The 144,179-nt window shown below is 43.9% G+C and overlaps 6 protein-coding genes across 7 annotated transcripts; 1 reads left to right on the top strand and 5 right to left on the bottom strand.

The window, feature by feature from the left end:
• Positions 1-23,475: 23,475 nt before the first annotated feature.
• Positions 23,476-41,170, bottom strand: pex1 (peroxisomal biogenesis factor 1). The gene is made up of 24 exons (XM_041883492.2): positions 40,957-41,170; positions 40,590-40,736; positions 40,400-40,483; positions 40,005-40,119; positions 38,971-39,698; positions 38,676-38,795; positions 38,397-38,520; positions 35,245-35,357; positions 34,516-34,601; positions 34,124-34,256; positions 33,792-33,888; positions 33,534-33,704; positions 33,260-33,414; positions 32,524-32,710; positions 31,920-32,086; positions 31,442-31,576; positions 31,105-31,169; positions 30,866-31,008; positions 28,935-29,038; positions 28,215-28,391; positions 24,986-25,222; positions 24,331-24,513; positions 24,087-24,217; positions 23,476-23,859 (listed from the first exon to the last, which is right to left on the bottom strand). The coding sequence occupies exons 1-24, from the start codon at positions 41,062-41,064 to the stop codon at positions 23,775-23,777; spliced, it is 3,795 nt and encodes a 1,264-aa protein (XP_041739426.1). The 5' UTR covers positions 41,065-41,170; the 3' UTR covers positions 23,476-23,774.
• A 110-nt stretch (positions 41,171-41,280) lies between these two features.
• rbm48 (RNA binding motif protein 48) lies at positions 41,281-43,117 on the top strand. Its single transcript, XM_041884892.2, has 5 exons — positions 41,281-41,413; positions 41,537-41,727; positions 41,902-42,047; positions 42,173-42,777; positions 42,882-43,117. The coding sequence occupies exons 1-5, from the start codon at positions 41,291-41,293 to the stop codon at positions 42,945-42,947; spliced, it is 1,131 nt and encodes a 376-aa protein (XP_041740826.1). The 5' UTR covers positions 41,281-41,290; the 3' UTR covers positions 42,948-43,117.
• LOC121572862 (EF-hand calcium-binding domain-containing protein 1) lies at positions 43,035-45,086 on the bottom strand. Of its 2 annotated transcripts, none has more exons than XM_041884894.2 (6): positions 45,052-45,086; positions 44,016-44,171; positions 43,809-43,913; positions 43,562-43,713; positions 43,257-43,361; positions 43,035-43,164 (listed from the first exon to the last, which is right to left on the bottom strand). In XM_041884894.2, the coding sequence occupies exons 2-6, from the start codon at positions 44,041-44,043 to the stop codon at positions 43,114-43,116; spliced, it is 441 nt and encodes a 146-aa protein (XP_041740828.1). In that variant the 5' UTR covers positions 44,044-44,171; positions 45,052-45,086; the 3' UTR covers positions 43,035-43,113. The 2 variants fall into 2 exon arrangements, with proteins under 2 accessions (XP_041740828.1, XP_041740827.1); XM_041884893.2 differs by lacking the exon at positions 45,052-45,086 and adding an exon at positions 44,616-44,868.
• A 329-nt stretch (positions 45,087-45,415) lies between these two features.
• On the bottom strand, positions 45,416-48,527 carry LOC121572860 (progranulin). Its single transcript, XM_041884891.2, has 6 exons — positions 48,342-48,527; positions 47,681-47,821; positions 47,175-47,351; positions 46,456-46,629; positions 45,977-46,123; positions 45,416-45,723 (listed from the first exon to the last, which is right to left on the bottom strand). Exons 2-6 carry the CDS (start codon positions 47,819-47,821, stop codon positions 45,685-45,687), a joined length of 678 nt encoding a protein of 225 aa, XP_041740825.1. The 5' UTR covers positions 48,342-48,527; the 3' UTR covers positions 45,416-45,684.
• A 9,833-nt stretch (positions 48,528-58,360) lies between these two features.
• On the bottom strand, positions 58,361-64,243 carry LOC121571804 (protein FAM133). The gene is made up of 11 exons (XM_041883491.2): positions 64,098-64,243; positions 63,038-63,135; positions 62,661-62,739; positions 62,433-62,564; positions 62,286-62,336; positions 62,054-62,125; positions 61,634-61,732; positions 61,267-61,353; positions 61,059-61,151; positions 60,730-60,783; positions 58,361-59,112 (listed from the first exon to the last, which is right to left on the bottom strand). The coding sequence occupies exons 1-11, from the start codon at positions 64,119-64,121 to the stop codon at positions 58,933-58,935; spliced, it is 969 nt and encodes a 322-aa protein (XP_041739425.2). The 5' UTR covers positions 64,122-64,243; the 3' UTR covers positions 58,361-58,932.
• Positions 64,244-70,665: 6,422 nt separating this feature from the next.
• On the bottom strand, positions 70,666-127,539 carry LOC121571803 (cyclin-dependent kinase 6-like). Its single transcript, XM_041883488.2, has 8 exons — positions 127,106-127,539; positions 126,031-126,367; positions 118,656-118,791; positions 114,376-114,543; positions 100,051-100,160; positions 71,273-71,323; positions 71,011-71,146; positions 70,666-70,878 (listed from the first exon to the last, which is right to left on the bottom strand). Exons 2-8 carry the CDS (start codon positions 126,252-126,254, stop codon positions 70,729-70,731), a joined length of 975 nt encoding a protein of 324 aa, XP_041739422.2. The 5' UTR covers positions 126,255-126,367; positions 127,106-127,539; the 3' UTR covers positions 70,666-70,728.
• Positions 127,540-144,179: the final 16,640 nt, after the last annotated feature.

Raw genomic sequence — 144,179 nt, 5'->3', positions numbered from 1 at the left:
TAATTTCTAAAGTGGAAGTTGGGAGAGTTTTATTCGGGTGGTTCAGTGAAACAATTATAGTTTCTGAGGTGAAGTTGGGAGAGTTATATTTGGGAGTTTTGGTTTTTACTCTCTCCTTTCCCAGATGTTTAGTTCATTTCATTCCGATCTCCTCTGCATTATTGTAGCCATTTTCTACAGCCTGTCAACTATGCCTCTGCCTATCCCTGTTCTCTCCTCTCCGCACAGGCTACACAAACGCCTCACACCGCGTGGCTGCTGCCTCTCTCTAACCTGGTGGTCCCTGCACGCACCCCCACACCTGGAGTTCCAGGTCTCAGGCAGCCTCTGGAACTGCCGTTCTGCTGCCAACAAGGCTGACTTCATCCCAGCCTATGCTACCCTCCAGTCCCTCGACTTCCTGGCGCTGACGGAAACATGGATTACCACTGAAAACACTGCTACTCCTACTGCTCTCTCCTCGTCTGACCATGTGTTCTCGCATACCCCGAGAGCATCTGGTCAGAGGGGTGGTGGCACAGGAATCCTCATCTCTCCCAAGTGGACATTCTCAATTTTTCCCCTAACCCATCTGTCTATCTCCTCATTTGAATTCCATGCTGTCACAGTCACTAGCCCATTTAAGCTTAATATCCTTGTCATCTATCGCCCTCCAGGTTCCCTTGGAGAGTTCATCAATGAGCTTGACGCCTTGATAAGTTCCTTTCCTGAGGATGGCTCATCCCTCACAGTTTTGGGGGATTTCAACCTCCCTACGTCTACATTTGACTCATTTCTCTCTGCCTCCTTCTTTCCACTCCTCTCCTCTTTTGACCTCACCCTCTCACCGTCCCCCCCTACTCACAAGGCAGGCAATACGCTTGACCTCATCTTTACTAGATGCTGCTCTTCTACTAATCTCACTGCAACTCCCCTCCATGTCTCCGACCACTACTTTGTATCCTTTTCTCTCTCGCTCTCCTCCAACACTACTCACTCTGCCCCTACACAGATGGTAATGCGCCGCCGCAACCTTCGCTCTCTCTCTCCCACTACTCTCTCCTCTTCCATCCTATCATCTCTTCCCTCTGCTCCATCCTTCTCCCTCCAATCTCCTGATTCTGCCTCCTCAACCCTCCTCTCCTCCCTTTCTGCATCCTTTGACTCTCTGTGTCCCCTATCCTCCCGGCCGGCTCGGTCCTCCCCTCCAGCTCCGTGGCTTGATGGCTCATTGCGAGCTCACAGGGCAGCGGAGCGGAAATGGAAGAAAACTAAACTCCCTGCCGACCTGGCATCTTTTCACTCCCTCCTCTCTACATTTTCTTCATCTGTTTCTGCTGCTAAGGCCACTTTCTACCACTCTAAATTCCAAGCATCTGCCTCTAACCCTAGGAAGCTCTTTGCCACATTCTCCTCCCTGCTGAATCCTCCCCCCCCCCCCCCCACCCCTCCTCTCTCTCTGTGGATGACTTCGCCAACCACTTTGAAAAGAAGGTTGACGACATCCGATCCTCGTTTGTTAAGTCTAATGACACTGCTGGTCCTGCTCACACTGCCCTACCCTATGCTTTGACTTCTTTCTCCCCTCTCTCTCCAGATAAAATCTTGCGACTTGTGACTGCAGGCCGCCCAACAACCTGCCCGCTTGACCCCATCCCCTCCTCTCTTCTCCAGACCATCTCCGGTGACCTTCTCCCCTACCTCACCTCGCTGATCAACTCATCCTTGACCGCTGGCTATGTCCCTTCCGTCTTCAAGAAAGCGAGAGTTGCACCCCTTCTCAAAAAAACCAACACTCGATCCCACTGATGTCAACAACTACAGACCAGTATCCCTTCTTTCTTTTCTTTCCAAAACTATTGAGCGTGCCGTCTTTAGCCAACTCTCTTGCTATCTCTCTCAGAATGACCTTCTTGATCCAAACCAGTCAGGTTTCAGGACTGGTCATTCAACTGAGACTGCTCTTCTCTGTGTCACGGAGGCTCTCCGCACTGCTAAAGCTAACTCTCTCTCCTCTGCTCTTGTCCTTCTAGACCTGTCTGCTGCCTTTGATACTGTGAACCATCAGATCCTCCTCTCCACCCTCTCCGAGCTGGGCATCTCCGGCGCGGCTCACTCCTGGATCGCGTCCTACCTGACCGGTCGCTCCTACCAAGTGGCGTGGCGAGAAGCTGTCTCCGCACCACGTGCTCTCACCACTGGTGTCCCCCAGGGCTCAGTTCTAGGCCCTCTCCTATTCTCCCTATACACCAAGTCACTTGGCTCGGTCATATCCTCACATGGCCTCTCCTATCATTGCTACGCTGACGATACACAACTAATCTTCTCCTTTCCCCCTTCCAAACCAGTCAGGTTTCAGGACTGGTCATTCAACTGAGACTGCTCTTCTCTGTGTCACGGAGGCTCTCCGCACTCTTCAACGAGGCGTTCGCGAAGGATATTCTACAGACTCCCGACAAGGCCCAGATCCCCGTCATTCGCGTGAGGAAGAGACGGAGATATCGTGGACGCAGATCCGGGTGCCTTGTAAGGATCCGACGGCGAACGAGTAAACTGCCTCTCCCATCAATCCTATTAGCCAACGTTCAAGCTTTTGAGAATAAAATGGATGATTTAAGATTACGGTTATCCTACCAACGGGACATTAAAAACTGTAATATCTTATGTTTCACGGAGTCGTGGCTGAACGACAACAATGACAACATTCAGCTAGCAGGCTATACGCTACATCGGCAGGACAGAACGGCAGACTCCGGTAAGACGAGGGGCGGCGGTCTGTGTATATTTGTAAACAACAGCTGGTGCACAAAATCAAATACTAAGGAAGTCTCAAGGTTTTGCTCGCCTGAGGTAGAGTATCTTATGATAAGCTGTAGACCACACTATTTACCAAGAGAGTTTTCATCTATATTTTTCATAGCTGTCTATTTACCACCACAAACCAATGCTGGCATTAAGATTGCACTGAATGAGTTGTACAAGGCCATTAATCAACAGGAAAACGCTCATCCAGATGCAGCGCTCCTAGTAGCCGGGGACTTTAATGCAGGGAAACTTAAATCCGTTCTACCTCATTTCTACCAGCATGTTAAATGTGCAACCAGAGGGGAAAAACTCTTGACCACCTTTACTCCACACACAGAGACGCATACAAAGCTCTCCCTCGCCCTCCATTTGGCAAATCTGACCATAACTCTATCCTCCTGATTCCTGCTTATAAGCAAAAACTGAAGCAGGAAGCACCAGTGATTCGGCTAATAAAAAAGTGGTCAGATGACGCAGATGCTAAGCTACAGGACTGTTTTGCTAGCACAGACTGGAACATGTTCCGGGATTCTTCAGACAGCATTGAGGAGTACACCACATCAGTCACTGGCTTCATCAATAAGTGCATCGATGATGTCGTCCCCACAGTGACCGTACGTACATACCCCAACCAGAAGCCATGGATTACAGGAAACATCCGCACTGAGCTAAAGGGTAGAGCTGCCGCTTTCAAGGAACGGGACTCTAACCCGGACGCTTATAAGAAATCCCGCTATGACCTCCGACGAACCATCAAACAGGCAAAGAGTCAATACAGGTCTAAGATTGAATCATACTACACTGGCTCTGACGCTCGTCGGATGTGGCAGGGCTTGAAAACTATTACAGACTACAAAGGGAAGCACAGCCGCGAGCTGCCCAGTGACACAAGCCTACCAGACGAGCTAAACCACTTCTATGCTCGCTTCGAGGCAAGCAACACTGAAGCATGCATGAGAGCACCAGCTGTTCCGACGACTATGTGATCACGCTCTCCGTAGCCGATGTGAGTAAGACTTTTAAGCAGGTCAACATTCACAAGGCCGCAGGGCCAGACGGATTACCAGGACGTGTACTCCGAGCATGTGCTGACCAACTGGCAAGTGTCTTCACTGACATTTTCAACATGTCCCTGACTGAGTCTGTAATACCAACATGTTTCAAGCAGACCACCATAGTCCCCGTGCCCAAGAACTCTAAGATAACCTGCCTAAATGACTACCGACCCGTAGCACTGACGTCTGTAGCCATGAAGTGCTTTGAAAGACTGGTCATGGCTCACATCAACAGCATAATCCCAGAAACCCTAGACCCACTCCAATTTGCATACCGCCCCAACAGATCCACAGATGATGCAATCTCTATCGCACTCCACACTGCCCTTTCCCACCTGGACAAGAGGAACACCTACGTGAGAATGCTATTCATTGACTACAGCTCAGCATTCAACACCATAGTGCCCTCTAAGCTCATCACTAAGCTAAGGATCCTGGGACTAAACACCTCCCTCTGCAACTGGATCCTGGACTTCCTGACGGGCCGCCCCCCAGGTGGTAAGGGTAGGTAACAACACATCTGCCACACTGATCCTCAACACGGGGGCCCCTCAGGTGCGTGCTCAGTCCCCTCCTGTACTCTCTGTTCACCCATGACTGCATGGCCAGGCACGACTCCAACACCATCATTAAGTTTGCCGACGACACAACAGTGGTAGGCCTGATCACCGACAACGATGAGACAGCCTATAGGGAGGAGGTCAGAGATCTGGCCGTGTGGTGCCAGGACAACAACCTCTCCCTCAACGTGACCAAGACAAAGGAGATGATTGTGGACTACAGGAAAAAAAAGAGGACTGAGCACGCCCCCATTCTCATCGACGGGGCTGTAGTGGAACAGGTTGAGAGCTTCAAGTTCCTTGGTGTCCACATCACCAACGAACTATCATGGTCCAAACACACCAAGACAGTCGTGAAGAGGGCACGACAAAGCCTATTCCCCCCTCAGGAGACTAAAAAGATTTGGCATGGGTCCTCAGATCCTCAAAAAAATTCTACAGCTGCACCATCGAGAGCATCCTGACTGGTTGCATCACCGCCTGGTATGGCAACTGCTTGGCCTCTGACCGCAAGGCACTACAGAGGGTAGTGCGTACGGCCCAGTACATCACTGGGGCAAAGCTCCCTGCCATCCAGGACCTCTATACCAGGCGGTGTCAGAGGAAGGCCCTCAAAATTGTCAAAGACTCCAGTCACCCTAGTCATAGACTGTTCTCTCTGCTACCGCACGGCAAGCGGTACCGGAGTGCCAAGTCTAGGTCCAAAAGACTTCTCAACAGCTTCTACCCCCAAGCCATAAGACTCCTGAACAGCTAATCATGGCTACCCGGACTATTTGCACTGCCCCCCCACCCCATCCTTTTACGCTGCTGCTACTCTGTTAAGTATTTATGCATAGTCACTTTAACTCTACCCACATGTACATATTACCTCAACTACCTCAACTAGCCGGTGCCCCCGCACTATTGACTATCTGCAACGGTACCCCCTGTATATATAGCCTCCCTACTGTCACTTTATTTTATTGTATATATAGCCTCCCTACTGTCACTTTATTTTACTTCTGCTCTTTTTTTCTCAACACTTTTTTGTTGTTGTTTTATTCTTACTTTTTTGTTTAAAATAAATGCACTTTTGGTTAAGGGCTGTAAGTAAGCATTTCACTGTAATGTCTGCACCTGTTGTATTCGGCGCATGTGACCAATACAATTTGATTTGATTTGATTTGATTTGATAACCAGGTGGCGAATCGCATCTCTGCATGTCTGGCAGACATATCAGTATGGATGACGGATCACCACCTCAAGCTGAACCTTGGCAAGACGGAGCTGCTCTTCCTCCCGGGGAAGGACTGCCCGTTCCATGATCTCGCCATCACGGTTGATCAACTCCATTGTGTCCTCCTCCCAGAGTGCGAAGAGCCTTGGCGTGACCCTGGACAACACCCTGTCGTTCTCCGCTAACATCAAGGCGGTGACCCGATCCTGCAGGTTCATGCTCTACAACATTCGGAGAGTACGACCCTGCCTTACACAGGAAGCGGCACAGGTCCTAATCCAGGCACTTGTCATCTCCCGTCTGGATTACTGCAACTCGCTGTTGGCTGGGCTCCCCGCCTGTGCCATTAAACCCCTACAACTCATCCAGAATGCCGCAGCCCGTCTGGTGTTCAACCTTCCCAAGTTCTCTCACGTCACCCCGCTCCTCCGCACACTCCACTGGCTTCCAGTTGAAGCTTGCATCTGTTACAAGACCATGGTGCTTGCCTATGGAGCTGTGAGGGATCGGCACCTCTGTACCTTCAGGCTCTGATCAGTCCCTACATCCAAACGAGGGCATTGCGTTCATCCACCTCTGGCCTGCTGGCTCCCCTTCCTCTGCGGAAGCATAGTTCCCGCTCAGCCCAGTCAAAACTGTTCGCTGCTCTGGCACCCCAATGGTGGAACAAGCTCCCTCACGACGCCAGGACAGCGGAGTCACTCACCACCTTCCGGAGACATTTGAAACCCCACCTCTTTAAGGAATACCTGGGATAGGATAAAGTAATCCTTCTACCCCCCCCTAAAAATATATATATATATATATTGTAAAGTGGTTATCCCACTGGCTATAGGGTGAATGCACCTATTTGTAAGTCGCTCTGGATAAGAGCGTCTGCTAAATGACGTAAATGTAAATGAAGACTGAAACAGGTTTCCCTCAAGAATTTCCCTGTATTTAGCGCCATCCATCATTCCTTCAATTCTGACCAGTTTCCCAATCCCTGCCGATGGTGTTCTTGGGGTGATGAGAGGTGTTGGGTTTGTGCCAGACATAGCGTTTTCTTGATGGCCAAAAAGCTAAATTTTAGTCTCATCTGAACAGAGTACCTTCTTCCATATGTTTGGGGAGTCTCCCACATGCCTTTTGGCGAACACCAAACGTGTTTGCTTATTTTCTTCTTTAAGCAACGCCCTCCTTGCCTGATCCGTGAGTTTTGATGGGCAGCCCTCTCTTGGCAGGTTGGTGTGATGCCATATTCTTTCAATTTTTTTATAATGGATTTAATGGTGCTCTGTGGGATGTTCAGTTTCACATATTTTTTTATAACCCAACCCTGATCTGTACTTCTCCACAACATTGTCCCTGACCTGTTTGGAGAGCTCCTTGGTCTTCATAGTGCCGCTTGCTTGGTGGTGCACCTTGCTTAGTGGTGTTGCAGACTCTGGGGCAGAACAGAACAGCTGTATATATACACTGAGATCATCTGACAGATCATGTGACACTTAGATTACACACAGGTGGACTTTATTTAACTAATTATGTGACTTCTGAAGGTAATTGGTTGCACCAGATCTTATTTAGGGGCTTCATAACAAAGGGGGTGAATACATGTGCACGCACCACTTTTCCGTTATTTATTTATTTGAATTTTTTGAAACAAGTATTTTTTTCCACTTCACCAATTTGGACTATTTTGTGTTTGTTCATTACATGAAATCCAAATAAAAATCCATTTAAATTACAGGTTGTAATGCAACAAAATAGGAAAAACGCCAAGGGGGATGAATACTTTTGCAAGGCACTGTATGCGGAACACGTTCTCAGTTCTGGTTTGGAACAGAAACTGGGGTGTATTCACTAGGAACCAAATGTAGTTAAACAGGTTGAATCAGGGAGAGACTAACCTGAATTTGTCCAATAAGAAACGCTTTCGTTGCTAAATGTTTTCCATTGCAAAATGTTTTGCCACGGTGTGTACTAATGAATACACTCCTCTAGCCCACTTTTTTAAACAGTAACTCAACAACCTAGATTCTGAAGCTATACAGTGTTATTAATACATTATATTCCAAAATCAATGACTATATATCATTAATTTAAAGTCTAAAATTGTATGTACCAATCCCAATCTCTGTGGCCATAGGGCAGCAGAATTAACAGGGCCAAATTATTTTATTATCAGAGAGAGGAAGCTTATCCTGATTGAGCAGGCAGTACTTTATTAAGAGAATCTGGATACAGGGATATTATTCAGAGCTCAATTTGCTCTACATCCTCAGTGTTATTTAGTTCCTAATTATCCATCTCAAATGATCTACCTGGAGGGACGCCATACTGTCCCTAGAATAAGTAACAGGATCGCAGGAATAGTCTAATCAGCTGGAAAATACATTTGTGCAAAGGACATGAGTCTGTGGCTGAATGTTGCACGGAGGCTGGTGTGAGGGTGCCAAGACCTCTATTGAAGACATTGGTTTGTTTATTCCTCCCAGTATGTAGGCCTAGTTTAGTTGTTCTTCCTCTTTTTCTTAGCTTTGGTAAATTGGGGAATAATATTAAAGATGCACTATGCAGAAATCGCTCTGCCATATCCTGGTTGCTCAAATTCTAATAGTTTGCCTAATTTCAGTTTGTGACAAAACAAGCATGTATAGTGTAGAGAATCATTATACCATCTAAACCGCTGTGAAAAATATTTTCCATAACCAAAAACATTGTATTTTCAGTTGTTTGAAGCTGGTGTACAAAACTAAAAGTAGAAGATGCAAAAACGAAACTTAAGCACGGGAAGCATAGAAATAGCGCACATAGAACATATCTATCGTTTCTTAGACTTGCTTTCAATGAGAATGACAGATCTATAACTCACATTTCTATGTGAATTTGGTCGGGTTGCCCAAAAATTTACACATTGCAGCTTTAACAGTTTAGGCCTACTTATGAAGCTCACTCAAACAACCAACTCAAGGTCTAAAGAAATATCTTACCACTCTTTGTATAATCTCAAGCCATACTAACCTGATCATACACACACAACGTGTGTTCTCGTCTTCAAAGCTTCAAAGGAGTCCACACTGTGTAAATCTCAGGCTAAGACGTGAAGGTTCTCTTTATTTATAGCCTGTTTGATTGTCTGCCTGGGAGACATTTTGAACCTGTCACACCGTATTGCTTCAGTGTGTCATGGAGTATGCCTGTCATAAAGGTAACAGTTTTAAAATAGTCCCATGTCTCAGGTTTCTCTCTTTGTTTCTCTCTCTCTCTGTTTCTCTCTCTCTCTGTTTCTCTCTGGGGTTTTTTTCTCTCTCTGTCTCTCTTTCTCTCTCTCTCTGTCTCTCTCTCTCTCTGTCTCTCTCTCTGTCTCTCTGTCTCTCTGTCTCTCTGTCTCTCTCTCTCTCTGTCTCTCTCTGTCTCTCTCTCTCTCTGTCTCTCTCTGTCTCTGTCTCTCTCTGTCTCTCTCTGTCTCTGTCTCTGTCTCTCTCTCTCTCTCTGTCTCTCTCTCTCTCTCTCTCTCTCTCTCTCTCTCTCTCTCTCTCTCTCTGTCTCTGTCTCTGTCTCTGTCTCTGTCTCTGTCTCTGTCTCTGTCTCTGTCTCTCTCTGTCTCTGTCTCTGTCTCTCTCTCTCTCTGTCTCTCTCTGTCTCTCTCTCTGTCTCTGTCTCTCTCTCTCGTCTCTCTCTCTCTGTCTCTCTCTCTCTCTCTCTCTCTCTCTCTCTCTCTCTCTCTCTCTCTCTCTGTCTCTGTCTCTGTCTCTGTCTCTGTCTCTGTCTCTCTCTGTCTCTGTCTCTCTCCTCTCTCTGTCTCTCTCTCTCTCTCTCTCGTCTCTCTGTCTCTCTGTCTCTCTCTCTGTCTCTCTCTCTCTCTCTCTCTCTCTCTCTCTCTCTCTCTCTCTCTCTCTGTGTGCGTGCTATTCTAGAATTGCTTCTCCGCCTTTCCCCAGCAGCCACGTCACATGGGTTTGTTGTTTTGTTCTCAGTTTGTTGTATTCCTCAGGAACTGTTGCAGTTTTAGAGCTAATTTCCTGCTATTCTACACATTTTGCCATAAGACAGAGAATTTAGCAGTTTTAAATATAATTTCCTGTAATTAAAAAAAATAATGGTTTTTGACGTGTTCATAATATGACCACGTCATAAACCATGATTAGAATTGTTTTGAATTACAGGAAATTAGCCTTAAAACTGCTACATTTGTGTGTGTTTACCAGAGACTAAGCCAGTGCCTCCATTTATACATCCCAGTGTCACACAGAACACAAAAGGCCAGGCGATCCATCTCGGGCAGCTCTTCGGCACGTGTGTGTAGCCTCTCTCTCTCTCTCTCTTTCTCTGCAGCCCTGGTGATGGGTTAGCAGTCTCCCCTCTCTCTCTCTGCAGCCCTGGTGATGGGTTAGCAGTCTCCCCTCTCTCTCTCTGCAGCCCTGGTGATGGGTTAGCAGTCTCCCCTCTCTCTCTCTGCAGCCCTGGTGATGGGTTAGCAGTCTCCCCTCTCTCTCTGCAGCCCTGGTGATGGGTTAGCAGTCTCCCCTCTCTCTCTCTGCAGCCCTGGTGATGGGTTAGCAGTCTCCCCTCTCTCTCTCTGCAGCCCTGGTGATGGGTTAGTAGTCTCCCCCCCCTCTCTCTGCAGCCCTGGTGATGGGTTAGCTGTCTCCCCTCTCTCTCTCTGCAGCCCTGGTGATGGGTTAGCAGTCTCCCCTCTCTCTCTCTGCAGCCCTGGTGATGGGTTAGCAGTCTCCCCTCTCTCTCTCTGCAGCCCTGGTGATGGGTTAGCAGTCTCCCCTCTCTCTCTCTCTGCAGCCCTGGTGATGGGTTAGCAGTCTCCCCTCTCTCCCTCTGCAACTCTGGTGATGGGTGAGCAGTCTCCTCTCTCTGTGTGATGGGTGAGCAGTCTCCTCTCTCTGTGTGGTGGGTTAGCAGTCTCATCTCTGTGTGATGGGTGAGCAGTCTCCTCTCTCTGTGTGATGGGTGAGCTGTCTCCTCTTTCTGTGTGGTGGGTTAGCAGTCTCCTCTCTCTGTGCAGTCTCCTCTCTCTCTACAGCCCTGGTGATGGGTTAGCAGTCTCCTCTCTCTGCGTGGTGGGTTAGCAGCCTCCTCTCCCTGTGTGGTGGGTTAGCAGTCTCCTCTCTCTGTTTAGGGGGGTTAGCAGTCTCCTCTCTCTGTGCAGTCTCCTCTCTCTCTACAGCCCTGGTGATGGGTTAGCAGACTCCTCTCTCTCCCTCTGCAACTCTGATGATGAGTTAGCAGTCTCCTCTCTCTCCCTCTGCAACTCTGTGTGGTGGGTTAGCAGTCTCCTCTCTCTGTGTGGTGGGTTAGCAGTCTCCTCTCTCTGTGTTGTGGGTTAGTAGTCTCCTCTCTCTGTGTGGTGGGTTAGCAGTCTCCTCTCTCTGTGTGGTGGGTTAGCAATCTTTTCTCTCTGTGTGGTGGGTTAGCAGTAACCTCTCAGTGTGGTGGGTTAGCAGTATCCTCTCTCTCTCTCTCTCTCTGCAGCTCTGTGGTGAGTTAGCATTCTCCTCTCTCTCTCTCTCTGCAGCCCTGGTGGTGGGTTAGCAGTCTACTCTCTCTCTGTGTGGTGGGTTAGCAGTCTCTCCTCTCTCGCTCTGCAGCAATGTGTGGTGGTTATCCCATGTGTGGCTGGCGCTGCAGCGGCTGCAGTGACACAAGGCTGGAGGCAAGGAGCTGATCGTCTATATTTTAACCATATTTAACACTGCAGTCATAGCCTACTGTGCCAACGTGTAGGACGATGACCGATCTTCCAGCAGCAATACTGTACAGTCAGCTTATAGCTACAGCCCAGAGAAAAGGCCAAAGGCACTGCAGAGCTGCAGAAAGAACAGAAGTGAACCAAAGTCTCAGAGGACAGGAAAATAAAAGAGCTAGAGGGCATAGAAAGTACTGTAACACTAATCAGAAGAGCTTTGAGAAGTCTTCAGTCGCAGAAGCATAACCCTGAGACTACGTTGGCAGACACTTCACATAGCACTTTGGATACCTCCTTGAAAGAGTTTTGTCTCCTACCTGGCAGGCAGTGTCCTCTGAGGCTGCTCCAGTTAACTTTAAATCATGGTGATGATTTAAGCTTTGAGCTCTTTAGACCTAAGGCCAAAATTAAATTTGATCAGTGTTATGGGCCGATTGAGACTTATGAAATGTATGCCTTCCCTACGCACTTGTCAGTAGTTGGTATTCAGACATAACTTATGCAGGTGCGTGGTTATCTTGCGCGCGCTGAATAAATGTAATTAAAGCGCTGAAAACCCTCCCACTTGCTGGCCAACAGATTTTCTCATCAGCACCAACAATGTTAGGATGAAACAGTTAGAGGTCACCAAGCGCAACATAGCTTTAGCACGTAATTTAGCTAGAAAGATGGCATCGAGTAATTGTCTCTGGCCCCCTCCCAGTTAGGGGGAGTGATGAGCTCTACAGCAGAATCGCACAACTCAATTGCTGGTTGAAAAGTGTTTTCTGCCCCTCCCAAAAGTTGATAACTGGCCCTCTTTCTGGGACTCACCCACAAACAGGACCAAGCCTGGCCTGTTGAGGAGTGACGGACTCCATCCTAGCTGGAGGGTTGCTCTCATTTTATCTATCAACATAGACAGGGCTCTAACTCCTCTAGCTCCACAATGAGATAGGTGCAGGCCAGGCAGCAGGCTGTTACCCAGCCTGCCAGCTTAGTAGAGTCTGCCCCTAGCACAGTCAGTGTAGTCAGCTCAGTTTTCCTCATTGAGACCGTGACTGTGTCTCGATCTAGGTCTGGCAAAACTAAACATGGCGGTGTTCGCCTTAGCAATCTCACTGGAATAAAGACCTCCTCCATTCCTGTCATTATTGAAAGAGATTGAGAGCTGTCGGGCTGTACCACCGCCTGGTACGGCAACTGCACCGCCCGCAACCGCAGGGCTCTCCAGAGGGTGGTGCGGTCTGCTGAACGCATTACCAGGGGCAAACTACCCGCCCTCCAAGTTACCTACAGCACCCGAGGTTACAGGAAGGCCAAAAAGATCATCAAGGACATCAACCACCCGAGCCACTGCCTGTTCATCCCGCTATCATCCAGAAGGCGAGGTCAGTACAGGAGCATCAAAGCTGGGACCGAGAGAATGAAAAACAGCTTCTATCTCAAGGCCATCAGACTGTTAAATAGCCATCACTAGCATATTAGAGGCTGCTGCTGCCTATTGAAATCACTGGCCACTTTAAGAAATTGAACACTAGTCACTTTAATAATGTTTACATATTCTGAACTACTAATCTCATATGTATATACTGTATTCTATAATATTCTACTGTATCTTAGTCCATGCCGCTCTGTCATTGCTTGTATGTATATATTCTTAAATTACATTCCTTACAAAATTTGTGTGTATTGGGTATATGTTATGAAATTGTTAGATATTACTTGTTAGATATTACTGCACTGTCGGAGCTAGAAGCACAAGCATTTCACTACACCCGCAATAACATCTGCTAAACACGTGTATGTGACAAATAACATTTGATTTAATACCTCACATCTCAAAATAGGACTACTTAATGTTAGCTCCCTCACTTCCAAGGCAGTCACAGTCAATGAACTAATCACTGATCATACACTTGATGTTATTGGCCTGACTGAAACATGGCTCAAGCCTGATGAATTTACTGCGTTAAATGAGGCCTCTCCTCCTGGTTACATTAGTGACCATATCCCCCGTGCATCCCCCAAAGGCGGAGGTGTTGCTAACATTTATGACAGCAAAATGTATACAGTATGTATATGATGGAAGTAGAGGCCTAAGTATTGTTGTTCACTAGTTTACTCCAATTAGGGGTGGGGTTGGAAAGTAATAAAAGGAAATATATATTTTTTAAGGATATGTGTATATATATATAAAAATATTTAAAAAATTAAGAAAAAAAGATACATAATTTATGACAGCAAATGTAAAAAAAGTAATTATAATTCTAGTCATGAAATCTATGCAGCCTACTCAATCACTTTTTATAGTTACTGTTTACAGGCCTCCTGGGCCGTATACACTGTTTCTCACTGAGTTCCCTGAATTCCTATCGGACCTTGTAGTCATGGAAAATAATATTATAATTTTTGGTGACTTCAATATTCACACTGCAAAAGGCTTTTGGAGCCATCATCGACTCAGTGGGTTTTGCCAAACATGTCTTGGGACCTACGCATTGCCACAATCATACCCTGGATCTTGTTTTTCCCAGTGGAATAGATATTGTGGATCTAAATGTTTTTCCTCATTTACGTTTGCAATCGCAACTAATAATAATAATAAATCATCTCAGACCCCAACCAAGGATTATCAAGAACTGCGCTATAAATTCTTGGACAACGCAAAGATTCCTAGATGCCCTTCCAGACTCCCTCCACCTACCCAAGGACGTCGGAGTATAGAAATCTGTTAACCACCTAACCAAGGCGCCGGAGGGGATGGCTGCCGTTTTACGGGCTCCTAACCAATTGTGCTATTTTGTGTGTTTTTTGGCATTGTTTGTAACTTATTTTGTACATAATGTTTCTTCTACCGTCTCTTATGACCGAAAAGAGCTTCTGGATATCAGAACAGTGATTACTCACCTCGAATTGGACAAAGATTTTTTCTTTAATGAGTCTGACACACATGATATACGGTTGCTCCCGGACCAGGCCCAAATCCCCATCATTCGCATGAAGAAAAGACTGAGATACAGGGGGCGCAGATCCGGGTGCCTTGTGAGAATTCGTCGGCGAGTGGGTAACCCGTCTCTACCATCTGTTCTATTGGCCAACGTGCAATCACTGGAGAATAAACTCGAGACTATCCTACCAACGGGACATTAAAAACGGTAATATCTTATGTTTCACCGAGTCATGGCTGAACGACGTCACAGATAATATACAGTTGGCTGGGTTTTCCGTGCATCGGCAAGATAGAACAGCTACCTCCGGTAAGACGAGGGGTGGTGGTGTGTGTCTATTTGTCAATAACAGCTAGTGCGCGATGTCTAATATTAAGGAAGTCTAAGTAAACAAGAAATAGCGCTCCTAGTGGCCGGGGACTTTAATGCAGGCAAACGTAAATCAATTTTACCTAATTTCTACCAGCATGTCATATGTGCAACCAGAAAAAATAAAAATCTAGACCACCTTTACTCCACACACAGAGACGCGTACAAAGCTTTCTGATCCTCACCCTCCATTTGGCAAATCTGACCTGCTTCCTGCTTATAAGCAAAAACTAAATCCGGAAGTACCAGTGACTCGCTCAATACGGAAGTGGTCAGATGACGCAGATGCTAACGCTACAGGACTGTTTTTCTAGCACTAACTGGAATATGTTCCGGGATTCATCCAATGGCACTGAGGAGTATACCACCTCAGTCACTGGCTTCATCAATAAGTGCATCGACAACGTGACCGTACGTACATATCCCAACCAGAAGTCATAGATTACAGGCAACATCCGCACCGAGCTAAAGGCTAGAGCTGTCGCTTTTAAGGAGTGGGACACTAATCTAGATGCTTATAAGAAATCCCGCTATGCCCTCAAACGAACCATCAAACAGGCAAGCGTCAATACAGGACTAAGATTGAATCCTACTACACTGGCTCTGACACTTGTCGGATGTGGCAGGGCTTGCAAACTATTACGGGCTACAAAGGGAAACCCAGCCGCGAGCCTACCAGACGGGCTTTTATGCCCGCTTCGAGGCAAGCAACACTGAAGCATGCATGAGAGCACTAGCTGTTCCGGATGACTGTGTGATCACACGCTCTCCGTAGCCGATGTGAGCAAGACCTTTAAACAGGTCAACATTCACAAGGCTGCGGGGCCAGACGGATTACCAAGAGCATGCGCGGACTAACTGGCAAGTGTCTTTACTGCCATTTTCAAACTCTCCCTGAACGAGTCTGTAATACCTACATGTTTCAAGCAGACCACCATATTCCCTGTGCCCAAGTAAAGGTAACCTGCCTAAATGACTACCACTCCGTAGCACTCACATCAGTAGCCATGAAGTGCTTTGAAAGACTGGTCATGACTCACATCAACATCATCATCCCGGAAACCCTAGACCCACTCCAATTCACATACCGCTCCAACAGATCCACAGATGACGCAATCTCAATTGCACTCCACAATGCCCTTTCCCACATGGACAAAAGGAACACCTACAGTGGGGAAAAAAAGTATTTAGTCAGCCACCAATTGTGCAAGTTCTCCCACTTAAAAAGATGAGAGAGGCCTGTAATTTTCATCATAGGTACACGTCAACTATGACAGACAAAATTACATTTTTTTTCCCAGAAAATCACATTGTAGGATTTTTTATGAATTTATTTGCAAATTATGGTGGAAAATAAGTATTTGGTCAACAACAAAAGTTTCTCAATACTTTGTTATATACCCTTTGTTGGCAATGACACAGGTCAAACGTTTTCTGTAAGTCTTCACAAGGTTTTCACACACTGTTGCTGGTATTTTGGCCCATTCCTCCATGCAGATCTCCTCTAGAGCAGTGATGTTTTGGGGCTGTTGCTGGGCAACACGGACTTTCAACTCCCTCCAAAGATTTTCTATGGGGTTGAGATCTGGAGACTGGCTAGGCCACTCCAGGACCTTGAAATGCTTCTTACGAAGCCACTCCTTCGTTGCCCGGGCGGTGTGTTTGGTATCATTGTCATGCTGAAAGACCCAGCCACGTTTCATCTTCAATGCCCTTGCTGATGGAAGGAGGTTTTCACTCAAAATCTCACGATACATGGCCCCATTCATTCTTTCCTTTACACGGATCAGTCGTCCTGGTCCCTTTGCAGAAAAACAGCCCCAAAGCATGATGTTTCCACCCCCATGCTTCACAGTAGGTATGGTGTTCTTTGGATGCAACTCAGCATTCTTTGTCCTCCAAACACGACGAGTTGAGTTTTTACCAAAAAGTTATATTTTGGTTTCATCTGACCATATGACATTCTCCCAATCCTCTTCTGGATCATCCAAATGCACTCTAGCAAACTTCAGATGGGCTTAAGCAGGGGGACACGTCTGGCACTGCAGGATTTGAGTCGCTGGCGGCGTAGTGTGTTACTGATGGTAGGCTTTGTTACTTTGGTCCCAGCTCTCTGCAGGTCATTCACTAGGTCCCCCCGTGTGGTCTGGGATTTTTGCTCACCGTTCTTGTGATCATTTTGACCCCACGGGGTGAGATCTTGCGTGGAGCCCCAGATCGAGGGAGATTATCAGTGGTCTTGTATGTCTTCCATTTCCTAATAATTGCTCCCACAGTTGATTTCTTCAAACCAAGCTGCTTACCTATTGCAGATTCAGTCTTCCCAGCCTGGTGCAGGTCTACAATTTTGTTTCTGGTGTCCTTTGACAGCTCTTTGGTCTTGGCCATAGTGGAGTTTGGAGTGTGACTGTTTGAGGTTGTGGACAGGTGTCTTTTATACTGATAACAAGTTCAAACAGGTGCCATTAATACAGGTAACGAGTGGAGGACAGAGGAGCCTCTTCAAGAAGAAGTTACAGGTCTGTGAGAGCCAGAAATCTTGCTTGTTTGTAGGTGACCAAATAATTATTTTCCACCATAATTTGCAAATAAATTCATAAAAAATCCTACAATGTGATTTTCTGGATTTTTTTCTTCTCAATTTGTCTGTCATAGTTGACGTGTACCTATGATGAAAATTACAGGCCTCTCTCATCTTTTTAAGTGGGAGAACTTGCACAATTGGTGGCTGACTAAATACTTTTTTTCCCCACTGTATGTGAGAATGCTGTTCATTGACTACAGCTCAGCGTTCAACACCATAGTGCCCACTAAGCTCATCACTAAGCTAAGGACCCTGGGACTAAACACCTTCCTCTGCAACTGGATCCTGGACTTCTGCCACGCTGATCCTCAACACAGGGGCCCCTCAGGGGTGCATGCTTAGTCCCCTCCTGTACTCCCTGTTCACCTACGACTGCGTGGCTAAGCACGACTCCAACACCATCATTAGGTTTTCTGATGACAGACAATGATGAGACAGCTTATAGGGATGAGGTCAGAGACCTGGCAGAGACAACAACCTCTCCCTCAACGTGAGCAAGACAAAGGAGCTGATCGTGGACTACAGGAAAAGGAGGGCCGAACACGCCCTCATTCACATCGACGGGGCTGTAGTGGAGCAGGTCGAGAGCTTCAAGTTCCTTGGTGTCCACATCACCCACAAACTATCACTGTCCAAACACACCAAGACAGTCGTGAAGAGGACACAACAACACCTTTTCCCCCTCAGGAGACTGAAAAGATTTGGCATGGGTCCCCAGATCCTCAAAAAGTTATACAGCTGCACCATCGAGAGCATCCTGACCGGTTGCATCACCGCCTGGTATGGCAACTGCTCTGCATCCGATCGTAAGGCGCTACAGAGGGTAGTGCATACGGTCCAATACATCACTGGGGCCGAGCTTCCTGCCATCCAGGACCTCTATACCAGGCGGTGTCAGAGGAAGGCCCAAGAAATTGTCAACGACTCCAGTCACCCAAGTCATAGACTGTTCTCTCTGCTACCGCACGGCAAGTGGTACCGGAGCTCCAAGTCTAGGTCCAAAAGGCTCCTTAACAGGTTCTACCCCTAAGCCATAAGAATGCTGAACAATTAATCCAATGGCCACTGGGACTATTTGAATTGCTGCTACTCGCTGTTTATTATCTATGCATAGTCACTTTACCTCTACCTACATGTACAAATTACCTCGACTAACCTGTATCCCCGCACATTTACTCCATACCCCCTGTATATAGCCTCGTTATTGTTATTTTATTGTGTAACTTTTTTTAACTTTAGTTTATTTAGTAAATATTTTCTTAACTCTATTCTCTTAACTGCATTGTTGGTTAAGGGCTTGTAAGTAAGCATTTCAAGGTTCTATTTTTTTTATTTAACCTTTATTTAACCAGGTAAGCCAGTTGAGAACAAGGTCTCATTTACAACTGCGACCTGGCCAAGATAAAGCAAAGCAGTGCGATAAAAACAACAACACAGAGTTACATATGGAATAAACAAAACGTACAGTCAATAACACAATAGAAAATCTATATAGTGTGTGTGCAAATGTAGTAAGTTATGGAGGTAAGGCAATAAATAGACCATAGTGCAAAATAATTACAATTTAGTATTAACATTGGAGTGATAGATGTACAGAAGATGATGTGCAAATAGAGATACTGGGGTGCAAATGAGCAAAATAAATAACAATGTAAATAACAATATGGGGATGAGGTAGTTGGGTGGGCTAATTGCAGATGGGCTGTGTACAGGTGCAGTGATCGGTAAGCTGCTCTGACAACTGATGCTTAAAGTTAGTGAGGGAGATAAGTGTCTCCAGCTTCAGAGATTTTTGCAGTTCGTTCCAGTCATTTGCAGCAGAGAACTGGAAGGAATGTCGGCTTTGGAGGTGTTGGCTTTGGGGATGACCAGTGAGATATACCTGCTGGAACGCATACTACGGATCTACACCTGTTGTTTCGGCGCATGTGACAAATTAAATTTGATTTGATTTTAACTTTGCGTAATACCCTAGATGCAGTCGCACCGCTAAAAACAAAAAACATTTGTCACAAGAAACTAGCTCCCTGGTATACAGAAAATACCTGAAACAAGTTTCCAGAAAATTGGAGCGGAAATGGCGCTCCACCAAATTGGAAATCTTCCGACTAGCTTGGAAAGACAGCACTATGCAATATCAAAAAGCCCTCACTGCTGCTTGATCAGCCTAATTGTCCAACCTGATTGAGGAGAATAAAAACAATCCCAAATGTATTTTTTATACTGTCGCAAAGCTAACTAAAATGCAGCATTCCCCAAGTGAGGATAGCCTTCACTTCAGCAGTGATGAATTCATGAACTTCTTAGATGAAAAGATCATGGTCATTAGAAAGCAAATGACAGGCACCTCTTTGAATATGCGTATTTCTCCAAAACTCAGTTGTCCTGAGTCTGCACAGAACTGCCAGGACCTCAGATCAATGGAGACACTCAAGTTTTTTAATCCTGTATCTCTCGACACATTCACGAAAATAGTAATGGTCTCTAAACCTTCCAGCTGCCTACTGGACCATATTCCAACTAAACTATTGAAAGAGCTACTTCCTGTGCTTGGCCCTCCTATGTTGAACATAATAAACGTCTCCCTATCCTTTGGATGTGTACCAAACTCACTAAAATCAGAAACTTTTTGTCTAAAAACAATGCAGAAAAGCTAATCCATGCTTTTGTCACTTCAAGATTAGACTACTGCTTTGCTATACTCTCCAGCTACCTGGATAAAGCACTAAATAAACTTCAGCTTGTGCTAAATACGGCTGTTAGAATCTTGACTAGAACCCCAGAATTTGATCATATACAGTGGGGAAAAAAAGTATTTAGTCAGCCACCAATTGTGCAAGTTCTCCCACTTAAAAAGATGAGAGAGGCCTGTAATTTTCATCATAGGTACACGTCAACTATGACAGACAAATTGAGATTTTTTTTCCAGAAAATCACATTGTAGGATTTCTAATGAATTTATTTGCAAATTATGGTGGAAAATAAGCATTTGGTCACCTACAAACAAGCAAGATTTCTGGCTCTCATAGACCTGTAACTTCTTCTTTAAGAGGCTCCTCTGTCCTCCACTCGTTACCTGTATTAATGGCACCTGTTTGAACTTGTTATCAGTATAAAAGACACCTGTCCACAACCTCAAACAGTCACACTCCAAACTCCACTATGGCCAAGACCAAAGAGCTGTCAAAGGACACCAGAAACAAAATTGTAGACCTGCACCAGGCTGGGAAGACTGAATCTGCAATAGGTAAGCAGCTTGGTTTGAAGAAATCAACTGTGGGAGCAATTATTAGGAAATGGAAGACATACAAGACCACTGATAATCTCCCTCGATCTGGGGCTCCATGCAAGATCTCACCCCGTGGGGTCAAAATGATCACAAGAACGGTGAGCAAAAATCCCAGAACCACAAGGGGGGACCTAGTGAATGACCTGCAGAGAGCTGGGACCAAAGTAACAAAGCCTACCATTCAGACCCCTTGACACTTTCCACATTTTGTTATGTTACAGCCTTATTAAAAAATGTATTAAATAGTTTTTTTCCCCCTCAATCTACACACAATACCCCATAATGACAAAGCAAAAACAGGTTTTTAGAAATGTTTGCAAACATATGAAAAAAAATACCTGAAATATCACATTTTATATAAATATTCAGACCCTTTACTCAGTACTTTGTTGAAGCACCTTTGGCAGCGATTACAGCCTCGAGTCTTCTTGGGTATGACGCTACAAGCTTGGCACACCTGTATTTGGGGAGTTTCTCCCATTCTTCTCTTCAGATCCTCTTAAGCTCTGTCAGGTTGGATGGGGAGCGTCGCTGCACAGCTATTTTCAGGTCTCTCCAGAGATGTTCGATCGGGTTCAAGTCTGGGCTCTAGCTGGGCCAATCAAGGACATTCAGAGATTTGTCCCGAAGCCACTCCTGCGTTGTATTGGCTGTGTGCTTAGGGTCGTTGTCCTGTTGGAAGGTGAACCTTCTCCCCAGTCTGAGGTCCTGAGTGCTCTGGAGCAGGTTTTCATCAAGGATCTCTCAGTACTTTGCTCCGTTCATCTTTCCCTCGATTCTGACTAGTTTCCCAGTCTCTGCCACTGAAAAACATCCCCACAGCATGATGCTGCCACCACCATGCTTCACTGTAGGGATGGTGCCAGGTTTCTTCCAGACGTGACGCTTGGCATTCAGGCCAAAGAGTTCAATCTTGGTTCATCAGATCAGAGAATCATGTTTCTCATGGTCTGAGAGTCCTTTAGGTGCTTTTTGGCAAACTACAAGCGGGCTGTCATGTGCCTTTTACTGAGGAGTAGCTTCCATCTGGCCACTCTACCATAAAGGCCTGATTTAGTGGAGTACTGCAGAGATGGTTGTCCTTCTGGAAGTTTCTCCCATCTCCACAGAGGAACTCTGGAGATCTGTCAGAGAGACCATCAGGTTCTTGGTCACCTCCCTGACCATGGCCCTTCTCCCCCGATTGCTCCGTTTGGCCAGGCGCCCAGCTCTAGGAAGTCTTGGTGCTTCCAAACTTCTTCCATTTAAGAATGATGGAGGCCACTGAGTTCTTGGGGACTCAGTGGCCTCTATGACACAATCCTGTCTCGGAGCTCTACAGAAAATTTTCTTCGACCTCATGGCTTGGTTTTTGCTCTGAAATGCATTGTCTGCTGTGGGACCTTTATATAGACAGGTGTGTGCCTTTCCAAATCATGTCCAATCAATTGAATTTACCAGAGGTTGACTCCAGTCAAGTTGTAGAAACATCTCAAGGATGATCAATGGAAACAGGATGCACCTGAGCTCAATTTCGAATCTTATAGCAAAGTGTCTGAATACTTATGTAAATGTAATATCAGTTTATTTTTAATACATTTGCAAACATTTCATTATGGGGTATTGGTGAGTAGATTGATGAGGAAAAAAAATAATTTAATCAATTTTAGAATAAGGCTGTGACAAAATGTGGAAAAAGTCAAGTGGTCTGAATACTTTACGAATGCACTGTATATCCTGCCCGGTTGGCCCTGTCTAGGGGTATCGTCGGACATGGCCACAGTGTCCCCCGTGTCTCATGTCTTAACTGGTGTCCTGTGTGATCTTAAGTATGCTCCATCTAATTCTCCAATCTCTCTCTCTCTCCCGGAGGACCTGAGCCCTTGGACCATGCCTCAGGACTACCTGGCCAGGCGATTCCTGGCTGTCCCTGTCCCCAGTCCACCTGGTCGTGCTGCTGATCCAGTTTCTGCTGTTCTGCCTGCGGCTATGAAACCCTGACCTGTTCACTGGACCTGCTACCTTATCCCGCACCTGCTGTTTTGACCCCCTCTCTTTCTCTACCGCACCTGCTGTCTCAACCTCTGAATGCTCAGCTATGAAAAGCCAATTGACATTTACTCCTGAGGTGCTGTGATTTTTATTTGACCCTGCTGGTCATCTATGAACATCTTGAAGAATGATCTAGCCTTAATGGCCAGGTGCTCTTATCTCTACCAGCACATCCAGAAGAGGACTGGCGACCCCTCAGAGCCTGGTTCCTTTCTAGGGAGTTTTTCCTAGCCACCATGCTTCTACATCTGCATTGCTTGCTGTTTGGGGTTTTACGCTGGGTTTCTGTATAAGTACTTTGTGACTGACATCTGCCGATGTAAAAAGGGCTTTATAAATACATTTGATTGATTGATGATCAGGACACGTTAGCACCAGGTATAAAATGGGGCTATTGTGTAGACGTGATCGATCTTCATCAGATAGTTCGCTCTGGATAAAAGCGTCTGCTAAATGACTAAAATGTAAAATGTAAATGTAATAGTTATTGTATCTTGATCGGATGACGAAAACCACATAAAGGTACAAGGTATAAACGGCTCGATAGAGTAGCATCGTTTTCGCCATCTAGTGCAGGGTTCCCCAATAGGCGGCCCCAGAGTGATTTTATTTGGACATAAATGACTAAAATCACCAGGAACTCCGCTAAGTGATTTTAATTGAGGAAATCTGTTCAAGTATTCCCATGCATATGTGATCATATCCCAATGTCATCAAGGTTTGAAATGATTCTGTTTTTGTCAAATACTATATCTGTTTGGGCTTCTTGCGGTCAATTTGCAGTGTACACATTATAACTATGTTCCGGCCCCCCGACCAGCAGCTCAATAAAAAATATACGAAATTGGGGATCCCTGATCTACTGGTTGCTAACAGGAAAACATGTGCCACTGTATTAGTGGTATAACACTTATACAGTACTGTAGTTGTAACGTCAGAAAATAAACATGATAAATGAAATACAAAAAAAATGAAGTAATATCATACAATGATATAAATTGTTTAATTTATTGTGATACATTGTACAGATTTACATGTTTTTCCATGATAATTTAGTTGGAAACATCATTACAATCATCAAATGTCAATATGTCCGTATCATACAATAGTGTACAATCATATTTACATTTAAATGCATACTTGTGCATGGGATTCCGATTATGTAGAAGATACATTACGAATAAATAAATCAATGATGGCTAAATTACAACAAAACTACCATTCAATTAGCAGGCCAAATTGAACAGATACTGTAGAGACATACGTGTCGTTAAGCGAGGGTTACTCTTTGGCCGGGTTTGAACGTCACTGTGCTCTGAGACTTTCCTTCTCCCAAAGCTCCAAAGGACTCATACCTGATAAGACAGAAACAACAAGGTTGGAAAGAAAAATGCTTTAGACCAGGGATGGGCAACTTTGATGGGGGTGGGGGCCACAAAAACCGGAACTCATCATGAGGGGCCGCAGTGGCTCGTGGGTCTGCGTATATTTGGTGTGTTGATTTCCTGAGAAATTGATCAAATATTTGCTCAAAGTATTGACATTTTTATGGAAAGCAAAGATTTACTGTAGCACTACTCACAGGTCTGTGTACCTCCTCCAGTCCTGCTTGCTGAGGGAGGCTCTGGTGGCAGCCAGGGCTGAGGTGAGGTGGGCCTGACACAGGAGCAGACCTGGCCTGCTGGGGCCACCCTGGACTGGGACACTGTCCTCCTGCACAGACAGACAAACAGAAAGGAAACACCTTCTACAGTTACTAGTGCTTTGAGAGAAATGTATGAAAAGTGCTTTATTAACAGAGTTACTATTCTAGATAAAGAACTGACAGTTGCTCGTCTGTAGTTGCTCTTGATGTTGCTGATTTCCAGTCGGAGGCGTTCTAGCTGCTCATGGCTGAGCTCCTCGTAGCCGTCCTGTAGAGAGGACATATAGGCCGGGGGGTGGGAGCAGTCTCTGACAGACGCACCGGTCAGGTCATTAGAGTTGGGCCCCGAGATACCCTGGGAGTTCTACGGGGACAGACAGAGAGGGGGGGGGGTGAGGACAAAACAGCTTTAGACAGAACTCTGCAGATAAAGGAGTGAATGTCATTTAAAAAGATTAGCTAATGTTGCTAATAACTTATAGGCCTACAAGGGGTAACACTTTATTTGGATAGTCCCAAGTAAATTTGTAGATCGTTTGTAGATGTTCAATAACTGTCAACAACATTTCAACAAACTATCCACTAACCCTAACCCTTATCCTAACCCTTGTTTTTAGCAAGAAGTTGCTTAGATAGTTTGATAGTATGACCATCCATTGATCATCTACATGGGACTACATGTCTGTGTTCCAAATGGCACCCTATTCCCAATATCGTGCACTACTTTTGACCAGTACCCTATGGGCCCATAGGGCCCTGGTCAAAGGTAGTTCACTACATAGAGAACAAGGTGCTGTTTGGGATGCAGATGGTCATCATCATCATCATCATCTCACCAGTCCTGAGGGGGAAGGGTTGCCCAGCTCGGACTCATAGGAGCTGCCGAAGTACAGCCTCCAGAGGTTACCACGGGGGTCCTCAGGGGGGACGTCACTGAGGTCCAGCAGCACCATGGAGTGGTCCAGCCCGCTCCCTCTCTCCCCTTCCCCCGCCGAGTCATCAGACCCACTGCTGTGGTTCAGAAAGATCATGGAGGACAGGCTTATGTCGCTGTCCGAACCCGAGCCCAGGTCCTGGAGGGATAGAGAGGAGAGGTTTACTGGTCCTACTATTGGGCTTTACAGAATTTTTCTGAAAAGGTTTACTGGTCCTGGAAAGTTTACTGGTCCTGGAGGGAGAGAGTGAGGAGAGGTTTACTGGTCCTGGAGGGAGAGAGGGAGGAGAGGTTTACTGGTCCTGGAGGGAGAGAGGGAGGAGAGCTCTCGGCCCAACACTCGAGTGTTGGGTTGACCAGCCTCACTTGCTACCCTATTAATACGTTTTGAATAAAGTGATATCCTGATTGGTGACTGACCTTGTCGCTCCTCCTTATTGATTAGAATCTCCACAACAAAGGTTCTCCCATCTCCACAGTGGAACTCTGGAGGTCTGTCAGTGACCATCGGGTTCTTGGTCACCTCCCTGACCAAGGCCCTTCTCCCCCGATTGCTCAGTTTGGCCGGGCAGCCAGCTATAGGAAGAGTCTTGGTGGTTCCAAACTTCTTCCATTTAAGAATGATGGAGGCCACTTTGTTTGGGGAGTTTCTCCCATTCTTCTCTGCTGATCCTCTCAAGCTCTGCCAGGTTGGATGGGGAGCGTTGCTGCACCGCTATTTACCCCAGATCTATGCCTCGACACAATCCTGTCTCGGAGCTCTACGGACAATTCCTTCGACCTCATGGCTTGGTTTTTACTCTGACATGCACTGTCAACTGTGGGACCTTATATACACTACTGGTCAAAAGTTTTAGAACACCTACTCATTCAAGGGTTTTTCTTTATTTTTCCTATTTTCTACATTATAGAATAATAGTGAAGACATCAAAACTATGAAATAACACATATGGAATCATGTAGTAACCAAATATATTTTATATTTGAGATTCTTCAAATAGCCACCCTTTGCCTTGATGACAGCTTTGCACACTCTTGGCATTCTCTCAACCAGCTTCACCTGGAATGCTTTTCCAACAGTCTTGAAGGAGTTCCCACATATGCTGAGCACTTGTTGGCTGCTTTTCCTTCACTCTGCGGTCCGACTCATCCCAAACCATCTCAATTTGGTTTAGGTCGGGGGATTGTGGAGGGCAGGTCATCTGATGCAGCACTCCATCACTCTCCTTCTTGGTCAAATAGCCTTTACACAGCCTGGAGGTGTGTTGGGTCATTGTCCTGTTGAAAAACAAATGATAGTCCCACCAAGCCCAAACCAGATGGGATGGCGTATCGCTGCAGAATGCTGTGGTAGCCATGCTGGTTAAGTGTGCCTCGAATTCTAAATAAATCACAGACAGTGTCACCAGCAAAGCACCATAACACCTCCTCCTCCATGCTTTACGGTGGGAAATACACATGCAGAGATCATCCGTTCACCCACACCGCGTCTCACAAAGACACGGTGGTTGGAACCAAAAATCTTCAATTTGGACTCCAGACCAAAGGACACATTTCCACCGGTGTAATGTCCATTGCTCGTGTTTCTTGGCCCAAGCAAGTCTTTTCTTCTTATTGGTGTCCTTTAGTAGTGGTTTCTTTGCAGAAATTTGACCATGAAGGCCTGATTCACACAGTCTCCTCTGAACAGTTGATGTTGAGATGTGTCTGTTACCTAAACTCCGTAAAGCATTTATTTGGGCTGCAATTTCTGAGGCTGGCAACTCTAATGAACGTATCCTTTGCAGCAGAGGTAACTCTGGGTCTTCCATTTCTGTGGCGGTCCTCATGAGAGCCAGTTTCATCATAGCGCTTGATGGTTTTTGCGACTGCACTTGAAGAAACGTTCAAAGTTCTTAAAGTAATGATGGACTGTCGTTTCTCTTTGCTTATTTGAGCTGTTCTTTCCATAATATGGACTTGGTCTTTTACGAAATAGGGCTATCTTCTGTATACCCCCCTACCTTGTCACAACAAAACTGATTGGCTCAAACGCATTAAGAAGGAAATAAATTCCACACATTAACTTTTAAGAAGCCACACCTGTTAATTGAAATGGATTCCAGGTGACTACCTCATGAAGCTGGTTGAGAGAATGCCAAGAGTGTGCAAAGCTGTCATCAAGGCAAAGGGTGGCTATTTGAAGAATCTCAAATATAAAATATATTTTGATTTGTTTAACACTCTTTTTGGTTACTACATGATTCCATATGTGTTATTTCATAGTTTTGATGTCTTCACTATTAATCTACAATGTAGAAAATAGTAAAAATACAGAAAAACCCTTGAATGAGTAGGTGTTCTAAAACTTTTGACCGGTAGTGTAGACAGATGTGTGCCTTTCCAAATCATGTCCAATCAATTGAATTTACCACAGGTGGTATCCAATCAAGTTGTAGAAACATCTCAAGGATGATCAATGGAAACAGGATGTACCTAAGCTCAATTTCGAGTCTGATATCAAAGGGTCTGAATACTTATGTAAAAAGGTATACGTTTCTTTATTTTTATAAATTTGCAAAAATGTCTAAACCTGTTTTCGATTTGTCATTATGGGGTATTGTGTGTAGATTGATCAGGAAAAATGTTTATTTAATCAATTTTAGAATAAGGCTGTAACGTAACAAAATGTGGAAAAAGTCAAGAGGTCTGAATACTTTCTGAATGCACTGTATAGGAGTACGGGCTCATTGTAATGGCTGGAATTGAATTAATGGAACGGTATCAAACATATGGAAACCATGTTTGACTCCATCCCATTAATTCCATTCCAGCCATTACAATGAGCCCGTCCTCCTATAGCTCTTCCCATCAGCCTCTGCTGCCAGAAAACTTATAAGATCATTGGTCCTTCACAGGGAGCCCAGCAGATTTTTCGGTTGGTTACTTTTAAAGATCCATTTAGCTCTACCATTCATTAAAACTATTACCCTGTTAATGACATATAAATCCATGTAGTTCTACTATTAAACCCATAGTCCCCTCTACTGAAGCTATGGTATTAGACCCAATAGGTGACTGAATATCATACATTGCTGTAGTGTATCTCTACCATCAGACCCACAGCGCCCCCTGGCGGTAGGATGACTTACGTGCAGCAGGCTGGGCCCCAGGCTGCTGTGGATGGCCTCTAGCTGGGCGTTGTACAGCAGGGCCTTCAGGTCAGCGCCAGTGAACGTGTCTGTGGCCCCGGCCATCTGCTCCAGGTCCACATCGTCAGCCAGGGGAACCGAGTGGCTTAGAGCCCTTAGGATCTCTACACGCGCCTCCTGGGAGGGACACAAGACCATTGGGTTATATATATATATATATATATAACATAGCTAGAACAGCCCTGGACTTTATATTCTTTTGACCTCTGAGAAACACTGGAACAATTAGATAGGTCACAGGGTGTCAAATTATCACTCATTTTCATACTAAGATGAACTGGTTTCCTCCATCACAATCATTCAAAAGGTTGCGTCCCAAATGACACCCTATTCCCAACATATTGCACTCGTTTTGACAAGAGCCTTATTGGCCCTATATAGGACTGAGTGCGGTCCAGACCTGGTCAGGAGCGGGGCAGTAGAGACTATATAGGACTGAGTGTGGTCCAGACCTGGTCAGGAGCGGGGCAGTAGAGACTATATAGGACTGAGTGTGGTCCAGACCTGGTCAGGAGGGGGACAGTAGAGACTATATAGGACTGAGTGTGGTCCAGACCTGGTCAGGAGGGGGACAGTAGAGACTATATAGGACTGAGTGTGGTCCAGACCTGGTCAGGAGGGGGACAGTAGAGACTATATAGGACTGAATGTGGTCCAGACCTGGTCAGGAGGGGGACAGTAGAGGGACTTGTCCAGGCGGCCAGGCCTCAGCAGGGCAGGGTCTATCAGGTCTGGACGACTAGTGGCAGCCAGGACATACACACCTGGACGTGCGCGCATACACGCACACACACACAGAAAGAGAGGGAAACATAAGACAAGCAATCCGCTTAGCAAAAGGAATCTTACTCACTAAAATGATAGTGCTGGTAAAATGACTGTACTGTTGTTCATTTGTCTAAATATCATAAAACTAAATCAAGCCGACTAAGCAAAGCCTAATGAAATGTATGTTAAACATACAGTGAGGGAAAAAAGTATTTGATCCCCTGCTGATTTTGTAAATTTGCCCACTGACAAAGAAATGATCAGTCTATAATTTTAATGGTAGGTTTATTTGAACAGTGAGAGACAGAATAACAAAAAAATCCAGAAAAACGCATGTCAAAAATGTTATAAATTGATTTGCATTTTAATGAGGGAAATAAGTATTTGACCCCCTCTCAATCAGAAAGATTTCTGGCTCCCAGGTGTCTTTTATACAGGTAACGAGCTGAGATTAGGAGCACACTCTTAAAGGGAGTGCTCCTAATCTCAGCTTGTTATCTGTATAAAATACACCTGTCCACAGAAGCAATCAATCAATCAGATTCCAAACTCTCCACCATGGCCAAGACCAAAGAGCTCTCCAAGGATATCAAGGACTAGATTGTAGACCTACACAAGGCTGGAATGGGCTACAAGACCATCGCCAGGCAGCTTGGTGAGAAGGTGACAACAGTTGGTGCGATTATTCGCAAATGGAAGAAACACAAAATAACTGTCAATCTCCCTCTGCCTGGGGCTCCATGCAAGATCTCACCTCGTGGAGTTGCAATGATCATGAGAACGGTGAGGAATCAGCCCAGAACTACACGGGAGGATCTTGTCAATGATCTCAAGGCAGCTGGGACCATAGTCACCAAGAAAACAATTGGTAACACACTACGCCGTGAAGGACTGAAATCCTGCAGCGCCCGCAAGGTCCCCCTGCTCAAGAAAGCACATATACAGGCCCGTCTGAAGTTTGCCAATGAACAGAGTGATTCAGAGGAGAACTAGATGAAAGTGTTGTGGTCAGATGAGACCAAAATCGAGCTCTTTGGCATCAACTCAACTCGCCGTGTTTGGAGGAGGAGGAATGCTGCCTATGACCCCAATAACACCATCCCCACCATCAAACATGGAGGTTGAAACATTATGCTTTGGGGGTGTTTTTCTGCTAAGGGGACAGGACAACTTCACCGCATCAAAGGGACGATGGACGGGGCCATGTACCGTCAAATCTTGGGTAAGAACCTCCTTCCCTCAGCCAGGGCATTGAAAATGGGTCGTGGATGGGTATTCCAGCATGACAATGACCCAAAACAAAGGAGTGGCTCAAGAAGAAGCACATTAAGGTCCTGGAGTGGCCTAGCCAGTCTCCAGACCTTAATCCCATAGAAAATCTGTGGAGGGAGCTGAAGGTTCGAGTTGCCAAACGTCAGCCTCGAAACCTTAATGACTTGGAGAAGATCTGCAAAGAGGAGTGGAACAAAATCCCTCCTGAGATGTGTGCAAACCTGGTGGCCAACTACAAGAAACGTCTGACCTCTGTGATTGCCAACAAGCGTTTTGCCACCAAGTCATGTTTTGCAGAGGGGTCAAATACTTATTTCCCTCATTAAAATGCAAATCAATTTCTAACATTTTTGACATGCGTTTTTCTGGATTTTTTTGTTGTTATTCTGTCTCTCACTGTTCAAATAAACCTACCATTAAAATTATAGACTGATCATGTCTTTGTCAGTGGGCAAACGTACAAAATCAGCAGGGGATCAAATACTTTTTTCCCTCACTGTATGACAGCAGTGTCTGTTCTAGGTGCCCCCCCCCCCCTTTTCTCTCCGTACCCTGTAGTCCTTCCACCCCATCCAGTTGGGTCAGTAGCTGGTTGACCACCCGGTCAGTGACCCCTGTGTTGTCGTGACCCCTCCTGGGGGCCAAGGAGTCAAACTCATCAAAGAACAGGATGCAGGGTTTAGCAGCCTGGGCTCTGCAGAGAAACAGAAACACACACGGAGGCATGGGTTAACACAACACCAGCAGTTTGTAGCCATGGTTACAGTGTTGTGTAGCAGAGTGCACACACCTGTGAAAGACATCTCTGACAGCCTGCTCACTGGCTCCAATGTACTTGCTGAGGAGTTCAGGACCCTGAAAACAGTTTTTAAAAACACTCATACGAGACCATGCAACAATAACAAGTTCCCAGTGTTAACACTTACTTCAATCAATCAAATGTATTTATAAAGCCCTTTTTATATCAGCAGATGTCACAAAGTGCTTATACAGAAACCCAAATGGTACCCTATTTCCTACATAGTGCACTACTTTTGACCAGACCCCTATGTTCCCTGATCAAAAGTAATGCACTATATAGGGATAGTGTGTGATTTGAGACAGGCCCTGGTACATTTCAAACCCACCTTGATACTGATGAAGTTCATCCCGCTCTCCTTGGCCACGGCACCAGCCAGCAGGGTTTTCCCAGTGCCTGGAGCGCCGTACAGCAGAAGTCCTGAGCGCTGCCGGATGGGAAGGCTGGAGAAGAGCACCGGATACTGGAACGTACAGAGAAGACTGACATGAGTGGGAGATGGGTGACTATCCAATAACAAACCGAGTACCTCATATCAGCTTCTATAGAAGAACAGCTCCACCAAAACTCAGACAAAGTTCTACAGCAGCACCAATTTATTTATTAATCCAACCTGTACTGTATAACCTGGGTAAGTAATTGAGAACCATTTATCTGGTACAATAACGACCTGGTTTTTCAGATAGTCTTCCTTGTCTCTCTACCTGTGAGATTTGTGCTGACCTGGTCCCAGGTCATTGTCACGCTCACCATAGGAGTTGGCAAGACAGCACAAACAGATCTGGGACCTGGCTAGTGAGATTCACCTTGGCCGGTAGCAGGATGGTGTCCATGAGTAGCTGGCGTACGTGATGCAGCCCCCCTACCCTCTCAAGGCCTGCACCGCTGGGGCTCTGCAGCTGAGCCCCCCACAGAGAGGGAGGGGTGAAGCCCTTCAGAGCCTGCACAAAATCCCTCCACGACAGACACACCCCTGGGACGAGGAGAGGACACAGACAGAGTATACAATGTCACAATATAGACAGCATATGGACTGATTCTCATTTCAATGGACAACCAAGTACACTACTCTATTACTGTAGTCATTGCATGTCATAACCATGTGATAATCATGTGATAGCCATGTGATAATCATGTGATAGCCATGTGATAATCATGTGATAGCCATGTGATAATCATGTGATGTTATTTTTGTCTTAGTGGTTTGTGATTGAAGTTGGGAGATGTGTGTTATGGTCTTGGTGTGACTGAAATATCTATAGCCTTCATTTACTAATTTGTTTACTAATTCCAGGTCATTTTTAGGAATCTGCAAGGATGCCACAAACATAGAGATAGAACATTATTTTATATATGGGCCAAAAGCTAGTAGGATGTTTTTTGGTGGAGTGGGATAGATAGGGTACTAACCCTGGGTGCTGCGTGCCCTGTGTAGGGCGTTGGCATGGATGGCTCTCTCTAGCAGCAGGGCCAGGTCACGGGGCAGGTAGCCCTCTGTCTCCTTGGCAATGTCCCCCAGGTCGAGCGTGTGTAGTGTCTCCTTGGATACAGCAGTCTTACTGAGGATCAGACAGCGCAGTATCTCTCCTCTCTGGGCCTGACAGACAGACAACACAGTCACAATACAGATCAAATCTAATTAAATGTTATTTGTCCCATTCTTCGTAAACAAAGGTGTAGACTAACAGAGAAATGCTTCCTTACGGGTCCTTTTCCAACAATGCAGAGTTAAAGATAAAAAAGACTATGCTTACAGTAGTCCCACATTAACTGTCTGGCATAATTATTATCACAAAGGTGAAGATAATGCCTTTGTACAAAATATTCCACAGTCACAAACAGACAGATAACTATGTAATACACATTATTATAAAGAAAGACAGAAAGAAAGCTACATGTAGCAACAAAGACACTATCAAGTCCAATAAATATTCATACAGTTACTTCTTGCTACTTTGCTGGTAAGACAAAATTGATATTTCAGAGCATTGGCAACCAGCGCAAAGTCAGACTGGATAAATGGATGTGGTTCTCAGATCTAGGATCAGCTTCTTCTCCCCCAATTCTAACCTGAACCATTAGTGGGAGAAATGCTAAACTGACCCAAGATCAGTGCCGAGGGGCAACTTGACCCTACCCCAGTTACCTGATCAGGAGGCTGGATGTGTATGAAGCCCTGGAGGAAGTGGGAGCCCTGCACCTCCCTGAGTGACGGGTGGAGGGAGTGTTCACTGTGACTGCTGATGACCAGAGAGACAAGGCTGGAGCGCACCACCACGTCATCTACAATGGCCCTTAGACCTGGACAACACACAGGGAGGGGTCACGACACACACAGATATTAGACATGTCTATGAACAAGAAACACACACGGACGCGTACGCGGATATGGACACACACAGAGTTGTGTAGTATCATACTCTGGGCAATGTGCAGCCTTAGGAGAGCCTCTGGTCCGTGTTCATGTTCCGGTGAGGTTGGCGCCCCCGTCACATGATCCAGGTCATCCAGCAGGACCACAGAGGGCTGTCTCCACACCGCCTGTTCAAAAACCTCCTCCAACATCTGCCTCACGGTCTCTGCTCTCTTCCCTGCAGAACATTATACAACATTGTATCATCATGGTCAAAAATAAACAAGTCACCACAGAAACAATAAGTGAAAGGTCCAACTCCCACCTTTCAGCTTTTTGCAGTCAACCACCTCCACATGAGCATCCAGGTCCTCCATAGTTTTTCTACACAGAGCTCTGGAAAGAGCAGTCTTCCCACTTCCCTGTGAGGGAATACAAAACACACACCGGACAGTAACCAATGCTCACAGTCCACGATCCGATTTAGTGCGTCACTATAGCTGGCAGTGGTATTTGTTTTAACCTACATATTAGCCCTTCATATCAAGATAAAACTGTTTTAACTCAATGTGATCTAACTTGGACATTCATGTCAGAATCAGTCCTGCTGATTTCTGGGAACGATTGACCGGATTACTTGATGAGGTTAGAGGTTACCTTGGCCCCTGTGATGAGCAGGGCCCCGCCCCGGAGGCCCCGGCCGGTGGACACCAGCTCCCAGGAGAGAGGCCGTACCATCAGGCTGTGGGAGACGAAGTCAAACCCTGTGCTGCTTAGCTCCTCCACACCACTGGGGACAGCACAAGAGGAGAACACAGGTCACATCATGGCAGAGGCAGGGCAGTGGTACACTTTGGCCGCGTTCCAGGCTGACTACATTGCAGATGCATGCCAGATCTCCTAATGCCTGGATAGGTGTTTAACATGTCAACTAACTACTACATTCATTCTAGACAGTTTGTGAGATGTTTAATAGAATATCCATTTGGTTCACACAGCTATCACTTCAACAGGTTACGGTGTGTTCTGTAATGAATCTGACGGCTTACCCAAGACTGCTGAGAGAGGGTAGATCTTGATTAAGGGTACTACCCATGGCTTTCACAGTAGGCACGGTTACAGGTTCCCTAACAACCTAGACATCATGAGAAGAGGGTCAGTCATGGACGTTAATGCGTTGATATGAATGTACATAACTGAGTGTACAAAACATTAAGAACACCTGCTCTTTTCATGAAAGACTGACCCAGTGAATCCAGGTGAAAGCTATGATCCCTTATTGATGTCACTTGTTAAATCCACTTCAATCAGTGTAGATGAAGGGGAGAAGACAGGTTAAAGAAAGATTTGTATGCCTTGAGACAATTGAGACATGGTTTGTGTATGTGTGCCATTCAGAGGGCACACATACAAAAGATTTATGTGCCTTTGAACGGGGTATGGTAGTAGGTGCCAGGCGCACCGGTCTGTGTCAAGAACTGCAACACTGCTGGATTTTTCATGCTCAACAGTTTCCTGTGTGTATCAAGAAAGTTCCACTACCCAAAGGACATCCAGCCAATTTGACACAACTGTGGGAAGCATTGGAGTTAACATGGGCTAGCATCCCTGTGGAGCGCTTTGGACACCTTGTAGCATCCATGCCCTGACTAATTGAGGCTGTTCTGATGGCAAAGGGGTGTGGGGGTGGGGTGGACAACTCAATATTAGGAAGGTATTCTTAATGTTTTGTACACTCAGTGTATGAAGTCTGAGTTAGCAAAACGTGTCACTAGTACCTGTATGTCTGTTTTCTGTATCACACTTGGAGCCAACAGAAACAACTGGTCAGGTGCTTTACTCTCCGACTCAGGTTCCGACGTCAACACAGTCATGGCAAACTCCACCTTGCCTGAAGGAAGATCAAGATTGTATTACATTTACAATGCACTCCATACACTTTGGGTGAGATTGAATAACCTGCTGCCAACAATCACAGAGAGTGACTTTATGGCTGCATCCCCAATGCCACCCTTTACCCTATATTCCCTCTGACATTTCTTGATATTTGTGTACAGTGCCTTCAGAAAGTATTCATACCCCTTGATAGTGAAAACATGTTTTAGAAATATATTGAGAATGAAATACAGAAATCTAATTTACATAAGTATTCACATCCCTGAGTCAATACTTTGTAGAAGCTCCTTTCGCGGCTATTACAGCTGTGAGTCTTTTTGGGTAAGTCTCTAAGAGCTTTGCACACCTGGATTGTACAATATTTGCCCATTATTCTTTAAAATTCTTCAAGCTCTGTCAAGTTGATTGATGATCATTGCTAGACAGCCATTTTCAAGTCTTGCGTAGATTTTCAAGCCGATTTAAGTCAAAACTTTAACTACGCCACTTAGGAACATTCAATGTTGTCGTGGTAAGCAACTCCAGTGTAGATTTGGCCTTGTGTTTTAGGTTATTGTCCTGATGAAAGGTGAATTTGTCTCCACGTGTCTGTTGAAAAGCAGACTGAACCAGGTTTTCCTCTAGGATTTTGCGTGTGCTTATACAGTGAGGGAAAAAAGTATTTGATCCTCTGCTGATTTTGTACGTTTGCCCACTGACAAAGAAATGATCAGTCTATAATTTTAATGGTAGGTTTATTTGAGCAGTGAGAGACAGAATAACAACAACAAAATCCAGAAAAACGCATGTCAAAAATGTTATAAATTGATTTGCATTTTAATGAGGGAAATAAGTATTTGACCCCTCTCAATCAGAAAGATTTCTGGCTCCCAGGTGTCTTTAATACAGGTAAAGAGCTGAGATTAGGAGCACACTCTTAAAGGGAGTGCTCCTAATCTCAGCTTGTTACCTGTATAAAAGACACCTGTCCACAGAAGCAATCAATCAATCAGATTCCAAACTCTCCACCATGGCCAAGACCAAAGAGCTCTCCAAGGATGTCAGGGACAAGATTGTAGATCTACACAAGGCTGGAATGGGCTACAAGACCATCGCCAAGCAGCTTGGTGAGAAGGTGACAACAGTTAGTGCGATTATTTGCAAATGGAAGAAACACAAAATAACTGTCAATCTCCCTTGGCCTGGGGCTCCATGCAAGATCTCACCTCGTGGAGTTGCAATGATCATGAGAACGGTGAGGAATCAGCCCAGAACTACACGGGAGGATCTTGTCAATGATCTCAAGGCAGCTGGGACCATAGTCACCAAGAAAACAATTGGTAACACACTACGCCGTGAAGGACTGAAATCCTGCAGCGCCCGCAAGGTCCCCCTGCTCAAGAAAGCACATATACAGGGCCGTCTGAAGTTTGCCAATGAACATCTGAATGATTCAGAGGAGAACTGGGTGAAAGTGTTGTGGTCAGATGAGACCAAAATCGAGCTCTTCGGCATCAACTCAACTCGCCGTGTTTGGAGGAGGAGGAATGCTGCCTATGATCCCAAGAACACCATCCCCACCGTCAAACATGGAGGTGGAAACATTATGCTTTGGGGGTGTTTTTCTGCTAAGGGGACAGGACAACTTCACCACATCAAAGGGACGATGGACGGGGCCATGTACCGTCAAATCTTGGGTGAGAACCTCCTTCCCTCAGCCAGGGCATTGAAAATGGGTCGTGGATGGGTATTCCAGCATGACAATGACCCAAAACAGACGGCCAAGGCAACAAAGGAGTGGCTCAAGAAGAAGCACATTAAGGTCCTGGAGTGGCCTAGCCAGTCTCCAGACGTTAATCCCACAGAAAATCTGTGGAGGGAGCTGAAGGTTCGAGTTGCCAAACGTCAGCCTTGAAACCTTAATGACTTGGAGAAGATCTGCAAAGAGGAGTGGGACAAAATCCCTCCTGAGATGTGTGCAAACCTGGTGGCCAACTACAAGAAACATCTGACCTCTGTGATTGCCAACAAGGGTTTTGCCACCAAGTACTAAATCATGTTTTGCAGAGGGGTCAAATACTTCATTAAAATGCAAATCAATTTCTAACATTTTTGACATGCATTTTTCTGGTTTTCTTTGATGTTATTCTGTCTCTCACTGTTCAAATAAACCTACCATTAAAATTATAGACTGATCATTTCTTTGTCAGTGGGCAAACGTACAAAATCAGCAGGGGATCAAATACTTTTTTCCCTCACTGTAGCTGTATTGTTTCTTTTTATCCTACAAAACTCCCTAGTCCTTGCCGATGGCAAGCATACCCATAACATGATGCAGCCACGACCATGCTTGAAAATATGAAGAGTGGGACTCTGTGTTGAATTTGCCCCAAACATAACGCTTTGTATTCAGGACAAAAAGTTAATTTCTTTGCCACATTTTTTGCAGTATTACTGAAGTGCCTTGATTGAAACAGGATGCATGTTTTTGAATATTTTTATTCTGTACAGGCTTCCTTTTTTTCACTCTGTGATTTGTAGTTACTCCATAATACTAACCTAATGTTGTTGATCCATCCTCAGTTCTCATATCACAACCATTAAACTGTGTAACCGTTTTAAAATCACCATTGGCCTCATGGTGAAATCCCTGAGCAGTTTCCTTCCTCTCCGGCAACTGAGTTAGGAAGGCCGCCTGTATCTTTGTAGTGATACACCATCCAAAGCCTAATTAATAACTTCACCATGCTCAAAGGGATATATTTTTTTATGGGGTATTGTGTGTAGATCAGTGACACAAAATCTCAATTAAATCACTTAAATTCATACTATAACACTACAAATTGTGGAAAAAGTCAAGGGGTGTGAATACTTTCTGAAGGCACTGTACTTGTTTGACATTTTACTGCACTGTTAGGAGCTAGTAACACAAAAATTGCACTGCTGCCGCTATAAAATCTTCTAAAGTGTGTCCGTGACCAATAAACTTGGATTTGATTTTTATAGTGCACTATAAAGGGAACAGGGTGCTATTTGTGATGCAACCTATGTATACCTTCAGTGGCAGGTAAGAGGATGGTGTTGGAGCGGCCGGTCAGACAGGCTAGTGGTTCGTGGCTCTGGGTGTGCAGCCAACCCAGGAAGGCAGTCTGAATCTCCACCTCACTCTCTGCTGCAGGCTAGGAGGACATCAGGGCAGGGGTCAAACAGCAACACAGAAAGTACAAGATTAGGCTGAACAGAACAGTAGAATCCATAGAATAACGTATACCAAATGTACCAATATGTCGAAGCTCTGGAGATATAACATAATGTAAAAATAAATGTTACTCACCAGTGGTTGTAAAGGCTGCAGGTGGATACTGGTGGCTACTTTAGGAGTTGACTTGATTGGCTTGATTCTCACTGATGAGTGTGGGTTGATATTAAGACTAGTTTCCAGGGATTGTGGGATCTGAGAAAAACAATAACTGTATGAGGCATGAATACATATGAGCCTCAATATAAATACGTTTGGGCAGACAAACCTGTAAACAACCATGGGTAGAATGATTGAGAATAGGTAAGTTGATTAGGCCTACATTGTGCCTAACTTGAGTTTAGACCATGGCTTAAGTACATGTACTCACCCAGACCCTTCCACTGTGGAGCTCTCCCTCTCTAGATGATCCCTGCTTCCCTTTCAGCCCCTCTGTATGGTGACACACCACCTTGACTACAGTGGCATCCTCTTTTTCCTCCCTGTCCCCTGCACCACCAGGCTGGGGAGCACCAACAGCACCGCCGCTCTTCTTCTTTTCCATGGCCTGCTTAGCCCTCTCTCTCACCTCCTTGGGAGAGAGCACCTTGGACAGTAGGCCGTACGTCACAGCTGGCTGGCCTCCATTGATATTACCTCCCATCTGCTGGCCCCAGGACAGGATGTGGACAACCCCATGGGTGGCACTCAGAGGGCCAGGAGACACGGGCGGTGCTCTGCACACTCTGAACACTGAGTCACTGAGGAGGGCAGGGATGGGGGGGATGGGGGGAGTCTCTCTCACAGGGTCATAGTTCCCTGTTAGCATGTACCTGACCAGGCTCTTTAGGTCTGCTATCCAGTCCCACTGCTGGGGGCTCTGGAGGGCAGCAGCATTGGGACATTGTTCTACAGGAAGTCCAGTCTCCTGAACGCTGCTCTCCTGAGAGGACCTGGAGGAGTGTGAGTGGTTTGGCTGCCTGTGGAAGGGCTGGTTCTGATTGGATAATCCGAAAGGAGAGCCGGAGGGGTCTTCACTTCCAGCACGGATTTTAGGAGAGACGTGCAGCTCTGTGAACTGCTCTAATCGACCGTACGGTACAGTTGGGGTGAGTGAAGCTGCAGAAGAAGGGTATGAAGGACAGTATTACATCAACTGCAGACGAGGCTGGTGGGAGGAGCTATAGGAGGACGGACTCATTGTAATGGCCTGAATGGAGTAAATGGAACGGAGTCAAACGTGGTTTACATATGTTTGATACTGTTCCATATATTCCATTCCAGACATTACAATGAGCTTGTCCTCCTATAGCTCTTCCAACCAGCCTCATCTGATCAACTGTTTCTTTGGTCATAACATAGTAGCTGGTGAGTTCATAGCTGGTAGAAGTTGAGAAAATGTAAAAAGTGAAAATCAGCGCTGACCGATTTTGATGTAGATGACTGTTCTCTGGTCCACCCACACAGGAAACACTGCATCCGGAAACACCACTCTGATCTGATCCAGGAGCTGCTGCTCCAGCACTGCACTGTGGAGCTCCTGAGGACAAGACATGGTTAAATGTTTGCCCCTTCCAGACTGTACATTTACTAACCATATTGACAGTCGCTCGGCAATGTTGAATTTGTTCTGACAGCAAATGATCAAAACTAGCCTGGGTAGCTGTCTGTTGCATGACAATGACAAAGGAGTTGAATGAAGAAGAAACCCACAGGCAGCACTCCCAGGCTATACTAAAACCATATGGTACTAATTGTTTCTGATGGGTGAGCTTGCCTACTGCACAATACTGTACAAAGACCTCTCTATAGGTACTCACCAGGATTTCCCAGTCGTCAGAGGAGAGTGGCTCCACAAACACCTGCTGTACAGACAGGACCTGCTGGCACGACCGCAAGAAGCCCTGAAACCATGCAACATGAGTTAGCAATCAGGAAAAGTGGGGTTATAAAGGCATGATGAGTTTGGGGAATGGGCAAGAAGGTAATTAGTGAATGGGACATCATTACCTGCTCTCCATCTCTGAGTCCAAGCTTCTCTCCCAGTTGCCTGCTCAGTGCTACTTTATGGTCCTCCTGGTTGGCAGGGCTTCTGCTTCTGGTCCAGCTGAGGAACACACGGGCATCATGACCCCAGGACAGCTCCAGGGCCTGGTTCTTTATAACACAGAAGATAGCAAATTGCATGAAAAAACGTGGGGGAAATGGCATGCTACAGATCAGACCAGAAGAAATGGCATGTATTGGTTTCAAGTACAAGTTAGCTACCGGTAGTTTGCTGATAGTTTTGCATAGTTATTACTTGACACACCTAAAAAGACAACGACACTAACTAGCTGTTAGCTAGCTAGCTAGCTAACGTTAGTTTATAGCTTACGTCATGAAGAGAGAGCTGTTTTAACAAGTTTGAAGGAAGGTGAAGAAAACAGTTTTTCGTGTTGTTGAAAACCAGAGTGACAGGTTGGATGCCATGATTGCCCAACATAACTAAATATGTTTGCAATATGATCAAAATTCCCCTTTTCAGATCATGGAACTATACTGTTAGTAGCTAGCTAGCTAAGCGACTTGCATGGGATCGATGCATTCGGTGCTATGTCTGGCAGGCAAAAGTAGCTGATCTGCTTTTTTTGTTTTACGTCGATGAGCTCAGATCGATTATTGTCGTCTGGGAAACTACTTCCGGTTTGGTTTTGTTGTAATTTGCAAACATGGCAGCGTTCGGCAACAGCTCATGTTGGAGCACTCCAGAGGTTTATAAACATCATGAGCAGCAAAATATTTGCCCCTCACGACCGAAGTATAGAGAAGGGAGGAGACCTAAAGCAGTTAAGGTATGAAAATCATTTCCTACAGCGAAATTATGTATCCATGCTCAATACTTGACCAAGTGAGCTAGCAAACTAGCTAGCTAGCTAGAAATCTAATGTATTATCCGTGCTATATTACCCCTGTAGGTGTACACCATCAACTTGGAGTCTCGTTACCTGATGGTGCAAGGAGTCCCAGCCATCGGGGTGATGACAGAACTGATCCAGCTCTCTGCGCTGTACGGGGCTGTGGAGGAGTACAGGGTGCTGGATGAGTACCCTGCAGAGGAATTCACAGAGGTCTACCTCATCAAGTTCCAGAAACTCACCAGTGCAAGGTTAGGACAGGTTTTATAGGTTATGATGAGATGGATAGGGAGAGGTGTTTTCCCTGACCATCATGTAACCTGATCAGGAAAAACTTCAGGCCCTAGTTTAATCTAGCCTAGTCCTACACAAGCTGGTAGACCACCTCACTCAGCCAGTTATACTTTAAAGTAATTGTGTTTCAGGGCGGCCAAACGGCATATGGATGAGAAGAGTTTCTTTGGAGGTTTACTACATGTGTGCTATGCCCCTGAGTATGAGACAGTGGAGGACACCAGACTGAAGCTGCAAGACAGGAGACGATATGTGAACAGGACGACTCAAAATAAAGGTACAGATGTTGTGCTGTGCTGGGAGAATATTATCAGTACTATCTCTGGTATGTCATTCACAACATAAGCATGATTATTATGATGTAGTTAGTTGACATTTGATTCTTCCTTTTTGGTTGAGAAGCAAAGGAACAGGACCAGGAGGATGAAAAGAGCAAAAAACCCATGTCGTCAGATACAGTTGCTACCACAGCCAGGACTTCCTCAGGTGATAATCAGAGATCCAGTGATACCAGCAACAAGGGAGAGACTTCGAGTACCAGCCATGGCCATTATTTAGGATTTCCCTTATTGCCTTTACCCCCACAGGAGTTTCCTCCTTACAGACATGCCCCATCTAATGATCTGTCTTATAGTTATCAGGCAAACCAATGCAGGACTATTCCAACCGAGGACAAAATGGGGTCATTGCATAATGCCATAGATACTAAACAGCAGCTGGCACCCATTGTAAGCAGCGTTCCCTCCTCTTCTGGGGGAGACCGAGGAATAGTGAAAAGACTGAGTAAAAATCCACCCCCTGCAGCACCCCCAAGATTCGTACCGAGGACCACAGATTTGGAGAACAGAAAACGGAAAATGGTAGAAACTAATAAAGACTCACTTTTTGGCTTCGTGGACAAAAATGAAACCCTCATTGGACCAAAACTACCAGAGCGGCCTAAAATGGATATGGCGGACGAGTCGTTGAACACAACAGCCAACATGATCAGAAATACATTGAAAAAAGTATATTCGTGGTCATTTGCTTCTTAAAATTGGTCACTCACAATTTCATACAATTGAAGAGTGATACTACACTACAGTAAATTCATGTCTTTCCTTGTTCTCAGGTTGCATCAGTTCCTGAAGTCAAGCCAACAAAGACAAAGTCAGCAAAGCCTCGGAGGAGAATCTAACAGACATGTCCTGAAAGACTGCTTCTCACAGGGAATGAGGTGGACATTAGCAAGTTCTTATATTTACATAATTCAAACGGAACTTCATATTTTCTCAACATGTTTTATTTATACATTTCCCATCAGTGTATGAGCAGTTTTTTGTTAATAAAATTTAGTGATGTCCTTAACGCTCAAGTGGATCCTGGAATGCATGCTGCTCAAATGCCAATATGGTCTGTAACACAAAAGGAAAAAACATGTCAGACAAAGGCAAAATATTGTCCAATCCAGACACACTGTGTTTACAGTCTTGACTTCAATGGTCACCTTGGCATCGGGAAGGCAGGTTCCAAAAGCCTCAAGCAATAGATTCTCATCTCTCACTGCCTTTTCAAAGTCTGCATAGGACAGTCTGCTGTCATGGTCATGGTCCTGAGGATGGAAACAACTCATTGCTATTTTATGTTCAGACAGTCTATTTAATCTGAAACATGAATTGGTCAATTGTGACCAAGTTAAACAGTGATTGTAAACACAAGGTACAATGAAGTTAGCCTGGCAGGTTAAACAATAGGTAGCACAGCATTCAGTCTGGTTTAACCTGGCTAAAATGAAGATTAAAATGTCATTACCATCTTCTTGAGTGTGATCTCCACCAGGTCTTTGATGCCCTCGTCTGGGTCCTCCTCTGTGGGCTGTCTGATCAGGCTGTTCTTCAGCATGTGGAACATCTCTTCCCGGGAAATGTACCCATCTCCATTCAAGTCATACACATCAAAGCTGTCTAAAAACCAAATGGGGGACAGAGTCAATACATGGATAGTAATATAGTAGATAACGGTCAAAAAGCCTACATATTATACACTTTATCTTTCTTACACTTTATTTTTTCCTCCAATGTCCCACGGAGAAAGACTGACAGTCCCTCAATCCACTCTTTCACACTGACGTAGCTGTCGTTGTCCTTGTCAAATGCGCGAAAGACTGGAATATAATACCAATTTTTTTGTGATAACTTGCCACATCAGTATCATACTTTATTTGATGGTTACATTCTGTTTCATGTGACAAAGGAGACACGCCTACCTCTATCCATGATCATATCATCAGTCATTCCAAAGGTGTTGTGCAAAATATTCCTGAATTTCCCTCTGTCCAGACCATTCCCTACCCTCCTGTCACTCTGATCCCCCAGGAGTCCATTGAATAGTCGGATCAGACACTCCGCTTCTGTTTTGTTAACTACAGCCAAAAATAGTGTTAGTACTGCTTCCATATGCATAATTCCAATTTACATAGACTGATATGTTTTTATTAATTTGCATTAATCTGCACAGCAGGAGAAAAGAACACAGGACATACTTTGACATGATCTCAACAACGCAAGGTTATAGCGCCCCCCATCTGTCACATAAGTAGTGCTGCCAACACGTTCAATGAAAGGCGAGTTTTGGTTGGAGGAGCTAGACAACAACAGCTAGCTATTAACTTTTATTTCGTTTACACGTTTTGTTATTAGCTATATAGCTACTGTAGCTAGCTAAATGCTGAGAAGTATAAACTAGGTAGTTGGCTAGCTAGCTTTTCTTTTAAGAAGTTCAGCTAAACGTTACTGTAGCTAACTAACGTTAGTCAGGACACAACGTAGACTATCTCTGCCAACTAGCTATCAAAACTCATACTTACAGTGTTTGACTTGTTTAGAAAGAGTTTCAGCGAGATTCTGAATCAATTTTCTATTCATAGCAGACATTTCAGCCATTGTAGATAGGAGGCAGGATTGCTAGCTAGTAGGTAGTAGAGGATACATAAACACTAGCTACTTGATGTTGTTACCATAGTAACTCCAACCACGTGCTCAGAGCTTCACGTGTAAAATACAGTCATTGGCTCAGAGAATGAGCAAGAATGGTAAATTCACTCTGGCTATCTTCTCCGATTTCAGAGCACTCTCGTCTGAGTATGCCAGAGCGCAGAATAACTGATGAATTTACGAACGCTCAACACCCGTTGAATATGGCCGGTGGTAGTAAACGTCGGCAAAAAAAACATTAAATTGTTGCCAGCAGCACAGTTACAGTCACCAACGCTCTGGACATGAACAACATGAAAACAGCCTTACCAGCTCTGCTAGGTCTAGTAAAATGGTCAGAGTGAGGTGTTCTCTCATTTGTGTCTGGAAGTAGTTAGCCACTGTTAGCCAGTTAGCTTGGGTGCTTGACTGCGGTTGTGAGGTCAGAACGGTCGGATCAACCCTACTCCTCGGCGGAGTGTCCAGTGTGCGCTCTGAATTTACAAACTGACAATCTGACAACGGTCTGAATTTACGATCGCACAGAGGGCACTCTGAGCACACTCAGGCACTCCAGAGTGAATTTAGAACACACACATACTGCACATAAATATGTGACTCTGATACAATTTTTTTGCCAGTGGAGATTGATAGCCTATAAGGAATGATATACTAAATACTCAACAAGGAAACATTTAATTTGAATTACATTTATTTTGAAGTGTATTGAGCTGTCTTTTGTGCAATGAATGATTGGGTGGCATGATTCAACATTCTTATACTCATCAGTGCAAGGTTAAATGATAATGCATTCACAAAAAAGGTACAATCCAATGTCAGTACAGTGACAAGATTAGAATTAATTAGAAATCTTGTCAGTCCTGCTTAGCATCATCCTTCAGACCTGAAGGAATCTGAGAGTACCATTTCCTGCACCTTTATGAGGTGCAATGCAGGCCACCTTTATTCACAGCAATGCAGGCCATCCGCACAACACTTCGCCTAAAAATAAAAAAAATAGGTCTCAGAACATGATAGTAATATAAAATCTGCATAATATTGCACATGATCTTAATGTCATTAAAACATTTCACACTGCTCTGTACATGCACTACAGATTGTTCATTACATTAATAAACATGCTCTACCTACATAACATTGATAGACTACTTTATCAAATGATAGCTGAGTGGTATTTAAGGTCAGTTGTATCAAATTCCCTCTACAGTACACCCAACACTTTCAGTATATTTACCAGTGGGAATGGGCAACAGCCCCATTTGCCAGTAGGTCCCTTGCAGCAGCTGGATGCAGAAGGGCAGTAGAATTGAGTGTCACAGTGAATGATTCCAGCCTGTGGGGTGCTGTCAGAGGCCTGAACTAGTGCTGTCCATGGGACCTGCTAAAATATTAGAGAAAGAAGAGAACCACACCATCAATGTTCTACTCTCAGGGTTTCCATATTTAAAAAGCACTCGCATATCTGAGTTATCTGGTTGCGTGGGAAGTGCGTGGGAATAATGTGATTACATTACAAACTACTCTCAGAGGTTAAAATGTAATAGCATACCAGTGTGCATGAAATCATTCTCTATTAATTATCATTTTTTATACCCATAAGGTGGGAATCAAAAGTGCCTTTCTCTTAGACTGACATGAACATACAGAAAGAGAACAATGTCCACTGCCTACACATACATTGGTTGCCTGTGAGTGTGACGCATAGGTACCTACCTGATCGTGGACCTTGTTTTCCGGTTTGGAGACCTTGATGGCTTCGATCATTGAAGGGGCCTGCCTAGGAGCAAAAGGGTACCTCAGGTTGCTATACCTCACACACTTAGTATATGTGGGGTCACAGTCATAGCCATAGGGACAGCAGTGGTATCCATCTAGACAGCACCTAGCCTGTGGAAAAACAGACGTATACAAGTTGATACAGTGAGCTACACAAGTATTGGGACAGTGACACATTTGTTGTTGTTTAGGCTCTGGGGATATGGGGGTATGATATTTGTGCGTCTAACTTTCTCACTAATCATTATTCACAATTCATTCAGGACTATCTGTAATCATGGTAGCATCCACATTAATGTAGAAGTGTTTAGAAATACAGTACCAGTCAAAAGTTTGGACACACCTACTCATTCAAGGGTTTTTCTATATTTGTACTATTTTCTACATTGTAGAATAGTAGTGAAGACATCAAAACTATAAAATAACACACATGGAATGACTAAAAATGTAAATCTAAATGTAGTAACCAAAAAAGTGTTAAACAAATCAAAATATATTTGAGATTCTTCAAAGTAGCCACACTTTGCCTTGATGACAGCTTTGCACACTCTAGTCACTAATTCCTGATACTGACAGCTACTCTATACCAATATTACAAATTGACAAGAGCCCTTCAAGCCAACATACTACAAGCAGAGAAACACTAGTCAACTCACAGGGGAGTACGGACAGCAGAACCACAGGCCTTTGGGGTGGTGGCAGCAGGTGGTGCCATCGGGACAAGCATAATAGTTGTCACATTGCACCTTGCCGACATTGGAGCTCTCCACTGCGTTGCTCTGGACAGGGCTGCTGTCAGACTCGAGCGGAGCAGAGACAGGAGAACTTTGTTCCTGGAAAAAGTAATTTAAAAAAGGTGATATGGCTTGCAGTCAAAATACCTTTATGGGGTCTTTGCTTGTACAGCTTTCTAAACCCAAGGTCTTTCAACTGAAACATTGGTTTTGTAATCCAAAAGTGAAGGAAACAACAGTACCAGTATGCTGGTTTCTTTTTCCTGTCTTTACAACCTTAGTGCTGCTGAGAATCCCATTAACTAATGGGATCAAATTCCCTAGCCTGGTTCCAGATGTTCATGCTGCCAACTGCTATGGCTGTTGACATGACAAACAGATCTGGGACCAGGCTACAAATTGCCCTAATGTGAACCCTGGTTACTCACATTGGGAACTGGGCAGCAGGCATATCCTCCTTTAGTCAAACAACAGGTTGATTGATCAGAGCAGACCTTCCCACCAGGGCAGGTGATGTAGCAAGAGGCAGGCCCTGTCAGCACTAACACCAATGCAGCTATGCTCCACATCTAAAGGATAGGGATTAAAAGTGGTTACGGTTTAGAGGCATTTTATAGTAGCTTGAGTATGACGTTTATTTTTGAAAGTTTACTTGATCATTATACCTAGGGGAATTTCCAACTCTTTGTCATAAATTCACTCTGGAGTGCCAGTTCTGTCAAATTGTCCGTTCGTAACGCACCCTTAGATAAGCAAAATTAAGATGAAATACAAGTGGGTGGTTTGAGAGTGCCAGAGCGAAATGCTCTGAATTTAGCCTACAAACGGACAATCTGACAAAGCACTGAATTTATTTTAGCCCAGAGCGCACTCGGAGCACACTCTGGCACTCCAGAGTCGAGAGTGAATTTATGAACACAGCTGCCACGGCACTAACATGGTGTCTTAGTTTACTTTCCATCGTAAATGCATCTAAATTCAGATAACTTCAACTTTGACGAAAATTCAAATAATTGAATACGTTTGTTTACAAATTTCTAATTGCATAGTTTAATATGAAAATATTTCTCTTTTTTAAATCTCACTTACCTTAGCCTTGATATTGATCTCAGTTTAGTGATCCAAACACTTTCTATCATGGGATTACACTATGGGGTGACTGCATGACTCCATGACCAATAAACTGCTCTTCATATACTTGGTTTGATCCTCCCACTTTTTATAACAATAAGTCACTTTATCTCATGTCCGCATGTATGCCAACAATGCACTAAACAGAAGCTTAGGTCAGTGACGAATCCGGAAGTAGTTAACAGTATATTACCATGTCCATTAGCACCAGTTGGCTTTATAGACCCTTTGGTTTTCATTATGTGAGTCTGTATGTACATCAATACAATGATCACTAGACCTTATAGTGTCGGGAATCGTGAATTTGGTCAAGGTGTGGAAAATGAAGAACCCCAAAGAGAAGGCGAACGACTGCTATATTTAAAGGTTTATGTGCCCTTGAGCAAGGCACTTAACCCTAATTGCTCCTGTAAGTCGCTCTGGATAAGAACGTCTGCTAAATAATGTAAATGTAAATGTTTAATAGACAAACAATAGTCAGACGTATGCATATGGGGAGACAGACACGCTCCTCTGAGAGGTTCGTAGCAATCTGCCAACCTCCTCAGGCATAAATACTCTCGCTTATCTGTACTGTAAAGTTATTGTGACCGCAGTAAACATCAATTTAGTTTTGTGTTGCAAACCACAGTGAGAAGTGTATAGTCCGTTTTAAGGAACATGGGTATAATGTTGGTGAAACCATACAGGAGAGGAAGTACAGAACCAACGACGCTAGACGGAGAGGAATATGTTTAAGCAAAAGGCAGTTTATTAAACAACAGAGATAGCTGGTACTGCTCAAGCTACATGCATGGACCCATTCAGTTGCCTCTTATCGAGACAGTTGAAAAGGGATCAAAAACAGAGTTTTCAGCATTACTTTATACAATGCAACACAAAGGAAGGGGTCCTTCTTCTAGTCCCTTGATTGGTTCCCGAAGCGTAGGAAGCGGGTCTGCTCTGTCCAGAGTAGAAGCCCCATTTTGTGCACGGCAGAGTCCTCTGCCCTAGGCACCCAACCAGTAGAAAGAGGTGCAGTTTGTGTGTGTGCGTAACTCGTGAGGCATGAGGATGAGTGTGCGTATGCCTGGAGATGTGTGTGTGAATGTGTGTATGTTCTCAAAGGAAAGACTCGTGGGGATTGTGGCCTGTGGCGTGGGTGTTTGTCCTTGAGAAGATATTGGCTCTGTCCATTGTTCTTGCATAGGAACAGCATTGATTGAAAACAAGCTCCTAACATTAAAATGGGTCATGCACAAGATTTTAGTCAGACCAAGCTATAACATTTTAATATTTACTACGACAATAACCATGAGGAACTTTGTCCAGACTGATGATGTCTACAGAATGTTCCGTTTAAAGCGGGAATCCGCAGGTCGTGGGCGACCCTATGCTGCCCTACTTCTTTGTAGTGTTTTCACTTCGAACGAAAACAAGGGGTGCACCAAACAATTGATCATTGACAGGTGGCACCATTGACTGATTACATCAATATGTGTCTGACAATAAATATTATTTTGAAAGAATAGTTGTGAAATTATTAGCCTTCTGGGCTAATCCCGTCTACTCGAATGGCCCTGCTAGGAAGAACCTTTAGATGATAAAAGGGTCATTGGTAGAACCCTTCATATAGGGTTCTAAGTAGAACCATATACCGGGGGTCCTTTGAAGAACCCTACATAGAGGATTCTAGATAAAACCCTCTGCAAAGAGTTCTACCCAGCACCAAAAAGGTTTCCCCTATGGGGACAAACCCAAGAACCCTGTATGGTTCTATTTAGCACCTTTTTTTCTAAGAGTTTATTTCTATTCGCAGTCAGATTGAATCTCACCGAGTTCGCCACATTTGTTTGCACTATATAGATGAACGTTTTTTTTGTGATCGAATCAACATTATATCAGACCCATTTCAATGCAACAAACCAAAACAAATCGAACTCTGCAAGGTTGAGTCTGTGATTATGTTGTAGGCAGAGCCAGAGCGCAACGAAGTAGAATTCTATTGGCGGGGGTGGCCCACGAGCGGTCTTTCAATCACCCGCGAGTGAACGCGCTTTTCAGATCAGTTCAGATCAGAGCGCAGACGCGCGTGTGCACATTTGTTGATATTCTTCGCTAGTTGGCGAGTTATTTGCCCAGTTATAGATAAGTATAGGTCAGCAATGGGGAGTTCCTGCTTTCTACAAGGGCACAAACCGTGTAGGCTACATTTCAAGCTGTCTTTGAAAAGCAAGTCAGGTAAAAATGTCTTAATTAAAGGGGCAGTGTTATATTTTGAGATAGGCTTGAATATGCAAATAAGCCAATAGGCAGAGGAGCCAACATTGTCTAATTCTCTGTATGGTAATAATAATTAACTAAGCCAATAGGCAGAGGGGTAGCCTACATTATCTAATTCTCTGTATGGTAATAATAATTCATTTAATTTTGTAAAGTGGTTTCTTGCATCATACAACACAATGCAGTCCCCTATTTGGCCCATGGTATTACAGACCAAGTAAAACATATTTAATTGTCAAGCCCTTCATAATGTAAAAACGTTTTTAAAAGTCTCATGCAATGTAGGCCTGCATTGAACACCACATAGGCAACTGTAGGCTATATCATAGAAATCAAAAGCCATTTCCATGTGAAAATGTTATGGGATTCGCTCCATTGGTTTTGTTGGTAGGCCTACATTATGCTCAAATAGCCAAAATAGCCTATTGGCTACTGTCTAAAACTGTAAGGGTACAGCCTCAGAGTTCACTGTAAACGCGCGCCGGAAGTTGCACAAAATTCAAGTTTCCACTCACAAGACCTAAAATTTGCTCAGTGCCCCAAAATATTGGAGGGAACATTGGTTGCAAGTGAATTTCAATTCCTCTCCAGCTCCGGGGCAGCAGGGTCATATAATACATGGCCATTAAGGCCAGATCGTTCTTCAAGATGTTAAAATGTTCATAGATGACCAGCAGGGTCAAATAATAATCACAGTGGTTGTAGAGGGTGCAACATGTCTGGGAGTGTGGTGCCAGGAAAATAACCTCTCACTCAACATCAACAAAACAAAGGAGATGATTGTGGACTTCAGGAAACAGCAGAGGGTGCACCCCCCTATCCACATTGATGGGACCGCAGTGAAGAAGGCGCAACAGAGCCTCTTCAACCTCAGGAGGCTGAAAAATTTGTCTTGGCACCTAAAACCCTCACAAACCTTTACAGATGCACAATTGAGAGCATCCTGTCGGGCTGTATCACCGCCTGGTATGGCAACTACACAGCCCGCAACCGCAGGGCTCTCCAGAGGGTGGTGCGGTCTGCCGAACGCATTACCGGGGACAAACTACCCGCCCTACAGGACACCTACAGCACCCAATGTCACAGGAAGGCCAAAAAGATCATCAAGAACATCAACCACCCGAGTGTTTGAACTTGTTATCAGTATAAAAGACACCTGTCCACAACCTCAAACAGTCACACTCCAAACTCCACTATAGCCAAGACCAAAGAGCTGTCAAAGGACACCAGAAACAAAATTGTAGACCTGCACCAGGCTGGGAAGACTGAATCTGCAATAGGTAAGCAGCTTGGTTTGAAGAAATCAACTGTGGGAGCAATTATTAGGAAATGGAAGACATACAAGACCACTGATAATCTACCTCGATCTGGGGCTCCACGCAAGATCTCACCCCGTGGGGTCAAAATGATCACAAGAACGGTGAGCAAAAATCCCAGAACCACACGGGGGGACCTAGTGAATGACCTGCAGAGAGCTGGGACCAAAGTAACAAAGCCTACCATCATTAACACACTACGCCGCCAGGGACTCAAATCCTGCAGTGCCAGACGTGTCCCGCTGCTTAAGCCAGTATATGTCCAGGCCCGTCTGAAGTTTGCTAGAGTGCATTTGGATGATCCAGAAGAGGATTGGGAGAATGTCATATGGTCAGATGAAACCAAAATATAACTTTTTGGTAAAAACTCAACTCGTCGTGTTTGGAGGACAAAGAATGCTGAGTTGCATCCAAAGAACACCATACCTACTGTGAAGCATGGGTGTGGAAACATCATGCTTTGGGGCTGTTTTTCTGCAAAGGGACCAGGACGACTGATCCGTGTAAAGGAAAGAATGAATGGGGCCATGTATCGTGAGATTTTGAGTGAAAACCTCCTTCCATCAGCAAGGGCATTGAAGATGAAACGTGTCTGGGTCTTTCAGCATGACAATGATCCCAAACACACCGCCCGGGCAACGACGGAGTGGCTTCGTAAGAAGCATTTCAAGGTCCTGGAGTGGCCTAGCCAGTCTCCAGATCTCAACCCCATAGAAAATCTTTGGAGGGAGTTGAAAGTCCGTGTTGCCCAGCGACAGCCCCAAAACATCACTGCTCTAGAGGAGATCTGCATGGAGGAATGGGCCAAAATACCAGCAACAATAGGTTTTGTCGTGCCCTCTTCACGACTGTCTTGGTGTGCTTGGACCATGTTCGTTTGTTGGTGATGTGTACACCAAGGAACTTGAAGCTCTCAACCTGCTCCACTACAGCCGCGCCGATGAGAATGGGGGCGTGCTCGGTCCTCTTCTTTTTCCTGTAGTCCACAATAATTTCCTTTGTCTTGATCATGTTGAGAGGTTGTTGTCCTGGCACCACACGGCCAGGTCTCTGACCTCCTCTCTATAGGCTGTCTCGTCGTTGTCGGTGATCAGGCCTACAACTGTTGTGTCATTGGCAAAACTGAATGAAGGTGTTGGAGTCGTGCCTGGCCATGCAGTCATGAGTGAACAGGGATTACAGGAGGGGACTGAACACGCACCCCTGAGGGGCCCCCGTGTTGAGGATCAGCGTGGCGGATGTGTTGTTACCTACCCTAACCACCTGGGGGTGGCCCGTCAGGAAGTCCAGGATCCAGTTGCAGAGGGAGGTGTTTAGTCCCAGGCTCCTTAGTTTAGTGATGAGCTTTGAGAGCACTATGGTGTTGAATGCTGAGCTGTAGTCAATTAATAGCATTCTCACATAGGTGTTCCTTTTGTCCAGTTGTGAAAGGGCAGTGTGGAACGCAATAGAGATTGCATCATCTGTGGATCTGTTGGGGCGGTATGCGAATTGGAGTGGGTCTAGGGTTCCTGGGATAATGGTGTTGATGTGAGCCATGACCAGCCTTTCAAAGCCCTTCATGGCTACAGACGTGAGTGCTACGGGTCGGTAGTCATTTAGGCAGGTTACCTTAGTGTTCTTGGGCACAGGGACTATGGTGGTCTGCTTGAAACATGTTGATATTACAGACTCAGACAGGGAGAGGTTGAAAATGTCAGTGAAGACACTTGCCAGTTGGTCAGCGCATGCTCAGAGTACACGTCCTGGCCCTGTGGCCTTGTGAATGTTGACCTGTTTAAAGGTCTTACATCGGCTATGGAGAGCGTGATCACACAGTCGTCCGGAACAGCTGATGCTCTCATGCATGTTTCAGTGTTACTTGCCTCGAAGCGAGCATAGAAGGAATTTAACTCATCTGGTAGGCTTGTGTCACTGGGCAGCTCGCGGCTGTGCTTCCCTTTGTAGCCTGTAGTAGTTTGCAAGCCCTGCCACATCCAACGAGCATCGGAGCCGGTGTAGTACGATTCGATCTTAGTCCTGTATTGACTCTTTGCCTGTTTGATGGTTAGTCGGAGGGCATAGCGGGATTTCTTATAAGCTTCCAGGTTAGAGTCCCGCTCCTTGAAAGTGGCAGCTCTACCCTTTACTCCGTGCGGATGTTACCTGTAATCCACGGCTTCTGGTTGGGGTATGTACGTACAGTCACTGTGGGGACGACGTCATCGATGCACTTATTGATGAAGCCAGTGACTGATGTGGTGTACTCCTCAATGCCATCGGAAGAATCCCGTAACATATTCCAGTCTGTGCTAGCAAAACAGTCCTGTAGCTTAGCATCTGCTTCATCTGACCACTTTTTTATTGACTGAGTCACTGGTGCTTCCTGCTTTAGTTTTTGCTTGTAAGCAGGAATCAGGAGCATATAATTATGGTCAGATTTGCCAAATGGAGGGCGAGGGAGAGCTTTGTACGCGTCTCTGTGTGTGGAGTAAAGGTGGTCTAGAGTTTCTTTCCCTCTGGTTGCACATTTAACATGCTGGTAGAAATTAGGTAAAACTACACTCAATCATATGACCTACTGAAGAGATGAGTCCTCAGTAAAGACTTAAAGGTTGAGACAGAGTCTGCTTCTCTCACATGAATAGGCAGACCATTCTATAAAATGGGTCTCTATAGAAGAAAGCCCGGCTCCAGCTGTTTGCATAGACAGCCCAACAGGCCAGCCCAAGGCAAGAATGGGTAGCTGCAGCCCCAGAGTATGGGCAAGTGGGTGTGTTGAAAGGAGTGGGTGTATGGAAAGCGAATCAGCTAATTTGGCAGATTTGTTGCCACTCAAGACCGTTTAGTGTGGCTGATTGGGCTGCAAGACGAGATAAGCCGGAGACCAGTGCACTGGTGTTGTAGCTACATGCCTGCTGACTTCAAGTGCTTCCTACTGCTACTGGGTATCACGGTTGTGCCGCCGGTGGTAGCTAACGTGGCCATTTATTCTCTCACATTATTTAATTTCAAATAGGATAGCAGCCTACACAAGAAATAACTAATATTGATAACCGTCTAGATGTCAACTTGATACATACAGTGGGGGAAAAAAGTATTTAGTCAGCCACCAATTGTGCAAGTTCTCCCACTTAAAAAGATGAGAGGCCTGTAATTTTCATCATAGGTACACGTCAACTATGACAGACAAATTGAGAAGAAAAAAAATCCAGAAAATCACATAGTAGGATTTTTAATGAATTTATTTGCAAATTATGGTGGAAAATAAGTATTTGGTCACCTACAAACAAGCAAGATTTCTGGCTCTCACAGACCTGTAACTTCTTCTTTAAGAGGCTCCTCTGTCCTCCACTCGTTACCTGTATTAATGGCACCTGTTTGAACTTGTTATCAGTATAAAAGACACCTGTCCACAACCTCAAACAGTCACACTCCAAACTCCACTATGGCCAAGACCAAAGAGCTGTCAAAGGACACCAGAAACAAAATTGTAGACCTGCACCAGGCTGGGAAGACTGAATCTGCAATAGGTAAGCAGCTTGGTTTGAAGAAATCAACTGTGGGAGCAATTATTAGGAAATGGAAGACATACAAGACCACTGATAATCTCCCTCGATCTGGGGCTCCACGCAAGATCTCACCCTGTGGGGTCAAAATGATCACGGTGAGCAAAAATCCCAGAACCACACGGGGGGACCTAGTGAATGACCTGCAGAGAGCTGGGACCAAAGTAACAAAGCCTACCATCAGTAACACACTACGCCGCCAGGGACTCAAATCCTGCAGTGCCAGACGTGTCCCCCTGCTTAAGCCAGTATATGTCCAGGCCCGTCTGAAGTTTGCTAGAGTGCATTTGGATGATCCAGAAGAGGATTGGGAGAATGTCATATGGTCAGATGAAACCAAAATATAACTTTTTGGTAAAAACTCAACTGCGTCGTGTTTGGAGGACAAAGAATGCTGAGTTGCATCCAAAGAACACCATACCTACTGTGAAGCATGGGGGTGGAAACATCATGCTTTGGGGCTGTTTTTCTGCAAAGGGACCAGGACGACTGATCCGTGTAAAGGAAAGAATGAATGGGGCCATGTATCGTGAGATTTTGAGTGAAAACCTCCTTCCATCAGCAAGGGCATTGAAGATGAAACGTGGCTGGGTCTTTCAGCATGACAATGATCCCAAACACACCGCCCGGACAACGAAGGAGTGGCTTCGTAAGAAGCATTTCAAGGTCCTGGAGTGGCCTAGCCAGTCTCCAGATCTCAACCCCATAGAAAATCTTTGGAGGGAGTTGAAAGTCCGTGTTGCCCAGCGACAGCCCCAAAACATCACTGCTCTAGAGGAGATCTGCATGGAGGAATAGGCCAAAATACCAGCAACAGTGTGTGAAAACCTTGTGAAGACTTACAGAAAACGTTTGACCTGTGTCATTGCCAACAAAGGGTATATAACAAAGTATTGAGAAACTTTAGTTATTGACCAAATACTTATTTTCCACCATAATTTGCAAATAAATTCATTAAAAATCCTACAATGTGATTTTCAGGATTCTTTTTCTCATTTTGTCTGTCATAGTTGACATGTACCTATGATGAAAATGACAGGCCTCTCTCATCTTTTTAAGTGGGAGAACTTGCACAATTGGTGGCTGACGAAACACTTTCCCCCCCCACTGTACATACAGTCTACTACTTAATGGGGAGGGTATAAAAGGCAGCAACGCTGGGACACAGTGCTCTTCGCTCCCACTTGACAAGCACTACTGTCCGGCAACTGCATGGGAAGTTTCTACCTAGTAGCCAATATCAGGGTGACAGTCACAGTAAGCATACAATGCATGAAGCAGCGCTTTCGACACGCCCACTCCTTTCCTTTCAACACACCCACTCATTTCCACACGCCCACTACTTTCCTTTCGACACACCCACAGACCAATTCTCCAGTCGCCATATTGGGATGCAGCTACCCCCTTTTCGCCCAAGGCAGCCAGAGAGGAAGAGGCCCAACTCGGCTGGAAATCTGTCTCCCTCCAGCAGGTGGCGCTGTTTCTCCTACCAAGGAAGGAGGTCAATGAGAGGGTCAAGGTTTATTTGATTGAATAGAAGTTTCGTAATTCTTAAATTGTTACAAGTGTACTGATATACGTAGGACACGTGAAATCCCGGCAACATTGAGAAAAAACAATCGGAGATGGCTATGCATATTCATTGAATGAGGATAGTAGCATAGCATCTCTCTCCATTGAATACAGATGATTGACATAAACAACACTCAACGAATATTCAAAAAACTATTACAATAATGAGATGCATCCACCAATCCAAAGAAAGGATAGGCGGGAGATAGACAGTCCACGGTGCCGCTTTGTGGACAACGACTCCCATTGTTAGGGCGGAGAGACATGTATCTTGACAGTATATCCATAATCTTTGTGGCAGCTCAGGGCTCAACCCCGTTGTTTTCGTTCAAAGTGAAAACACTACACAAGTGGGGCGGCATTTGGTCGCCCACGACCTGCAGATTCCAGCTTTAAAGGGGCAATCTGCAGTTGCTACATCAATCTTTGCACTTAATAATATATACTGATTGATTCTTAAAGAATATAATGTATAAATGCCTCATGAGCATGCATGGCGTTTGCAACGCCAGGGTTGTGGGTTCGACTCCCACGGGGGACCAGTATGAAAATGTATGCACTCACTAACTGTAAGTCGCTCTGGGTAAGAGCGTCTGCTAAATGACTAAAATGTAATGTTTAACTGTCACACCCCATCACAACCCAAAATATAAGCTTGTTTTACTCCAATATTTGTAAACACTGTACATGTAAACAAACACTGTATAGCCTCAAAACATTGTTAAAATGCTAATTTTGAGATCATGGCTGGTCATCCATAGCGGCCTATGAATTTGAGAGTGGTTACATTTCTCTGGGCCCATCCCAGCTTTTTACCAAAACAGAGGCATCGTGTCCGCTTTGTTACAGTTTAAACTTCGGTTTGGCTCTTATGTCCATCCCCCTGAAATTGTGTTACTTCTCTTTTCCACTCTCGTTTTATTTCATGAACCTTGCAAAATGATGTTGCATTGGCATACATTTTAAGTTTCAGGGAAACTGAATGTAACCATGAGGAACTTTGTCCAGTTTGAGGAAGTCCACAGATGGTTTGTTTAATGTCCACCCCCCTGAAATTAAGTGACTTCTCCATTTCACAATTGTTTTATTTTATGACCCAAATTATGTTGCATTGGCATAAATCTTCAGTCATACATTTTGGGACTTCTCCATATCAAAATTGTAGATTTATTTCATAATGCTTCCTGGATGATAAATTACAAGTATAAAGGTTACTCTCATCCCATTCAAATCATTCATCATCCATCCATACACACAAAAAAAACAATATTATCAAGGCTAAAACAAGAATACTTTAATAATTAAAACCCATTCAGTTATAGATATTCAGTTGTAGAATTAATTACAACAGAATTGAACAGTTTATCTCTTGTGATTATGACAATCCCAACTTCAATATGAGGCTGGCAAGAGAAGTGACCATCATATCAGAATGCATGCATCATGACACTGGCACCAGCATAACAAAGTCCCAAAATGACCTCACTGTGTAGCTAGCGACGCACGAGATCTCCAAGAAGTGTCAAATAGACATAGTTGGGCAGCATACCAAGGGTGTAAAAAATTTACACTGCTGGTCAATATCCATTTATGGAAGTTCATTTTCGTTTTATATGCAAATGTTTCAGTTGGGCCACACTTGACACGACTTATGGTGTCCTTGTCGACGTTAATTTTGATCTAATAAAAACTAATCAACAAAAAAGAAAAGAAAAACAAATCTGCAAAGTTGTCACAGAGGGTTTGATGACCCGTAACTCCCAGGTCACCAGTCCTTAGTTAACATTTGAAACGCCATATCCCTACCATCTCAACTCTCATGAGCAGGAAGCCAGCGGTTCCCATAGTCCATCAACTAGCCCCGTCATGGGAGCAGCCTAGGTGGGATTTTTTGGTAGTCAAAAGGCAGATGCTCTCTACAGGTGGACAGTTGGACAGAGAACCTAACTCTGCGTCAGAACAGGTCTTCTTCTTCTTCTTCTTCCTCCCGTGTTTCTTGTGCTTCCTTTTCCTTTTCTTCTTTGATTTGTCCTGTTAACATTTACAACAGGTGGATAGGGAAGTGTTACACTTCCATTCTGCAGTTTTTCTATAACATTTGTCGGTGCAGAAAAATATATTACTCAGGCAGTATTGTAATATATTGTATGTGGTCCTTTGTAGCTCAGTTAGTAGAGCATGGCGCTTGTAACGCCAGGGTATTGAGTTCGATTCCAGGAACCACCCATATGTTAAAATGTATGCATGCATGACTAAGTTGCTTTGGATAAAAGCATCTGCTAAATGGCATATATTATATTACAAATGCGTTACATTTTAAACAATTCTAAGGGTTAACCATGTAGTTATCTGCTGACAGAGGCATGTTGCCATTGTCTGGTAATTTGCTAACATACACTACATGACCAAAAGTATGTGGACACCTGCTCGTCAAACATCTCATTCCAAAATCATGGGCATTAATATGGAGTTGGTCCCCACTTTGCTGCTATAACAGCATCCACTATTCTGGGAAGGCTTTCCACTAGATGTTGGAACATTGCTGCGGGGACTTGCTTCCATTCAGCCACAAGAGCATTAGTGAGGTCGGGCACTGATGTTGGGTGATTAGGCCTGGCTCGCAGTCGGCGTTCCAATTCATCCCAAAGGTGTGCGATGGGGTTGAGGTCAGGGCTCTGTGCAGGCCAGTCAAGTTCTTCCACACCGATCTCGACAAACCATTTCTGTATGGACCTCACTTTGTGCACGGGGGCATTGTCATGCTGAAACAGGAAAGGTCCTTCCCCAAAATGTTGCCACAAAGTTGGAAGCACAGAATCATCAAGAATTTCATTGTATGCTGTAGCATTAAGATTTCCCTTGACTGGAACTAAGGGGCCCAGCTCAAACCATGAAAAACAGCCCCAGACCATTATTCCTCCTCCACCAAACTTTACAGTTGGCACTATGCATTGGGGGAGGTAGCGTTCTCCAGGCATCCGCCAAACCCAGATTTGTCCGTTGGACTGCCAGATGGTGAAGCGTGATTCATCACTCTACAGAACACGTTTCCACTGCTCCAGAGTTCAATGGTGGCGAGCTATACACCACTCCAGCCGACACATGGCACTGCGCATGGTGATGTTAGGCTTGTGTGCAGCTGCTCGGCCATGGAAACCGAGGACAGACTATCTTTTTTAACTACGCCCTTCAGCACTCGGTGGTCCCGTTCTGTGAGCTTGTGTGGCCTACCACTCTGCGGCTGAGCTGTTGTTGCTCCTATAAGTTTCCACTTCACAATAACAGCACATACAGTTGACCGGGGCAACTCTAGCAGGGCAGAAATTTGACGAACTGACTTGTTGGAAAGGTGGCATCCTATGACAGTGCCACGTTGAAAGTCACTTGAGCTCTTCAGTAAGGCCATTCTACTGCCAATGTTTGTCTATGGAGATTGCATGGATGTGTGCTCGATTTTATACACCTGTCAGAAACGGGTGTGGCTGAAATAGCCGAATTCACTCATTTGAAGGGGTGTCCACATACTTTTGTATATATAGTGTATTTTGGTCACTAGTCACTAAATCTGACATGCAGGACACTGCACACAAAAATAAAGTGTCCGTTTTCATCCTGTGGTTAGTGTATGCTTATCTGACATCCACTTACTGCTGCTATTTTGTCTTTCTCCTCATTAGTTCTCTTTCTCTTCTTGGGTTCACCCTACAGAGACATAGCAAACATTAACACACCACAACGGATGGGCAAAGTCCGCTGACAGCTTCCCAACGTCCAATACAAAAGTTCAGTATTTCACAATGACACAGGATGGAAAAAAAGTTCCCTCCATGTAATACTTCAACTACGGATGACCTATGCCCTCCAATGAGGAACAAATATCCATCCCATAAGCAGTCATCCAAGTCAATACATAACATTATTTTCAGTCATTAAACATGGCAAATTAATATAGTGGAGAGAAAGGTGAATATACTTACACCCTCCTCCACTTCTGAGTCAGCCGACGACTCCGAGGATGAGTCTTTATGACTTCGCTCAGCTTTCCTCTTCTTCCTGCGGCTCTTTTCATCCTGAAGGGTAAACATTTACAGCCCTCAGTTCACTGCAGCCCAGCATGTTCAAACATTCTTTCAGGCAGCAATACACAAAACAGGACTAACAGATACACAAATGTTGTTAAATTACCTTCTCTTTCTCCTCATCTTTCTTCTTCTTCATCTCCATCTCCATCTTCGTCTTCTTGGAGAGAAACAGAATGAGAGGGAAGGAGCCCTTTTTTGCATACAAAACATGAAGATTTAATGAAGTACTCATGTAACAAACAAAAAAAGTTCAACTTTGAAATGAATGAACAGAAATCAAACAATGGCTGAACAGAGAAACACAATGACAGTGAGGGCCAACATAAAAAGAGTGATATTAAGAAGACGAAATAGTGCATCATCCAGAACATAAGATCTTGACCAGAAGTATCCAGATGGACGTCTTACATAATGAAATAAGTCATTTTAATTTATGAAAATAGGTGGAATACTCTTCACATCAAACTAACCTTGCTGTCGGGCTCAGATTCTACAGTCGAGTCTTCCGATGCCTTCTTGAAGGAGGACCGCTTCTTTTTCCGTTTCTTTTTGACACTCTTCTTTTCATTCTGACCAAACAGACATCAGATAAAAACAATCAGTTTCAGTCTATCATATTTCCCTCTTTGAAATAGTAGGACAATATTTAACTGGAAACGCATTGAATACGATCCATCACTTTCTCAATATTCATAAAGGGGGTAGAAGCCAATCCCCAAATAAAATATGGACAGTAAAAATGTAATTCACAATACTTCACACAGCTCTTTGTGCCTACCTTAGAAATAGAATTACTTCTAATTAATTATATTTCTATGGTGCCCACAGGGTGGCTGGGAAACAGTATGGCAAGCTGACACAGACTTGTCACCAAATACTCTGCTACATACCTCGTCTTCAGAGTCTGAGGAGGAGCTGCTAGAGGAATCAGAACTCGATGAGGAGGAGGAGGGAGAGGAATGCTTGACCAAACACAATGAAAGCAGAGCTCATTAGATTTGAAGACCGCAACTGACACAAAAATACCTTTGTGAAAAGATGCCTTTTTTAGAGGACAGATACCACTACCGCAATATGTACACCAACAGTCTTCAACAAAACATTGGAGACAGCTTTCCTCACCCTATTGGATTTCTTTCCCCTTTCTTTCCTTTCCTTCTCCTTCTTCTTTTTCTAAACACAAAACAGAGATTTGGAGTGAGAGGTGGATACGTTAAAACAAAATGGCTGCATTAAAAGGTTAAGACATGGATGGAACTGGAAGCATACCTCTTTCTTCTCCTTCTTCTCCTTCTTCTCCTTCTCTTTCTTCTCCTTCTCTTTCTTCTCCTTCTCCTCTTTCTCCTTGTCAACGCCACCTAGTAACTTCTCTCTGTTCTTCGCCAGCTCTTTCTTCCAATTCTATAAAATGCAAATTGTGATATTTTAATGTAAGCAAAATATAACACTGAATTTGTACAGTATAATAAAGTACAACTGTTGACGTTTGAACAATACCTCGTTCATTTGATCCTCAAAGTCCGCCAGGGCTCTGGAGCCTTTCTTCTTCCTCTCTATGATCTCCTTCACCTCTTCCCTGATGAAGGAAGAAAAACGACCATCACTCAATGAAAATCAATGGATCACAACTGATGGTGATGCATGTCCAAACATTCAAGGGCATGGCAAAATGTTATTGTGACTTGCAGGCAGCATTCCATAGTGTGTAGCCAAGTATTATAAGAGAGCAATGCCTTACCACCCCGATTTACACACATAGGATCCACCATGTTACCCGTTGACATTCTTCAGCAATATCAATGAGGGTATGTCCATCTCTAGAGAGCTTTTCAGGCACACATCCTGGGTCCTTAGGTGTGTTATCTTATGCTTACCATGTTGGACGTGGTCTGCTCAGGTAATCCTGGATAGATGGTCCTGCGTTGGGTGCGGGTCCCTTGGCCCGTGATGCAGCTATGGGGTTCACATATGACTGAAAACACACAAGGGAGACAGTCAGACCAGACACCTCAATGATGACATCTAGCTACCTTAGACAATAACACTTGTCTAGACAGGAATTGGAAGCATAATAACACACACTATTTGGACCTGGCTATGTTGGTTCAGTAATTGACTAGACAGTCAATGCCAATTCTATGGCCTTTCCATACAAAGGTAATGTTTACACGTTGATAACATAGATACAGCGTACATAGCCAGTCCGGGCAATTCTGGTAATGATGAACTCGAGCCTAGTTGGCAGGCGTTAGCTAACTACTTCGGCAGGTAGCTTAGAGGTTAAGAGCGTTGTACCAGTAACCGAAAGGTCGCTGGTTCTAATCCCAGAGCTGACTAGGTGAAAAATCTGTCGATGTGACCTTGAGCAAGGCACTTAACCCTAATTGCTCATGTAAGTCGCTCTGGATAAGAGCGTCTGCTAAAAATTTACAAATAAATAAAAAATAGTTCGTTTTTTTTTTTTTCGACCGCGCGTTTTGGATTATGTTATTTTAATAGACACAGGTTGTGCTAGCTAGTTCGCTATATTATTATAAACTAGCGAAATATAACATAACTATATTCGACCTAAATAGATAGCTACGTTAGTTCAGTTGTGGCACGGTTAGCGGTCCTTCAGGCGACCTGCTAACGTTTACGTGTTCTTCGTTATCTGCCAGGTTAGTTTGCCTAGCTAGCTATATTCATTCGATATAGATATCGTATGTTAAAATAACTCAAATTTGTGAACCTTTGATATAGCTTGTTTTAATGGAATTCGACTTGCCTGCACACTAACGCTAACTTATAGGGCCTACCTAACATACCTACAGGCCCATGCGTTTTCAGTGCCAGTTAGCTAGCTATAGCCAACACTTTTTTTTTTTCATGCATAACATTAACCGTAAAAAGCTGAATATCTACATGGCTGGAATTATTTAACACATTGCTTACCACTCTATTGTCTCTTTTCCCCATTTCTGCAGATTTCGCCTACTATCGGGCGAATATCACTAAATTGAGAACCGTAGCATGCTTCTCGTCGTTAGCCACCACAACAAGCGAGGTTCTCTAGCTACGTATCTAGATTCTCTGACGACGCCGGACACACAGACCTGTGATGAGTGCCACCTAGCGGTAAATACATATATTAGATTAGAGAGTACACATGTACAGGGTTGCAGATGTATGTAATTACAGGGTACAGGGGGGAACAGGTAGCTGACTAGTGATGATGGTCTGGGGGTAGAAGCTATTGGCCAGTTAAACAGTTTTTGCCATGATGCGTCTGAGTAATGGAAACAGAGAGAACGGACCATGGCTCGGATGGCTGGGGTCCCTGATGATCTTCTTGGCCTTCCTGCGACAGTGTGCACCCAATGGTGCATTCAGCTGATCGTACCACCCTCTGTAGTGCCTTGCGGTCTGTGGCGGTGGAGTTGCCATACCAGGCTGTGATGTTCTTGATGGTGCTCCTGTAGAACACTGTGAGGGCCCTCGGGGACAGGCTGAATTTCTTCAGCATCCTGAGGTTGAAGAGTCGCTATCGTGCCTTCTTCACCACAGTGTCTGTGTGGTTTGACCATTTCAGCTCCTCGGAGATGTGTAGGCCAAGGAACTTTAACTTTTTGACCATCTCCATGGCGGCTCCGTTGATGAGGATGGGGGCGTGCCCAGCCTGGTACCTCCTGAAGTCCACAATCAGCTCCTTTGTTTTGCTGACGTTGAGGTTGTTTACCTGGCACCACAACGTCAGAGTGCCTACCTTCTCCCTGTAGGCTGTCTCATCGTTGTTGGTAATCAGGCCTACTACTGTCGTGTCGTCAGCAAACTTGATGGAGTTGAAACTGTGTGAGACCACGCAGTTGTGGGTACACAGTGAGTACAGGAGGAGGCTGAGGACGCCCATCAGGAAGTCCAGGACCCAGTTGCATAGGGAGGAGATCAGTCCCAGGGCCGTAAGCTTTGTGGTGAGCTTAGAGGGCATTATGGTGTTGAAGGCCGAACTGTAGTCGATGAGCAGCATCCTCACATATGCATTCCTTCAGGCTCGAAACCTTAATGACTTGGAGAAGATCTGCAAAGAGGAGTGGGACAAAATCCCTCCTGAGATGTGTGCAAACCTGGTGGCCAACTACAAGAAACGTCTGACCTCTGTGATTGCCAACAAGGGTTTTGCCACCAAGTACTAAGTCATGTTTTGTAGAGAGGTCAAATACTTATTTCCCTCATTAAAATGCAAATCAATTTATAACATTTTTGACATGTGTTTTTCTGGATTTTTTTGATGTTATTCTGTCTCTCACTGTTCAAATAAACCTACCATTAAAATTATAGACTGATCATGTCTTTGTCAGTGGGCAAACGTACAAAATCAGCAGGGAATCAAAGAAATTTTTCCCTCACTGTATATGGCCAATATACCACGGCTAAGAGCAGTTCTTAGGCACGATGCAACGCGGAGTGGTATAGCCGTGGTATATTGGCCATATACCACAAACCCCTGAGGTGCCTTATTACTATTATAAACACGTAATTAGAACAGTAAGCAAGTAGTTTTGCATCATACCCGTGGTATATTTAGCCAATAAGGCCCAAGGGGTTGTGGTATATGGCCAATATACCACAGCTAAGGGCGGTTCTTCTGCACGACACAATGCGGAGTACCTGGATACAGCCCTTAGCCGTGGTATATTGGCTGTATACCACCAACTCCCAAGGTGCCTTATTGCTATTATAAACAGGTTATCAACATAATTAGAAGAGTAAACAAGTAATATTGTGTCATACCCGTGATATATTGTCTCACATACCACAGCATTCAGCAATTAGCATCCAGGGCTCGAACGACCCGGTTTATAATTACCTTTATAAAATGACAGGAATTGCATTAGTAAGATAATACACAAAATGCCAGTGGAAACACAATGAACTAAACGTTTATTTGACTAAAATAAAAATGACAAGCAGTTGTGAATACAATATCAGAAATGTTAAGCTGCTACGTCCACTTAGATAACCTTGTATGGTCATAATATGTTTTTAAAATATGTTTTGAGAGCATTACTGCATAGCAGCAAAACCAGTTTAGAGAAAACCAAAATAGATAAAGAAAATAGAAAGAAAAAGAAAAAGAAGTAGCAAACTATGTTCCTAAAATGTGATTCTACAACACTACAATATTTGCAAAAAAAAGGGCATTGTAAAAAGTTGGATTCTGGCATCAACAACCTGATTAAGACCAGCTTTTAATCACAATATATAAAAAGCATTTTATTTTAAATGTAGTGCTGGACAAACATAAGGCCAGGCTACATAATGAACATAGACTAGACATTATGTTATATAGCAAGACCAATAATTAGTTAAATAGCATAACTCCCCCAAAATCAGTAACTGCTTCACATGAAAAACACAACATCATTGTACTGTACATTAAACATAATTTCAGCACCACAAATTATAGAATACTAAACAAGTAAACTGCACAAATAATACCTTATTTACAAGTAAAAACCACTAATGCCTAAATCATATGGGGCTTCATTGGAGAGTCATTGAGCATGTCCTTTTACTACGATCACTAATATTGTACATCTGTAGCTAAAGTACAGAAGATACCACAATAAGAACTGGATGGGCTTCTATGCTTACTGTAGGTAGGGTGATCTGGGGGGGGGTTATCATCTTGTTATCTGTGTTTGGTCTCGCTGGATGGACCCAAATGGCAACCTATTCCCTATTATAGTGCACTACCTTTGGCCAGGGCCCTAGTCAAAAGTAGTATACTATGTAGGGAATAGGGTTCCATTTGGGACTCAACCTCTGTTTATGGTCATAAATTATAATAACAAATCTCAAACATGATATATTGTGTCTATTTCAAAATAAGACTTGTATGACTGTCTGGTGCTAATTCTGCATTGTTTGGTGAGAGAAGTAAATTAAAATGTTTAGGAATTATCAATATGTGTTATGTAATACTATGTAATCCATTGTTGTTTTGAAATGCATTATAGAAGAGATTAGCGTGGAAATTAGGCGTAGGCAATGTCAAATAGAAAGAAACACATTCGTTACAGATTGTACATAATAAAATACACTGAGTGTACTAAACATTAAGACACCTGCTCTTTCCATGACATAGACTGACCAGGTGAATCCAGGTGAAAGAAGGATTTTTAAGCCTTGAGACAATTGAGATAATGATTGTGTATGTCTGCCATTCAGAGGGTGAATGGACAAGACAAAAGATGTAAGCTCCTTTGAACGGGGTATGGTAGTAGGTGCCAGGCGCACTGGTTTGTGTCAAGAACTGCAACACTGGGTTTTTCATGCTCAACAGTTTCCCATATATATCACCACCTAAAGGACATCCAGCCAATTTGACACAACTGTGGGAAGCATTGGAGTCAACATGGGCCAGCACCCCTGTGGAATGCTTTCGACACCTTGAAGAGTCCATGCCCCGACAAATTTTCGGCTGTTCTGAGGGTAAAAGGGGAAGGGGGGGTGCAACTCATTATTAGGAAGGTGTTCTTAATGTATTGTACACTCAGTGTATATTGTGATGTTTACAAAAAATGATATTATATTTTTTCAGCATTTTTTACAGCTTCACATGTTAACAACAACATTGAAATATCACAACAAATACCACAACTAAATATCCACAGACTAACGCGATCCAATTCAATATTAAGCACATTATACATTTGCTATTTATTTGAATGAATCCCAAACAAGAACGCTCACATATACAAAGCAGATTTTTTATTCAAATGGTGCAACATGAAGCAATCACCACTGATGGCATTTATTCATGTAAATATAATACCCATTACCTCCATATCATCGTTGTAAATGAAGTTACCATGTCACAAGTGGGCATTTCAAATACATTTGTGGCCTTTACTTTCATCCTTGGATCTAAATGTGCTAAAATACTTACTTTGTCAGTACTGTTCTTCAGCTAAAGGGTATTTGCAATACAAAGCTATCATAGGTGCATTTGTGTAATCGTAGGAAATGTATGGCAGACCCCATGTAGGTCTATTACATAGACAAAGGTATTCTTGTCCCGTGTTTTAAGTTTACAAATGACCAATAAACCTTTAAATAAAATAACACAGTGATCGTTTCAAGTGTATATAGACTGAAATTATGATAGTCTACCAACTAGGCAAAAACTGGTTGAATCAACATTGTTTCCACGTAATTTCAACCCCAAAAATCTATGTGATGACATTGGAACAACGTGGGAAAATAATTGGATTTGCAAAAAGTAATCAACAATAGGGCATTTCGTATTTTTTTCACCCAACTTTTAACCTAAATCCAATGACAATTTTTTGTTGATTTCAGAATTGACAACTCAACCAAATGTAAATCAAAACTAGACGTTGAACTGACGTCTGTGCCCAGTGGGTACTTATTAGGAGGACAGTTGACGTTGAACTGACCGATACCAAGAAAGCTTGACAATCCCTATTTCTAGAGAGTTGTGATATGAAGTCTGCAATGTATACATCAGTGACATGAACCATCTGACAGGAAAGACATTAGTACAAAAAACCTCTGCAGCTACATAATAATAATATGCCATTTAGCAGACGCTTTTATCCAAAGCGACTTACAGTCATGCGTGCATACATTTTTGTGTATGGGTGGTCCCGGGGATCGAACCCACTACCTTGGCGTTACAAGCGCCGTGCTCTACCAAACAAACAAACTACATGGAGAGAGCTCAGTCAAAATTAATTTCATTAAAAAAAAAGAAAAAAAGGAATTGATTAAACCAAGTGTGCCCTGACACTGACAACACATAGGATATCAAACATATCATAGCAGACGTGCAGTTTGATTCACACAGTCATGAATTCTGTAATATGAGTATAGTATCAAAATCATGTTATAGCATTATTATCATCCACTGAAACAGTTGATGCAGTCTAATCATGAATGTGCAAAGTGTGTCCAAATGATTTCTGATTTGATTTCTAATAAGATCCTGAGTGTATTTGTGTGTTAGCAGCACTAGATATATCAGAGTGAAAGTTATGGTCTAGATGTATTACTGTGCAGTAAGAAGTTTTACAAACAAACAAACTCTATTTACCTTGACTTGCTTTCAGCCAATCCCACAGAGGGAGCAAGTCTGAAAGCACTCTAGCTAGTCATATTGAATCAATATGGCATTGGAGTGCTCCTCAATGTGAGCATAATAAGTAAGGTGAGCATCACTGTTAAAACAACCTTCTTAACACAGAACAGCTGTGTGTTTCAACATGAACCACTGTACGTTTCTATGTAACCCTCAGAGACTAAGTCCAAATGAAGCAGGTACAATGTTCAACCTCCTCTGAATCCGACAGATCCACCTGCCTTTTCTCACTACAAAATCTCACAACTAACAACATTTCACTGACCAACATCTATACTACTGCTATCCTACTACACATGCCAGTGTGCTGGATATGCAAGTCAAACCAGCTATTCACCACTACTGCCAGTAGAAGTGCAGAAACTAGCACTAGCCTATACCTGTCCATTACCCGATCCATTCTACATGCCTCACATTGTCAAACCTTTCCTCCCTTGGATTTTACCTAGTCTTTTAATGTATTTTCTAACAGGGAATTTTGCAATATCATTTTCAATTTCAATCCCCACATGTTATTTAAAGTCCAATAAAATTAAGACAAAATAGAACATAAGACATCAACTGTCAACAATGGTACGTACATCGACCTTATTCTGATTCAACATATAGTCACTCCACTATGCTCTGTGCATCAGGTCATCAGAGTGACACATAGTCTTGAATGGAGTCCATCAGATTTCATCTCAGTTTATGACACTGAAGTACGAATGCCATAAGAGGAACTCAAAGTGATCAATTTTCAGTTTTTCCTGTGGAGTGCTTCGTTCGCACCAGTCAAAGTCTTTTAAGCTGAAGCCCATCAGAATCCTGCTCCGGCCTGCAGTAACAGAGGACAACCTGTAGATGGCAGTGATATAAAAACATAAGTGTTTGTTTGGAGCATAAGCAGCGCTAGGCAGTGTGAGGTCCTCCTGGATGGGATAAACGTGTGTGTGTGTGTCCTCTCTCTCAGTTCAGTCGTGGAGATGAGTTCCAGGTGAGATCCATGCCGACCTACCCTTGGTGCTTGGTGTTCCCCCACCGAGGAGCCTCTTCTCAGGCTAAGGCAAAAGAGACAAGAGGCAGCAGCTCCTGGACATCCAGGACATCTCAGCTTTAGGGGTCCTTGCATTGTTTAAAACGTTTGATAAAAAAAAAAAGGTATTCTAAAAAGCAGCAGTGAAATCAGTACATTGTGGAAGACAGCACTGTTGCATTTTAGAATCAAATGTCTGTCCGTTGCTCTCTGTCTCTGTACTGTCTCTGTCTCTGCCCCTCTCTCTCTCTCTCTCTCTCTCTCTCTCTCTCTCTCTCTCTCTCTCTCTCTCCCTCTCTCCCTCTCTCCCTCTCTCTCTCTCTCTCTCTCTCTCTCTCTCTCTCTCTCTCTCTCTCTCTCTCTCTCTCTCTCTCTCTCTCTCTCTCCAGTCCTGGGCCGGGGGGCTGTCAGGCAGCTCTCTCCTCCATGGTGGGCTTGTTGCTGGCGATGGGCTGAGCGTACACACTCCTACTGTCACTATCCACACTCTGAAAGTAGGGGTGGGTCAGAGCAGCAAACGCTGATATCCTTCTGGAGGGATTGAACTCCAGGAATTGCTGTACAGAGAAAGAAAGAGAGAGAAAGATATTATATTATAACATTTTCCTCAACAAAAAGAATAGTCTGAGTTTCATTCCTATCGGACAAATTGTGTGGTGTGTGTGTGTGTGTGTGTGTCTAATACTCACGAGTATAAGGGACTTCCCCAGCTCGTCCATGTCAGGGATGAGGTTTCCGATTGGCTGAGGGGGTCGTGGGGAGAAGGCACTCTGTGGCAGGGCTACTTCCTGGGGCCAGTCCTCCACCGAGGGAACCCCAACCACACTGAGGGATCATCATCATCATCATCATCATCATCGTGATTATAATAATCACAAGCCTCCTTATTTGACAATTGATTGTTAAAACTGTAAATATGATTTATAGCATGATGAAGAACATGCTACTTACTCAAAAATTTTGCCCAGCTGATCAACATCTGAGCTTCCTCTAAACAAAGGTCTGGGGAGAGAAAGAGCACATGTCAATATAACTGAAGCTGATTGGTGCAAAGTTGCAGCATTAAACTGTGTTATACACCTTCAATGAATCAGATAAATGAGTTCTCCTTGTGGCGGTGATGCAGGCAGCCTTAATGCTGACTCTCCATCTTCTCAACACAAAAGTACATCTCAAACATTCCTACTGAGCAGTCCAGGCAGACGCAGGCCGGCATCATCCATAACTGACATAACCAGTCCAACCCTCACTCTGTTCTACTGTAAAGAGGTGGCTTTCGTGGCTCTGGTCAGACAAGAGAGTACTGAGGACTGTTTCAGCAGCACATGGGAGAAAGGCACGCTCATGGGAGGGAGAGACGGAGGAGGTGGAGAGGGGCTAGGGATGGAGGGAAGGAGCAGGCCTACTGGTGGTTCCTGTAGCTTTGGGCATGCTTCCCCCGGCACCCACAGACATTCCAGCAGTCATCATCAGCTCATACAGGTCTCAACTCAAACCCCAGCCAACCGCTGCTCCCAACCAACCAACCAACGGATAGAAAAAAGCAGATTTATCCCTCAGCCTCATGTGTCTCTGCCTTAGCTCTCTCTGTGTGTGTGTGTGTGCGCGTGTGTGTGCGTGTGTGCCTGTGCGGCAGTGGGAGTGGGTGAGCAGTGCAAATACTGTGTGAAAGAACTATTGGATTATTCTAACAGAGACTAGCTGGGAGATATATAAAGTAACAGTCACCACCAATGTCAATGCATCTGACATCTGCCGTAATCTTATCTTTGCATAGCTGAACCCCCACACTTTCCCTACATAGCTGAACCCCCATACTTTCCCTACATAGCTGAACCCCCACACCTTCCCTACATAGCTGAACCCCCACACCTTCCCTACATAGCTGAACCCTCACACCTTCCCTACATAGCTGAACCTCCACACTTTCCATAAATAGCTGAACCCCCACACTTTCCCTACATAGCTGAACCCCCACACCTTCCCTACATAGCTGAACCCCCACACCTTCCCTACATAGCTGAACCCCCACACCTTCCCTACATAGCTGAAGCCCCACACTTTCCCTACATAGCTGAACCCCCACACCTTCCCTACATAGCTGAAGCCCCACACTTTCCCTACATAGCTGAACCCCCACACCTTCCCTACATAGCTGAAGCCCCACACTTTCCCTACATAGCTGAACCCCCACACCTTCCCTACATAGCTGAAGCCCCACACTTTCCCTACATAGCTGAACCCCTACACCTTCCCTACATGCTAAGACTTTGAAGATTAGACACAGGCAGAAAGACTTGATGGTAGTTTGCACATTTTACAGTGACAGCAATTATGTTGTCACATATTTTGACGGGTTAAGGGTGCTCCATAGCAGGCTATACAAACCTAGCAGCAACAGTGGTGGAACTGAACTATGCCCTATTTCACCAAGTAGATGCCATCCTTACCAATACACCCGCTCTAACCTCTCAATGGCTCACTACACTGACATTACTTTATCCTGGTTACTGTAAGGGGTCAAATACTTGGTGGGCATGTTGAGAGTCTGAGGTTTGAACCATAAAGATGAGACCAAACCAGTTCTCTGCCTTTAGATGGAAAACATCACCTACAACAACGTTATCATGCCAAAACAAGTAGGACATATAGATATTTCTTAAACCAGGAGTGGCTTGTTGGTTTCAATGGATGACTGGCTTCTCACAGGGTTGACACTGACCACACACCCACACACAAACATACACAGGTGCATGCACACATACACACACACACACACACACACACAAAGCCTAGAGGTGATAGGGGGATAGGACTGGGCTGGGACCGGCAGCTGAGTCACGCTCCCCTTGTGCCAACCATACTGTCCAACATTCCATACAACCTCTGGAATGTGTGAGCATGCACATGCGTGTGCCTGTCTGTGTGTGTGAGAGAGTGAGATTGTCTGTGTGTGTATGTGTGTGTAATGTGTATATGTGTGTCTGTGTGTGTGGTGTGTGTGTGGTGTGTGTGCGTATGAGTTTGTGTGTGTACTGTATGTGAGGGAGTTTGGGAGGGAGTGCATTTGTGTTCACGTGCACGTGTGTCTGTAAGTGAAATCTATGTGTGTGGACGCACACACACGGGTGTGTGAGGTTATGTCTTTGAGAGGTTTATCAATGCGCCAGTCCACTGTGAGAAAGTAAACAGGGATGTGAGTCTCCTCCTGCGTTGACACCATTAACATAACATGTCCAGCCTTTAGATTAGCGGAATGTCAACACAGCTCTCTGTGTCATTCACAGCTCGGTGACTAATTACTATCCAATCTAAACCACGCAGATACAGACTTGCATGATATTTCCTTCAAATTCCTGAGACAAATACTACTTATGCTTATCAGTAAGTTAAACTGTTTTTTTTCCTTCAAAAAGCTATGAGTAAGATATGAAAGTATTTCAGGGAAAACCTTTGATGAAGGGAGTGAGTCATACAACAGAGAGAGACTGGGGACTGGAGACTACTCTGTCTACTACAGTAGAGTAATGGTAAGGGAGGACAACAGAGAGAGACTGGAGACTGGAGACTTCTCTGTCTACTACAGTAGAGTAATGGTAGGGGAGGACAACAGAGAGAGACTGGAGACTTCTCTGTCTACTACAGTAGAGTAATGGTAGGGGAGGACAACAGAGAGAGACTGGAGACTGGAGACTTCTCTGTCTACTACAGTAGAGTAATGGTAGGGGAGGACAACAGAGAGAGACTGGAGACTGGAGACTTCTCTGTCTACTACAGTAGAGTAATGGTAAGGGAGGACAACAGAGAAAGACTGGAGACTGGAGACTTCTCTGTCTACTACAGTAGAGTAATGGTAAGGGAGGACAACAGAGAGAGACTGGAGACTGGAGACTTCTCTGTCTACTACAGTAGAGTAATGGTAAGGGAGGACAACAGAGAGAGACTGGAAACTGGAGACTTCTCTGTCTACTACAGTAGAGTAATGGTAGGGGAGGACAACAGAGAGAGACTGGAGACTGGAGACTTCTCTGTCTACTACAGTAGAGTAATGGTAAGGGAGGACAACAGAGAGAGACTGGAGACTGGAGACTTCTCTGTCTACTACAGTAGAGTAATGGTAAGGAGGACAACAGAGAGAGACTGGAGACTGGAGACTTCTCTGTCTACTACAGTAGAGTAATGGTAAGGGAGGACAACAGAGAGAGACTGGGGACTGGAGACTTCTCTGTCTACTACAGTAGAGTAATGGTAAGGGAGGACAACAGAGAGAGACTGGAGACTTCTCTGTCTACTACAGTAGAGTAATGGTAAGGGAGGACAACAGAGAGAGACTGGAGACTGGAGACTTCTCTGTCTACTACAGTAGAGTAATGGTAAGGAGGACAACAGAGAGAGACTGGAGACTGGAGACTTCTCTGTCTACTACAGTAGAGTAATGGTAAGGGAGGACAACAGAGAGAGACTGGAGACTGGAGACTTCTCTGTCTACTACAGTAGAGTAATGGTAGGGGAGGACAACAGAGAGAGACTGGGGACTGGAGACTTCTCTGTCTACTACAGTAGAGTAATGGTGGGGGAGGACAACAGAGAGAGACTGGAGACTGGAGACTTCTCTGTCTACTACAGTAGAGTAATGGTAAGCAGGACAACAGAGAGAGACTGGAGACTGGAGACTTCTCTGTCTACTACAGTAGAGTAATGGTAGGGGAGGACAACAGAGAGAGACTGGAGACTTCTCTGTCTACTACAGTAGAGTAATGGTAGGGGAGGACAACAGAGAGAGACTGGAGACTTCTCTGTCTACTACAGTAGAGTAATGGTAAGGAGGACAACAGAGAGAGACTGGAGACTGGAGACTTCTCTGTCTACTACAGTAGAGTAATGGTAGGGGAGGACAACAGAGAGAGACTGGAGACTGGAGACTTCTCTGTCTACTACAGTAGAGTAATGGTAGGGGAGGACAACAGAGAGAGACTGGAGACTGGAGACTTCTCTGTCTACTACAGTAGAGTAATGGTAAGGAGGACAACAGAGAGAGACTGGAGACTGGAGACTTCTCTGTCTACTACAGTAGAGTAATGGTAGGGGAGGACAACAGAGAGAGACTGGAGACTGGAGACTTCTCTGTCTACTACAGTAGAGTAATGGTAAGGAGGACAACAGAGAGAGACTGGGGACTGGAGACTTCTCTGTCTACTACAGTAGAGTAATGGTAGGGGAGGACAACAGAGAGAGACTGGAGACTGGAGACTTCTCTGTCTACTACAGTAGAGTAATGGTAAGGGAGGACAACAGAGAGAGACTGGAGACTTCTCTGTCTACTACAGTAGAGTAATGGTAAGGGAGGACAACAGAGAGAGACTGGAGACTGGAGACTTCTCTGTCTACTACAGTAGAGTAATGGTAGGGGAGGACAACAGAGAGAGACTGGAGACTTCTCTGTCTACTACAGTAGAGTAATGGTAAGGGAGGACAACAGAGAGAGACTGGAGACTGGAGACTTCTCTGTCTACTACAGTAGAGTAATGGTAAGGAGGACAACAGAGAGAGACTGGAGACTGGAGACTTCTCTGTCTACTACAGTAGAGTAATGGTAAGGGAGGACAACAGAGAGAGACTGGAGACTGGAGACTTCTCTGTCTACTACAGTAGAGTAATGGTAAGGGAGGACAACAGAGAGAGACTGGAGACTGGAGACTTCTCTGTCTACTACAGTAGAGTAATGGTAAGGGAGGACAACAGAGAGAGACTGGAGACTGGAGACTTCTCTGTCTACTACAGTAGAGTAATGGTAAGGAGGACAACAGAGAGAGACTGGAGACTGGAGACTTCTCTGTCTACTACAGTAGAGTAATGGTAAGGGAGGACAACAGAGAGAGACTGGAGACTGGAGACTTCTCTGTCTACTACAGTAGAGTAATGGTAAGGGAGGACAACAGAGAGAGACTGGAGACTTCTCTGTCTACTACAGTAGAGTAATGGTAGGGGAGGACAACAGAGAGAGACTGGAGACTGGAGACTTCTCTGTCTACTACAGTAGAGTAATGGTAGGGGAGGACAACAGAGAGAGACTGGAGACTGGAGACTTCTCTGTCTACTACAGTAGAGTAATCTCTCACCTACTGAATGAGGTGACATTAGATTGCCACATCATGGGGTGCCCTAATACAGTAGGTTAGGGCTGAACTAACCAATCATGTCTGAGGTGAACTGCCAGTCATGTGAATGTGAGTTAAACTACTAACTATACCAGAATGATCACCGATGTTTCTTTTTGAAATATTTAAAATGTCAAGCTACCTGCCCTGTCATTTCCATGTACAGTCGTGGTCAAAAGTTTTGAGAATGACACAAATATAAATTTTCACAAAGTCTGCTGCCTCAGTTTTGATGATGCAATTTGCATATACTCCAGAATGTTATGAAGAGTGATCAGATGAATTGCAATTAATTGCAAATTCCCTCTTTGCCATGAAAATGAACTTAATCCCAAAACAACATTTTCACTGCATTTCAGCCCTGCCACAAAAGGACCAGCTGACATCATGTCAGTGATTCTCTCGTTAACACAGGTGAGAGTGTTGACGAGGACAAGGCTGGAGATCACTCTGTCATGCTGATTGAGTTAGAATAACATTTACATTACATTACAGTCATTTAGCAGACGCTCTTATCCAGAGCGACTTACAGTTAGTGATTACATTATTTATTTTTATACTGGCCCCCCGTGGGAATCGAACCCACAACCCTGGCGTTGCAAACGCCATGCTCTATCAACTGAGCTACATCCCTGCCGGCCATTCCCTCCCCCAGCATGATGGAGCACCTTGCCATAAGGCAAAAGTGATAACTAAGTGGCTCGGGGAACAAAACATCGACATTTTGGGTCCAAGGCCAGGAAACTCCCCAGACCTTAATCCCATTGAGAACTTGTGGTCAATCCTCAAGAGGCGGGTGGACAAACAAAAACCCACATATTCTGACAAACTCCAAGCATTGATTATGCAAGAATGGGCTGCCATCAGTCAGGATGTGGCCCAGAAGTTAATTGACAGCATGCCAGGGCGGATTGCAGAGGTCTTGAAAAAGAAGGGTCAATACTGCAAATATTGACTCTTTGCATAAACTGAATGTAATTGTCAATAAAAGCCTTTGACACTTATGGAATGCTTGTAATTATACTTCAGTATACCATAGTAACATCTGACAAAAATATCTAAAAACACTGAAGCAGCAAACTTTGTGAAGACCAATACTTGTGTCATTCTCAAAACGTTTGACCACGAGTGTACTGTATGTCTTCAGCCCTGGCCCTTACAGTGAAGTTTGACTAAACAGCAGTGAGCATTTATGCAACACAGGGGCTGAAGCCTCCCATTCAATTCAATTCAAAGGGCGTTACTGGCATGGTAAACATATGTTTACATTGCCAAAGCAAGTGAAATAGACAATAAACAAAAGGGAAATAAACAAGGGAAATAAACAATCATAAATTAACAGTAAACATTACACTCACAAAATAACTCTCTCTAGCTTCATCGCTCTGTAGGTGAGGGCTTTGTGGTGGAATGTGTGGGCATCGCTTCCTTTTAGGTGGTTGTAGAATTTAACAGCTCTTTTCTGGATTTCGATAATTAGCGGGTATAGTCCTAATTCTGCTCTGCATGCATTGTTTGGGTTTTTGAGTTGTACACAAAGTATATTTTTGCAGAATTCTGCATGCAGAGTCTCAATTGGTTGTTTGTCCCATTTTGTGAATTATTGATTGGTGAGTGGACCCCAGACCTCACAAACATAGAGGGCAATCGGTTCGATTACTGATTGAAGTATTTTTAGCCAGATCCTAATTAGGATGTTGAGTTTTATGTTCCTTTTGATGGCATAGAAGGCCCTTCTTGCCTTGTCTCTTAGATCGTTTACAGCCTTGTGGAAGTTACCTGTGGTGTTGATATTTAGGCCGAGGTAGGTGTAATTATTTGTGTGCTCTAGAGCAACCGTGTCTAGATAGAATTTGTATTTGTTGTCTTGGCTACTGGACATTTTTTGGAACACCATTATTTGTGTGTTACTGAGATTCACTGTTAGGACCCATGTCTGACAGAATCTGTGCAGAAGATATAGGTGCTACTGTAGGTCCTCCTTGGTTGGGGACAGAAGCACCAGATCATCAGGAAACAGTAGACATTTTACTTCAGATTCTAGTAGGGTGAGGCCGGGTGCTGCAGACTGTTCTAGTGCCCTCACCAATTCATTGATATAAATGTTGAAGAGGTGTGGATCAAGCTGCATCCCTGCCTCACCCCACGGCCCCGAGGAAAGAAATCTGTATGTTTACTGCACACTTGTTGTTTGTGTACATTGATTTCTCTCTCTCTCTCGCTCTCTCTCTGCCTCAGTCAGAGGCTGTTCCCAGGTGCCCTTTAATCTGTAACAGGTCCACCTTAATCACCTGCAGGTCAGAGAGAGAGAGAGAGTGAACGAGGGGTGCTGTTCAGAGACATCAAAGGTCCTGCCTTCTACCTCCAGGCAGAGTTGGCCAGGAGCCAGGTCCTGCCTTCTACCTCCAGGCAGAGTTGGCCAGGAGCCAGGTCCTGAACACACAAGCTTTTACAGCTCATTGTGTCACAGGGAGACTCACAAGACCCCACCTAGCCTGTCTTATCCGCACACACTAATGTAAACACACACACACACACACACACACGCATACACACATATGCAAACACACACACATGCACACACACACACACACACATATACCTAGCCTCACCTCTGTCCTCTCCTTACAGCAGGAAGCTAACAAACCAGACAATCCAGAGTTCCCCTCTTCTCTGTGCTAACAAGGCTAGGGATCAGATGTCAGATCTGACTATGGGATCAGAATGTGTGATCTGACTACGTGATCTGAATGTGAATGGATCATCTTGATGTAAATAGGAGAGCTGTATGTATATAAATGTCAGGTATAGACAAGCCCTATATGGAAAGGTTGTTGGGAAAGGTGTATAAAAGTTGTATAACATTTGTATAAGGTTGTGATGATCAATATGCCTCGAAGACTTTTGACTTTGCATGAAGCGTTATCAAGATGTTGTATCGATGTAAAATACATAACCATTTAGGAAATAAAGGAGGAAAAACATCTAAATAATGTTGTATTTAAAAAAAAATATCCAGGGTAGGAGTGTTAGTACCCCAGTGTGAGTGTCGTTGCTGGGATGGTTAGGAGAATGGTGTGAAAGGAGCCATAGGTATGTTAGTATAGTGGGATGTGGACATCCATAGTTGTTTAAAGGCGTCCTCATGCTTCCCATCTGAAACAGTTTGGAACAGTTTGTGTCAAGACTTCCTCCGAAGCTGCCTCCTCTCCTTGTTCGGGCAGGCTTCGGCGTTCGTCGTCACCGGCCTTCTAGCCACTGCCGCTCCTCATCTCATCATTCCATTGGTTTTGTCTTGTTTATTACACACACCTGGTTCATATCCCCTCATCAGTACCTGTATAAGTGTTCCCTCTGCCCCATTGTCTTTGTGTGTGATTGTTTATTGTGGAGGTTCGATTAGCTCGGTGGAGCTCTTTGTATTTTGTATCGCCGGGTTATTTTCACCCGTGTGCTTCATTGTTTTCCAGTGCGGCTGTTTTCCGCACTGGAGTGTTTGACGCATTGCTGCGTACTACTGTGTTTCAGAATAAACCTTTTATTCTGTGATTTGCCCTCCTGCGCCTGACTCCTTGAAATCACTCACCACAGTTTGTGCATATATTATGATGACATTTTGTGACGTTTTTGTTCGCTTTGGTCTTCCGCAAGGTTTTTTTCAGCTGTTCTTGCACACAAAAAAATGTCTTGAGGCAAGCCGAAGTCGGTAGCCGAAGTCTACACCCCTTCGTCTACGATTGGTCAACAATAGGGATTCTTCAATGAAGTGTTTGTTGTCATTCAACGAGTGACGAATCGTTTTCATGCACATGTTTTCATTGTGAAATACTGCAACAAACATCTTAGTTAGATGTAAAATTGCACGACTAAGATCTCCTCGACAAAAACATGTCTAAATTAATGACAGATTTCTTGAGTTAGTATTTTTAGCCAGATCCTAATTAGGATGTCGAGTTTTGTGTTCCTTTTGATGGCATAGAAGGCCCTTCTTGCCTTGTCTCTTAGATCATTTACAGCCTTGTGGAAGTTACCTGTGGTGTTGATATTTAGGCCGAGGTAGGTGTAATTATTTGTGTGCTCTAGGGCAACAGTGTCTAGATAGAATTTGTATTTGTTGTCTTGGCTACTGGACATTTTTTGGAACACCATTATTTGTGTGTTACTGAGATTCACTGTCAGGGCCCATGTCTGACAGAATCTGTGCAGAAGATATAGGTGCTACTGTAGGCCCTCCTTGGTTGGGGACAGAAGCACCAGATCATCAGGAAACAGTAGACATTTGAATTCAGATTCTAGTAGGGTGAGGCCGGGTGCTGCAGACTGTTCTAGTGCCCTCACCAATTCATTGATATAAATGTTGATAACATCCATAGTTGTGTTATAGTAACATTGTGAGAACATTCATTGATGTGTTAGTAAGGTAGCAGCATGTGAGGAAAGGCCTGCATCCCAAATGGCACCCTATTCCCTTTATAGTGCACTACCTTTGACTAGGGCCCATAGGGCTCTGGTCAAAAGTAGTGCTCTACAGTATATAGGGAATAGGGTGCCATTTGGGACACACCCGAGGTTAAGCCTATGGGTGGGTGTAGTTAAACATACCAACCTACTGTCAAACCATGATAGACCTATAACAACACCTTTATGACTTTGTTGCCAAAATAAACCCTAAAACCTAACCAGATATTCCGGGTGAAGGTTAAACTTACAATAGTGCATTTGAATTAAACATATTTTTTTCAGGCCATAAAATGGATCATATATTCTTTCATGGTGCCTTCATAACCCCCTGACCACAACCTCAGGTTCCAAGCCACACACACACACACACACACACACACACACACACACACACCAGAAAGGGCAAGAGAGAAAGACTAAGCCATGGTCACATTCTCCTGGCTAATGCCAGGGAAAGACCACAGGGATCTCAAGTGATCAATCTATGGTCAGATACACTGTAAATCAGGGGTGTCAAACGTCCGGCCCGCGGGCCGGATCAGGCCCGCAAACGGGTTTAATCCGGCCCGCGAGATGATTTAGAAAAAATAAAAAAATAATAATTTTGTAAAGTATAAAAATGTGCTGCAATTTTTCAATAAAATAAACTGCTGTTCCAATTGCGTCCACTGGATGGCGCAATAGCAATTGTGTTAAGCACGCAAACTGTTTATACCGGGGCAGAGCAAGTAGGTCAAGCACGTGCAGCCAAATGAGCTACTTTGTTTTGCCCGCGATATTTATTACGGCTTCTACTTTTAACATTATGTGCTTTGGCACCCTCATTGCCCCAATATGTCTCTGTCAAAAAAGAGAAAAGTGGACGCAGAGTGCAGAGTGTTCAAAGAAAAATGGTCATCCTATTTATTCACTGAATTGAATGGGAAAGCTGTATGTTTGGTGTGTTCAGAGCATGTTGCAGTGCTGAAAGAATATAACCTTCGTCGCCACTATGTGAGTCTTCATGCCGACAAATATGACAACTTTCAAGGACAGCGGAGATGAGAGAAGGTGAATGAACTGTTGGCGGGTCTGAAGAAACAGCAGTCTGTGTTTACTCACAGCCGAGACATCAGTGACGCTGCAGTGAAAGCTAGCTACCTCATTGCTAATGAAATCGCAGTGGCTTCAAAACCATTTAGTGAGGGTGAATTTGTAAAAACATGCATGATGAAGGCAGCGGAGATTGTGTGCCCTGAAAAGCGGCAGGCTTTTGCAAATATCAGCCTGACAAGAAACACAGTTGCAGACAGGATTTCCGATCTTTCAGTGGATTTGGACAGCCAGTTGAAGCAAAAAGTAAAGTCATTTATTGCGTTTTCGGTTGCAATTGATGAAAGCACGGACATTACAGATGTTGCACAACTGGCCATTTTCATCCGCGGAGTTGATGACACATTGACCGTCACCGAGGAGTTCGTGGAGTTGGTGCCGATGACAGATACAACGACAGCAGCTGATATTTTGACAGGGTCGGAGTGGACTGGTCCCGCGCTGTCAGCCTGGCTACAGATGGTGCGCCCTCAATGATCGGGAAAAAAGCAGGCGTTGAGACAAAGTTCAGAGAGAAAGTGCAATCTGCAAATGGAGGACGTGATTTTTTGACTTTTCACTGTATTTTGCACCAGGAGGCTTTGTGTTGCAAGTCATTAAAGATGGATAACGTCATGAAGGTGGTCATCCAAACTGTTAATTTCATCCGATCCAGAAGCCTGAATCACCGTCAGTTTGACAGCCTTCTCAGAGAGAAAGACCACATCTATGGCCTGCCATACCACACTGAGGTAAGATGGTTAAGCCGAGGTGCTGTGCTGAGGCGTTTCTTTGATTTACGAGAAGAAATTGAACAGTTCATGGAAGAAAAGGGCAAACCAGTGTCATTCCGCAGAATGGATGCAGGACCTTGCATTTATGGTGGATGTTACAGAGCACCTGAATAACTTGAACAAACAGCTGCAAGGGCGCAACAAAGTTGTCACGCAGTATTATGACAGCATACGTTCTTTCAAGTTGAAGCTGTCATTGTGGGAGACGCAACTTGCCGGTGGTGATGCAGCTCACTTCCCCTGTCTGAAAAATGTGTGCGCGACCCAACATGTGGCAGACATGAAGCGGTTCAAAGATAAAATAACGGGACTGTTACGGGAGTTTGAGCAACGCTTTCAGATTTATGTTTATATGTTTTTATGTTGATGTGCTATTGTTTTTAATTGATTTTATTTTATTTGTATATTTAACCTATTCTTGACTCTGTGGTTCTTGCACTTGTTTGGGGAACAGGATTTCATTATTTTTATCTACATTTCTGCCTGAGAAATGACACCCTGATATAGTTCTGTGATCTGTGAAACAGTTCTGTTAATCACTGAGGCATTGTGTGTTTGTGTGTTCTTTGTCCTCAGAACTTTCAAATAACTTGAGGTGTTTTATGATTAATAGTGATGTTGTGCTTTTGGACACTGTCCTCAGGCTCCAGCTTTATGTTTATATGTTTTTATGTTGATGTGCTATTGTTTTTAATTGATTTTATTTTATTTGTATATTTAACCTATTCTTGACTCTGTGGTTCTTGCACTTGTTTGGGGAACAGGATTTCATTATTTTTATCTACATTTCTGCCTGAGAAATGACACCCTGATATAGTTCTGTGATCTGTGAAACAGTTCTGTTAATCACTGAGGCATTGTGTGTTTGTGTGTTCTTTTTCTTTAGAATTTTCAAATAAACTTGACGTGTTTTGTGATTAATAGTGATGTTGTGCTTGTACTATTTTGGACACACTGTCCTCAGGCTCCAGCTTTATGTTGTATGTTGATCGTATTAAAACAAAGAAAACAATCTGAAGTTGTTGTTTTTAAGTTATATATACCATGATTTTTCCGGTCCGGCCCACTTGGGAATAGATTTTCCTCCATGTGGCCCCTGAGCTAAAATGAGTTTGACACCCCTGCTGTAAATGCTTGCTAAAGTGATGAAGTCAGAGAGAGTTACGGTGACCGTATTACCGCCACACCGGTGGTCACGAGTCATGACAGCAGTCAAATTCCATGTGACAGTTTAGTCACTGTAATTAGGCTTCTCCAAGCTCTGATGCCGCTGATGGTCATTAGCAGCCTACCAAATTTGCTAACTGCCTGGTACTCAGAACTCTATTGTCCCTCTAATCACTCTGACATTAATGCAAATGTAATCGAAAATCTAATCAAACACTTAATGAGAGCCCATGAGCTCATGTTGCGCAACATTTCTATAGGCTATGCAATTGCACGAGAAAACAGAGTTTTGATGGCCTCTACTAAAAAGAGGAGGATCCCATCAGCTTTCTATATTTATTTCTCAACTTTCCTTATATTAAGCACATTCTCTTTACAACAGGAGTATAGCCTACCTGGCTGGCATGAAAATGAACTGCAGCAAAAGGGTCCTCCATTCGCTATTTTAGTGCATAGATGACATGCATTTGCGGTCACTTTTGAGAATGGTGTTTTCCCGCTAATTGATTGCATTTTGGAACATTCGCGCTTATAGCCTACTGCCATGTGCGCATTGCTGCGCTTATAATGTGAAGAAATAGCCTAATAGTTTATCAACACTTTAAGCTAAACGTTCTGATCTGTTGCGTCAGCCTCATTGCTTTTAAAAGGTTTTTTGATGCTGGTGGTTGTATTAATTTGGGATATATTGCATCCCACAACTGTCCCATTACATAGGTTAGTGCTTTTGCTGTTCGTTAGGCCTACTCATCTTGTTGGCTGACGAATAGTAAATGTGGACAGTTCTTCCAACATCTTCAATATGCGCCTTGGAATTCGATAAGGACGCGCGCAGTTGCGTCCCCGATGTGTCTGTCTTCACTTGTAGCCTGTGAGAAAGACCTGATCATGTGACGGGCATTGGCTAATAAAAATTGAGATATCTGAGAGAGCCATGTGAGTGAGAGGTGCGTTTCACGCAGCCAGGAGAAGGGAAATATAATTATTATATTCAGCCCAAGGGCACAACAGCCACTGGCCTCAAAACGCATGGATTTTTTTAGGGGGGATTATGGCCACACAAAGGGGTTGCCACTGGGAAATTTGAGGCATTATCAAGTGCTTGTAAAATTGTGAATGAGAGACTGATGAAGTGTGTGCAGCCTGCGCAAAAAAAACAAAGCAGAGCTCATGCCTTTCATTCAAATGTTTTCTAATCATCATTAGAGTCGCATCATGCAGCCTTAGAATATATTTGAAAATATACAGTGGGGGGAAAAGTATTTAGTCAGCCACCAATTGTGCAAGTTCTCCCACTTAAAAAGATGAGAGAGGCCTGTAATTTTCATCATAGGTACACGTCAACTATGACAGACAAATTGAGAATTTTTTTCTCCAGAAAATCACATTGTAGGATTTTTTATGAATTTATTTGCAAATTATGGTGGAAAATAAGTATTTGGTCACCTACAAACAAGCAAGATTTCTGGCTCTGACAGACCTGTAACTTATTCTTTAAGAGGCTCCTCTGTCCTCCACTCATTACCTGTATTAATGGCACCTGTTTGAACTTGTTATCAGTATAAAAGACACCTGTCCACAACCTCAAACAGTCACACTCCAAACTCCACTATGGCCAAGACCAAAGAGCTGTCAAAGGACACCAGAAACAAAATTGTAGACCTGCACCAGGCTGGGAAGACTGAATCTGCAATAGGTAAGCAGCTTGGTTTGAAGAAATCAACTGTGGGAGCAATTATTAGGAAATGGAAGACATACAAGACCACTGATAATCTCCCTCTATCTGGGGCTCCACGCAAGGTCTCACCCTGTGGGGTCAAAATGATCACAAGAACGGTGAGCAAAAATACCAGAACCACACGGGGGGACCTAGTGAATGACCTGCAGAGAGCTGGGACCAAAGTAACAAAGCCTACCATCAGTAACACACTATGCCGCCAGGGACTCAAATCCTGCAGTGCAAGACGTGTCCCCCTGCTTAAGCCAGTACATGTCCAGGCCCGTCTGAAGTTTGCTAGAGTGCATTTGGATGATCCAGAAGAGGATTGGGAGAATGTCATATGGTCAGATGAAACCAAAATAGAACTTTTTGGTAAAAACTCAACTCGTCGTGTTTGGAGGACAAAGAATGCTGAGTTGCATCCAAAGAACACCATACCTACTGTGAAGCATGGGGGTGGAAACATCATGCTTTGGAGCTGTTTTTCTGCAAAGGGACCAGGACGACTGATCCGTGTAAAGGAAAGAATGAATGGGCCCATGTATCGTGAGATTTTGAGTGAAAACCTCCTTCCATCAGCAAGGGCATTGAAGATGAAACGTGGCTGGGTCTTTCAGCATGACAATGATCCCAAACACACCGCCCGGGCAACGAAGGAGTGGCTTCGTAAGAAGCATTTCAAGGTCCTGGAGTGGCCTAGCCAGTCTCCAGATCTCAACTCCATAGAAAATCTTTGGAGGGAGTTGAAAGTCCGTGTTGCCCAGCAACAGCCCCAAAACATCACTGCTCTAGAGGAGATCTGCATGGAGGAATGGGCCAAAATACCAGCAACAGTGTGTGAAAACCTTGTGAAGACTTACAGAAAACGTTTGACCTGTGTCATTGCCAACAAAGGGTATATAACAAAGTATTGAGAAACTTTTGTTATTGACCAAATACTTATTTTCCACCATAATTTGCAAATAAATTCATTTAAAATCCTACAATGTGATTTTCTAGATTTTTTTTTCTCATTTTGTCTGTCATAGTTGACGTGTACCTATGATGAAAATTACAGGCCTCTCTCATCTTTTTAAGTGGGAGAACTTGCACAATTGGTGGCTGACTAAATACTTTTTTCCCCCACTGTATATATATAGCCCAACGTTTGTATCACAAATAAAGTTGCATAAATAACTCTAAATTACGCATATAGGAGGACCTATTTCTTTGTTAACCGCTCAACACAGAATAGCGGCATGTGCGCACTCCCTCAAATCGTTTGAAGAAAATATCCTTTCTATTTTATTCAGCTATGTTCAATTGTATTCCTCATACTATAAAATAATAAAACAATGCCACAGAATTCTAAGGAAATCTTGTCTACTAAATGAACTAGTGTAGCCCACATCCATATGGCATAGCCAAATCAGGGCCTAACATAAGGATAAATCAGAGTATGCTATTCTGTTCTTCTGAAATAGACTACATTTTCTTCATATCATGTTTCTTTAGACCTGTCTTAAATAAATAATGGATTTATTGTGATGGTGTAGGCTATATTACATGGATTTATTAGACTTTTTAAAATGTAGATGTTGCAAAGGTCTGCATCAGTGGCTTGTAGGCTATGCGTGGAAGCCAGGAGATGCTAAATGTGTTTCTGTTAATTAACGGTAAATTACAGTGAGACTGACAGTTATTTGCTTGACAAAATGTCATGAACGCCACAGCCCTATTCCCTCTTTCCATTAAAACATGCATACATTTAAATTAAACAAAAGGCACGAGAAGAGAGAGCGATAGATAGAGGGAGAGACAGCGGTAGAGAGAGATAGAGGGAGAGAGTGAGTGAGAGAGGGAGAGAGTGAGTGAGAGAGAAAGAGAGAGAGAGAGACACTGTATATAGCCATAATATGACATTTGAAATGTCTGTATTCTTTGGAACTTTTGTGAGTGTAATGTTTATCGTTCATTTTATATTGTTTATTTCACTTTTGTTTATTATCTATATCACTTGCTTTGGCAATGTAAACATATGTTTCCCATGCCAATAAAGCCCACTGAATTGAATTGAGAGAGAGAGAGAGAGAGAGAGAGTCTGAGAAGAGGGCTAAACTGAAAAGGACTAAGGGAGCTATATAGCCATGGTTCATTCTCTTGGCTAATGTCAGGGAAAGACCACAGGGAACTCAAGTGGTCAATCTATGGTCCATCTATGTGATAGAATAATTATTAATTACTAATTATTACACCCTGAAACTGTGTGAAATGTGTTAGAATGTGTGAGTGTAGGACCAGTAAAGACTATGACATTGAGCTACTATTTAGCAATGTGAGTAAGAGTTAGATCAGACAACAAAGGACAAGGAGAACTGTCTACAGACAACTGAGAAACCAAGATAAAGGGGCCTCCCAATTTAGGGAGGAGAGAAACTGTTAGGCTTTTTAAGGAGTATGCAGGATATTGTGAGGACGGCGATAACTAAGGAATGCATGTGTGTGTGTGTGTATGTGTGTGTGTATATGTATGTGTATGTATGTGTGTGTGTGTGTATGGGGCGGCAGGTAGCTTAGTGGGTAAGAGCGTTGTGTCAGTAACCGAAAGGTCGCTGGTTCTAATCCCTGAGCCGACTAGGTGAAAAATCTGTCCATGTGCCCTTAAGCAAGGCACTTAACCCTAATTGCTCCTGTAAGTCGCTCTGGATAAGAGCGTCTGCTAAATGACTCAAATTAAATTAATTAATTATGTGTGTGTGAACTGATGGTCAGGAGAGCAGTTTTAAAGTGGAAAACTACAGCCCGCCTAAAGAGGGGAGGGATTTTTGTATGACGTGTGAGTATAAAAGATGGACTCTGAAATTGTGATGGCAGAATTCTCAATGAATAAATCTCTGACTATGCAGGACGGACTCTGTCCGTTTCTTGATTTTGGGAGACACACAGAGACACTGAAATAGTTTGTTAAATAATTCACGTGCCAGCTTGGTCCTTCAAGCCGGATTCCAATACCTGCCTCCGTCATTCCAGGTAACTCTGAAAACCGTCGACGGGCGAATGATACATTCGTAAATAGAAAGTCCTGCCCTTTGACATTAAGGGTTAAGTCAGGCCAGAGGACACCTGATTAATGACAGAGACGGTGACGGAATGCAAACCTACATTGAATCTCGGCTGCAAGGATAAGGTCAGTAGTCTTTATTCATTAATTGGGGCAGTCTGGGATTGCTCAGGGTGGGTCCGTAACGATTCACGGTAATACGCCATTACCAAAAGAAACTACCCTGCATTCAGAGAACCTGTAGTAGATTATAAAACAGTAATGTTCAACAAATAATCAGGGATAAATAACTACAGGGAGGGGTGTGAAGTGAAGAGAGGGTTAATATAATTGAGTAAATTTGGATGGTTAAGATCACTAGGAGAGGGAGAACCCATCTGTTGTATGAGACTGACGGAATTGTCAACATTACATTTGAGGGGATAAATTCCTCCGTAACGGTATGAGATAATTCTGGGGGACTAGTCAAGACTACATATACAGGAAAGGGTGATTCCAATTGTTGTGTGAAACTGTTTTGAATAACTTGTTATATAGAAGAGGTGGCTAAGGGATTTTTAACAGTACCAACCATGGGGGGCAAATCCTCACAAGAGGTCCCAGAATTTACTGGGGACGAGAAATACATGGAAATTGGAGACAAACGAAATGTGTATTATGGACCTAATTGGAATAAAGAAAAAAAAAAGAAAGGCTTTACTGGGCGACTTGATGTAATTAAACTGGAATCCATGATTAAACAAATGCATGTAAATTGTGGTACTGATCTAAATTAAACAGAAAATAGATTAATTAAACTAGAGTCCATGATTAAACAAATGCATGTCAATTGTTGTAATGATCTAAAGAAACAGAAAAGAGAGGAACAGGAGGATTCAGAGCTAAGCTCAGGAGGGAGTCAGTATGAGTCAGGAGATGAGAGAGTAGGAGGGGGCCAGTACCCACTGATAGCCTTACCTAATTTATTGGCAGGGAATGAAAGGGGCCCCAGCAACTTTAGATGTATACAGGCCATGAACACAGAGGAACGTGGCCAGAGCGGTAGAAGGAATGACCTACCCCAAAACAGGAATAGTAAGGATTGGACTGCCGTTAGAGGGCAGTGGGTTTCAGGGGATGCCCAGAGGGCACTTTTGACATGGGCCGATCACGGAGAGTATGTTGGGAAAATAACTGAATTGTGTAATAGCCTCAGAGAACATTACCATTGTTATGCAGACTTCTCTAAAGTACATGAGTGTAAACAAGAGGATAGTGAGACTGTCAGCCAGTACTTAGAGAGGCTTAAAGATGTGTTTAACGCAAACAGTGGCATACCCGAGCCAGACCAGAGACAGGGGAATGATACGCCCTACCATCAGCAATTAAAAATATAGTGTTCCTCAGTGGAATGAGACCAGAGATAAGCAGGACCATTAAAAATACTTTGATAGGGTGGAGAACGGCACAGCAACACTAATTTAGGTTAAAAAAGTATGCAGTTTACCAAGAGCAGATTGGGAGAGAAAAATAGGAGTAAGAGAGACCTTAAGGGAGTGCCAACTCTCGGGGAGATAGTGAGGCCAGAAATAAAGGGGCAGTGTCCTGGAAATCACAGTCTTTTTATTTATTTTTTCAGTTCTGCTGGGAGTATATTTGATGATGGGGATTTGTGTTGAATGAGAGGCTAGAGACATCATAAAATAATAATTGGAATAATAATTATATATTAACTTGCTCACCCAAACGTAGACATACGTCATGGGTGAGACATAATTAATATAATATTGTACAAAACCAATTTAGGGTTTCCATTAAGGAACGTCAATCACTACATTGGATATTAATACTATGGAGATAAATTCAATATATGCTGGTCAACTACGGCATATGTTTGGTGTTATTTGTAGCCTACTTAGAAAGGACAGTTACCTATATCTGCTGTATTCTAAACAATGACAGATAGGGGGTTTCATAAGAGGTGGCTATAATTTTAGTTGATAACAGAGGTAATTATATTTGAGAAATGTTGAAAAGTAATGTTAGATGGAAAGTCAGCAATAGAGGATAGAAATTGTACCGGGTTTCCTGTGTGAAAAAAGTAATAGAAATTGAGTGATGAGAAATGTTGAATTGCATTGTTTAAGCAAGAATGGCATTACATTCATGCTTTCTAGTTATGTGTATGCAAATATGTTATTCGTTTTTGGTGGTGTGTGGATAGAATTTACTAATGCCAGGATTTAGTAAACGAAGCAGAGAGATGTAGTGAGAGCAGTGGAAGGGATACCCCACCCTAAGACGGGGGTATACCAGTTCAGAAGAGATATGGAAGGGCTGACCGCCAGCTTTAAGCTGAATACAGGGGAACTAGAGAGGGAAGTCAGACAGATAGTGTTAAAGGACTGGGCGGCAGTGAGAGGAAACTGGGTTCCCGGAGATGGGAATGTGCCGGTTCTAGAGTGGGCAGAAGGAGGGGCTTATGGAGATAAATTGGCACAACTCTGTGATAATCTGAGAGAATATTGTCACAGACATGCCGACTTCTCCAAAGTCCACGAGTGTAAGCAGGGAGACAGTGAGACTATTAGTCAATACCTAGAGAGACTGAGAGATGTGTTCAATGCAAAGGGTGGATTTATTAAACAATAGGTTTATATTTTAAAAACATCAATGCAACAGGTTGCGATGATTAAATTAATAGAAAGGGGTTATAGGTTTATATTAGAAGGTGTAGTGAATTTAATGAAACATGGTATTATATAGTGTCTTCCAGGATTGATGGAAGTCTCCTATAGCATTATGTTAAGGGGATGCCTGGGATAAAATATAATGTCTTACTTACACGGAGTATGTGATTGTATTGGCTAATGAATGAAATATGACATTTACAGGGACGACAGGAACAATAGAAGGGGAGACAGATTTTCCTATGGTGTTGATCAAATAATTGATAATGGATAATTTGAGATGAGATCACATGGAGCAGATTTAGGGGTTCAATAATCATTGTGAGATTTAAAGAGGATATGATCTGAAGGGTAATCAATTAAACATAATCATTGTATACTCGAGGAATTTTGAGTGGTTTTATGGATTAGTTATGAGGAATTAGATTGATACAAACAATTATTGATGAGTTAGGACTGGGGATATCTGTATCATGTTTTGTGTGTACTTACCATCTTTAGATTACTGATGATAATTGAAGGTTAACAAAATGAATAATTTCTCTTCCAGGAGAAAGAGATTCGCTTATCTCATTGGAATGTTGCCCAGGGCTAGGGGGAGCAGTTTAGTGGAGTTAGGCAGTATTTAGGTCGTAAAAGTGAGCTACCAAATTAAGTGGGGCCTGGCTATTTTTGGTTGTTGTTTTTCAATTGGGTTTTTCAAATAAAAAACAACACACCTAGTACGATGTTTATAAAGGGTTGTTATTTTGATTTGAGGGGGTTTTCAACAGGTCAAAGGTGATAAGTCTTAAAGGAGCACACACAGTGAATTTTATGGAGTTTTTTGGTTTTGACTGAGTTTAGGGTATAAATGTCATGAGGACTTAATGAACACTTGGGATAAGTAACATTTATGAAATATTTAGGATGATGGTAATGTTTAGTATACTATGGGATGGAACAGTTCGTTGAATGATTTCAATGGCCTCTGAACTCTGTTTTGTCTTTCTGGTGTTAATTGATCATCCACACTGGTAAATTCTAAAGGCATGAGAGGAGGACTTTAAGATAGTTTATTTTACCAAGTTGAGGGTAATTTATAGTACTGTGAAAATTGTGACTGAACTTTATAATTTGGTAATAATATATATGATTCGAACCATAAAATAACAGAAGAGAGAGAGAGCTTTCCCTGATACCTGTTGCTAGTAAATTGTACTAATCTTGGATTACTTTTACGGGATAGAAGTAAGTTGAGGTATTATCAAATGTTGTCAGCAGGGTTAAAACACTTCTCTGGTCCCAGTCAGCTATCAAAAGAGGAAGTTTCGATAGACATCTACTTATAGAGAGCTACAGTAGGGCCCCGATTAAGGAAGTTCACAGATGGGTGAAGCAAGGCGCAGTAAATAAGGAAGGAATATGGGTCAAAGACAGCTTACCAATTCTCCCGAAATTACTGTTTAGATATGCTGCAATATTGACACACGGGCAGAGCCATGTGTCAACGGGAGGGATGGATGGTAGAGCAGATTAGACAACACTTTGTTGCATATGGGATTACTAATTATACAAATATAAAAAAATTAAACTTTTGTTCAAGATGTGTTAACTGTGCTCAAAATAATCACCAGGGCAGACAAAGGGCACCTCAGGGTGAGTATCCTCCGGCTAAGTACCCCTTCCAGCAATTGGAAATTGATTTTATAGAGTTATCATGGAGTGAAGGGAAGAAATTTAGAGTAACCCCAGATAAAGATGGGTTATCCCCCTTTGAGAAAGTGTTTGGAAAACCTTACAGAATGCCACAGTTGGCAGGACCAGAACAGGCAGACATAGAACTAGAGAATACACTAGCAGAACACATGAGAAAATTGTTCGTTAACCATACCCGTATGTCTAAGAATTTGTGTCCTACAGGAGAATTAAAGGAGAAGGTGATTCATAGTATATAACCTGGAGACTGGGTGTGGATCCAATCGTTGAGGAAAAAGGATTGAAAGCAGTCACGCTGGGAGGGACCATACCAAGTCCTATTGGTAACTGCCTTCGCTATAAGAATAGCTGAGAGTTTTGCTGGTTTCTAGTGTACTATGGAATATACAGTGGGGAGAACAAGTATTTGATACACTGCCGATTTTGCAGGTTTTCCTACTTACAAAGCATGTAGAGGTCTGTAATTTTTATCATAGGTACACTTCAACTGTGAGAGACGGAATCTAAAACAACAATCCAGAAAATCACATTGTATGATTTTTAAGTAATTAATTTGCACTCCACGTTACCCACTGCAAAAAGGTAGGCCCACATACCAACACCGTTGAACACACACAGAGTTAAAGAGAAGAACTGACCACTAGGGTTTGGGGGTAAACTCTGTTAATGAAGAAACCCTACCCCGACCTTTCATCACTGTGGGGTGTTTTTAGAGGTGTGGGTATGGGGAAGTACCAGGCAGGTGGGTCAGAGACAGGATTGGGATGGCGGTTTTTGGGATTTTGGGGGACTCTGAGCTGCATCATCATGTTAACCATATTATGGATTAATCCAGGTCAACCTAAACAGGGAAATGATGCACTGATTCGATCTCGTAGAAATACTGAAACCAAGAAAGACTATTGGGGGAATGATTATTTTAATAGTTAAAGTCAGTTTAGGACAAGATGGGGGATTCAAGATACCATTCGACTTCTCCCATGAAGAGATAGGAGGTTTTGGGGGCTTTGGTAAGAAGGGGGCGTGTACAAGAAAGTTAGGTCCTAGAAGGTATGGTAAATACATTTGCACTGGGGAACGCTCATGTCCTTGGGCAAGGGTGTTTAAACATACCTGGGGAACATACTATGAGAATGGAATGGACGCAGCACACCGATGGGGAATTAAACAAACCCATGATAAATGTAAAACGGAACTGGTGATTACGGTAAAGTCAATTATGCAAGATGACATAGCAAGGAACTATTGGGTCTGTGTTGATGATGTCGGGGCAAATACATGTGTGAGGCTCATTTTTCAGGAGAGAAATGAATCTTCCACCCCCGAGACAGAACAGCAGGTAGATCTAATGTTATCACCAGAGGTACCAAAAATGAGTCTAATACCCCTTGGAAGGCCCTATGAAGGAATCCTAAATAGCACTAAACCACCAAGGGTAGAATATTTCCTCTTGCAGGAAATGAACCAATGAGAAGTAGAAGGAATTTTAAATGAGAACTTCTGGGTAAGGTGGATGAACTACACAGCTAGGGCGTTGGGTCAAACTAATTGTTATGCCTGTTCAACAGGTAGGCCAACCCTTCTAACTGCACCTATGCCTCAGACCATGTTCTCTTGTGTGATAGATTTGGGATCAAACCCAATTCACCATGAACCCCGGAGATTATCAATGTTATAGACACCAAAGTAATGCGAATCACAGATCAAATTGGAGAAGGGTTTACAACAACATTAATTACATCTACAAAGGTTTGTTAATTAGACAAGGGATGCAGTGAAGAGAATCTCAGGCCAACTATCCGCCACCTCACTCATGACCTGCAGAATAGTTTGGTTCTCGAAATGCTTTTAGCAGAGAAGGGCGGATTTGCAAGATGGTGGGAGGTCATTGTTGTATGTTTATCCCCAACAATACAGCCCCAGATGGTACAGTAACTAGAGCACTGGCAGGTCTCACTGCATTAATTAAAGAATGGGCTAAGAACTGGGGGGTGAATACATCAATGACTGGTTGGTTTGATCAAATGTTTGGTAAATGGAAAACTATTGTTGTAACTATTTTAGGCGCGGCAATCGCGTCTATGGGTTTGCTTGTTCTTTGTGGATGTTGTCTTATTCCCTGTGTCCGAGGGTTGGTGAGCAAGGCGTTGGAGAATGCAGTATCAAAGCAGATGGTGAGATACGGCCCAATCCCGGACTCCGACCTAAGGAATGAAGAATATGACCCACCAGGCTTGGTGGAGGACGACGACGATTCAGATAGTTTGAGACTGGATGTTTACCTAGAACTATAAATCTCTAGTTTAAAAGTTATTGTAATGATCTTTTGTGTATTAAAGTCTTGTTTTAAGTATGATGTACTAGTTAACCGATGTTGCAGGATGTGATGAAGCAAATATTCTTCACTATAGGCTTAGACTGTTGTTTCCAGATAGTGGCTAAACAGGTTAAGTACCATTGCTAAAGAGTAACGTTACGCTTTTAATCATGGGGTAACCCTGATGAACCTGTATTGAATGAGACAATTTTTAATGTTTTTATATGCAAATCAACTTATATGCTTCAATGTGTGCGATTAATTTCTATAACAACATATATTTTGTGAGTATGTGTGTAATATTTAGTTAAAAAATGTATGCACTCACTAACTGTAAGTCGCTCTGGATAAGAGCGTCTGCTAAATGACTAAAATGTAAAAATATATAGTGAAAATATATATTTGGGAATTGGGACACAGATGGTGTAATTTGGGAGCCAGTGACAGCTTATGTTATACCATTGACTTACCCCACTCTCAGTCATGTTCATTCACAAATACAAAACAGTAACATATGCGCAAACTCTATAGTAGAGAAATATAACTTTTCATTGCATGTATTTTTCTGATGTGAGGGAGGATTTATTAACAGGATTCCAGAAGAGGAAGTACGTTACACCACAAACTGACAAATACCTATATCAAGAAATGGAATCCTCTGTTGCTTGCAACCACAGCCAACTGTGGTGGAATTTCATTAATGGTTTGATAACCAAACGGACAAAAAATATACCACCAGTCGCAATCATCTTGCCAGGTGCCAGAAAATGACATAAAATATGTGTGAGGAAATGCCCAAATCGAATAATTCCATGAAAAACATTTCAAACTTGATTTATGATGCCTTACCATCACATTGTCTCTTGTATGTATGTAAAATGCAATCAAGAAAAGGAACTTCAGGATCATTATTTTTGCGTACATAAAAAAAGAGAATAATTATGAAACCATTGCACTACCGATGAAGGATCTTAATTTGATCACTCTTTTGTTCATGAGAATTTTCCTTCACCGAAGGAAATGCAAACTTGTAGTGTATTCAAGTTTTTAAAAAGGCTTCTAAAGTTTGTAATTACCACCCTAACTTAAAATGTATCAACCCCTACAAATAATGTCCATTCATTATAATCAACATAATAATTAACATTTCCTGTTGCTGAAGGATTATTTTCCTGCTGTAGCAAACTAACTCAAATTAAGATCCTACATCTGTAGGTCTTCAGATCAACGTTTTAAACAGTTCCCATGTGTTTCTGTACCAGTGGTCAGATGTGTGGCTTCCCATTGACACTTCAGTGAGGGAAAAAAGTATTTGATCGCCTGCTGATTTTGTACGTTTGCCCACTGACAAAGAAATGATCAGTCTATAATTTTAATGGTAGGTTTATTTGAACAGTGAGAGACAGAATAACAACAAAAAAATCCAGAAAAACGCATGTAAAAAATGTTATCAATTGATTTACATTTTAATGAGGGAAATAGGTATTTGACCCCTCTGCAAAACATGACTTAGTACTTACATTTTAGTCATTTAGCAGACGCTCTTATCCAGAGTGACTTACAGTTCGTGAATGCATACGTTTTTTTTTTTTTCCCCCATACTGGCCCCCCGTGGGAAACGAACCCACATCCCTGCCGGCCAAACCCTCCCCTACCTTGGACGATGCTGGACCAATTGTGCGCCGCCCATGGCTCTCCCAGTTGCGGCCGGCTGCGACAGAGCCTGTACTCGAACCAGGATCTCTAGTGGCCTTAGACCACTGCGCCACTCGGGAGTTGGTGGCAAAACCCTTGTTGGCAATCACAGAGGTCAGACGGTTTGCACACATCTCAGGAGGGATTTTGTCCCATTCCTCTTTGCAGATCTCCTCCAAGTCATTAAGGTTTCGAGGCTGACGTTTGTCAACTCGAACCTTCAGCTCCCTACACAGATTTCCTATGGGATTAAGGTCTGGAGACTGGCTAGGCCACTCCAGGACCTTAATGTGCTTCTTTTGAGCCACTCCTTTGTTGCTTTGGCCGTGTGTTTTGGGTCATTGTCATGCTGGAATACCCATCCACGACCCTTTTTCAATGCCCTGGCTGAGGGAAGGAGGTTCTCACCCAAGATTTGACGGTACATTTACATTTTACATTTTAGTCATTTAGCAGACGCTCTTATCCAGAGCGACTTACAGTTAGTGAATACATATTTTTTTTTATACTGGCCCCCCGTGGGAATCGAACCCACAACCCTGGCGTTGCAAACGCCATGCTCTATCAACTGAGCTACATCCCTGCCGGCCATTCCCTCCCCTCCCCTGGACGACGCTGGGCCAATTGTGTGCCGCCCATGAGTCTCCCGGTCGCGGCCGGCTGCGACAGAGCCTGGCGTCGTCCATCGTCCCTTTGATGCAGTGAAGTTGTCCTGTCCCCTTAGCAGAAAAACACCCCCAAAGCATAATGTTTCCACCTCCATGTTTGACAGTGGGCAGCATTCCTCCTCCTCCAAACACGGCGAGTTGAGTTGATGCCAAAGAGCAAAATTTTGGTCTCATCTGACCACAACCCTTTCACCCAGTTCTCTTCTAAATCATTCAGATGTTCATTGGCAAACTTCAGACAGGCATGTATATTTCTTGAGCAGGGGGACCTTGCGGGCGCTGCAGGATTTCAGTCCTTCCCGGCGTAGTGTGTTACCAATTGTTTTCTTGGTGACTATGGTCCCAGCTGCCTTGAGATCATTGACAAGATCCTCCCGTGTAGTTTTGGGCTGATTCCTCACCGTTCTCATGATCATTGCAACTCCACGAGATCTTGCATGGAGCCCCAGGCCGAGGGAGATTGACAGTTCTTTTGTGTTTCTTCCATTTGCGAATAATCGCACCAACTGTTGTCACCTTCTCACCAAGCTGCTTGGCGATGGTCTTGTAGCCCATTCCAGCCTTGTGTAGGTCTACAATCTTGTCCCTGACATCCTTGGAGAGCTCTTTGGTCTTGGCCATGGTGGAGAGTTTGGAATCTGATTGATTGATTATTTCTGTGGACAGGTGTCTTTTATACAGGTAACAATCTGAGATTAGGAGCACTCCCTTTAAGAGTGTGCTCCTAATCTCAGCTCGCTACCTGTATAAAAGACACCTGGGAGCCAGAAACCTTTCTGATTGAGAGGGGGTCAAATACTTATTTCCCTCATTAAAATGCAAATCAATTTATAACATTTTTGACATGTGTTTTTCTGGATTTTTTTGTTGTTATTCTGTCTCTCACTGTTCAAATAAACCTACCATTAAAATTATAGACTGATCATTTCTTTGTCAGTGGGCAAACGTACAAAATCAGCAGGGGATCAAATACTTTTTTCCCTCACTGTATGTGTGGGACACAAATGCCACCCTATTCCTTATATAGTGCATTACTTTTGAGCTGAGCCATATGAGCCCTGGTCAAAAGTAGTGCACTATGAAGGGATAAGGGTGCCATTTGGGATGCAGATGGCATGACAGTGCAGGCTGTCTTGGTGAGAACAAGGCACTGGCTATGTTGTCATGGGAAAAAAGAACTAGGCAGACACATTGACTCTGATGACTTCTGAGATATGTCCCTTCATTTAGCCTCATACACAAGGCAATGAATGAACCGCCACTAATCAATGTTACACAGGTCGTTGTGTGCTGTTGGCTCAATGATGACATGACCTTTCTTGATGAGATAGATCTATACAAACACTGGGTTGACCGTTAGAGAGAATTGTGTTTTCTGTAAATGGTGAATGACCTCAAACACCGCTGCTATGTGTGTGTGTGAGGGGAGTGTGACAGTTGGACTCTGTTTTAAAAGTGGTATGAGGAGGATAGTGTGACAGTTGGACTGCTGTTCTGATGGGTCACACAGTGGTGTAACGATAGTGTTAGCTAGTCATCTTCTGATGGGTCACACAGTGGTGTAACGATAGTGTCAGCTAGTCATCTTCTGATGGGTCACACAGTGGTGTAACGATAGTGTCAGCTAGTCATCTTCTGATGGGTCACACAGTGGTGTAACGATAGTGTCAGCTAGTCATCTTCTGATGGGTCACACAGTGGTGTAACGATAGTGTCAGCTAGTCATCTTCTGATGGGTCACACAGTGGTGTAACGATAGTGTCAGCTAGTCATCTTCTGATGGGTCACACAGTGGTGTAACGATAGTGTCAGCTAGTCATCTTCTGATGGGTCACACAGTGGTGTAACGATAGTGTCAGCTAGTCATCTTCTGATGGGTCACACAGTGGTGTAACGATAGTGTCAGCTAGTCATCTTCTGATGGGTCACACAGTGGTGTAACGATAGTGTCAGCTAGTCATCTTCTGATGGGTCACACAGTGGTGTAACGATAGTGTCAGCTAGTCATCTTCTGATGGGTCACACAGTGGTGTAACGATAGTGTCAGCTAGTCATCTTCTGATGGGTCACACAGTGGTGTAACGATAGTGTCAGCTAGTCATCTTCTTCTAACATGGTCTTGAGGCACAAAGATGGCACAGATGACACAAGGTCAATATGCAGTGTCTCCCAGTGTGTGTGTGTGTGTGTGTGTGTGTGTGTGTGTGTGTGGGGGTCTGTGTGTGTGTGGGTGTGTGTGTGTGTGTGGGTGTGTGTACCAGGACCACTCACCTTCTCCTGAACATCTCAGCGAAGATACAGCCCACACTCCACAGGTCAACTGGGGTGGCATAGCTGGACTGGAGCAACACCTCTGGGGCTCTGTACCACAACGTCACCACCTACACACACAATCAACACATTAATACACACATACACACTGAGTATACCAAACATTAGGAACACCTTCCTGATAATGAGTTGCAGCCAAGGTGTCGAAAGCGTTCCACAGGGATGCTGGCCTATGTTGAGGAGGAGGAGAGGAGGAGAAGAGTAGAGGGGGAGAGGAGGAGAAGAGGGAAAGGAGGAGAGGAGTAAAGGAGGAGAGGAAGAGAGGAGGAGAGGAATAGAGGAGGAGAGGAGGAGAGGAATAGAGGAGGAGAGGAAGAGAGGAAGAGAGGAATAGAGGAAGAGAGGAATAGAGGAGGAGAGGAATAGAGGAAGAGAGGAATAGAGGAGGAGTTGAAGAGAGGAAGAGAGGAATAGAGGAAGAGAGGAGGAGAGGAGGAGGGGAATAGAGGAGGAGAGGAATAGAGGAGGAGTTGAAGAGAGGAAGAGAGGAATAAAGGAAGAGGGGAATAGAGGAGGAGAGGAAGAGAGGAGGAGAGGAGGAGGGGAGGAGAGGAGTAAAGGAGGAGAGGCTGAGACCAGAGCACTCCTAATACCTGAGACACATTCCTCCTTTCTTCCTCACAGTCCTCTCTCGCTAAGTGTTTTACCTGAGAACGCCACTGACGCACACACACACACACTGCTAGTAGGCTGGCTCTCTCTCTCACACACACTCACACACACACACACACACACACAGAAGGACTAACGTTTCTGTGTCCCTGTCTCAGGGTTACATAAGGTATGAAATCATATCTGGCAGGGCAGGTCTCTGGGAGCGCTCCTGTTTTGGTATGATCAGATCACACAGTGTTTCCATAGCGAGCCATCAGGAAACTCAGTGTTGGTCCCTGTGTGTGTGTGTGTGTGTGTGTGTGTCCATTAAAACTAGATCCTCTGCTTTCACAGGATTAACACAACTTTATCAGGTAGCTGTCATCCTCAAACAAACCCCAGTACAACTCTTGGCTCTTAGAATAATGCTAATAAATTGTATTTATATTGCGTTCCCCCCACAGACATCAGGTTTGAAAGTGCTTTGCAATGCTTGGGGAGGAAGTGTGGAACACCTCTTGCTCTACTAACATGTAGTAGCGACCATCTAGGAAATAAGCAGGCAGGCAGCCATTTGTGCCAGAGCTCCTCCCCACACGTCTCCCAATTTCTAACCCTGTGCTTGTACTCTGCTGGGAGCTGTGTCGGCTGACTGTTAGCCCACAGGAAAAGCAGCATTGTTAACAGCTACAGTAGGGAAAGCCTCCAGATAAAACTCAGTGACCCCTCGCCAGAACGTGGACTGCTTCCAGGTGCTTTCCCCTCTCCAGTTTTTCCGACGGCGGTCATTTGGCCCGAGGCCCCGGCAGCCGCTGCTCTCTCTCTCTCTCTCTCTCTCTCTGATTATCGACGTGTCAGCTAAGACCAATGTTTGTAAGCAAAGGCAGAAATGGGATCCTTGGGATGAGTACCCAAATGCCTTGCATGTTTGTCCAACACAGTGAGAGAATGATGAACTCTTAACAATGCTGAACAACTGAGCTTGCACTGCGGTTTGGTAGCAGACCAGTTACTAGGTTGTATGTTCAACTTTGGCCTTGCTAATGTGGACTGTACCTTTGGGACGATGAACGTCACTTCAGATAATTGGGTCAAATAATATGGTCACTCAATTAGGTTTAGTAGATTATTTCTGGTTTATAGATTTATCTGGCTCCTTGTCTGAGTGGAAATCATCCATAGCTTTTAGTTATTCAGTTATCTCCCAGACTATCATTAGGTATATGGAACACAGAGTTCACTGGTGTTGGTTTGTGAAGAGGTTGATTATGTACATTAAAAAAACTCATAATGTTCTTCTTGCAAACTGATAGAATGGTCAGATGCTATTTTTGGAGACACGTTTTCTATGATGACACTTTCTCAGATCATTCTCCCTAGTTTACTGGAAATGGAGAGGAAGTTGAAGCAGAGAACAGTGTTGGTTAGCTCGTGTCACATGGCCTGAGATGAAATAAACATGACTCCATTGAAGAGTTTTGAGCCGTGAAACCTATTTTCCTGTGTGGGTGAGTTGAGAAAACTCATGAATGAAATGGTAGTTGCACTGCCCAATTGGCAGGATCATCTTCTGGATGACAATGAATGTGTCATGTGATTTCATTTCATGTGTGTTTTCTTATCTCATATATCTAGCTCTCTGTCTTACCACAGCTCTACGTCTAAACCACATTGTATACATAACCCTTGAACTGAACTGAGTGTTGATGTGAGCTTCCATATTTCAGACCAAAAAAGGTGTCTCAAAATGAAATTACTGAACATACCACTCTTATAAAACATTGATAGATGCATGTGTGCGATATCAAACCCAATCAAACTCTTTCCTGTGGTTGCGAGGGAGACAGATGCCTGCTGTTTCTGCAAGTGACATCTATTTCAAACACCACAAAACAGCTAGCAGCATACTTCTAGGAAGAACCACATAGTCAATGTTAACTGATGTGAATGTTTAAGTACGTATATCCGCCGTTATTCGAAGGCCAGGCCACAGACAGACACAGGAGGAAGTACATTGCAGTAAGTGTTGTTACCATGCAGAACTGGCCCGGAGAGGACTTGCTGTAACACACAGTAATGAGTTGTGTCTTCAGAGAGCCATTGCCTGGACCCAGATCTTTATGTGTTACATACAGCATGTACAGCAATGATAGTCAGAGGAGTGTGATTGGCTGGGTTTGAACCCTGGCCTCCTGAGCACCACAAGACTGCATTGGCCTGCGGAGCGAACGCCTCAGGATTAGCCCAGGGAGCAAACTCAAGTCTTCAGGTCTCAGCCAAGGTTATTCATCACGCAAGTCAAGTGTTTGTGTCCCCTATGGGCCCTGGTCAAAAGTAGTGCACTACATAAGGAATAGGGTGCCATTTGGGACGCAGTCAGAGTGTTCCTTTTGTTTGATATGACAACTATGCATACTTTATAATGGTTAAAGAGCAATCATTTGGTATTGATGAAGAAATGATATGCTGCATGTACCAAGTGGAAGTGATTTATAAAGACTTTCCCTTTCCAAGCCTCATGGCCTTATGCAGACCCAGAAAATGTCAGGCCATTGTCAGTACTGCTTAACATGACCCGCTGAAGCACAGATCTCCTCTGTTTCTCCTCTCTCTCTCCTCCCTCGCTCTATAAAATATCTACACCTCTTTATATAATCCTTATGTGTCTGTAAAACACATACAGTATGTCTCTCTGTATTACAAGGAAGCATATACACCTCTGTCCTATGTCTCTGTCAATATAGCACGCTACACACAGACAATTCACTCTCTCTCTCCATAAAACACATCGGTCGGCTTCTCTATATAAGTCAGGATTTATTCTGTGAAATAACGGAGCAGCTGAACAGTAACTCAATCAAGACATGAAGACTTCTGATTGTGGAAAATGGAATGTCCAATTCAACATGTATGACTTAAAGGGGCAATCTGGGATTGATACATCCATTTTTGACTTTTAAATGAATGGTATATAGCCATCCCTGAGCTGTTTAGCCAAAAAGAGGCAGGGTGACAGCTTGGGTGTCCCCCGACTCCCCCCTGTCTCAGTCCCCAGTATCTATGCTGCAATAACTTATGTGCCGGAGGGGTTAGGGTCAGTCTATCATATCTGGTTACTGTGTGTTCTTAGTCATGCTCCCTCTAATTCTCCTCAGTCTCTCTCTCTTTCTCTCTCTCTCTCTCTCTAGGAGCCCCATGACCTTGCCTCAGGATCCAGTTCTGCTGTTCTGTCTGCGACTATGGATCCCTGACCTGTTTCACCGGACGTGCTACTTTGTCCCGGACCTTCTCTTTCTCTCCCTCTCTCCCTCTCTCCCGGACTTGCCTTCTCAACCTCTGAATGCCCGGCTATGAAAAGCCAACTGACATTTAATCCTGAGGTGTTGAACTGCTGCACCCTCTATAACCACTATGGTTATTATTTGACCCTGCTGGTCATCTATGAACGTTTGAACGTCTTCAAGAACGATCTGGCCTTTATGGCAATGTACTCTTATAATCTCCACCCAGCACAGCCAGAAGAGGACTGGCCACCCCTCAGAGCCTGGTTCCTCTCTAGGTTTCTTCCTAGGTTCCTGCCTTTCTAGGGAGTTCTTTCTAGCCATTGTGCTTCTTCATCTGCAATGCATGCTCTTTTAGGGTGGGTGTCTGTATAGCACTTTGTGACAACTGCTGATGTAAAAAGAGCTTTATAAAATACATTTGATTGATTGATTTGTTTGAATCCCAGATTACCCCTTTAAGAAAACACATGAATCAAGGCTATTATCATACTCATCTAATTTGTAAACAATCATCTAACTCATAAAATATTGCTCCCTCCCCCTCTTTATTCCCCCCCATTTCTTTCTCTCTATATCCCCACCTGTCTCACTGTCTCCCCTCCCTCCCCATTCTCTCTCTCTACCCTTTTTCTCCCCCCACTGTGCCTCCTTCCCTCCCTCCCTCTCCCTCCCTCTCCTCTTCTTCTCCCATGTCTGTGCAGGCCAGGGCCAGGGGCCAGGGGGCTGGGACTGTAGCCTGACTGACAGGTATGCAGGCCTCTCCTTTAGCTCTGCTTGTGTGGAGCTGCTGCTTGTCTGCTAACAGAACAGAGGCGGTCAGATAAAGCAGCCGTGGCCTGGGCTGGCTGACTCCAGATTAAAGGACAACATTCTGGGCATTCCTTTCTGCTGAGAGCATCCATCCCGTCCGGCCCAACTCGCTCTCTGCTACACACTGGAGAGGAAATGGCAGACAGGCAGGCAGAACAGGCAGCACAGAAAGCAGCCATGCAGCAGATCCTCCAAGGCAAGGCAAGCCCCACTGACCGAGCACATCCACCTTCCTCCCTCTCGTGTTGCCCCCCTCTCTCTCTCTTTTGTTGCCTCTCTCTCTCTCTCTCTCTCTCTCCCTCTCCCTCTTTTCCTCTGCCTCTCTCACTCTCCCTCTGCCTCTCTCTTTCCCTCTGCCTCTCTCTCTTCCCCTCTGCCTCTCTATCTCTCTTTCCATCGGCCTCTCTTTCTCTCTCTCTTTCCCTCCGCCTCTCTCTTTCCCTGTGCTTCCCTCTGTCTCTCCCTCTGTCTCTCTCTCTCTCTTTCCCCCTGCCTCTTTCCCTCTCTCGCTCTCACGCTATCTCTCTCTCCCTCTTTCCCTCTGCCTCTCTCTCTCCCCCTCTTCCTCTCTCTCTCTCTCAGTCGCAGCGCTGTGTACAGTACAACAGTACTGTTAAAGACTGGACCAGTTTGGAGGACTAAAGAAATCATTGGGCAGGCATTGTGTCCTTTTAATAGAGCCTTAAACTACCTCCCTCCCCCCTTCGCCAGTACTATCCACCCACCCCAACCCAGCACTATTCCACTATTGCCCCAGCCAGCGTCTCTCTTTGATATCCCCTGTGGAATTAAAACAATCGAGACACAATGTGATTAGTCGTAAGCCTGGCTGATGGGCTTGGCCGGGGGCCCGTGTTTACATTCTCTCTCTCAAAGGAAGCCTAGGATGAAAGGCCCCTGCCTTCAACACAGGCTGTGTCCCAAATGGCACTCTATTCCCTATGTGGTGCACTACTTTTACCGCGTCAAAAGTAGTGCACCACATAGGGAAAAGGGTGCCGGCCACATTCTTTTCTACCATGCAGTCAGACTGACACCTTTAATGGGACCAGTTTCACCAAACGTTTAGCTAAGGACAAAATGGCGACAGAGAGAGAGACAGCAGGTTCATTCCAGTGCTTTAGGGCCAAGAGTTGTACCTGCCTGGTCAGGTTGCGTGTTCAGGAAAATAATTAGGGCCCTGACCAGGAAAACCTCCTGACCCTAACTGACGTATATAATAATGTGTAATTAGGGCCCTGACCAGGAAAACCTCCTGACCCTAACTGACGTATATAATAATGTGTAATTAGGGCCCTGACCAGGAAAACCTCCTGACCCTAACTGACGTATATAATAATGTGTAATTAGGGCCCTGACCAGGAAAACCTCCTGGGTAGGTGGCTCGTTTCAGGTCGTTGTATCTTGTTCTTGATACCATGTCTTGTTTTGGCTGATGTCACATCGATGCTAATATGGCTAAAATTCGCTAGCTAGCTATCCAACGACTGTAACGATGTACGGTATTTGAGAGACAGCAAGTGCTCATTGTACAAATGTATTCATGTTTTCAATAAACATTTGGGGACGAAATATAGTTTACGTATTGTCAACAGTCTAAGCCAACCCTGTCTGTTTTGCCCCATAGTAGTTCAAGCGTCGGTTTTGTTGCTAAAAAAGCAAGCCATCTTTAGTGGAAGCCTGGTAGAGACGGTACTTACTGTACTTTACTGTTTTTTAAAGACGACAACAATACCCTCACAGCAGGCCAAGAAAGACAACAACAATACCCTCACAGCAGGCCAAGAAAGACAACAACAATACCCTCACAGCAGGCCAAGAAAGACGACAACAATACCCTCACAGCAGGCCAAGAAAGACGACAAAAATACCCTCACAGCAGGCTAAGAAAGACAACAACAATACCCTCACAGCAGGCCATGAAAGACAACAACTATACCTTCACAGCAGGCCAAGAAAGGAAAGAAGACTCAGACTCAGTGTTAAGAGTCACAAGCTTACAGTAGAGAGCAGCCGCAGCATAAACTGTATACAGTTATAAAATGGAGCGCAACAGTTGCCAAAGTATGCACAGCGTACAGGAATGCTGCATGGGGCCCTCTCCCAGCGAACAAAGACAGCACAGTCAGCCTCTTTCCCCTCAGTGCTATAGCTACCACATCCGCACATCATTAGTCGGAAAATTCCTCATATATGCTGTAATTTTATTTTCTTCATTGCTGTTACAGGCAAGGCTTTAATATCCAGATGCCATTAACCTCCCTCCTGACTCCCCCATTCCCTCACCCCCCAATCATTCCCCCTTTTCTCGACCTGGACCGTGGCCAAGAGCCCGTCAACAATGAACACAGACGGGGCCTGAAGTGCAGGGGGTGTGCTGCCTGGCTGGCTGGCGGTAGGGGTTACACAGGAAATACCAAATAAGACGTTCACTGTGCATTGTGCTCTCAGCCGCTGTGTGTGTGTGCATTTATATCCGCGTGCGTGTGTTTGGGGACAGCCCTCTTCTCCCGCTGCTGTTGGAGCATGGAGAGAGAGGAGAGAAAGAGGGACGTTTTCCTTTTTCCCCCCAAGCCAAGCCGTTGAGGAGATATCTAAACATTCCCAGAGAGGGCTGCATGTGCTCTGCTGCGTGCTGTGTGGGGTTTTTCCCTTTCCAAACTAAGCTAAGTTGCTGCCTGAGTGTCTGTCCAGAGTGGAAGCACATTGTCTGGCAGTGAGAACACAAAGGACTGGAGTCAGACAAAAACCTTCCAATGAGATTCATCCTTGGCTATGATTGAGAAATGAATGTTAAAGCTTTTAATTTGTTCCTCAATTCTCACATAGTAGTGGGTTAGACCAACTTTAGCTGTTGAGGTATTGGGTCTCAAGAGACATGGAACGTACTGATAAATGTATTGATTACTTATCATTACTGGCATGGCCATGCAATTCAAGATAGGGTCATGGGGAATTCAAAAAGTGAAAATAGAAACCACTGCGTCATTCCATAAGGGGTATCTGACTGGCTTCTAATCAAAATCTGGATCCTAAAATGACTAGAAGTGCCATGAGTATACGGTAAGTGGTTTCCCCACCCACCACATTCAACTCATATTTGAACTGAAATCTGTGCAATCATGCTTACTTATAGCTATTCAAATCACACTCAAACTGACCTCATTTAATTCTCTTCAAGTGGTGTATGAGTGCTGCCAATCTTACGGTAGGCTACTAGCAGGAAATATTATTCTCTATCACAGCTTGTATGGGGATTCCATACCATGCATTCATTACTTTGTAGGACTTATCGCCAAATAACAGTAATTACACCTTCCTCCCACTGCTATCCATTCATCTGGCAGGTAGGTTAAGAGCATTGGACCAGTAACCGAAAGGTTGGTTTGAATCCCCGAGCCGACTAGGTGAAAAATCTGTTGATGTGCCCTCGAGCAAGGCGCTTAACCCTAATTTTTGCTCTGGAAAAGAGTGTCTGTTAAATGACTAAAATGTCAATGTAAACTCTGTAGCCTGGTTCCAGATCTATTGTGCTATCTTGCCACAACAGGTCTGGGACAGGCTACTTCATCTTTAGGGAACATTCAGAATGAGGCAGGCTGGCAAGCAAGCCAGGGGGTGCAAGCAGCGAGCTGACCCGAGAGGTGGTCGGCTGTTCGGTCGCTAGGTGTTGCCAACATGAGGAATTCATTCCATTGGCCCGGGCAGGAAGTGACAGAGTCCAGATGACTCCCACGACAACAACACTACTTGTTGTGGAGCCGCGCAGCGCACGCCAACCATGTCAGGCAGGAAAACTGTAGCCTGGTCCCAGATCTGTTTGTGCCCTCTTGCCAACTCTGTGACAATGACCATAGGAGTTGGCAAGACAGTCCAAACAGATCTGTGACCAGGCTAGAAAAAGATGAATAGAGGAATTCTCTTCATAACAACAACAGAAAGCAACATCATATCAGACGAGCGTGGTTGTGTCTTCGTCTTCTCTGACAGCTCAGTGTTTGTCTAGTCTACTGCAGTCACAAAGTAACATTCCAATCTATCGAAGTCAATTGAAAACATTATTACCATTCAGTCTGGTTTAAGGGGAAACCAAGTGATGAAAGTTAAAGTCATAAAATGTGACCTGTAACTCAATAAAAGGGCAATTTGAGATAAGACAGGATCCAGTATTAGCATCTATGTGGAGAAACATACCCCACACTAACACCTGTATCTATGTCTCTTTACCCTGGGTATTACAACGACCACAGTTTATTTTGGTAGCTGCAAATATGTAACAACAATCAGTGGGAATGAAGCAACGGAGTGCACATGATGCTTCCCTGAGAGTGTGTGTGTGTGTGTGTGTCTAATGGCATTCATGGGACAATCCAGTCAGTCTGCTTCCCATTATAATGACTGGCCGTGGTATGAATGGATGGACGGACAGGGAAAGCCCCACAGGCCGAATCAATTATAATAATGAGGCACTATATCGTTATAAATATGCTTTGAGGAAACAGACCATTAGGAGTTAGGTCTGGCGTGGCCAAAGCGTCTTGTGTGGGAGACAAGATAACATAGCTTTTGATTTAGGGACCAAAATACATAAAAAACGAACATGTTTTCCCCTCAACGTGCTGCATGTGCTTGTGAGAAAAGCAAAAGGTTGATAATCCTCAGTTTGATTGGAGGAAAAAGGACATGGCTGTTTCTTTTCCTCTTTCCTAAGCCGTCAGCTTAACTCTACAGCTTTACACATCGGCTTGTCACTCAGAGACAGACAATCAGGTGTCAGGAGGCTGAGGTCATTATAAAACAATAAACAAAGCATCGGACCCCCAGGGGACCCCCAGGGGACACCCAGCTACTCCCAGGGTCAGCCTAATCTGCACCTCCGCACCACCCAATGGGTGGTCCCTGAGTCCCCCTTTCACTCAGGGGAGGAACTGTCAGGGGGCCTCTGAGGGATGCAGTGACCCCATCACACACACACACACACAAACAGACACACACGCAACACATAAAAGAGAAGTTCAATTCTCATAAACCGTCAACTGCCTTTTCTGAATTAGAACAAATCCAAAAGAGGCCATTTTTGTACTTTATGCAAATTCAGCACTCATATACTCCAGTAGAAAGCAGAATATGAATCATATTGATTCATATCATTACTGTGATGGAGACAGAATAGACACATTTTCTTCTATTCAGAGACAGCATTTCTCAGTACCCTGGGTAGTTTGGAATGAGTCACGCGGAGCCAGGTGTGGTAATGAGTTGCATGTACCTGGGCTGCTTGGCAGTCCCTTCTGCCTGTAACTGTGTCCCTTTATAACTAAACAAGTCACTCTCAGTTTGTTGGTAACTGGTGGGTATCATCCTTTATCATCAGACAGAAAGGGAGAAATCCTACTATGAGTGTGTGTGTGTGTGTGTGTGTGTGTGTGTGTGTGTGTGTGTGTGTGTGTGTGTGTGTGTGTGTGTGTATGTTAGCATGCCTGAGTGTGTGTGTGTATGTGACGTATGTGTGTTTGAGTGTCTGTGTGTGTGTGTGTGTGTGTGTGTGTGTGTGTGTGTCCCTCACTGTGAATGGGTTGTGTTTTTGCATACTGAGTAATAGCACAGTAACGCCAGGGCATTCTTTATCTGAGCCAGAGGAAACACAATTGGGGAGGGAGAAAGGGGGTTTCCAGACACACACACACACACACACACACAGGATCTGTATTTCTGTCACCGATGCCTAAGGTGGATTCCCAGGTGAATTTACAGAACAGAAGCTCTAACTGCCTAACTAACAAGATGTGGCCATGTCCCGTCTGTCATAAAAGAAGTGAAACAAGCAAATAGAAGCACAGAGGGAGACCAGGATGACACATCTTAACTTGACTGTCTGTTAACTTCTCTAGGTAGTGCTTAATAAAGTTGATCCTCAAACATTAAGAAATGAAACAACAATGACTCCCTTGGACATATTTGGCCATGCCATCTTTACTTTGTATAAGTACCCTTGTCAAGGTCTGCTAATCTAATAACTTCTCATCTCTCCCTGCTCCCATCCCTTTTAGACCTTCTCCCTCTCTCTGTCATCCTCTGTCCTGCTATCTCTGGACATCAGAGCCCAGTGCAAGACAGTCCCACTTCAAAGCCTTGATGGAAGAAGGGGAGGAGCAGGGGGAGAAAAGGGGGGGGGGTCACTGACTCAATCTCTCTCCGTCCCCCCGCCTAGCTCCCTCCCTCCCTCCCTCCCTCACTGTCTATTTCATCCTTGTCACGTCCACTCCACTTCAGGGATTCCTGAGACTCGCGACTCTTTAGCCCTTCCTTCGTTCTCACTCTGCACACCCCATATCGTTTACTGATCTTCTCTCTGGCCTGCCGACTGGTGCCCTTTCAGTGCCCGCTACATCACATTAGCCGCTTTTCATCTGTCTCAGGAGACCGCCCTGCCTTCTCGCTCTCGTTCTCTCTCTCTCTCTCTCTCTCTCTCTCTCTCTCTCTCTCGTTGTCTCTCTCTCTCTCGTTCTGTCTATCTCTCTCTCTCATTCTGTCTGTCTCTCTCTCGTTCTGTCTGTCTCTCTCTCTCATTCTGTCTGTCTCGCTCTCTTTCAGTCTCTCTCTCGTCCTGTCAGTCTCTCTCTCTGTCTGCCTGTCACACTCCCCATTCTACCTGAGGGACTTCAGACGGACACCAGAAAACACTCCGTCTACGTCCCAAATGGCACCCTATTCCCTTTACAGTGCCCTACTTTTAACCAGGGCCCATAGGGATCAGGTCAAAAGTAGTGCACTAAAGGGAATAGGGTGCCATTTGGGATGCTGAGAAGAAGTCACCCTTTACCCAGTGGCCTCTTTATCTCGCTCTCATCAAGACATTGGAACTTTCTATGGCCTCATGTCCCAATGTTTTACAGTCTCACTCTCACCTCCCACTCAAGATACTTCTCTTCTCATTGTTAGACCAGCTCAGTAAAACATAGCCTGCATTCCAAATGGCAACCTATTTCCTATATAGTGCACTGTGGGCCTTATGGGTCCTGGTCAAAAGTAGTGCACTATAAGGGAATAGGATGCCATTTGGGACGCACTCACACATACAGTAAGTGGAAGTTCACCCAATTGGAGAAATAAGAGCGCACCAACTGACCGATAGCAGAGGAGCAGAAAATGAGATAAAGATGGACAGGGAAGGAGAGAAGGAGGAGAAAAATAGATAGATCAGGTTTTCAGAGGAAAGGCCTGAAGCCAGTCGTTTGTCCCAGATGAACAAGTCTTTTGTGTTGGAGAGGGCTGAGAGAGATATTCTTTAAAAATATGACTTACATTGGGAAGTAACACACACAGTCCCAATAGATAACCTCTGTAATGTCATCTCTTAACTATCTGTTATTTAAATACCTGATATTAAAGGTAGTCTGGCTTGACCAGACGTATGCTGCTTGAGACTATGGGGTCTGGCTAGTGAGACTGTAGGAAGAGGAACCAGGCTGGATATATGTAGCAGACTTGCATCAAGTATGTGAAATATTTATGGGATTTTGGTTTTCCGTGTATAATTGAACCAATGGAATAGTCAAAAAAGCGCAACCCAAGGTAAATCAAGAACCTCAAATAGTTTCCAAAAAGTATTTGACCCAGTCTAATCTACATCCTTTAGCCAGCAACTGGTATAACCTGGTATAACCTGGTATAACCTGGTATAACATGGTAAACCTCGTACCGAGGCTATTGTGAACAGCGCATATAAGCCTGGTACATCAACGATTCAAAGTTAGCCTTAGTTGGAGTGACCATAGAATTCTATGGGAGTGACCTTACTCGGTAAAGTATTTTTCATAATTTAATTTGAGCAAATCACACGACTGCGAGGCGTGGCTCTGTGCTTGTGGTGTGCTAGCGTACGGGGGAGGGGTTAGGGGAAAAGTGTTGTGGGAGATGATTGGTTGGTAGATTAAGCCAGTGTTCATTTCGTCAACATAAATAGTGACTAAAATATTAATCAAACACCTATTTTTCAGTGTTAATTGACTAGACTATAACTAACTAAACAGAACCAGAAAAACTAAACAAAATTATTTTTCATTTCAGTTGACTATGACGAGACGAAATTATCTCTGTGACTAAAATCTCACTACTAAGTGGACTGGACAAGAGTTTTTGGAGAGATTGAGAGTTTCTCAGTGATAAGTACAATTAATATTAGCAGCACAGATACGCAGCGCAGTTGTGTTCAGCATTGGGAAGGACGCGCCACACCCGGCACACACAGCCTAGCCTACATCAGCTGGTGAGCTGCGGGGGAGCAAGCGTTGAGTGTGGGCAGACAGGCAGACAAGCTTCGCTCCGGCTCCGCCTCCGATTACACACATCAAGCAGGCTCCTCTCTTGCTTCTCTGTAGCTAACCAGTCACCACCAGCCTTCTAGTTAACTACCCTTTGCCTGGCTAAGAAACACAAGCAGCTCTTACGAAATTAAAAACAATAGCAGCATTAAATGTAATAGTAAAATAACAGTCTAGCTATGTTTTTCTCTCCCTTGAGTATAGAAAAGTATTTACATTTGTAGTCTCGCTCAACCCTCACATTTTCCCCACTACATTTCATAGCCAGGTTCTGTAGCTAACGTACAAGCCAAGTCTCCCTCTTTTCCTCAGAGAAACAGCTTGATTCTAGCCATTACCATTGATTCTAGCCATTACCATTGATTCTAGCCATTATCATTGATTCTAGCCATTACCATGGATTCTAGCCATTACCATTGATTCTAGCCATTACCATTGATTCTAGCCATTACCATGGATTCTAGACATTACCATTGATTCTAGCCATTACCATTGATTCTAGCCATTACCATTGATTCTAGCCATTACCATTGATTCTAGCCATTACCATTGATTCTAGCCATTACCATTGATTCTAGCCATTACCATTGATTCTAGCCATTACCATTCAGAAGATATGACCCATAATACCGGCGCTACATTTGAGAATAAGGCTGTAAAGTAACAAAATGTGGAAAAAAAGAAAGGGGTCTGAATACTTTCCGAATGCACTGTATGTTTGTGCACATGGAAGTCAGTGATTTATGTTTACTATAGGTTAATGAGGTATTACAGATTTGATGTGACTAAAATGTGACTAAAAGGAAAGGGCATTTAGTTCCTAAAATGGCCCAGTGTTTTCATCATTTTGACAATAACTAGACAAAAATGTGACTAAGACTCATTTTAGTCAAAATGACTAAGACTAGACAAAATCTAAAAAAGAGTGCCAGAATTAACACTGGCTTAACCCTCCCGTTGTCCTAGGGTCAAAATGACCCGCCACTGTGTTGAACCAACTTTCTTTAATTTTTATATTTTTTTGATCATTTGTGAGAAGGAGGCAGTGATACTTTCTTTAAAGTCTATGCCATCTGAAAGCTGTATATTCTGGGCGTTTTAACAGTTTATAACAGGTTTATAACAGGTTTATAACAGTAAGGTTCTCACCACGGAGGTCAGTTCCATCTGAAAGCTGTATATTCTGGGTGCTACAAAAATGTATAAGAGTTTTATAACAGGTTATAACAGGTTTATAACAGTAAGGTTCTCACCACAGAGGTCAGAGCCATCTGAAAGCTGTATATCCTGGCGAGACCGAAGTCGGCCAGTTTGATCTGTCCTCCGCTGGTGACCAGGATGTTCTGGGGTTTCAGGTCCCGGTGAACCACACGGTGTGAGTGCAGGAAGTCCAACCCCTGCAGCAGCTGGTACATCATATCCTGTTAGGACACATGGACATTCAGACACAGTCTTAACAGGTACAACATGACACAGGAACACTGAGAAAATACACCTGATATCCCTGACAGAGGTTCAGCATCATTGGTTTATCTTCTAAATCAACCATCAACAGGCCTCAGAACGCTGAAAACCTAAATGAAAAGTCCCACAGAGAGAAGTGAAATCACTGAGGCCTTGTATGCGGTGCAGCAGCCTGTCGACTAGGAAAAAAGAGAGTGTGTCCCTTTAAAGCCTTAGTGTGGCAGATGCTGATAACTGACACGACTGTTGAGGGAGAGCAGAGCAGAAAAGGAAAGACATGTTGCTGTGGGGAGTAGTTCTGATCTGTGTTCTAAATGGCACCCTATTCCCTATAAGCCCTGGTCAAAAGTAGTGCACTACAAAGGGAATAGGGTGTCATTTGGGATGCAACATTGATCTGTTGGTGGTGGGCCTCTCTCTGCCCACCCTGCAGCTGTCTGGGCTGAGCTGAGGAGGATTGATCATTGTAGATCCACTAGTTCAAGCTGCAGCCAAGGACGACCCCACAGGCCCCACAGCGGCCCAATACCCACAAGAACTCAATCCGGGGAGAGAGAAAGAAAGGAGAAAGAGAGAGAGCGAGAGAGAGAGAGAGAGAGAGAGAGAGTCTGAGAGGAGGGCTAAACTGAAAGGGCTAAACGGCCATTTCCTCTCTCTGGTGGAACTTGCACAACAACATAAGGACTGAACTGAGGGTGATAGTGGCAGTGGGGGCTGTTTCAGTGATAGAGACAGAGAGATTGGGGCAGATTAAAACAGAAAGAGAGGGAAAGAGAAATGGAGAGAAAGAGGGGCGCTTTCACAGTTGCAACATGAATCGGCCTGCTGCTGGGGTTGCAGCAGGCGGCGGTGCGGCCTACCCCCCCCCCGAAACCCGTCGCCAAGACCTCACAAGTGACATGGACCTGGGCCCGCGCAGGGCTCCATTCACTGACCCTAGCAGCTGGTGAGTGATTAAAAGAGCTGAAACAATGAGCTGCACACTCAAGAAGAAAACATTAGCAAACGGCGCGGGGGTGACCAGGGCCGAGGGGAGGGGACTAGAGCCTCTCACAATGCACGGAATAGGGACAGGACCCTGGATGTGTGTCTGTCTATGAGAGAAGAGACAGGGCAGAGGGAATGTGTGTGTGTGTCTGTGGCAGGCCAGAGAGCGTAAACAGGCCTTTCTTTTTGAATATCCATCCACCCATGACCTAGCAGGCCAACAGATAGGGGCAGAGGCAGTTATTTAGGGGGCTGACACAATGGCATCACCCCCATGAGTTCCTCTCTGTTTGCTTTAAATGGCCATTTGTGACATGTTTCCTTTCAACAGCATTTCCTACAAAACCCCAATTATCTCAGAAGTGTGACTCGAGGACAAACATAGAAACAACAACCATGCCCCCTTGGTGCTCCATCTCCTCTCTCCTGCTTCAGCTCATTCATAACAGTCATACAGTAGTACATGATGCAAGTGAAGATGAATGATGCAGTTGCTTGTCAAGAGTTCATCCATTTTAGTTGCAAATAGCAGTGAATAGTTTGTAGGGCTGGGGATAATGTCAAACTATCAGACTGACTTTAATATCTGATCTCCCGTCTGCAGATAGTATGAGAAAACACCTGACCTGATGCAAACCAATGTCACAGGAGGTGACACAGAGCACCAAGTTGCCCAACACTCTATGACAGCAGCTCAGCCGGAGATAGCTGGCTAGGAAACACGAGGCAAGCGACTCCTTCCAAGAACAAAGCCCCAAAAAAAGAAGAGTACCCGAGAAAAAAAGAACAGAAAAAAGTAGCCCACATAAAAAGCAGTCAAAACATTGCTTCCCTGAGTGCAGCCCCTTTTCTCATGCTAATAAGCAAGAGGCGGCCATATTGTTTATTGTAGCTGGACACAATACAGGACATCTGCCAGTTAGCGTTAGTGTAATTCCCTCCCTATGCTTCATTAACCAGTCTTTTATAGGGCCTGTAGACGGGGGACGGATGAGGGTTCTGGGGGGGGGGGCACAGGGCCCAACGTTAGACCAGCCGCACTCCCCAAGGCTGGGGGAGAGAGACTGGCCGCTTGATGTCCTTCCAGCTCATTTGATTCCCGGGTCCTCTTTCATCAATTACCATGCGGTGGGTCTGACTGGAGGTCTCAAAGGGGGCAGGATTAGTGGATGGACAGGCTGGGCTGGGGTGGGCAGTGGGGGTGGCCTGGGGCGGGGGTCTGCAATCTGGTGTCCTCTGGTCTGGAGGAGTGTAAATTAAGTTGTTGGGGGGCCGGGGTTTGCAGTGTCCACTGTCATGGAAATAAAAGGGATGGTGCCGCTGTCATCTTGTACTTGATCGTTATCCATTGTCCCTCATCCCTCCAGATGCTGTTTGGATGTTGAGAATGAATGGGGGAGATCTCACTCACACTCAACAAATGGTTTTCCATGCTTGCTTTGGAGTCTATGTGGTTTGGCTGAGTATGCCTCGATGGTAAAGTTTGCTTCAAGAAAACATATCCAGTCGACTTGATCATGCATGTTTGGCCATTCCACCAAAACAGCTGCATTTTGAAAAGCTACACTGATGTACAGTATATGAAAACACCATAACAGGGTTCACATTAGCTCATAAACCATAAACCTGACCATTTGCTGTGAACAGACGATAGTCACAACAGGTTAGCACTAAGGTCTATCAAATATCATCAGGTCTGCTCTGACACCTATTACAGCTGAGGAGTCATAGCAACATTAAGCCCTGTCACAGGAAGCAGAACAAAACACCTATCTGATTGACAACATTCAACCCTGTCACAGGAAGCAGAACACGACACATATCAGAATAATTCAAAACATGCCCTGGGAAAGTGTGGTGTAGCTATGTGTCCAATGATTCTTTATCACGATACATTACAGGGGCAATCCGGGATTCAAAAAACATTTCTTCCTCCGATCTGTCGTTCGCTAAATACTTTAATCTGAGACTGCCATCATTGATGCTGTTTGTGGTGACGAGGGACACAAGGGGCGTTGTACAAAACAAAGTCATCAGCGATTGGATCATCTCTAATCAATCAGAGTATCAAATCAAATTACTAATTTTCAAATCGCTGCTTTACCAGAGATATTAGAGAAGGAGGAGATGGGAATCCCATTGGGAAATGAATAGAGGAACGTATAACACCCCACCCAGCAGACTTTCGACCAATCGCGTTCATGTTGCAATGCTGCGTCACGCGGTTGCTAAGCTAATCGTCACGCAATTCTCAAAGTTAGGGTATGAATCGAGAAACCTGCTTATTTTCCTTGAAAGTATGTAATGTTACGATTCCAAAGCTATACGATATGACAGAGAACAAAATAATTATCTCACATCTCGGAGAAGATTTGTAATGTTGCGCCCAATTGTCTCCCATTCATTCCTTGAAGGAGAGCTCTCCTTGTCCCATAATTGCCCTGAATGCACCACGCAGCCCATTGACGACACATGGGCAACGTACACAATGGGCGTTAATACGTTTCAAATGGAGTTTCCCATCTTCTCAAAAGTCCTCAATCAGACGTCCCCGAATGTGTTCGCATTCGGTGAAGGGTCGGGGAGGTACTTAGATCGAGAATCTGGTTAAGAAACACAAGCTGCTTTACGAAATTAAAAACAATAGCACCATTAAGTTTAATAGTAAAACAACAGTCTAGCTATCTTTTTCTCTCCCTTGAGTATAGAAAAGTATTTACATTTGTAGTCTCGCTCAACCCTCACACTTTCCCCACTACATTTCATAGCCAGGTTCTGTAGCTAACGTACAAGCCAAGTCTCCCTCTTTTCCTCAGAGAAACAGCTTGATTCTAGCCATTACCATTCAAAAGATATGACCCATAATACCGGCACTGAAGTCAAGGGGTCTGAATACTTTCCGAATACTTTCCGAATGCACTGTATTCATAGACCTAATGAGTACAATTTACAATTCAACTGAGAAGTTGCCTCTAGACACTCAAATCAGTTTTTTTGTTTCCCCCTCCAATGGGGAAGGGTATTAAGTGAGGGTAATCTGAGCCAAGATCTGTATCAATTCCAGTATTCACGTTAGACTCACCTTGATAGTTTCAGGTGGCACCCCAGGATCAGGGGCTTTCTCCAGGTACGTGGTCAGGTCCTGGTCAACATGCTCAAAGACCAGGGTCAGCTTGGTCTCACGGTTGGTCCGAGACACGGTACACACATCGAACAGTCTGCAGAGAGAGAGGCAGAGGAGGAGAGTGAATACTGCTGCTTAGCATTGTTATGTCAGTCTGATATCATGGTCACACTTATATAAAAGTGTAATCTCTAAAATGCTTATAAAGGGTTTATAAATGGTTCGTAAGTTGTTCATTAGTCAATAGAGGTTATAAGTGCCATAAATCATCAGTCTTTAATTTAAGAGGAATAACAATGTATTTTCATTTAAAACCACCATCCATGACAAACCATATTTTTCCAGTGTAAACTGCCTTCTGAAATATGGAGAGAGCACACTTGATAGGATCTCTAGTATCATTCCAAACCTGAGAGAGATCTAATCTATTTAAATCATCAAGATTCAGTTAAGGAAGAAATTCCTTTATAGTGTCAGGTAACTGTCCAGGCTAGTTTTCCTGACAGTTTGAAAGAATGCGAGCAATGCTTTCACATACTGGGGCTTTGATGGCTAAACGAAAGGAACCAATCTGAAATGGCTCCTTACTCCTGAATGATACACATTTTGGCAACATGATCTCCTAGGCATTATTCCAGTGAACTTACACCACTTTAGAGTATGTGTGGAATGGTGAAGTACAGTAACCTCAACAAGATCAGTTGAAGGTTGAACACCTTGACAGAGTAATTGAATTGGCATTCTCGTTCTTAAAAACATGCAACTATAACCTACCAGGGTTCGAGTCCAGGTCTCCTGCATGCCACAAGACCCCTTAGCCCGCTGAGCTAAAGCCTCAGCCAATACATCTGGGAGCAAAGGTTACTCATCAAGCAAACGTAGTTCCGACTCATCTCCTTCAGGCATGTTTTGATTTCTGACCACGAAACTAAACCTCTCCTTTAGCCTCTATCCTGACAATGCCAATAATAATGTTGTAGCTACATTATATCACTTTTACGAGGGAAACACTTGGCGACTCTTGAGCATCCAACACAATACATCAACTTGTGGTTGTATTTTTACAAGGCAACAAACCGAGCCCAAACATCCAGATTATTCTGGCAGTTGTGTCAGGGGCAAGCTTTGGTGAAAAGCCTAGAGAAGACGTCCAGTGTCTTCCTCAAAGAGCCGAGGACCACAACAAACATTCCTCCAGGAGCACCACGGCAATGCGTGATGCGCCATGGCAACTGAAGCAGGGTCTGGACTGCCCATGACTAACCACCAGACGTTATTGGAGCAGCATCTCTCACCACAGCAACCAACCAGTGTGTGAAAGGAACATGGATGGAATCTATCCACTCACTGACATCGCTCTATCATTATTCCAATGGCACTATGGGGCCAATATGGTCTGTATACCACATTGCGTTCATGCAGTAATTCTTAGATTTAATTTAAAATATTTAATATTTACAGTGAAATTTAAATTTCTTCAAATATTTCGAAAGCGTCAACAGCTCTGCAGTAATAACAGTAAAATTGTAGTTCATGTCTGAGTAATCTCTGTGAATGGTCTTGAAGTAAAGCATGGGAAAGCCGCCCCACCAACTCTTAAGGAAGGTAGTCCTTTTCTTTCTATGCACCGCACCACGCCCCCCATGTACTGTTATCAAAGGCTTGTAAGGAGTGATTCTTTCAAGGTATTATAACCATACGCCCATGATGTCACAGAACGAGCGAGCCTCCCGGTTGGAAACGCGAGGTTAAACGCCCCTCAGAACTGCGATTGTTCTGCTACAATGCAGCCTCTCGCCAGACACTGAACATATGGGATGACTAATGGGCATCATTCTAAAACATCCAGGGGTTGGCAGGCCTGTAGTTACACAGTAGGTCCAGAATGCATCCTGCTCAGTGTCAGCTCTCTCCCATGCTTTACAGATATAGACCAGACCAGACCCCCTTTGGTGTGGATTCAAACTTGGGCTTATGTATACATTCTTAGAAAAAAAGGTGCTATCTAGGCCCTAAAAGGGTTCTTCGGCTGTCCCCATAGGATAACCCTTTTTGGTTCGAGGTATAACCCTTTTGGGTTACATTTAAAACCCTGTCCACAGAGGGTTCTACATGGAACCAAAAAGGGTTCTACCTCGAACCAAAAAGGGTTCTACCTGGAACCAAAATGGGTTCTCATATGGGGACAGCCGAAGAACCCTTTTGGAACTCTTTTTTTCTAAGAGTGTAGGGAACCACAACTGTACAGAATAGGCAGATTAGATGCATACCACAGAGTATAGGGAGTCAGGACACATTTTGTATCCTCATTTCATGAAACTCAATCTGGGGAACCTTCAATACGTGATATCTCAATTAACAATATATTCATTTATTCAGTTTAAAAGAATAATAATGATGCACTTTGAGGCTGTGGTGGGACCAGCAGGGCATAGAATAACATTTTGTATTATTAAAACGTTTCCATTAAGCTTTTAATCCAAAAGCACTCAATCTCTCATTAAAAGCTAAATGGCAAGGTTAGACCTTGAGCAGGGCCGGTAAATGACGTGGTTTCCCTGACGAACCGAACTGACCTCCAAACTGACCCATGGGAGTCTACAGCTGCAAGCATAACAACCTTTGTATGTTGTCTTGTGGCCTGGAGGACTAAAAACAACACAGTTGATATCCCCAACTCTTGTAGGCTACTGGAATGGGGCAAAATCAGCTGAATATAGTATCTCTTCTTTCTTGTCATTCATTCCCAACAGCAGTTCATTGACTTTTCTGGGAAATTCCATTCTAAGCAGCAATGGGAATGACTTTACCCATGACTTATTTAGGTTGACTAATGTAGTGAACAGATATCACCCAAGAATGTCTGTCACAGATACTGCACACAAAACATCCATCAAGTTGTATTAAACATAACCTACAGCCTACTATATGGCACAATAGAGTACCACAATTTGATTCATAATACCCATAAATACCCATCAAACCCAGCGGTCAAACAAGGAAATGGTTCCAATCGTTTTCCACCATTCATTTTTCCCGTAGGGGATTTTTGAAACAATTCAAATAAGGGCTGTGTTTCGTGTAGGCTTACCCTGGCGTGACGTTTTGATAACCGTGTAAATCTCTCTAGGACAAGATTACTTTTATCAATATATTCACCTGTATTTACTCCTCAAAAATGAAATGCTAATTAGCTGCTAATGTGGCTATCATAAAGAACTACAAATGCCATGATGATCTGGGCAAGACTGCCGAATCGAGGCAATGGTAAGAATCTCTGGATTAACTATCTAATGGTATGTAAATTTAGTGATTAATAAATTGACAACATTTCTCTCAATTGACAATTCTGTGAACTGTCTTGTGCAAGTTTTAAATTGACCCAATGCTAGCTAATTAGCATTTCATTTTTGAGGGGTAAATACAGGTGAATATATTGATAAAAGTAATCTTGTCCTAGAGAGATTTACACGGTTATCAAAACGTCACGCCAGGGTAAGCCTACACGAAACACAGCCCTTATTTGAAGTGTCATTGCTTGTCCATGTATATATTCTTAAATCCCATTCCATATTAGTTTTGTGTGTATTGGGTATATGTTGTGAAATTGTTAGATATTACTTGTTAGATATTACTGCACTGTCGGAGCTAGAAGCACAAGCATTTCGCTACACCCGCTATAACATCTGCTAAACACGTGCATGTGACAAATAAAATTGTATTTGAATACCTGTTAGCAAAGGTGTCAGCTAGAGATGTGCAGGAGCTTGCAGGGATTTGTAGTCTTGCATGATGTCTACTTTGACGCTAATTAGCATTTTCGAATCTGAGCGTAAATAGAGCCGAATATATTGATAAGTCACCTTGTCCGAGAGAGATTTACATGGTTATCAAAACATCACGCCAGGGTAAGCCTACACGAAACACAGCCCTTATTTTAAGTGTTTCTAAAATTCCCTATAGGAAAAATGAATGGTGGGAAAACGATTGGAACCATTTCCGTTTGACCGCTAGGTTTTATGGGTATTATGACACCTCCACTGTGGGGCTCTATAGTAACACCAGTATCAAAAAGTACATTACAAAACTACAACTTTTCCAAATGTCAATAAGACAACTCAATAAGCCTCTGCAATATATCCCAAGGAGGCAGATACTGTATATCTGACATTATATAGATGTATATCTGACATATGCAAATTAAATACACTGAGTGTACAAAACATTATGACACAGACTGACCAGGTGAATCCAGGTGAAAGCTATGATCCCTTATTGATGTCACTTATTGATGTCACCCTCACAAACATATTCAATCTCTCCCTATCCCAGTCTGCTGTCTCCACATGCTTCAAGATGGCCACCATTGTTCTTGTACCCAAGAATGCAAAGGTAACTGAACTAAATAACTATCGCCCTGTAGCACTCACTTCTGTCGTCATGAAGTGCATTGAGAGACTAGTCAAGGATCATATCACCTCCACCTTACCTGTCACCCTAGACCCACTTCAATTTGCTTACCGCCCCAATAGGTCCACAGACGATGCAATCGCAATCACACTGCACACTGCCCTACCCCATCTGGACAAGAGGAATACCTATGTAAGAATGCTGTTCATTGACTATAGCTCAGCATTCAACACCATAGTACCCTCCAAGCTCATCATTAAGCTTGAGGCCCTGGGTCTCAACCCCGCCCTGTGCAATTGGGTCCTGGACTTCCTTATGGGCCGCCCCCAGGTGGTGAAGGTAGAAAAAAACATCTCCACTTTGCTGATCCTCAACACTGGGGACCCACAAGGGTGTGTGCTCAGCCCCCTCCTCTTCTCCCTGTTCACCCATGACTGCGTAGCAATGCACGGCTCCAACTCAATCATCAAGTTTGCAGACGACACAACAGTAGTAGGCTTGATTACCAACAACGATGAGACCGCCTACAGGGAGAAGGTGAGGGCTCTCGGAGTGTGGTGTCAGGAAAATAACCTCTCACTCAACAAAACAAAGGAGATGATCGTGGACTTCAGGAAACAGCAGAGGGAGTACCCCCCTATCCACATCGAATGGACAGCAGTGGAGAAGGTGCAAAGTTTTAAGTGCCTCGGCGTACATATCACTGACAAACTGAAATGGTCCACCCACACAGACAGTGTGGTGAAGAAGGCGCAACAGTGCCTCTTCAACAGGAGGCTGAAGAAATTTGGCCTGTCACCTAAAACCCTCACAAACTTTTACAGATGCACAATTGAGAGCATCCTGTCAGGCTGTATCACCGCCTGGTACGGTAACGGCACCGCCCACAACCGCAGGGCTCTCCAGAGGGTGGTGCGGTCTGCACAACGCATCACCGGCGGCAAACTACTTGCCCTCCAGGACACCTACAGCACCCGATGTCACAGGAAGGCCCAAAAAGATAATCAAGGACAACTACCACCTGAGCCACTGCCTGTTCATCCCGCTATCATCCAGAAGGCGAGGTCAGTACAGGTGCATCAAAGCTGGGACCGAGAGACTGAAAAACAGCTTCTATCTCAAGGCCATCAGACTGTTAAACAGCGATCACTAACACAGAGAGGCTGCTGTCTACATACAGACTTGAAAATCACTGGCCACTTTAATAAATGGAACACTAGTCACTTTAATAATGCCACTTTAATAATGTTTACATATCTTGCATTACCCATCTCATATGTACAGTTGAAGTCGGAAGTTTACATACACTTAGGTTGGAGTCATTAAAACTTGTTTATCAACCACTACACAATTTTCTTGTTAACAAACTATAGTTGTGGCAAGTCGGTTAGGACATCTACTTTGTGCATGACACAAGTAATTATTCCAACAATTGTTTACAGACAGATTATTTCACTTATAATTCACTGTATTACAATTCCAAAATAGATGGCATCATGAGGAAGGAAAATGATGTGGATATATTGAAGCAACATCTCAAGACATCAGTCAGGAAGTTAAAGCTTGGTCGCAAATGGGTCTTCCAAATGGACAATGACCCCAAGCATACTTCCAAAGTTGTGGCAAAATGGCTTCAGGACAACAAAGTTAAGGTATTGGAGTGGCCATCGCAAAGCCCTGACCTCAATCCTATTGAAAATGTGTGGGCAGAACTGAAAAGGCGTGTGCGAACAAGGAGGCCTACAAACCTGACTCAGTTACACCAGCTCTGTCAGGAAGAATGGGCCAACATTCACCCAACTTATTGTGGGAATCTTGTGGAAGGCTACCTGAAACGTTTGACCCAAGTTAAACAATTTAAAGGCAATGCTACCAAATACTAATTGAGTGTATGTAAACTTCTGACCCACTGGGAATGTGATGAAAGAAATAAAAGCTGAAATAAATCATTCTCTCTACTATTATTCTGACATTTCACATTCTTAAAATAAAGTGGTGATCCTAACTGACCTAAGACAGGGAATTTTTACTAGGATTAAATGTCAGGAATTGTGAAAAACTGAGTTTAAATGGTGCATGTAAACTTCCGACTTCAACTGAATATACTGTATTCCATACTATCTATTGCATCTTAACCTATGCCGCTATGACAATGACATCGCTCATCCATATATTTATATATTCTTATTCCATTCCTTTTTCTTAGATTTGTGTGTATTAGATATTTGTTGTGGAACTGTTAGATATTACTTGCTAGATATTGCTGCACTGTCGGAACTAGAAGCACAAGCATTTCGCTACACTCGCAATAACATCTGCTAATCATGTGTATGTGACCAATACATTTGATTTGATTTGTTAAATCCACTTCAATCAGTCCAGATGAAGGGGAGGAGACAGGTTAAAGAAGGATTTTTAAGCCTTGAGACATGGATTGTGTACGTGTGCCATTCAGAGGGTGAATGGGCAAGACAAAAGATTTAAGTGCCTTTGAACGTGGTATGGTAGTAGGGGCCAGGTGCACCGGTTCGTGTCAAGAACTGTAATGCTGCTGGGTTTTTCACGCTCAATAGTTTCCTGTGTGTATCAAGAATGGTCCACCACCCAAAGGACATCCAGCCAACTTGACACAACTGTGGGAAGCATTGGAGTTAACATGGGCCAGCATCCCTGTGGAACGCTTTCGACACCTTGTAGAGTCCATGGCCCAACGAATTGAGGCTATTTTGAGGGCAAAAGGGTGGGGGTTGCAACTCAATATTAGGAAGGTGTTCTTAATGTTTTGTAGACTCAGTGTATATAGACATTATGCAGCCATTTAAAGAGATAAATACCAGGGGTTATAAGAGCATAAAGAGATAATGCAACTCCTGGTAGAGGAGAGGCCCTTGTTAGATGCAGCCCCCTCTCGATCTCTGCTTACCTGACCACGTTGGGGTGTTCGAATGCCTCCAGTTGCCTCAGTACCGCTACCTCCCGGATGGTCGAGAGGGGCATCCCTTCCTCCTCCGTCTGTACCCGAACTCTTTTTAGGGCTACAAAGCGTCCCTCGTTCTTCAAATCTCGTGCCTTGTACACCTTTCCGTAAGCACCCTCGCCAATCTCGGCGACGGGCTCGTATTGTTGTGCTACACTTTCATTGTCCATTTTTGCGGATTTTTTTTCTTGTTAAGAATATTGCGGGGAATCCCGACGAATGTGAAGAGCCAGGATTTTTACAAAGCCATCCTCACATAACAAGTTGTTGGCACGTGCAATGCCTAAGTTAGAGGAAGACAAGAGGTAGCAGAGGTAAACATCGTATGTCTGTCTGTTTTTGGTCAAACGGAGGTCCAGGTAGGCGACAACATTGTGTCATCATTCCGACTATGAACACTAGAACCCCCGATGCATTCGACTTGATCCACTCCCACTTCATTACGCGCATGAACCTCATGTCCTAGCAACCTCACACAACATCTGGCATCTCTAAAACAAGGACATATACATTTTACCACTTTTACATAAGTTCTGTAAGTGCATAAGTCAGTCCATAATACAACAATAAAGTTAATGCGTATAATGAGGGATTTGTAGACAAATTAGTTAGAAAAACAAGAAAAATAACTTGAAAGAACAGAATATACTCAGCAAAATTACTATATAATATGCACACAAAAAAATACAGGCTACGATATCGTTTTCCAAATGTAACCTGTCTAATAATTCTGGTTTATTATAGGCGACAAACTGTTGCGAGCACGTGGTTGTTTACTGACTTGTATTGTCTAAACTTCCTATAGTCCATTTAAACACATATCTCTCATTTTCCACGTCATTAATAGTTATGGTGTAATAATGCAACTTTTTCACTGTTTTTTGCACAGCAGTTTTTTTTTTTTTTTTATAAATATCTTAAATAGTCTACATTAATGAAAAAGTGAATGCAGCATCTTAATTGATAAAAGAACACAACATGTTTCTAAACCAAAAAGTAAAATATGAACATTTCAGCCTACCTTATTTCATGTTATCAGTGAAAGTCGCCACATTGGTCTTGTCCATAAAATGATGAAACATGCCTCCTTTGGATAAATGTTCACACTAACACACAGCACATCGCAGATCCCACACAGGTAGTCGGATGGTGCACGCTTCTGTAACCCCCATCCCTCAGCAGTAAACTACCACCCCTTCAACTGCAGCTCAAGCAAAGCAGCAACTATAATACCGGGGTTGGGGGGTGGGGTGGTCCTACTGCAACTTTTTTTGGGAGGTCATAGGACAAAAGCGTGATATATTCTCCAAGCCATGCTCTTCTCATTTTTTTCCTGTTTTAACGCTCTTTACCCCCCATTTTGTCTGTGAGCTCCGTCTCTTCTTCGCTTTCCCACGCTGGCTGAATGTGCCTTGACCCCCTTCAGAGAAGTTTGACACAGAGCAGGAACATTTCCGCATTCCTCCCGACTACAAAGGCTAACCGCCTCCTTTTGCCCTCCTTGGTTCTTTATCATTCATAGTTCTCTCTCGGTTTTGTCTCAGTGTCAAAACCAGCAGCACCACAGGGGGGGAAAGCTGGGCAGCAAAAGTGTATTTGATGGACCAGTCGATCTATGCGGGCCATTGAAAACTATTCCGTTGACAATACACCAGCGGGGAAGCTGGGTGACAAGCTCGCCTCTGGCCGTAAAGGTCAGGTTCAAGGACCAGTGGCTTGGGTTGTGTCAGGGGTTATTCTCCCTAAGCACTCCTTCGAGGGTGCTAGGTTTCACTGCTTCATCCAAACGTGAGATGCCAACTGCACACGTGAGAGATATTCCATCGCTGTAAATTGTATGAATTTAGGAAATAATAAGTAAATATGTAAATGTCAAAGTAAAATGGATAATCCATTAATTAACCAATACATATTATTATAATTTATGGCACATAAATATAAATAGAATGAACATATTTGTATTCATGTATGTGTATTTCAAAAGTGGGATGGTAAGTCATTTCTCCTAAACTATTTTATAATTTTAAATATTTAACATTTAACACTTTATTTTTGTTTTATGCATGATTTTGATATTCTGTTTATTACATGTTCTTAAGAATGAATCCAAAGGCTTTGTAGTCAGTGACAATAGATTTACTGTGTATTTCAGTAGCTAATATAACCCCAACAATTTTGCTCAACTTGCTCAAGTCCTCCAAGTTACCCCACTCCACAAAAAAAAAGAAGAAAAAAAAAGCCTTGAGCCAGGAAATTTATCTCAAGTGTATCACAAAGTAGCCTATATAGATGTGGTATACAAATCCATTCACAATGGATATGGTTGAGACTGGAGCACAACATGGCGGGACTTGATGTCAGATTATCCTCATGAAAGAACCATCACTGGCATTTTATAATGCCTTATTATCATAACTTTATTTAAAGGCATGGATCAGAGACAGTTCCAAGGAACATTTCCACAGAAAGATCTCTTGTGTACTGCTATCATTTTTTATATAGTGTGTGCAAGAATGTAAGAATTTTGATTGTTCTTTGATTTCAACTGAAAAAGTAAAGCTGGGGTGGGGTGTGTGTGGATGGGGGGGGGGTCGGTGATGGGATGGCTAAATGAGTCTGAAGTATGTATGGCAATATACCACCTGCCCCCAACCCAATCCAACCCTACCCTAGCCAGTCCAAAATTCATCATTAGCATTACAAAGCACACAATGCAGACAATGTATTCTCAACCAATAACTGTAAATGTGGCATTTTAGCATCATCATTGTCTGCTTTAAATTAGCACTGAGAACCATTACCCAGATTGAAAACATTAGAATGCATGCTCTTTATTGGGCTGCAAAAGAAACCAATTAAATTTGTCCGTTGTGTGTGGTAAGTAAGCACAGACACACACTTATGCAAACACACATGCAAGCACACACACACACACATAATCCTGCTAGGAGCGATTGTAACATTGAAACCTAAATAATTGTCGCACATTACTCTCAAAAGTAATCAGTCAAAATACTCTAGAAAGATGAAGAGTAAAGACAGGGCATATACATTTGGGAATCTTTAAATCTATTCATGTTAATTTCATTATTCATCAGCATTCCTCTCTTCTACTTCTATACGTTTGCTGTTCTATTACTATAGATGCAGGCATAACGCAGAGATCAAGGTGTTATAACACAGAGGTAAAGGTGCTATAACTCATAGATAAAGGTGCTATAACTCATAGATAAAGGTGCTATAACTCATAGATAAAGGTGCTATAACTCATAGATAAAGGTGCTATAACTCATAGATAAAGGTGCTATAACACAGAGGTAAAGGTGCTATAACTCAGAGGTAAAGGTGCTATAACACAGAGGTGTAGAACAACAGTAATGGTGGAACATGAACTGATAAACAAAGCCAGTGATTTATATGCTCCTTGAGTTTTGTCCCCCTCAACTTCTCTGTTCTCCCCTCAGGATGAAAAAGATTAAAGCCTGTTTTGCGGCTCGACCACCACGTTAATCATCACTTGTTGAAGCATTTAAATACTCCCACATTACAGTTCAAACACATCACCAGTCGAAGTGAATACCTTTGTATCAGTATACCACAGAATCTGTAATGACAGTTTCCAGAGCAATATGTGGAATGTAGTTAGTAAACCAAACACACCCTTTTGTCTCTTGCTTTTCAGACGAGACCACTGTCATTGCCCTGAATGCCACCGTATGACAAAGTTTGGCAAGAGAGTTTGACAGTTATGGATAAGACATATAATTGGCAGCCTTCTAGCAGCCTGAAAGTTGTGGGGTTAAGACAGTTTGTCTCTTTAACCCGAGGCTTAGCATGGATAAAGTGATATCATAAGCCTGGCTGGAGAGATAACCTCTTGGTTGGACACTTCCCAGTTGTGCTTATGTTTTGATCACCGCTCCTGTTGAGGTAAACTAGACATCTACTGTTGGGTCTCGGGTCAATGACTTATAACTATGCATTGGTTCTTTTCGGATTGTCTAATTCTAAATGTACAGTGTATAAAATCTTTAGATACGCTGTATCTCAAATTGGTTTATTTCAAAAAAGGAGTATGACGAATTTGAGAGGATCCGAGCATGGCTGGGGAGATTTGGACAGTCCAGTCTTTCTTAATCCACAGAGAAGATCACTGTTATAAACCCTGCATAACACCAGGAGACAATGCTAGGTTGTTTTCTGTGTTGGCTTGATTTTCCCTTTTTTTCCCAAGTCAAACTGAAGTCCAGAGAGCAGCCAGCTAGTAAAGCCTTCCCTTCCCCGGCCCAGGCCCCTCAAAACAAGCCTCTTTCTGTTGGGGATCTCCATGGAAACCAAGCAACTAACTTGAGGAGGGATATAAAACCTGCTCTTTGAGGGACTGAAGGAACACCTGCCACCTCTGCAGATGGGCGTCAAAATACACTGACACACTGCCACCTCATAATGAACAGAGGGTTGTGTAACATTTAAATGAGTCCCCATCCCGAACATCTGCTCTTCCTCAATGACTTATTCACTGATAACTCCTATTTTATCTGTTAAAACAGACCTGATCTTTACTGGAAATCACTTGATGGCTATAATGTAGTCATTTATGAGTATTGGTTCAGATTGCAAGTTGGTTCAATTTACAATAATAACTGATATGGTGCGTAAGGGATTAGGGAATCAGAATCAGAATCATGTCTTGAAGTCCGAGAGCTCAAATCCATCAAACCCTGAAGGTTTTGAAAATAAGATATTTGGTTGTATGGTCGTTAGTTTGTAAATAAAACGGGTTCCATTGAAATCCAGCAACTGCATTTTTCTGGTAGCGACACCATCACACCTTCCCCTGGCTGTTACTGTCAAAGCGAAAGCTGATGTTGGACACACATAGCCTGAACACCCTTAATTAACACCTGCAGAACCACAACATAAATAAAAGGTAAATAATGTTAACCACATTACTGGGATTGTTCGCCAGTCCCTCTTTTTGCAACCTTGCTTTTTAGGGCTAATTAAATAGATCCACAGACGATGCAATCGCCATCACACTGCACACTGCCTTATCCCATCTGGACAAGAGGAATACCTATGTAAGAATGCTGTTCATTGACTATAGATCAGCATTCAACACCATAGTACCCTCCAAGCTCATCATTAAGCTCGAGGCCCTGGGTCTGAACCCCGCCCTGTGCAACTGGGTCCTGGATTTCCTGACGGGCTGCCCCCAGGTGGTGAAGGTAGGAAACAACATCTCCACTTCGCTGATCCTCAACACTGGGGCCCCACAAGGGTGCGTGCTCAGCCCCCTCAGGTACTCCCTGTTCACCCATGACTGCGTGGCCAAGCACGCCTCCAACTCAATCATCAAGTTTGCAGACGACACAACAGTAGTAGGCTTGATTACCAAAAATGACGAGACCGCCTACAAGGAGGAGGTGAGGGCTCTGGGAGTGTGGTGCCAGGAAAATAACCTCTCACTCAACGTCAACAAAACAAAGGAGATGATTGTGGACTTCAGGAAACAGCAGAGGGTGCACCCCCCTATCCACATCGACGGGACCGCAGTGGAGAAGGTGGAAAGCTTCAAGTTCCTTGGCGTACACATCACTGACAAACTGAAATGGTCCACCCACACAGACAGTGTGGTTAAGAAGAAGCAACAGAGCCTCTTCAATCTCAGGAGGCTGAAGAAATTTGGCTTGGCACCTTAAACCCTCACAAACTTTTACAGATGCACAATTGAGAGCATCCTGTCGGGCTGTATCACTGCCTGGTACGGCAACTGCACCGCCCGCAACCGCAGGGCTCTCCAGTGGGTGGTGCGGTCTGCTGAACGCATTACCGGGGGCAAACTACCCATCCTTAAGGACACCTACGGCACCCGATGTCACAGGAAGGCCAAAAAGATCATCAAGGACATCAACCACCGCCACTGCCTGTTCACCCCGCTATCATCCAGAAGGCGAGGTCAGGACAGGTGCATCAAAGCTGGGACAGAGAGAATGAAAAAGCTTCTATCTCAAGGCCATCAGACTGTTAAATAGCCATCACTAGCACATTAGAGGCTGCTGCTGACTATTGAAAATCACTGGCTACTTTAAGAAATGGAACACTAGTCACTTTAATAATGTTTACATATCTTGCACTACTCATCTCATATGTATATACTGTATTCTATTCTATAATATTCTACTGTATCTTAGTCCATGCCGCTCTTGTCATTGCTTGTCCATATATGTATATATTCTTAAATTCCATTCATTAATTAGATTTGTGTGTATTAGGTATACAGTTGAAGTCGGAAGTTTACATACACCTTAGCCAAATACATTTAAACTCAGTTTTTCACAATTTTTGACATTTAATCCTAGTAAAAACTCCCTGTCTTAGGTCAGTTAGGATCACCACTTTATTTTAAGAATGTGAAATGTCAGAATAATAGTAGAGAGAATGATTTATTTCAGCTTTTATTTCTTTCATCACATTCCCGGTGGGTCAGAAGTTTACATACACTCAATTAGTATTTGGTAGCATTGCCTTTAAATTGTTTAACTTGGGTCAAACGTTTCGGGTAGCCTTCCACAAGCTTCCCACAATAAGTTGGGTGAATTTTGGCCCATTCCTCCTGACAGAGCTGTTGTAACTGAGTCAGGTTTGTAGGCCTCCTTGCTCGCACATGCTTTTTCAGTTCTGCCCACACATTTTCTATAGGATTGAGGTCAGGGCTTTGTGATGGCCACTCCAATACCTTGACTTTGTTGTCCTTAAGCCATTTTGCCACAACTTTGGAAGTATGCTTGGGGTCATTGTCCATTTGGAAGACCCATTTACGACCAAGCTTTAACTTCCTGACTGATGTCTTGAGATGTTGCTTCAATATATCCACATCATTTTCCTTCCTCATGATGCCATCTATTTTGTGAGGTGCACCAGTCCCTCCTGCAGCAAAGCACCTCCACAGCATGATGCTGCCACCCCTGTGCTTCACGGTTCGGATGATGTTCTTCGGCTTGCAATTCACCACCTTTTTCCTCCGAACATAACGATGGTCATTATGGCCAAACAGTTCTATTTTTTGTTTCATCATACTAGAGGACATTTCTCCAAAAAGTACGATCTTTGTCCCCATGGGCAGTTGCAAACCGTAGTATGGCTTTTTTATGGCGGTTTTGGAGCAGTGGCTTCTTCCTTGTTGAGCGGCCTTTCAGGTTATGTCGATATAGGACTCGTTTTACTGTGGATATAGATACTTTTGTACCTGTTTCCTCCAGCATCTTCACAAGGTCCTTTGCTGTTGTTCTGGGATTGATTTGCACTTTTCGCACCAAAGTATGTTGATCTCTAGGAGACAGAACGCGTCTCCTTCCTGAGCGGTATGATGGCTGCGTGGTCCCATGGTGTTTATACTTGCGTACTATTGTTTGTACAGATGAACGTGGTACCTTCAGGCATTTGGAAATTGCTCCCAAGGATGAACCAGACTTGTGGAGGTCTACAATTTTTTCTTGGCTGATTTCTTTTGATTTTCCCATGATGTCAAGCTAAGAGGCACTGAGTTTGAAGGTAGGCCTTGAAATACATCCACAGGTACACCTCTAATTGACTCAAATGATGTCAAGTAGCCTATCAGAAGCTTATAAAGCCATGACATCATTTTCTGGAATTTTCCAAGATGTTTAAAGGCACAGTCAAACTTCTGACCCACTGGAATTGTGATACAGTGAATTATAAGTGAAATAATCTGTCTGTAAACAATTGTTGGAAATATCACTTGTGTCATGCACAACGTAGATGTCCTAACCGACTTGCCAAAACTATAGTTTGTTAAAAAGAAATTTGTGGAGTGGTTGAAAAACTAGTTTTAATGACTCCAACCTAAGTGTATGTAAACTGTATGTTGGGAAATTGTTAGATATTACTTGTCAGATATTACTGCACTGTCGGAGCTAGAAGCACATGCATTTTGCTACACCCGCAATAACATTTAAAAAAACATTTTAGTCATTTTAGCAGATGCTCTTATCCAGAGCAACTTACAGTTAGTGAGTGCATACATTATTTTATTTTTTCATACTGTCCCCCCGTGGGAATCGAACCCACAACCCTGGCGTTGCAAACGCCATGCTCTACCAACTGAGCTACATCCCTGCCGGCCATTCCCTCCCCTACCCTGGACGACGCTGGGCCAATTGTGCGCCGCCCCATGGGTCTCCCGGTCGCGGCCGGCTACGACAGAGCCTGGATTCGAACCAGGATCTCTAGTGGCACAGCTAGCACTGCGATGCAGCGCCTTAGACCATTGCTAAACATGTGTATGTGACAAATACAATTTGATTTAATTTGTTTTGATTGCCCTGACTTTCCAGAGTTCAGGGGTCAAACAGTTTGCCAACAAACATTAGGGAACAACAACAAACAAATACTGTATGTGTGCAGTCACGCAGGAATTCAATCAACTGTTCAGCTTTTGTGATTCAAATGAATCTCCTTCAAGTGTTACAATGACTATAAACAAACTGGTCTCGTCCATCACTACTATCACTATCACTACAGTGAGTCCCTCACATTTCAGCTATTGTATTTCCGCTTGCCCTCACACACACATTCACACCCCAAACATCAAAGGCCCCATCAACAAGTGGCATGCAGGGGTCATCCATCTATCCAGCCCAGCCACCCAGCCTCATCTTAGCCTACCCTGCCGGAGGCGATATGCTCTGGGATGCGTCCCAAATGGTACCCTATTCCCTTTATAGTGCACTATATTAATTTGACCATGGGCCAAAGGGCTCTATATAGAGAACAGGGTACCACTCCTCCCCAGTCCTCCCCACTCCTCCACAGCCCTCCCCAGTCCTCCCCGCTCCTCCACAGCCCTCCCCAGTTCTCCCCAGACCCCCCCCGTCCTCCCTGTCCTCACGCTCCGGGGCAGCCCAATACTAAGTTTTATTAGCTGACAGCTAGCTACACTTTTTGAAAAGAAGGTGCTATCTAGAACCTAAAATGGTTATTTGGCTGTCCCCATAGGATAACCCTTTGAAGAACCCTATTTGGTTCCAGGTAGAACCCTTTTGAGTTCCATATAGAACCCTTTACACAGAGTGTTCTACATGGTACCCAAAATAGTTCTACCTGGAACCAAAAAGGGTTCTACTTGGAACCAAAAAGGCTTCTCCTATGGGGACAGCGAAGAACTTTCTAAGAGTGTATGTTAAGGCAGTAAAGAGAGACTAAGTGTAGAATTGCCGGTTCTGTAAGGGTGATATGTATGTATAGTAAGAGGATGATTGTAGGGTACCCCTACCTTACCATGTTCATATACAGTGCCGTGAAAAGGTATTTGCCCCTTTTCTGATTTTCTCTATTTTTGCATATTTTTTGATACTGAATGTTATCAGATCTTCAACCAAAACCTAATATTAGATAAAGGGAACCTGAGTTTACAAATAACAAAACAAATATTATACTTATTTTATTGATTTAATTAACAAGGTTATGCAACACCCAATTCCCCTGTGTGAAAAAGTAATTGCACCCTTACACTCAATAACTGGTTGTGCCACCTTTAGCTGCAATGACTGCAACAAAATGCTTCCTGTAGTTGTTGTTCAGTCTCTCACATCGCTGTGGAGGAATTTTGGCCCACTCTTGCATGTATAACTGTTTTAACTCAGCAACATTTAAGGGTTTTCATTCATGAACTGCTTGTTTTAAGTCCTCCCATAACATCTCAATTGGGATTAGGTCTGGACTTTGACTAGGCCATTCCAAAACTTGAAATGTATTGCTTTTTAGCCACTTTCATGTAGACTTGATTGTGTGTTTGGGATCATTGTCTTGCTGCATGACCCAGCTCACAGACGGATGGCCTGACATTCTCCTGTAGAATTCTCTGATACGGAGCAGAATTCATGGTTCCTTCTATTAAGGCAAGTCATCCAGGTCCTGAGGCAGCAAAGCATCCCCACCATGCTTGACCATTTGTATGAGGTTCTTACTGTGGAATGCAGTGTTTGCCAGGTATAATTTTACATTTTAGTCATTTAGCAGACACTCTTATCCAGAGCGACTTATAGTTAGTGAGTGCATCATTTTTTTTTTCATACTGGCCCCCCGTGGGAATCGAACCCACAACCCTGCCGTTGCAAGCACCATGCTCTACCAACTGAGCTACACGGGACCACATGGACGACATGACCCATGTCGTCCAAAAGGTTGACTGAAGTTTGCCAAAAAGCACCTGGAAGCACCTGGCTGATCATCAAGACTCTTGGAAGAATGTTCTATGGACAGGTGATTCAAAAGTATAACTTGGTTTATGAAATAAATGAAATAAGTATGTAATTGTTGTGTTATTTGTTCCCTCAGGTTCCCTTTATCTAATATTAGGTTTTGGTTGAAGATCTGATAACATTCAGTATCAAACATATGCAAAAGTAGAGAAAATTAGAAAGGGGGCAAATACTTTTTCACAGTACTGTACTTGATTTCACAACTAATTATTTTATTGGTGTCATTCATAGATAGGATAAAAGGGGAGTTGTGTTGTGCACTATTTTCAATTAAATGTTGGATCAATATGGATGTTATAAGTTTCTGAGTCTAATCTGCTAGTTTGAATCCTGGGCTCAGTTTCCTTTGGATTATGTTATACTGTAAGAACAGAGGGACTTTTCTTCAACATTATCATTACAAGAAAAACAAGCGGCTTCTTTTTCTCAGAGCGCAACCCAACACATGAAAGTTATCAAGATTGGTTGCATGGCAACCCTTTGTTGTTATGACATATTGTGAAGTTAAGTGTATCCATACTGGTAAGAAAAACATCACCTCGTCATTGTCAGCTCGCCCTAAAGTAATGGCTATGTCACTGTAGCAACCGTTTTAAAACGAACGTGTTTCATATTAACAAACCTTGTCCAACTGTAAAAGTCATCAATGAATGTTACTTTATATGAGTGGTAAAGGTGTAAAAGGTCATATTATCTTTCCGGTGAAAGGGACATTGATTGGGTCTTGAAAGGCACCGCCATCATTACTTGGAATCTCAGGCTCATTCATTGAGGAGCTGGTATATTGTTTTACCTGGGAATGATTATACAGCGCCTGTAATCAGTCTACTGGCAGTTCTATTTGACTAGCCTGTTCCCACATCTCTATGTGCTTTAACCAACTCCTCAGATAATCAATGTCATACCATACATCCATGCAGTATATACTTTTTGGCATGACAACAATAGCCAGAGGGGTTGGCTAAAGGTACATACAGAACTAGCACCAGGCTACTGGCATTAGACAGCTCAATCATAGACCTTCTCTTCAGCAGCTCACCCCCTGAGGTCTAAGGGCCCGGGGATGGGTTTCTACTAAGCTAACATATGGAATTGTTTTAAGATGGTCATACCAAGGATAATTTAGCTATTTGACCCCTCTAGGTATAAAAAAATGAATAAAAACAATTTATTTGATAAAACATTGAATTTGGCCTTAGACATACATTGAATAACAGATTATTACATGGAAAAACAGATAATAAAATAAATACATCAAAAGGAAGATTGTTTTGAAGAGTCTGTCCTATATCTGAGATATATAATAAAGCTCAGGAAATTATTAATAATTACCTGTATACCTTTGAAGTGGAAATGCCCTATTCACTTCCATACATTTTTTTCCCCGGTACCGGGTTACCTTCAGACGAGTCCCGGTACACTTGCGGGGGTAATAGAGCAAAACGGAGAACATCCTCGTGTTCGTGAGAGTCTCATCTTTCCATAGAGGGGCCATATTAGTTTGTCTGACAAACACCTTCCACCGCAGATGCGGAAGACCAACATCGGCAGATGTGGTGGATTGAGACACAGCCCATGCAAAGAAACAGCTTAAAGATAGAATCCTTAATTGAAACAATAACAAAGCGCCCACCCGCCTCTATTTTGGTTAAAAGCTGAGGGATGGGCCTGGAGAAATGGAACCACTCCATTTCATAGACAGAGCTAAGGGTTGACCATCCATTAAATTTACATTTTAGTTTTAACCATGTTTTAAAGCTATACAGTGTTTGTTTACATTTACATTGTTTACCAACATTGGAGTAAAACACGCTTATATTTGAGTAATAGGCTACGACAGTGGAACTAAGCTCATGAGGCATTTATAAGTTATATTCTTCAAGAATCATTGGGTATAAATGATTAATTTATACGTCCAAAAATGGATGTAGCAACTAAGGTTCTAGCTTTAAACAGACGGATTTCGATGGGGATTGTATTATTATGCTAATTATATTTCAGCGCAGCATGGACATCAACTAGGTGGAAGAACTCTCTGTAAAGGCTAGATTTCAGTTAGCATGGTGGTTGTGTTGTGCATACTGCGTAGGCCTATGTGTGAGTGTGCATGTGTGTGTGAGTGTGTGTGTGTGTGCACTTGCGTGTGTGTGCACTTGCGTGTGTGTGTGTGCATGCGTTCAAGCACGTATATGCCTCTTTCAATCTGTCTGTGTGTCTACAGTATGTGTCTGTGTGTGTTGGTGTAGAGACAAAACCAATCCCATCTGGCTTGTCTTGCTGAATAGTTTGGTGACAGAGTAGTTAGGCCTAAGCCAAATGACTTCTGGCTGTCTCAGGGTGCATCCCAAATGGCACCCTATTCCCTATATAGTGCCCTGTGGGCCCTGGTCAAAGGTAGTGCACTATGTCAGGAATAGGGTGCCATTGGGGATGCAACCTTCAGTTGGCGGCCGGCTAACGCTCCAATCTGTATGGGCCACTGTATAGCTGGAAAAACCTTCCTTTGTATTTCATCATCCCAGTGAAAACTTGGCTTGGACCCCCTGTATGTTTCCCAACAACACGTTTCTTTCACTGTTGAGCCCTGTCCGCTGAGGAGACCAGGGGAGAGCCACGTGAGGGAGACCTGAGCTATGTGTGTGTCTGTCTGTGTGGGTGTGTGTGTGGATGGATGTGTGTGTGTGTGTGTGTGTGTGTGTGTGTGTGGGTGGGTGGATGGATGGGTGTGTGTATATGGGTGTGTGTGTGGGTGTGTGTGTGGGTGTGTGTGTGGGTGGATGGTGTGTGTGTGTGGGGGTGGGTGGATGGGTGTGTGTGTATGGGTGTGTGTGTGGGTGGATGGGTGTGTGTGTGGGTGTGTGTATGGGTGGATGGGTGTGTGTGTGGGTGTGTGTATGGGTGTGTGTGTGTGTGGGTGTGTGTGTGGGTGGATGTGTGTGTGTGTGTGTGTGTGTGTGTGTGGGTGGATGGGTGTGTGTGTATGTGTGTGTGTGTGTGTGTGTGTGTGTGTGTGTGTGTGTGGGTGGATGGGTGTGTGTGTATGGGTGTGTGTGTGGGTGTGTGTGTGGGTGGATGGGTGTGTGTATGGGTGTGTGTGTGGGTGGATGGGTGTGTGTGTGAGTGTGTGTGTGGGTGGATGGATGGGTGTGTGTGTGGGTGTCTGTGTGGGTGGATGTGTGTGTGTGTGTGTGTGTGTGTGTGGGTGGGTGGTGAATGGGTGTGTGTGTATGGGTGTGTGGGCATATGTTTGTAAAGATCCTGTAAATATCCGTGGCTTTTTCTGTGGTTGTTTTTCTATTTTAATATGTGATTTTGTCTATGTACTTTTATTACTGCAAAATGAATTGCCTCTTGAGGACATTCAAGTTTTCTGAATCTGAATACAATGTGTGTGTGTGTACATGTGTGTACGTGTGTGTGAATTTCTGTGTTTCTGTGTGTTTCTCTAAATGCATTTTATACTGTATTCTGTAGGTGTACAGTGAGGGAAAAAAGTATTTGATCCCCTGCTGATTTTGTATGGTTGCCCACTGACAAAGAAATGATCAGTCTATAATTTTAATGGTAGGTTTATTTGAACAGTGAGAGACAGAATAACAACAACAAAATCCAGAAAAACGCATGTCAAAAATGTTATAAATTGATTTTCATTTTAATGAGGGAAATAAGTATTTGACCCCCTCTCAATCAGAAAGATTTCTGGCTCCCAGGTGTCTTTAATACAGGTAATGAGCTGAGATTAGGAGCACACTCTTAAAAGGAGTGCTCATAATCTCAGCTTGTTACCTGTATAAAAGACACCTGTCCACAGAAGCAATCAATCAATCAGATTCCAAACTCTCCACCATGGCCAAGACCAAAGAGCTCTCTAAGGATGTCAGGGATAAGATTGTAGACCTACACAAGGCTGGAATGGGCTACAAGACCATCGCCAAGCAGCTTGGTGAGAAGGTGACAACAGTTGGTGCGATTATTCGCAAATGGAAGAAACACTAAATAACTGTCAATCTCCCTCAGCCTGGGGCTCCATGCAAGATCTCACCTCGTGGAGTTGCAATGATCATGAGAACGGTGAGGAATCAGCCCAAAACTACACGGGAGGATCTTGTCAATGATCTCAAGGAAGCTAGGACCATAGTCACCAAGAAAACAATTGGTAACACATTACGCCGTGAAGGACTGAAATCCTGCAGCGCCCGCAAGGTCCCCCTGCTCAAGAAAGCACATATACAGGCCCGTCTGAAGTTTGCCAATGAACATCTGAATGATTCAGAGGAGAACTGGTGAAAGTGTTGTGGTCAGATGAGACCAAAATGGAGCTCTTTGGCATCAACTCAACTCGCCGTGTTTGGAGGAGGAGAAATGCTGCCTATGACCCCAAGAACACCATCCCCACCATCAAACATGGAGGTGGAAACATTATGCTTTGGGGGTGTTTTTCTGCTAAGGGGACAGGACAACTTCACCGCATCAAAGGGATGATGGACGGGGCCATGTACCGTCAAATCTTGGGTGAGAACCTCCTTCCCTCAGCCAGGGCATTGAAAATGGGTCGTGGATGGGTATTCCAGCATGACAATGACCCAAAACACACGGCCAAGGCAACAAAGAGTGGCTCAAGAAGAAGCACATTAAGGTCCTGGAGTGGCCTAGCCAGTCTCCAGACCTTAATCCCATAGAAAATCTGTGGAGGGAGCTGAAGGTTTGAGTTGCCAAATGTCAGGCTCGAAACCTTAATGACTTGGAGAAGATCTGCAAAGAGGAGTGGGACAAAATCCCTCCTGAGATGTGTGCAAACCTGGCGGCCAACTACAAGAAACATCTGACCGCTGTGATTGCCAACAAGGGTTTTGCCACCAAGTACTAAGTCATGTTTTGCAGAGGGGTCAAATACTTATTTCCCTCATTAAAATGCAAATGAATTGATAACATTTTTTACATGCATTTTTCTGGATTTTTTTGTTGTTATTCTGTCTCTCACTGTTCAAATAAACCTACCATTAAAATTATAGACTGATCATGTCTTTGTCAGTGGGCAAACGTACAAAATCAGCAGCGGATCAAATACTTTTTTCCCTTACTGTATGCACAGGTATACACTCCATCAGTAGAGAAATGGCTGCACTAATTACTTGCTTGTAACAGCACATGTAGAGGACAACAACCAATGTTGACACGGCCTGTTTTCCCTCACACCCCACTGTTGACACGGCCTGTTTTCCCTCACACCCCACTGTTGACACGGCCTGTTTTCCCTCACACCCCACTGTTGACACGGCCTGTTTTCCCTCACACCCCACTGTTGACACGGCCTGTTTTCCCTCACACCCCACTGTTGACACGGCCTGTTTTCCCTCACACCCCACTGTTGACACGGCCTGTTTTCCCTCACACCCCACTGTTGACACGGCCTGTTTTCCCTTACACCCCTCTGGTGCTGTATGACATTACTTCAGTGGGGGGGTATGAGGGGTTGTGTGTGTGAGTCAACGTGTGTGTGTGTGTGGGGGGGGTGTGTTACATAATCTACAGTACGCAGTGGCCGTCCCATAGAGTGTGTCTCTCTAAGGCGATACAGGTGATCAAGGCTGGGGCCCACCACCTGTTGAACAGTAGAATGTATTGTTTCTTTATGTCTGTCTTTAAACAGGAACTAGCTCATCCTTTCTGACGGTGTCCATTTCCAGCACAGGGACAATGCCAGATGTTCACCAAATCAGTGTGTGTGTGTGTGTGAGTGTGGACCATTACGTCAAGTGTTATGATAAGTGGTGGGGTCCTATGTACATACGACCCAGCCAGAGCTCCAGTTTCCAGGGAGTAAACGTTAGGACCCTCCATGGTGTGGTGCATGAACAGACAGGAGGCCAAGCAGCTAGTGATGTTGCATAACAGGAAGTGAATCCACATCTAACACATTTCACAGGAGCAGAGAATATAGAATAGCATATGATAAGAAAGGAAACTGGGAGCATTTAAATAGTATGTAAAGTGACTGGGTATTTTCTTGTCTTTTCAGGTAAGCAATAGCTAGAGTGCTCCTCTCTGAACAGAGATGCTGTAGCACCGGCCAAACCAGACAGAATAACACTGGTGTTTCACTCAGTAGCACATAGAGGTAGTTCTGTCCTCTTCACTCCACCGTCTGTCTCCTCTCAGAGCCCCTGTGGAGTTTAAGATGTATACACACTTTTCACAGTAATTTCTGCCTTCACAGCCTTTTAGTCAAGTCACACGAGATAAAGCACTGACTTGTGAGAGAGAGATTTTGAAAAACAGGTCAGCGGATCTAGGATGACAATTTCTATGTAATAGTGCAGGAAAAGGGATTATATGGGAGGAAAACCATGACATTATGATAAAGGGTTTACTGGATTTATAATATGATCAGTGACTGGCCACTACACCAGATAACATGGTCCTGATAACATGTAGTAGTTATGCATATTTCTGACAGACATTGTAGTGTATTGAGGGAACTAGATGTGAGAAAACCAAGCTGAGACTCAGTAGTGTGGCTCAGAACAGAAGAGGATCTGAGTTAGTTGGGAGCAGGATTTGACATCCTCTACTTCCTGTCATTGGCCCGGTCGTGGGTCACACAGCGAGTGCGTGGGCGAGATAGCTGAGTGAAAGTGGAATGCGTTAAAGGGGTGAGGTTCGCCTGCAGTGCAGATGCCACTGCTGCTGCACACTAACCCTGTATTAACATGGACACAGACGCACACACCCACAAACACATGTAGTCACGAAGACAGATGCACTACCCACAAATGTAGTCACGAAGACAGATGCACCACCCACAAATGTAGTCACGAAGACAGATGCACCACCCACAAATGTAGTCACAAAGACAGATGCACCACCCACAAATGTAGTCACGAAGACAGATGCACCACCCACAAATGTAGTCACAAAGACAGATGCACGCACCCACAAATGTAGTCACGAAGACAGATGCACTACCCACAAATGTAGTCACGTAGACAGATGCACGCACCCACAAATGTAGTCACGAAGACAGATGCACCACCCACAAACACATGTAGTCATTAAGACAGATGCACCACCCACAAATGTAGTCACGAAGACAGATGCACCACCCACAAATGTAGTCACGAAGACAGATGCACCACCCACAAATGTAGTCACGAAGACAGATTCACCACCCACAAATGTAGTCACGAAGACAGATGCACCACCCACAAATGTAGTCACGAAGACAGATGCACCACCCACAAATGTAGTCACGAAGACACAAATGTAGTCACGAAGACAGATTCACCACCCACAAATGTAGTCACGAAGACAGATGCACGCACCCACAAATGTAGTCACGAAGACAGATGCACCACCCACAAATGTAGTCACGAAGACAGATGCACCACCCACAAATGTAGTCACGAAGACAGATGCACCACCCACAAATGTAGTGACGAAGACAGATGCACCACCCACAAATGTAGTCACGAAGAGAGATGCACCACCCACAAATGTAGTCACGAAGACAGATGCACGCACCCACACACACGTAGTCACGAAGACATATACACACATGCATGCACGCACACACACACACACACACACGCCATGTCTTGCATCGTGTGTCCAGCACTCAACTTTTGCACACTGTCATAAATCACCACTTGATGAATGAAAGTGTGCCACCCAATCAAATTGCTCAGAGGCTATGTTGACATCCCGCCCGCTTCCTCTAGCATAGAATCAGACAAGTTCTCCCTCTCCCTCTCTGTTCCACTCCTTCTCTTTTAAAGTCTACTGTATCTCTCTATATATACCTTCGGTTTAGCT

The sequence above is a fragment of the Coregonus clupeaformis genome, chromosome 8 (assembly GCF_020615455.1).
Source record: "Coregonus clupeaformis isolate EN_2021a chromosome 8, ASM2061545v1, whole genome shotgun sequence".
NCBI classification, from domain to species: Eukaryota; Metazoa; Chordata; class Actinopteri; order Salmoniformes; family Salmonidae; genus Coregonus; species Coregonus clupeaformis.
This window is presented reverse-complemented; position numbering and strand designations above follow the sequence as displayed.

Bases quoted from the DNA above. Each gene is read 5' to 3' on its own strand.
- pex1 (XM_041883492.2), bottom strand. From the start codon at position 41,064: ATGTTGGGCAATCATGGCATCCAACCTGTCACTCTGGTTTTCAACAAC. The intron at 40,737-40,956 runs GTAAGCTATAAA...TGTGTTATAAAG, and splicing joins AACAGCTCTCTCTTCATGAC to AACCAGGCCCTGGAGCTGTC. The intron at 24,514-24,985 runs GTGAGATGATGA...CTGTCCCCGTAG, and splicing joins ACCCTTCCCCCTCAGGACTG to AACTCCCAGGGTATCTCGGG.
- rbm48 (XM_041884892.2), top strand. From the start codon at position 41,291: ATGGCAGCGTTCGGCAACAGCTCATGTTGGAGCACTCCAGAGGTTTAT. The intron at 41,728-41,901 runs GTTAGGACAGGT...ATTGTGTTTCAG, and splicing joins CAGAAACTCACCAGTGCAAG to GGCGGCCAAACGGCATATGG. The intron at 42,778-42,881 runs GTATATTCGTGG...CCTTGTTCTCAG, and splicing joins TCAGAAATACATTGAAAAAA to GTTGCATCAGTTCCTGAAGT.
- LOC121572862 (XM_041884893.2), bottom strand. From the start codon at position 44,691: ATGGCTGAAATGTCTGCTATGAATAGAAAATTGATTCAGAATCTCGCT. The intron at 44,172-44,615 runs GTAAGTATGAGT...TTTTGGCTGTAG, and splicing joins TTCTAAACAAGTCAAACACT to TTAACAAAACAGAAGCGGAG. The intron at 43,714-43,808 runs GTAAGAAAGATA...TTTGGTTTTTAG, and splicing joins ATTGGAGGAAAAAATAAAGT to ACAGCTTTGATGTGTATGAC.
- LOC121572860 (XM_041884891.2), bottom strand. From the start codon at position 47,821: ATGTGGAGCATAGCTGCATTGGTGTTAGTGCTGACAGGGCCTGCCTCT. The intron at 46,124-46,455 runs GTAGGTACCTAT...CTAATATTTTAG, and splicing joins AAAACAAGGTCCACGATCAG to CAGGTCCCATGGACAGCACT. The intron at 45,724-45,976 runs GTAAATATACTG...TTTTATTTTTAG, and splicing joins GCTGTTGCCCATTCCCACTG to GCGAAGTGTTGTGCGGATGG.
- LOC121571804 (XM_041883491.2), bottom strand. From the start codon at position 64,121: ATGGGGAAAAGAGACAATAGAGTG. The intron at 62,740-63,037 runs GTAAGCATAAGA...TTCCTTCATCAG, and splicing joins AGCAGACCACGTCCAACATG to GGAAGAGGTGAAGGAGATCA. The intron at 61,152-61,266 runs GTAATTTAACAA...TTTACCCTTCAG, and splicing joins AAGATGAGGAGAAAGAGAAG to GATGAAAAGAGCCGCAGGAA.
- LOC121571803 (XM_041883488.2), bottom strand. From the start codon at position 126,254: ATGGACAATGAAAGTGTAGCACAACAATACGAGCCCGTCGCCGAGATT. The intron at 118,792-126,030 runs GTAAGCAGAGAT...CTCTCTCTGCAG, and splicing joins GAACACCCCAACGTGGTCAG to ACTGTTCGATGTGTGTACCG. The intron at 100,161-114,375 runs GTGAGAACCTTA...TTGTGTGTGTAG, and splicing joins AGATGGCTCTGACCTCTGTG to GTGGTGACGTTGTGGTACAG.